Source organism: Falco biarmicus, chromosome 8, assembly GCF_023638135.1.
Source record: "Falco biarmicus isolate bFalBia1 chromosome 8, bFalBia1.pri, whole genome shotgun sequence".
Taxonomy (NCBI): domain Eukaryota; kingdom Metazoa; phylum Chordata; class Aves; order Falconiformes; family Falconidae; genus Falco; species Falco biarmicus.
In genome coordinates this window covers 8,920,038-9,035,835 of record NC_079295.1, presented here as the reverse complement: position 1 = coordinate 9,035,835, position 115,798 = coordinate 8,920,038, and the positions used below count along the sequence as shown (strand labels likewise).

The following is a 115,798-nucleotide window of genomic DNA, read 5'->3' as shown; positions in this document are numbered from 1 at the left end:
ATGCTTTTTATTATGGTCTTGATTCTTCAGGGTTCACATTTTCAAGCTTTTTCTCCAAAACCATGGGGGGGCTAGGAACTTTATTTCAAAAACATGATAGCCAAGAGTCTCACCTAATTATACAAGCTGGAGCTTCAAGGAGGGGGGGGGGGGGGGGGGGGGGGGCAGGGGGGGAAGGCAAAGGAATGCAGACACCTAGAGATTTATGGCAAAAAATGCAATTGCTGGCAAAACACTCATTGTCCCAAACTTCTTGCTTTTTCTCCTCCCCCCCCACTCTGTGAAGGAGTGTATTTTTTCCCCAAAAATTGTCATGTGCTGTAATGCTGCCTTGCTAGCTTTGATTTTGCCCCTCTTAAAGAAGCCTTTTAATGTTCTGTGACCGATGCTTCTCACCCTGCACACAAGCAATAAGTTAGAACAATTATTTTTAAAAACTCCAGCTTCACTGCTGGAGTTTACACGGAGGCAAAACAGCTGTCTTGCCCTCGAAGCCAGCCTCCTACCAAAGCAGGGCTCAGAAACTACAGATGGGATTTTACAGGCAGCATCACGACACGCTCATATTTCCCCCGTTGCTATTTTTTTTTTTTTTTAAAGGAAGCAGGAGGGGGGAAGCAGAGAAAATCCTGCAAGGCGTGGGGATGCAGCACTAGTCGGGATGGAGGCAGATGCCCCCAGCCCCGGCGGTCCTTGCCCAGCCGCCCCTGCCTGACAGATGTGCAGGGTTCAGGGGTGTGATGGATGGAGGAAATGCAAACACCAGGCAGGTTTCCAGCTGCTGCGAGGAAAAAATAATAATAAACTGGTTTTTAAGTGGTAAGGGAATGGAAAAAGCACTAGAAACTTGCCTCAATATGTACTTGAGGAGGGAGGAGTAGAGGAAAAATGCAACTGGGATAACCCCTTGGGAGGAAAAGATAGAAACAGCGTTGAAATAAAGTGAAATAAAGATGAAAGAGAGAAAAATAAACACGAAATAGACAGAAATACAGATGACAGGGAGAAAAATAAACATGAAAGACAAAAACACAGATTAAATGGAGAAAAATAAACATGAAATAGAGCGAAACAGACAGCGATAAACACTAACCCTCCCCTTCTTCCACGGCCGGCCCTGCAGCAGCACCGGGGAGCGCCCCCCCCCCCCCCCCCCCGCCCCGTCTCCGCGGTGACGGCGGGGCGGCGCGGGCCGCACGGTTACCGGGCCGCACAGTTACCGGGCCGCACGGTTACCGGCCGCACGGGCGCTGTGCCCGGGGCCAGCCCCGCGGCGGAGGAGCAGCCCCGGCATGTCTCAGGCGTGAGTAGCGCGGTTGCGGGGGCGGGGGGCTCCCGGTGTAACGGGCTGAGCCCACCCGCCGTGCTTCCTCCGGCCGTTGCACCCCGAACCCGGCACACCTGTCAGGCAGGGGCGGCTGGGCAGCGACCGCCGGGGCTGGGGGCATCTGCCTCCGTCCCGGCTGCTGCTGCCTCCTCACTCCGAGCAGGATTTGCTCAGCTTCCCCCCCCCCGTAAGCTTCCTTAAAGAAAGAAAGAAAAAAAAAAAATTAAAAACCCAGCGCCGCACCTACCGGCAGAGCGCGGCACCTGCCGGGGCACACGCGATGTAACCGGCGCACACGCGGTGTAACGGGGCACACGCGGTGTAACCGGCCACACGCGGTGTAACCGGCACACACGCGGTGTAACCGGCGCACACGCGGTGTAACGGGACACACGCGGTGTAACCGGCACACACGCGATGTAACCGGCGCACACGCGGTGTAACGGGACACACGCGGTGTAACCGGCACACACACGGTGTAACGGGGCATACGCGGTGTAACCGGCACACACGCAATGTAACCGGTGCACACGCGGTGTAATGGGGCACACACGCGGTGTAACCGGGCGCACATGCGGTGTAACGGGGCACACGCGGTGTAACGGGGCACACGCGGTGTAACCGGGGCCACCGGGCCCGGCAGCAGGGGGTGCCCTGGGCAGGGGGATCCCCCCTCTGCAAACCCATCGCCTCAGCAGCCTTCAGCCCAATGCTGATATTCCCCCTCCTCAGACACCAGGCCCTTCGCCGCTTGCAAAAAAACCCCAACTTTTTCCTCTCTACAGACCAAAACTGGCACATCCTGTTGGGTTTGGTGGGTTTTTTCCCCCCTAATGAACTCCTCATGCTGTCAGCACAATACAAAGCTTTAAAAGTTTATTTGCAATCACCAGACACTGCTGATGGCATTGGATCAAAGTGCCTGCAAGGAGCCATACTCATTACTCCAGAACCACTACTAAGATAGCAAGCTCCTACATTAAGGCGGCGTTACTACTGCTGCACTACGCAGCTGGGAGCCTGCCGGTGTGGGCGGCTTCCAAGCCGTTATCCCCTCGGTGTTCTGCTGTTTGCTGCCGCCAGGTCCAGCGATGTGAAACCTTGGGCACAGTCCAGTTTGCGGCAGCTCTTGTGCCCAGTTCTGAGCTGGATGGGGCTTGCTCAAGTTGAGTAAATAATAATAATATGTTAGAGGAAAAAATAAAAACACCCCCTGGGGCAGTACTTGCTGCCTGCTGCTGCCCTGCATGGCCAAACCTGACCATAGCCAAAGTTGACCATAGCCAAAGCTGACCATGGCCAAACCGACCATAGCCAAACCTGACTACGGCCAAACCTGGCCATAGCCAAACCTGACCACAGCCAAACCTGACCACGGCCAAACCTGACCACGGCCTAACCTGACCACGGCCAAACCTGACCATAGCCAACCTGACCACAGCCAAACCTGACCACAGCCAAATTGACCACAGCCATACCTGACCATAGCCAAACCGACCACAGCCAAACCTGACCATGGCCTAACCTGACCATAGCCAAATTGACCACAGCCAAACCTGACCATAGCCAAACCGACCATAGCCAAAGCTGACCACAGCCAAACCTGACCATAGCCAAATTGACCACAGCCATACCTGACCACAGCCATATTGACCACAGCCATACCTGACCATAGCCAAACCGACCACAGCCAAACCTGACCACGGCCTAACCTGACCACGGCCTAACCTGACCACGGCCAAACCTGACCATAGCCAAATTGACCACAGCCATACCTGACCATAGCCAAACCGACCATAGCCAAAGCTGACCACAGCCAAATTGACCATAGCCAAACCTGACCATGGCCTAACCTGACCACGGCCAAACCTGACCATAGCCAACCTGACCACAGCCAAACCTGACCACAGCCATACCTGACCATAGCCAAACCGACCACAGCCAAACCTGACCACAGCCAAACCTGACCACGGCCAAACCTGACCATAGCCAAACCGACCATAGCCAAACCTGACCACAGCCAAACCTGACCATAGCCAAATTGACCACAGCCATACCTGACCACAGCCATATTGACCACAGCCATACCTGACCATAGCCAAACCGACCACAGCCAAACCTGACCACAGCCAAACCTGACCATGGCCTAACCTGACCACGGCCAAACCTGACCATAGCCAAATTGACCACAGCCATACCTGACCATAGCCAAACCGACCATAGCCAAAGCTGACCACAGCCAAATTGACCATAGCCAAACCTGACCACGGCCTAACCTGACCACAGCCAAAGCTGAACACAGCCAAATTGACCATAGCCAAACCGACCATAGTCAAAGCTGACCATAGCCAAAGCTGACCATGGGCAAAGCTTACCATAGCCAAACCCGACCATAGCCAAACCCGACCATAGTCAAACCACTGCCCCAGCGGGTTGAAGCCTCTGCCAGCTTCTTACCTGAGGTGGTCTCCTCTGGCTTTAGTGGTACCGGCTTCAAAGCCCCTCTTTTGCTCAGTATCATCTTTCCCAATGCCAGCTCTTTGCCAGATAAAAACCCTCCATCTCTAAATCACCCTTTTAGCCCCCAAAGCAGAGCAGCTCTCCTTGTTGCCTCCATGTTGGGCTTCCCCTAACCCAGCCTCAGTGCATTTGCAGTCCCAGCCGGGTACCGCTGCCAACCCCACTGCTTTCCAGCCAGGCTGCTGCCTTTTCCTTGCTCCTTGGCTCAGGAGAGAAGGGTGAGCTGAGAGGAATAAAAAGAAACACCACCAAGGGCACAGCAGAGCTGGCATGGGGGCTCTGTCCGAGGACACAGACCCCACGCAGCCTCCTGCAGCCCAAAGCTGGAGACCGGTGGCTAATGCAGTGCAGGGCTTGGCTTGCAACGGCGCTAATCACGCCTTGCACTGGCGCGGTGGCTCAGCTAAGGGAAGCTCTCAAATGAATGGATAGTTATCTAAATTGTGTTGTTTAAAAGAAAAAACAACCACAAAAAATCCTGCCACAAAAGTAGTGATTGACCTCTTCCTGAGAGAGTTCCTTCATAACCTGTCATTCTTACGGTCTGAATCACGGCTGCTGTTACGTGAGCCAGATCAACACCAAAGGAATTGAATATAGTTGGAAAATGCTTGTGCTTCAACTGTTTGGCTTAGCTCAGTTTAATTTTAATAGAGACAGGGCTCTTTAGCATTTCCTATAGCATTGCCAGCATTGAACAGCAAATCCATATAAATGTGATACGCATCTCCACATCACATGACAAAAATATATACAGTGCTGTTTCCAAATGAGGTAGTGATGCTGGTGAGGGACTCCAATTTGACATTGATGCTACTTGGCTCACTTAACTATAATCACTCTATAACTGTGCAGAGCACAGCATTTATAGCTACGCTAATCCAGTCCTTCATAAACACGAGTCTTGAATAGACACCAGTTCATCAGCCGCTGCATCTATAGAGCTCGAGCTAAGCAGCGGGCTGGATAGTTTTGTTTACTGTGTTCTACACCTCAGTCAGCATACCAAGCCTTCTGGACAGTTTGTGCTTTTCTTTATTGCACCAGTAACGGGATTCAGTATCACCTGAGAATCTCAGCATTCCTTTAAAAAAATAATTATTTAAAAAAAGAAAACAAAACACCAGAAAAAATGTGAAGCAAAAATGCTCCCAAACTATCAAAAAAACAAAAAGTATTAAATTCTTACTGAAATATATGAAGCCTTAAAGGTTGCATTTCATGATTTTTAAATGGTTGGAGCTGACAGTGCTAGCAAATCCATAAAAAATTTATCCTGATGTTTCCTGTTCACAGCCTTGTGCATTCCTCCCCCTGAGTTGTAATCGATGCCAGTAGTCACGCAATAGCACACTTTCCTTTCATCCTAGGCTATCTGGTTTTGCAAGGTACAGCTGAGTTGGTTCTCAAGTAAGTTACCGCAGCTACCGTTACATGATCACGTAGTGAGGTTATCCTGGCTGTGTACCATAAATCATGCTAAATTAAAAGTATTTTATAAGCCACGTGACAAAGATGTTTTAAAACAGACTGCCTTACTTGAAGGCAGTGAAGCTAAGAGCTACTAACACATGGGGTTTATGAGAAAGAACTTTGGTACTTCAGGCAAAAATATTTTAGGGGACACCACCTTATTTGGCTGGGAATAGGGATGGCTGCCGATCTTGCCATGTCACATGGAAGACAGACTCCCATCCTACAAAAGGGTAGGCACGTCGGTAAGTCACAGCCAAGCCTTTAATGCTGGTTTTTCAGTGCTGTCCAGTCACATCCTGTGTGCTGTACAGAAATGCTACCCAGCACATGACTTTTTTTGAGCTTGAGGTAAACAGCTGCTTTTTAGACATCTGGAAGAACAGCTGCCGCAGACAGAGAAGTCGCACACGCCTCGTGCAGCCAGTGGGACATGCTAGACATAAGCTGAGTGCAGGACTGTTGTCTCACAGGCACTGAAGTCACAGTGGTCAGACTGGCAACTTTTGCAGCACTGAGTCACGCTGCACACAATTTACGTGGCTGGGATTTCAGTATTTCCGATCGGTTTATGAGGCATGTTTGCCATCCTCAAGGCCCTGTGATTTCAACAGACGTGTGGTCTAAAGATCACAGTGGCGTGTTATTCCGCTGCTTTAGTCAGTTTTGTATCAAGATAGAGCCAGGACACTCAGTAAATGCTCAGCTATATTCTCTTAGGGTCAGTAAGCTCCACCAGCCAGCCAAAAGAAAAGTCAGCATGTCCAGACATGCTTGACATTTTCTAAGGACAGTTGTAGTGCTCACAAGAGGCATGGCATACCCATTACGTTTGCTGTAGGGTTGATTAAGAAGTGCTGGACGTGTCGCACTTCCTAAAGTACTCAAACCCCAGCATTTGCATACAGATGTACATTCTGTTCCAGACATTGAACAGGAGATTTACATAAACGCTTTTGCATTTATGTTTTCCTGCTGCGTTTCCTCCTCTTTTATGCATTTGTTTACCATTTACTTGACCTGTAGGGTATCTTGACCAGCAATTTCTTAACTTGCCCTAACAGTCCTAGTCCAGACACGTTCAAAGCTGAGTCTTGGCACTGCTACCATTTGTAGCAGGTTTTAATCAGCTACAAGACATTTGCCACTGCCACCAAGGAGCTTTAAACAATCAAAGGGCTTTAAAGTTTAATCTCATGTCACAAATAGAACTTACATTAATTCAGTGCTTAAATATTGAGCTAAGAGAAGATCTTTAGCATCTTCCTTTCAGTTTCTGACTGAAGAACCAAAGGAAAACTACGTATTTTATATTACAGCCCCTAAAACTCAAAGAAAATTTGGGTTGCAAAACGAAAATGTAAGAAAACGTCAGCGCAGCTTTTAAGCCACTTTTCTCTCCCCCCCTTTACATGGCTGCATTACGATGCAGTTTCTTATGTTGTGATCACATCCTATTTTCTTCCCACGGGGCCCCAGCCTCATTCAGCGATTGGGCTGTTGTTGAATATTTCTTTTTATCCCCTCATTCAGCCTGTGGCCCCAGGCCATATTCTTCAAATTCCATCTAAACGGCACAATTATTAGCTTCCTCCTGGGCATTCCTAGCATGTTCTCTCTCATACATCTCCCAAGCAGTCACGGATTCATCTTTGCCCTTCTTTCCACCCCTGGTGAGCGTTAGTGTGTCATCTTGCTTGTCACGTTAAAGCAGGAAAACAGAGACAGAATCAAAATGATCACAACTAAGACTCAAAGCTGCAACTCCCTTCCGCGCCTGCCTTCATCCCTAATGAGGTAGGGAAGCATCTTGTGCGTTACTCGTATGTTTTCTCCTTTGGGAAAAAGCACTGTCAGCGGAAATATCCCAGCAACACTTGTGCTAGAAAACAGTGAAAGAAGAGGCTACAGTTTTTAAGAAACCAAGCGGACTGTGTTAGCTTAAAGCCTTCTGACCCTGGCAGAGGTAGAGCAGCACCCAGACACGGTGTCTGCCCTTTATGCATGCAGCTGTAGGCAGCTGGATGGGCGATCACTCTTTCCTTTTCTAAGGAAGAAAAACAAAGGAAAAAAAAAAAAGTAAATTACATAATTAGAATGGTTAATGCTGAAATAAACATTGCCGCACCCAGTCAAGAGTGGTATAGGCAAATGCTGCTCGGGCCTTGGGTAGGTAGGGTGTCCTCAGCTCCAGCTGGTTTCTGGCTGTCCATCCCAACAACGAGCTCACTACAGCATCTGCTGAGGCACTGCTGCACAGTGACGGGGTGTGAGTTACCAAAGCTCTCCTTCCCCATCCTTTCACGTTTCCCTGGCCGGGAGAACTAGTGCTTGCAAAGGAGAGCAGGCTGCTCTTCTCCTTACCTCCTAGGGGAGCGCAGCCTCCAGCCCAGGCAGGAGCTGCAGCCTGACAGACAGACAGATGATGGCCCTCAGAGCATGCTACCGCAAAGCTCAGCCCTGAATATTGTCTCCCCTACCTTAATCGCTTTGCAATGTCCTGTAAGAAAACAGCTGTTTTTTTCGAATCAGCCTTATGAGTTTAGCCAGAGCAGGTGTGCTTGAATCCTGCTGAGGTGCGGCGTTGCCACCGCTGCTTAGCAAAGCAGGCTTCCCCACCTTCCCTGCACTTTCCCGTTACATTTATGCCATGAAAATCTTTTATCCTCTATTTGCTTTCAGCTGTAGTACCAAGGACTGAAATTGGAGATGACAGAAGCACAGAGCTGTTCACATTAACAAAGCCAGCAGGCTGTATGCTTTCTTCCCATCCCAACCAAAGCCTGTTTGGATTTATACTTTATTTTCCCCAAATGCTTCAATCTCTGTAAAACATCATGGCTAGAGCAATGCTTAAAAGTAGTCATCTGGCAACGTTATGTTCACCACCAGCTAAGAAGTTTGTTGGCATAATTGTAAGCCTAATATTATTTTGGGAGCAAGGCAAGCCTGGCCAAGCTCGGAACTGTGACTCTCCACTGCTCCAGGCTGCAGGCTTTTAAAACAGGCATTGATTCAGACCACCTTTTATTGAATTTGGTTGTGTCACAGGGCCACACTGATCTCTGTCTGCACCTCTCCATCCCCAAAAACATGTTGTCTATAATAAGACAAAAGAAAAAGGAAAAGAGGGGGCTACTGCCGTAATATATTCAGCCCAGCAATCACCATGCAATACCTGAGCAGGCTGTCATGAGGGAGCAGGTAACTCTGCTGACCGGGATAAGCCAGCAGTCATTTTAAGTCTGGTGATTTTTAGAAAGAGAGAAGGAAAAAGAAAAGCAGCGGCACTTGTGCAAGCCCCTTTTCCTCCCAGGGCCTCACTTTCCCCTCCCAACCTTTGTCTCTTGTTTCTTTATTTTACTGAGGCTGCAGGGCAGGGTTTCCCTCCCCTGTGTTTGCCCAGGGCTCAGCACAATGGCTGACCTGTCAAGCCCCGAGTCTCTTTAGAAGAGACCCTGAGGACTGGCCCCTGCGCGCACTTCCTTGTGGCTAACCCCCGTCTCGGTCACCTCTCCTCCGCGCCGTGACCGCTGCCTTGTCCTGTGCAGTGCTGCATACGTGCTGGGCTCCTTGTGCCCACGGGAGCCCGGTTCCCACGCACAGATCCCCCTGCAGCCCACCTGCCCACCCCCTCGCCCTCCCAAACCCCACCAGTGCTTTCTCCGGTCCCTCTCAGATGGCCCAACACAGCCCAGTCTCACCTTCTGAGAAAGGAGGAATGCGGGTAGTTTGCAGGGGCAGTTTAGATGCTTCAGAAAGGTTTTAAACCACACAATTTAGTGCTCATTTAATCAAATTTCCATATTAGATGAAGTTTCCATATTAGATGTAGTCAGCGGGCTAGGTCAGAGTCCAGTGTTTTCCCTTCCATCTCTTTACATGTGCCCATGTCAGAAAAAACAGTAGGACTGATACAGTACCACACTCTGCCTTCACATGGCTGGCGTGTCAAAATGTGAGATATTTCTGTCCTCAGAGGACAGCCCAGAAAAAACAGTCATCAAAGCAGCCAGCCTTCAGCCCATACACCACCCCAGAGGCAGACACAGCTTGGAGTGCAAACCGTGCCATGTCCTGGAAGAACAGAAATAGTGTTCCCTTCAGCAGCTAAGTAAAAACACCGAGATACTTTGGGGAGAAAAAAAAAAAGAACCCCCACACACTCACAAAGGTAGCCCCTCTGATGCCCGTTTCCATGACTGGCTCAGCAGTGATCTGTTTGTGTGCTCAGCACAAATCCTTCCAAGAAGGACATGCTTAAGTCTCAAAACCAGTTCAGTGCAATGAGCAGGCTAACCTCAGCTGTACTCAAAACCAACGTATTTTTCTATGCCTTAAGAAGAGATGGGTCAAGCAAACACACAGAGTTAGAGGGCCCTGCAATGTTAAAGTGAGGCAATGCATAATTTGGCAGGATTTTAAACATCTCTTTATAACTTGGACAGAAAAAACATATTTCGAAGCTTCACTCTAAATAAGCAGATCAGGCTTTATTTTGAGCAATGAAAGCAAGATTCAAACTAGAAATCATGCTATAGCAAGAGAGTCATCTTAAGCCCTTGCTTTAGATTCTGTTTCTACTTTGTGGGAGTGAAGAGCAGGGACATCAGTTAGGAGGTGAAGTCTTGACCTTCCCTCCAAGCTGTAAGCTGCCAAAAAAGTGGTCGGGGGGGCCTGGAATTAAGTCACTATGTGTTTTTTCCTCATTCCATTACAGTGTTGCTTATTTTCCCCATAACGCTCCTATTTTGTAGTTGCTATGACAATTTGCAGCATTACTTATACTGCTATACACGTGCAGAGATTGAGACAGACTTCTTGCTTTTTCAGGATTTAATAACGTTACGCCTTGAGTAGGAGAATTATGTTTTGTCCTGCTGGTTACCCGCACTAGTAGTCTAGTTAGATACTGTAATCCAGTCTAATTCTGATGCAGTATCACCCTCAGGCATGGATACAGCTCACAGCCTGGCCGTTACAGAACAGGAGCACGCCTATGCGATGAACAGGTCACAGTAAATAAAGCCAGCACACTCAAGGCTGTGTAATACTCCCCCTTCAGCGCATGGAAGCAATTTTGAGGGAATTTACCACTTAATGCAAGGGGAGACTGAGCAGATAGGCAAAAATTCACATAGGGACTTAGGGGTCACATGCTGCCTGATTAACAGGCAGGGAGAGTCAGTCTCATCCTTTGCTTTTAACACGTAACCTCAAAGACACGCAGTACTCCTGGCTGCCCTTGAGCATATTTGTCTCCAAAGCGGAAGGGCTCCTTAGGATGACAGCAGCTCTGCGAAGCCCACCAGAAAGGGCTATAAACACCAAGCACATCTGATCCTTCAAACTAGTCCAGAAGGGCTCCCATTTGGACACTAGTAAAACGTGAAATAATTATTTTAATTCTGTTTCGGGGAGGGGAAACAAATGCCTGTGCATGTGTCTGCTAGTTTTTAATCGGGGTACACTGAAGAAACACTCAGATCACATTTCTGCTCGCACAGTCCCGTTAGCAAGTATCTGCTGTTCCCCATCACGTGCCTAACAAACTGAAGCATGAGGGCCAGGTCCCCCCCAGGTGTCAGTCGCCCTGACCGCAGCAGGTACACAGGAGCTATCAGCTTATCACAGCTGAGAATTTAGCAGTTCCACATCAATCTTTTCCTTCAATACTTCATTTTCCAGTGGGCCTGTCCCTTCTTTTGCCCTCGTTTACATGAAGCATCACTGCTACAAAAGCTGCAAACGTACCCTAATGTCCATAGTTTTAACATGTGACCCAGAGTAGCATGCTTGCGATCATCTTCCTGCCTATCTGATAAGCTAATGCTTTATGGAAGCAATTAGGTTCTATCGATATTGTATTAGGTTAACGTAGTCTGAAGGGCTAGAGCACTCCGTCCCCCTCCTCCCTCAAAAAGTCATTCAAAATACAAAAAGAAACTGGATATTAGCTGGCTCAGCAGGAGGAACCACTTGACATTCCTCAGTCAGAGGAGGCAGAAAGGGAGATTATTGTAAATTGGAGCAGACAATCGTGGAGTGGGTTCTCCTTGCGGCACAACCTGTTGTCTCCGCGCAATAACCTGCATTCAAAACGCTCTGGCCCGAGGATACCCCCTGTTCATATATCAGCGGTATGGGTGTAGGGACAACCTGCAGGGCTAGGCTTCCTCCAGGATTTATAACCTCCCTGCTACCAAACGGTCTGTGAGTAGGCACAGCTAGCTAAGTACAATACCACGTTGTTTCCTTCTGTGCTGGAAAACCTGGTGAACCTCACAGCAGCGCGTGTTCTTCCGTGTCCCAGCTTCAGACGACGTGTACAAAACTCCCACTGATCAACAGGCAGAGCTGTTAGGTCAAAGCTAATTCTGGTCTTGTTTGGGCCAGCCTTCTGGCTTTGAGAGAAAAACTCTGCTGGTTTTATTTTGTTTATCTGCTGCACCTGGGTTAATTGCCGCAATTGAGTGATTTGGGTAGTGCAGCGGGATGTAAATGAAGAAGGAAAAGAGGAAGGGGAAAGACCTGGGTGGGCTGCAGAGGCATTAGGAAAAGCAAGAACCAGCTGCATCCTGCAGAACCCCAGGTCAGCTGAAAAGTATAATATGCACTTTAAAAAGTTAATGGTGCAAATTCAATAGCATGGTTCAGATTGTTGGTGTTTTCGCTGACTGCTCTGGGGAGTCCCAGCAGCCCCATCAGCATCCTGGATGTGCAGTGCACGCCCCACGCTTGGGGCACTTTGTGGGCTGGAGTTTGTCCTCTCCACCCCACTCGTCCCTCTTGCAGCACAAGCCTGGGGTCATTCTGTTCTGTACTCTGATAAAATCAGCTGACAGAGCTCCAATTTAGGCATTTATTGTCAAGCACAGGCAATGCGAACAGCCACCCAGCTTTCTTGTCAGAATTAATACACAAGCACTCCCTCAGTGCTGCTCAGACCAGCGAGAGGTCAGCTCTGAAAGCTCATCTGATGGAGATGAGGCCTTTTACTGTCCTCATCCTTCTCTGAGAGGCTCTAGGAACAGTAAGCAATAGCTTGGTTAAGCTCGTGGATGGGTCTAGATTGCACTAAATAAATGGCCTTTATTTCTAGGTCTAAGAAACAAAAGTCAGCTTTCCTTGTTAACTTAACCCACTGTTTTCCCCTGACAATATGAATCAACTGTTTTCCTCCCAGCAAAACTGAGTCTCGGTGGAGAAGAAATTTCTTAGCTCTGCTAGTAGAGAAGCATTTTCAGGGACGTAAGTTTTTTTGATGCCTGTCACTCCCAAGAGAGAGTCTCCATCTGGCAAAGAGAGGTTACAAAGTAAAACAGGACCTAGAAGTGTCTGTCACTACCACAGATGTTAGCACCTTTCAGTGACAAACCTGCTGTTTGAGCTCTTCTCTGGGTAAAAGCCTCATCGCCCAGAGTCCGTTTCTTGCTCCTTTAGGCCGATTTCCCATGATGTTCTGCACTGACCTGCTTTCACCACGAAAAGCCACCGACACCCAGCCCCTGCCCACATCAGAGTCCACCTTTTCCTGCCAGAACTAGCAAGTAAACAGCATTATGACTTCTCGGAGTTAAGCTGGCCTTAGATGACATCTTCCACATCAGATAGTCCTCTAGCCACTGGACCAGACATTTAGCAATTGCTTGGAGCGCAGCAGTTGCTATCATAGAAGTAATTTATTTTTCTCACTTCGCATTTGCAGTAGCGCCCACAGCTACGCTCTGGCATTGGCACCGATACAGCCCTGACGCTACAATTAGCTCTGAGCAACCACTTCAGAAAGGCAGAAAAGCAACACATGGTTTAGAAATCTCAATTGGTCCTCATCCCAAACATGCAGAGACCCAAAATGGACCTTCCCCCATCATAAGGGCTTTGAGGGGAGACACATTTTCTATTAAATCATCGTCTCAGCAGAACTGACTGACACTCGTGGCACTGTTGGGGGCTGTAGCTTCAAGCATTTAAAGGATGCTTCAGGCATGTCAAGGATGAAGTTGAAACGTATTTAACGTTGAAGCTTTCATTAATAAAACATTTTAAGATGCCTATTTTTTAAAACAATCAAAAAGATAAACTTTTGCTAATTTTTTTAAAAATACATTTTAGTTAAAATCTCTTTATAAATGTAATAGCTCACATTTCTAGGCTCACTTTTTTTGAGAAACCCACACACATAGAGCCCTGGCATCAATGAACGCTAACTCTTGCTTTCATGTCAGGTTAACATAGTCTTCTCTTTTCAATTAGTACTTACAATAAGATGTGGACAGATGCCCAGAAAGACCTCGACATTCAGCTCTGGAGAGAAAGAGAAGAGTTCCTTGAGCCAGAGAAGGACCGCGTGAAAGCATTCAAGATGTTAGCCGCTTCCTACATCAAATACATACAAATCTCCCGTAACTTGGGGACGGCCCATGACCGGCTCATTCACCAGCAGAAGCGAACAGTGATTCGGCAAGTGCTGGATGGCGTGATGGGCCGGATCCTGGAGATAAAAAAAGAGATGGTGGACCTGGAGAACTCAGAATTTCATTACGTTGATAATATCCTGGAAGATCTAAAGCTTCTCCCGGTAAGCTTACCTCTATTATGAGCAAATCCATATGAACTTTGCCTATCCTGCATTTTAAGGACAGTCACGTTTACTTGTGGTCTGTGATGTTCCATCAAGTGATTTAGCTTCTTGCATGTTCGCTGGTGTACTGGATGATCAGTGATTATGGTATTTTTTTTTAAAGATGGGAGTATATTTGATCTATGATGAGCATTATATATTGGAGCAAGATTTTAAAAGCTAATCTGCTTGATCGATACGTTGCACTTCTGCTTCTCCGTAACAACCCAGGCTCTGTGGATCTTTCCCTTGCACGCGTCCCAACATGAAGTCGTATTAACTTAAGACAACTCCACTATTAATGTCAGCAGCTTGACTCTGCCTGATTCTAATGCAGGATTAGGTAGAAGATGGGCAACTGATAACTAAGGTACAGTCCCCTCCAGTCTGCCCTTTGTGTCACTGGAATCAGCCAGGCTCCAGGCTTCTGCAGCAGGGAGCAGGTAACGCTTAGAAGTTGCATCGTCTGGTCTGGTGGTTTGTTGTACAATGGACTACTAAAACGAGAAATGTGAGCCAAGCCGCTGCTTGTGCAAGAGGCAGGAGCGGGGGGTGTTGGAGCGCAGGGCTGCAGAGCGGCTGGTGCGCCAGCAGCCCCTGCCCGCACAGGGACGGTTCCTTCTCTCGCAGACAGCCCCACCTATCGTCACATTCAGGTACCGCGGCTTATCTGCGGCCGTGGGGGGGGGGAAGTTAGAGCTAAATTACTACTTTTTTTTTTTTTTTTTTTTTTTCCAGGATCCCAGTTATAACGTAAGATAAATTGCCTAATATCCTTATAGCATCATTTTGAGATTTGCCAGCATGTTTCTGTTTGCAATTGCACAGCTATATTTCACTGCAAATTTAGGATGGTAATCACTGTGAACTTTCACTAGTTCTTTACCTTCTACATTAATCGCAGTAGAGAACTATTGTAAACTATGAGAAGGCACACTAGGGAGTATAAATACACCTCCAGGGAAACCGATCCTTTGCATCATATTTTGAAATCATTAAGCACTGCTGTTTCCATGACTTTACCAGTAAGCTCACCTGCAGTAAAAAAGTTGGCAAGTCCAAAAAGCCATACTTGACATCTATTAAAAAAACCAAGCAGAAATCCAAATTCCTGTATTACACCTTAATTTTAAGATGGTATGATGTACCTACCTACTACAAAAAAAAAAAAAAAAAAAAGTCACTGAAAAGTTTTCAGGCTTTTTCAAAGAAAACATTGTTTTCCATGATAGATAGGAATACAGATTTGTGGGTTTTTTTCTATCAAATAATCACAAATTCTTGGTTACAAAACAAAATTCTTGGCCAGTACTTGACAAATAACTTCTGTTTCTTAAAGAATCTACCCAGAAAGGATATCTGTACTCCTTCCTTTCACTGTATTATCGTGGGCTAAGAGCCAGCATGATCGTAGACAGAGAACACAACAGAGTAGTCTTATTTTACATCTTATGCGATGACATTGCATACTTTTTACTATGTCACTTTAAGGCCAAACTTCATCTTTCTTTAGTTCTGTGCCTCATGTTTTTGTACGGTTGCTTCCAGCACTCAGTCACTCCGTTTCCTAGGGTAATTGTAAAGGTATTTGGATACGCAAATCCCATGTGGAGCTGGGAGTGGCAAAAAAGCTGCAAATTTGACTTGAGGATAAACATCTCAAGCTAATTTTTCAATGCTGGGCCCCAAAAAGAGATACTGAAGAGAAGCAGGCTCCCTGCTCCCCACCCCCTCCAGCCCCAGCATTATGTTATGGCTTTGATCTCACCTTTACAGTCAGTAAAAGTCACCGTCCAGAATCACTTGTAATTAAAGCCCAGGTTAGACACCAGAGATACTCATCATCCCTACACCGATTCTCACAGCTACCTGACAGCAGAAAAACCCTCTCAACGCGTGCGAGGGCATCCAGGCAAACCGTATGATTTCTTATACCTAAAGACAGCCAGGTTTGTAATCCATCCTAGAGCAACTGGCGCTCCGAAAGCACAACATATAATCATTTCCATCAACAATCAAGGATGTTGGAAGGTGCAAACAGGGAGCTTAATGAGACAACTATTTAGAAACTTCAGCGTACCAGACCTCTACATTGATAAAATCAAGAGGGGTAAACACAGTCCTGCTTGGAGGCTTTTTTATGCTGCTATAAGAGGGATGTCCCGTCTGCACAGTGTGCAGCTGAAGGAATTAGTAATGAAATCTTCATAGGGACTGATTTCACTGGCCACAGCCTTCCCTGGAAATTTTTGCTTTCCAAATTGGAAGGCCTTAGAGCTCACAAGCAGCACACTTACCATGCGCCTATGTCAAGGCAGGAGTGGTGCTTGGCTTTTTACAGCCAGCACTTTTCTCTTCTGCATCAGTCCACGCCAGAGCTAGGATTGAGGCTGCAAAGGGTCAAGTCAAAGGTCTCCCTGAGCAGGTCAAAGCACAGCGGTTGCCACAGCAGACAGAATAGAGCACTGACAGTGCAGCATGAAGTCTTGTACCTGTCTTAGGCTCCTTGGGCAAAAGGACCAAGCATCCACATATACCATATATACATATTATTGCATAACTTGACTGTAAAACCCCTGAGTAGCACAACAGGGTAACTACTGCCTGTCCCTCCCATCCTTGCTTCTATACTTCTGGGTAAATCATTTTTTTTTTTTGAAGGGAGACTCTAGATGTTCCTGAAACAGTATATAGAGAACATGGTACCAGGACAAACCAAACCTATGAAGACACATCACCCCCCCGCTCCAGTCTTCAATACGATACAAAGAACAAGTTACGTCACTCCACAGCATCTGAGCTTTTGGGGAGTTTTTCTGTCTGACCGCGTCTTTTTTTCAGTTCTCACGAAAGTGAAATTCTACAGGAGAAGAATCTGTAGAAACATAAATCAGTTACATCTTTTTAATGACAGAAGTGAGTGAAAACAGCCACTTCCAATTATGCCTGATTTTGAGAAGTGACTGAGATATCAGTCACAAACAGTGGCAGCTTGTCTACAGGTAGAAATAGCTGCAGACAAACAGAATTGTGCTTTGGTTCCTTGTAAAGGCTGGAAAAAATGCAAGAGAACAGATCTATTTTTCATGTTGATTAAAAAAAAAAAAAGTGTGATGATCATACAACCAGAGGTATTCAATTCAGTGGAAATCATGTTTAAATTTCCAGCAACCCTGCCAAATATTTTAACAGTTTGAAAATATAATCGAGCCATTATAAAATGAAAGATTTCTGGGCTCCCATGGCTCAGAAACTGGGTTGATTTATTTGTTTTTGTTGAATTAGGCCTTAAGTAATTGCAAAGTAACAGCTCAGCAGCTGCTACAGAGGTCAAATTCCCCAGCACTCCACAATATTCAACAATCTCAGTCCAATTTAATTGCTTTGCAAAGGTGTCCAATTAATAAGTAATGTGATTTTCATGCAGTTCTAAAAAGCATCTCATGACTATTTCTTCGTCTAGGAAGACTTAGAAGTACCTATCCCAAGGTATTTCATTAAAGAAAATCTGGAAGTCCTGCAGCAGCGGGAGAAAATCCTTGATCAGATTTTGCTTAATGCTGGACTGCAAACACAGGTGAGGATGCTACATACCTCCGTAATAACATGCTTGACTTTTTTAATTTACAGCCACACGTGCCTGGACACATGAGCCACTGAAGTGAAAAGTACTTTTATAGCAGTTAGAAAGTAAAAGTCTGTTTACAGATAAGGCACAAATAGAAAGTAACGTTAATTTTTCCTGTCTAACAATATCCAGTCACATCTTGAGTGTGGTGAAGACTGAAATGAATCAACTCTGCTTTACATGTGTGAGTGTCAGAGAAAGGGCAGCCCTTTGGACAAGTTTAGTGGGTGCTTTACGTGTCTAGCTAACTCTCATCACTTTATTAGTCCTACTGAAATCAAGTTGGCCTTAAGTTTTACTGAACCAGAATTCCTAACCGGAACGGGCAAAACTCAAAGTTCAGGTCAGCACAACTGTTAGCATTCAGTTGTTTATAACCTCGGAACAATGACTGCAGTCTCTTCTGTACAGCTACAGAGCTGCAGCTGCTCAGAGGAGTAGAAAATTGAGTTTTGGCAGAGCAAAAGTCATTACGGAGAAGTACACGAGCACTCCAGCGAAAACTGTTCTGGATTTGATATACTTTTGACCTTTTGGAAATGGCGCAGTGCCTACAAGCAGTCGTTGCTAACCCCTTGAAATAAACAACCGTGCCTACATGTCAGGGTGACTTAGATGCATGGATGCTATAGCCATAAGAGACAGTCCTGATCGGAATACTTAGTCAAACGGCTGCACTGCCCCAGCCGTTGAATTCTCCACCAGTATTTGTGCTGGTGGGGGAAGCCTGCGCCTTGATCCCACAAAGCAACAGCGGAAGGTTCCCAGGGAAAGGAACAGCGCTAGTCAGACAGGGGCAATCTGCAGAGACAGAGCACAGGCTTTCTGCTAGATTACTTTAATGGGCAGCTGCAGCCCTCTTGGCCCCCGCAGTAAACCTCTGGGTAAATGCTCTGCTCTTCTAGTTGTCGGATATAGGTCTGTGGAGATCCTGTTTCGGCACATTACATCTTGAGGCCTTTTTGTTTCCCACAGTTCTGCTCCCACGCCCATTCAGCCTGGCACAGATAAGACAATCCAGCGTGCAGCCAGCTCACCTGGCAGCACCAGGCTCTCACACTTTGCGCTCTGGCAGGGTCCGGGTCTCCCAAGAGAGGCACAGGATTCCGTAAACACGGGTGAAATAACCTCACACAGTGTGAGCCCAGTGCCCTGTGCTGCACTTCCAGTTCAGTCACCGCTGGAATTGCTAGAGGGTTGTCCGCGCTTCTGCATGCATCGTAGCAAGTCATGTGCACTCAGAAAATCCTAACTGCTGTGTAGCAGCCCGCTGTATTCTTCAGCGTCCGTGGCAGTGCTATTCCAAGCAGTCTAATCTAAATCAAAAAACAGGAGAGTTCATCAGAGGAGCCTGCTCTGCAGATCATTTGTCCTATGTAATTCTTTTATAGAAAGCCCTGCTGAAAGCGTAGTATAGCAAGCTCCACACAATATATATAGAAGCTTTAAATGTGAACTGTCTCCAGTTGGGGGATTAACGTCAAGAAAGGACAATAATTCAGCGTTTCCGTGGAAAGCATGAGGGGCTAACAACGGTTCTCAGGAGCGAGAAGGGGGAGTCCCTTTCTCCAGCTGCACTGTTCCGATATATTTTTCCCCAGGCTGCTTCCGCTTGGGCTGGGCTTGCTCAGAACAGCCTGTCCTTCCATTCAGCAAGAGAGCTAGGGTCCCAGCAGCACATCCAGAAACCCATCCCTTCAGAAAAGTAAAAGGAAGACATTCCATAGCCTAAGAAATTCTCCTTTGAACAGGACAAAGCCCTACGGCTCTTCATGTCTTTTTTCTCAAAGGGATAAAGGTCAGCAGGATAGACAAGCCATACAGAGCCATTCTTGTTTGCCACTATAGCACCAGGCTGTCCTTGTCACACATCAGGTTCCCTTTTTCCTGAAGGTCCTCAAAAAAACACGTCTCAAGATACCAAACTTCCAAGATATTGCAAGATAGCACTGAGACAGGACTCTGCTGTTCATGACAGTTATTTGTCTGTCTTGGGAAGTTTCCGCAAGAAGATCATTTGTTGTTTCATTAGCTGAGGTAAGCAATTAGCAAAACACATGACACTAATGCTTTTCTTTGTCCATTTCTTTTTGGCTGTGCTGTTGAAGAAACCCGTCAAGGCCATGGCATTTGAAGAAGCCATTAGAATGATCCAGGTTGCAGAAAGGGCTCGCCAAGGCCGTTGTCGAGCAGCGTTCATGAAGCAAATCTACCTCGAAGAGAAGAGAAAAAGACAAACTAAGCATCAGGTCCAGATGGGTCCAAGTCCAGATGCTGCTGCCACTTGCATTCAAAAGGTGAAATCTCTGATTTAACAACAGTTCTGGCAGAACCAAGTGGCAGTGTTTTGTTCAGAAGAGCAGCAGTAGACAGAAATACAGCTCATAGGATGAGAAATGTTCTGAAAGGATAGCTTTCAGGGTGTCTAACAAGGTGAAATACGTAATTTAAACCACTTAACAAAATGAGACAGGACCCTAGATGTGAGATCCATGGAAACAGCCCTGCACCAGCAGCGCAGGATGACTTTATAACCTACATGTTGTTTTTCCATTCTGATTTTTCTGACCTCAGTTGCTCTTTCTCTGGCATCCCCTTGGAATCCAGTGCATCTCAAAGAATTCATGTCTTTTTCTGTGATCTCTGGGGAAAGAGTTCATTCCATATCTTGAAAAGATGACAAAGGGAGATCACTGCTAAATTCCAGAAAATGTCCTTAGACATGAATAATTCAGGCAGTTCAGCCTGATGAGAACATAAGCTCCATCTAAATCTGAAGTCTAAATACTTTTTGAAACCCTGATATTGTTGTGTCTAGAAGCCAGATATACCAGTGTAAGGGGATAAAGAGCTCCAGAATTTGCTTTAAAAAAAAAAATAGCAGATGGCAACCTGTTAAAGACTAATAGTTTCAATTGTATATTGTGCCTTTCCTTCCTCTATTTGTTTTTTCCTGTGTCTGCCACAGTAAAGGAAGCTGTAACAAGGCCCATTTATCTCATTAGAGTTTTGTTTACAATTCAGGTTTGGCATGGGTATATCCAGCGCAAGAAAACAGAGAAAATGAGAGAAGAGGAAATGATATTTCTGGGGATGGTAAGTAGTCCTGCCTAGAGAATATAAAATGCCACAGTCTGTTGTTTTTCAGACTTTTGTAATTTAGCAGTAAATGAGAAATTAGTTTTTAAGATTCTTCCTATTTTAAAAGGATTCTTTAAGGAATACAGAACTGAAACGGTCGATGGGACAGAAATAGCATGGTTTGTCTTATGCTGCATGCTTTTGTGCTGTATATACGTAGTTCAACGTACATGGCAGATATGGAAACGGACAGCGTAGAACTTGCCCCAGGTTCTAGGGAATTCGACCCAGGCATGACAGAGCAAGGACATTCTATTAACTGATTTTTAATTCATAATTCCAAGACACTTGGGGCTGCCTTATTTCTGGAGTAGCGTTAAAGCAGCAAAGCTGTCTTCTCCCACCCCTTTGCAAACCACTGTGTGTGTATGTCAAGAGTAGGAAAACGGGGCATTAGAACTGCCATGTTAATACATCAGTATTTCCGTAAGTCCATACAGAAATAATCAAAATATTCCTCACATCATACTGCAAAAGCACAGGGAAGCGAATGGCTATTCATGACCAGTTAGAATGTATAGGGTGAAAGAAAAAAGTGAAAGCACCCTTTCTAGAAGGATGCTCTTCCTCCCACAATTAGAGAAGGCACACCTCCACCTCCTACCGTCTTCCTTCCTAGCAAGTACCTGATGAAAAGGATAAAGTCTTTACAGTTGACATTTTCTTTGGCCACCACCAATTCTGCGGGTGCCTTTGTTAGGAGAGCCCCACAGTTCTCCAATTCCAGCTCAAGTAACAGCACAGCCCTTGCACCAAGATCTAGTGAAGCTGCTTCACAGTGCCACATTACAGAAACATTCATCACTGCTTCATGTTTAATAGTTTTATTTATACCTCCATGTTCTACAGACCTTAAATAATCGATTTATCAACAAATAATTTAATTTTGAATTAAAACATGCTTTCTGCTTCTCCCAGACAGCTTTGATGATTTTCTTGCCCAGCAATGGAACTGCCCTTAGATATGTTATAGGTTTAAGAAAATTAGTTGTGCCTATAACATACATCCGAAACATGTATCATCAGTTACGAATGACCTTACAATCTTACCTCTAGGAAGCAACATGTACGTTTACCTAAGCTTTGCCATGTTAAATACAGATAACACCTCATGGATTATTGCCTTTAATATCTGCTGGTCACTAGCAGTAGATGTGGCCAGCATATCTAAACAGAGCTTTGGGTACAAGTTCTGCCTGTGTTAAGACAAAAAGAATTCCCAGAGATTTTAACTAGTGTAGACGTAAAATGGTGAGTATTTGGGTTGTACTGAAAATTAATTAGAAATTACACTTTTTGCAAAGCAAGCAGTCATTTCCTGTCAAATCCCCTGACAGTTTCTGTCAAGTCTTAACACCAGAGTCCTAGGAAGGAGCTCTAAACCTAGTATCAGTTATTGGAGGGTTCACAGCCCAGCACTCTTTTCATGGTGGCCGATGGTAGGAGTAACTGATCACTAAGATGTAAAAAGCCTAGTTTACGGGGAGGAAATCTATATGATCATAGGGATGAAGGGAATTAAAACCAAACACATAACAGCATATTTATATCCTGACCTCCATTTAGGAGCAAGAAAATTGATGTTTGCAGCTCTGCACTCAGACTCATTACTCTGTCAAGAATATAATCAAAGCATGTAGGGGAAAAAATTGATACCTCTAAATAAAAAAAAATAATCTGTTCATCCTTCTAGTGTTTTGATATTCCCCATTTATGTTTCCCTTTACTTTTCATGTACATTCCCTTTCTGTGGTCTCCAAAGGAAGCGAGTACAAGCAGACATTGGTTCACACTGATAGATAGGCAGTGAGCTCCAAAGGTCAAGTCCCTTTGATGTATGATCACGTCAGCCCTCTAAAAAATGACCACAGATCTTCATGTGTAAATATGTTGAATTTGCTTTTCTAATGCTGCACGACTTAGATAAATTAGGAGACCTAGCCATCCATTACTCCAAGTCCATCCCAAAGGAGACTCAACTTACTGCAATAAATATAATTTCTCTTATAATTATAGCTGTTTTAAAAATGTCTATGTTACTTTCATAGAAAGACTGATTTGCAAAAAGAGCTAGCCCATTTGAAGTTCCAAATAATGATTTTAGGAAAAATTCAGTTGTGTTGGCCTAAAAGATACGGAAATATGTGCAAAGACCAAGAATTGTCCAGTCTTTTACTTAATTCAGTATTATTTTCTTTACTGTCTACTTGCTTCAGAAAAAATTATGTACCTTTTCTGGAATTTGATCCTATTTTGTCTTTTGCTCGATGACAGAGTAGAATCCTATGTTCCAGAGATTTTTCTTGGCTCAAAAGTAAAGTCTCATTATTACTATTATTTATTAAAGCTTAATTGCAGAAACAGCATGATTCCCTCAGCACATGTTTTTCTAAATCTTCGATAAATCACAATTTGCAATACTGGTTTAATTTGTAAAGAGAAGCAAGCCTCACTAAGAGCACATATATCTTGATAACTGTATCCTGACCTGTTTCCTGGTCTTCCTCACGTCGCTGCCACAGTGCTGTTTACTTCCAGCTCCAGCATGACCACCGTAAGCAATGTTCCAGGCATAGGTCTGTTAAAGCCACACTGACCACACTGATGTTGCCAGAGGACACATCGACTATGAAAACACCTACGTGCTGTCCAAACCAACCTGTATTTCCTCGCTCTATTTCACTGTTACAGCTCAATTATAATCCACCAGTTTTGCGAGTTTTAAACTGGTGCATACTGCCACTTGCCTGTTTCTGGCATTTACAAATTCTCTGTCGTTAAACACCCCAGAGGCTGCCGTGATTGTTTCATTTTGCTGCAGTGCACGCTAGCTATCAGCTCAGCAGAACTGGATGTGCAAACTGGTTTTTGGCAACAGTTATGTCTCAGGGTGGTGTGAAACAGCCCAAGCCTAATAATGGATCTACACTCAGCGCTCTCCCCGACTGACTTTCCTAACAGGGCAGACCCTGCAGGAGTTATCATCTCAGAATACATGCTACTGGAAAGAGGAAAAGCTGGTTTTAACATAGAACGTTAGGATAAACAGTTTGCAATCAGACTGATTCATGGATTGGTAGGTGGAGCTGAGAAACAAGGAATACAAAAATAGATGAGACAGAATCCTTCCCAATTTAGGGGCTCAGCCTACTGTTGCAACTTTAAGGCACGAGTACTCCAGAGTTTTGGTCATGTTTTCACTTAATGAGCCCAGGTAATCAATTCCATTGGAGTCAAGTGCTCTACATGCTTAAACAATTTCTAGGACCAAGCCCTGCATGCTTTGGACACGCACACGCGTGAACTCCTTGTCTCACAGATAGATCCACTGATGTACAATTATGCAGCTCTCACACTGGTCTGTTCCGTAATTTCAGCCCTTACCAAAGAGTCAGTGGCACAGTACATGCTGATCTATGATTTTCTCATAGTATTGCCACTATTCTGTCTTCCTTCCTCTATATCCTTTTCGCATAAAAGAGTCTTTGTGGTCTTAAATTAAAAAATGTTCCCTCCTCCTTACCTCTTTTAAACATACCCTAATTTAGGCATGTTGACTTGGGTAATGCTTTTATTTATATCTGAGAAAACAGTCTGCCAAACATTCCTTGTTCTTTGAATTCCTGATAAATATAATTCATTTCATCCAGTCAGAAGAAAAAAAAAAATAATAGCATTTCCCAGAATAGCCTTCTGTGTAAACATCATAGGCTATGGCTAAATAAATATTATATGAGATTTTACGAACCACAAACTCCATAAGCACATGAAATTTAAAATATTTCTTCATCTCTTGAAAGTGGGCAGTGACATTAGTGGTACACACCAGGCCTGTTTTTATCAAGCGTAAGATTAAAATGACTCCTGTTTTACTCACAGCCTAGGTGACGTTTAGATGTCAGCACAAAGTCATTTGTTATTTCACCAGACAGGCATATACATCTAAACAGCGATAACTGATCTGTCCTGTTTTCAAGAGAAATTTTAAACCTGCTTATTTTTGCAATAGAAAGACGCTGGAAAGCAAGAAGCCCGCGAACAATTTGGCTTTCATTGCTGCAGTCACATTAACAATGAAATCACTGCCTTGCAAAGAGCAAAACGTACCTGCCATTCCTTGAAGTTTAACAGCATGCCGAGGGAAACATGAGAAGTAAACATAACGAAAATTACATGAACTTGTACGGTCATGAATACAAATGTTTTCTCCACGTCAAATTTTCTTTCTTTTATCCTACTAAAAAGTGTTACATGTCAATATTTTTAGTGAAATATATACTATATAAATCTATAAAACAGCCATTTTCAATATTTTTCTAAGAAGACCTCTTACTACAAATGCTTTGTTTGAATGCGTATGACTATTATTTTAATTGGCAAAGCCATTGAAGTGAATCATATAGTAGGGGAGCTTTAATGAATGCAATATATTTTGCTTAGTTGTTCCCTTTTTGTGCCTAATTTAGGAATTCAGCCATATAATTGATGCGGCTATCACCATTTGCATACCATGGAACCTATATGAATAATCTTCATAAGACAAGAGAACTCTTTAAAATACGTTCTTCCCACAGCCAAAGAAAATGCATCGAGGAAACGAGAAAGCAAGAACATAGCTAACTCCTATATCAAACTACTAGATATAATTCGGATCACATTTAAAATTCAGTAGAATAACACTCATAAGTAAAGAACAGGACCCCAATTGCTTAGGTAGTAAATTCTTTTAGTCTGCTAGTAAGGAGTTACTTGCCTGAGTAGTCCAAATGTAAATAAATCTCACTTTTGCTACTGGTGAAAATAAGCGACCATTTAAACTGCTTTTAAAATACTTACTTTGCTTAGGGAATCAAGTCCTCCAGAGAAGCAAACTATACTAATACTGAAAATAAGCAATCTACAGCAAAACGCTATACAACTAGTACATCTTTCAAAAGATTACAGTTATGGACAATACTGTCTGTAGCTGAACATTTACTGAAGAAGTCCCATAAAACCGTGCAGTGTGCGTTTCAGCTCTGCCGTTTCAGGTCTAAGAAAAGAAGCTGTCCTAAATTAAGTACCCAGTAATAAAAGCTGCAGTAAATCTACCTTTCAGGCATAACATGAATGTTAGCCTTATAACGTGAAGTAAAATGAAATGTATTTATTTCATTGAAATGAAGACTATCTTTCCTTGGAAGTGTAGTCGTAATGGAACAATTGAAGAGCAGTTAGTTCCACAGCATGAGGCCTCCTAGATGTAGAACTGTAGCCTTAAGCATGTTCAGCCAGCCTGCACACCTCTAAGTGTTTTATAATGAACAATAAAGCAGTCTGCCTTGGAAAGAGCTGTTGAGCTGACTAAGCAGAAAGGCAAGCTTTTCAGGCTAGGAAAGAGCAATCTGTGCAACTGAGTTCCTAAGTTGAAAAGGGAAAACGTCGAGAGGCTTTCATCACACTGGCTTACCTGGAAGGCATGGTGAACTTGGTCCTGCCTTCTGCTGGTGGGTCTTCCACTTCCATAAAGCCTAAATTCTCTTTGGGGAGGAGGAGTAAAGGGAAGAATCTAACAGCGCTCTCACCAGCATACTTGTGACTGATGAGTTGGAATAAAATTCTCTTTTAGACGAATGTCCATTTTGCCTTATTAATTTAAACAAGGATTTTAAAGACAAAGCCCATCAAACATTAGATAAGCATTTTAAGTTAATGGACCATGTACTCCTATTTTCCCACAAACTCAGGAATCTTCATATTATGTCCTATTTTTACAGCAACATCAATTATTAATATGTATACTTTTGCTGACAGAGGACCACACTAAAAATGTGAGTTTCGTTATCCAGTTCTGGGTCATTAACTGTGAAAAGCTTGTAAATATAATGGTTTATTCACATGGGAAGCCTTCATTAAGATGCATTATTCTACAACTGATGTGGCAGCGTTGCATTATCAAGTTCACTGTCTCCATCTAATATTTGTAATTTGTTTCTAAATGAGTTGCTGTTTGTAGGGCAAGTTAACAAATTTGAATTTCACATGGCCAAAGAAATTTCTTCAAGATGGGAAAATGGTTCTTCCCCCAAGGAAAAGCTATTTATTAGTGCCTTACTGTAGAATGCCTCCCTTGGATTCAGAAGCAGAGACATTAGAGGGGCCGAGAGAAGCGATGTTAGAAATAAATTGGCTCGTCTTCCTTAGCATGCACATTAAGTATAGAGGGCTATAAAAGCAGCACTCATCATATTGTCTCAGTATAACTCTTTATAGAGCTCCAGAACAAGCTCATGCCCACATGGAAAGTTGATCCTGATCACAGGTAACACTGGCCAGCATCCTCTCACACTGTCTGTCTGTCTTGGCACTCCTTCTGCCATTTCACTGCCTCTTCGCTCTTGCATCCTCAGATGGCCAACGCTTTCTTGGATATACTTTCTTCTGAGGTCTGCTCCTTGCCAAGAGAAGACAAACTCCAGCAGGGCTGTCATATAGACACTGTTTCTGAAGACCCAGGAGTGCCTGAAGATGAATATAAGGTCCCAGATTTTTCAGTTGTCTCCTCATTACCGAGGCAAGGTTAGGAACGCGTTAAACTGAAACTGGTCAGGTTTAGGTTGACAAATGCTTTTGTGATTAGGACAAGAACGCTGCAGACAAGAGCAAGCAAGCTTAACATGGCAGCTTTCTTCAAGTGTAAAACAAGGAGGCAGAAGCAGTGTTCTCTAATTCATATCACCCATACTATTTATAGTTTACTTTTTTTTAAGGTGCTGTAATAGTCTAAAGCATTTCATACCATCCATTAGGTGCCTGAGGACTCGGTTTTCTTTCCTCAGTTTGTCTTTTACTTGACAAAAGAAAAGTGTTTTCTATGAAAGCGCATCACAAATGCGCATAAACAACAGAGAACTGACAGCTAAAACAATGGTGCAATTACATCCTCTGGACATCTCGTTATATCTCTCCAGCAGCTCCTGTGGCTGAAATGTCTATTTTTAGGTTATGTTGCTAAATTCACTTCCACGCTCAACTTCTACCTAGTTCATCTTCTTATTCCCTACCTATACTTTACCTTGATCGTTCACACCCTGAAGTACACTTGCATCAGTTCTTATAGGCCAGGGAAGCAGTCCTGAGGTAGCCTCCATTTGACTTGTTAGCCCATGTACACATACATGTTCTTCTGATGTTTCTGCATCCTTGTTTTCCTTGAGTCCAATTTTTTTTTTTTTTCCACATCGATTTCGAAATAAGAGAATAGAAAGTCAGGCCAGTTGTACGTTCACCTGTAATGCTTTACTTAAAAATCAAGTAACTGCGGCACGGTTTCCTCACTGCTGTTCAGCACTGGCTGCCTCCTCCTGCCCCAGACCAGGAATTCAGTTCCTGACACTCATCAGCCTCTCCTGATCTTCACTCATAAATAGGGCACGCTGCGTCTGTGCCACATTAGACGACCACAGATCCATCAGGACTCATTTATCACAGCCAGCTCTGCTCTTCATGCTCTCCCTCACCCATCCAAGCTGGAGTATGTTACTGCCAAAGCTTCTGCACTTTAGGACAAGCCCCAGGTTTGGCAACTGTCTGTCCACCACTAGGCCAATGTCAAAGAGCATCTTGTTATTAACATATCTCCCTGCTACACATGGAAACAACTCGCCTGGCAGTGCCCACTCCCTCTCAGATCAACTGTCTTCTCATACCTGCCATGTCATCCTACCTGGCTGATTCCTCTCCAACACTTACCTTCCTCCCCAGCTTATCTGGCCATCGAGGTCTGAGCCAGCTCCCCTTTCCCAGCAATGGAAGCAATCAAGCAACAGCGTATTTCACATCAGCAATGGCCTTTTCCTCTACGTGAATACACCCTTTTCCGTATATCTAAATTTAGAAAATACTAATAACAAAAAATTAATAGGATTGTTGGGGAAAAAAGATGGTTGAATGCAAATACAGCCTTAGCTTTCCCTGTTCTCTTTCATTCCTTCCTTTAGCGAGCTATCAAAGGTGAGTAGCTGGACTCTTGTCGGTAGGAATGGCTCCTGTTTCTTTTGCTTTCTTGTAGTAAAACAGTCTTTGCAAAAGAAAATGAAAAAAAAAATGAAGAGCAAATACAACAGAGCTCTTTTCATAAGCTGTACTTCAGCCTTGGGGCTTTGAGTGCCGCTCATAAGCTGGTACCAGCAGATATATTGGTAACCGTGTGGTGCTCAGATAGGTAGCTGCGCGAATATTTACTCAGAGATTGGCTGGATTTTGCCAACCAGAGCATGTTCTGCAGCTATCAGCATATGAGCCATCTGGGTTAGAGCTACCTGGACTGCATCCGCACCAGCTTCACAACCTGGACTCAAGTGTAGATCTGGTCTGGATTAATTCGCTTAAAGATAAGAATCTCCTACTTCTGACCTTGTTCATGTGGGCATGTTCTTGCCAGTTCAAACAGTTCTTGCCTCATCTGGCTTTAGTACTGATGAAAGATAAGCTGGAAGTAAATTCACAGTGACGAGTAGCTGATCATCAAAGGCTCTCAGGACTCAGTGGAGAGCAGTTCGGAGGAGAAGCTGGGCAGAGGAAAGGTTCAGAGATGGCAGAGGGGAGCTCTGTGCTGCTGCGTGGGCCAACCTGCTCTCCACGTTGGTCTGGTCCTATGCTCACCCACCACTTGCCTTGCTATGGCTCCAGCCCTCAGATGCCTCCTTAGCTAGCTGATTCACCCCATTACACCAGGAGACGATTAACCTGAGGAGGGCTCTGTGTGTGTAAAGACAAAAAGGGATTATTTCCCCGTTCTTAGAGCACTCAACTGGTTCACTGCGGGGCCAGGTGGGTGCCAGAACCCGTGCAGGAGAAGGAAGGGACCACACATCCAGCAGTTAGGGTGGAAGGGGAACTGCCCCTTCCCAGCACTGATAAGCTGTTCATCTGGGGAGCCATGTCACGATGGTTCACCCTTCACAGAACACATCTAAACATCTGAGGAGCCTGTCTTCTTCCATCGGCTGTAGGTCAGCCTTCCTAAAGCCAGAGATACCCTTGCACCCCTCGCACTGAGTCGCCTGGGTGTGAACGTTGATTCTGTCGCTTGCCAAGGGAGACAGGACGGGGGGCATTCTGCCCACCCAAGCAGGACATCTTCAGCATTCACCACAGCTACCTTTGATCACGGAACTATTCATTCCGTCCCTTCCGTGTGCTCCCAGACTTCTTTCAGTTTTCTTCTCACACATCTTCTGCTGGAAAACTTATTTCTAAATGAAACAGCCCTTCCCCGGCTTCCCCTGGCAAGCATCTGGTTAGGAAATCTCGTAGGGTGTCCTCTGTTCAGACTGTGCTATGGCAGTAAACAAAGGCATGGAGGAGCTGCGTTGGCTCTAGCTGGCTCACCTCTCTGGGATCAGCCCTGCTACCGGTACCTCTGAGCAGTAAAGCTCTGATGGGAACTTCTCAGAAAAGCAGTCCCTTGAGTATTGCTGTAGTGAAGCAAATAGTTGAGTGAGAAACCGCCCGAGGGAAGCGGATCTTGTTTCTAGATCTCAATCTGGGAAGCAAGCCTCGTGGGTCCTCTTCTGGTTTCCAAACAAGCCCTGAGAAAGCATCATCACATCTGGCTGTTCTGAGGTGCATTTAATATTAGGAAGGCAGGCAATGGTGAAATGCAAATAAATAGTGTAAATATTCGTTGTGCTGTACTTAAAAATAGGCGCTGGTGAAGGTGAAGATTAGAAACACTTGACTTCCATGGAAACCGAGAACTGAGAGAAAGTAACATCTCGGGGTGGAAGGCAACATTTGAGGTCGTATATTCAGGAAGAGAACGTGTGCAGCCACCCTTTCAAAAGCATGCTGCTCTTCTTGTTTCCTCCTCAGTATTTTCTCACTGGTGGCCCTGACCAATTCCTTTTGCATAGCACGAGTCACACATTGCAGATGCAGGGAAGGCAGTAAATTGCTTTCCTGAACGGGGCCTCTGTGCTTACTTTGGATGGTGTGCAGTCCTGCTGCGGACTTTCTGAAACCAAATTTGCTTGGCACTTGTTAGTGATTTTTGGAACCTGGTTGAAGCATGGAAAAACACCGAAAACCAGATCTTAAATATAAGCTGGCCAAACTTCTGATAGAAGCTTTGTCTTTGTGGGAGACCTCTGGAATTAGGACTTGGAGCACGCTAGAAAATACATCACCGGAGCAAGGAGAATGCGTTACTAAATGAGTCTGAGATGTGCTGATTAAGGACACTTCCTACACATTCTGAAGGTGGAAGGCCAGAGCAGAACTGTGTAGGGTTTTTTCATGCAAACCAGCACTCCCAGGCTTTTGTTCACATATGCTGCCACCTGTATGTCAGACAGACGCTAACTTTGAAGAGCAAACCGCACGCTATTACAAAGCCAGATTATCTTATTTTCTGCTCTTTCCCATTCTTAAATTTGACATACACTATCAAAGTGGTTAGTCCTTCCCCAGCATGTGGAAAATACTTTGTTCTAGAACTGCAAAAAACTACAGCTAATTTACAAGTTCATTTACTAGTTCACAATTTGTAAAATATTTTTTTCTCTACACTTACAAGGTAGTAATAGCTCATAAGATACTGGGAACATCTCAACTTTATCAACCATCGCAAACTGAAAAATGCAAAGTTTCAGACCACCCACACAGATGGTATTTTTCATGCTTCTGTATTTGCATACCAGAAAGACTTTCATTTTTTCTCTCCCAACCTACACATGTAAAATCAATCACAAAGGAGAAATTATTGTACGACTTTCAACTGGCCTAGAAGCCCTTCTTGCCAAGGTTATCAAATCATGGGAAACTTGGGGAGCTTAATTTTTATTACAGTGTTTGGGGGGTTGTTTATTCTTTTGTTGTTGTTGTTCCTCAGGGGAAGTTGATTTCCTAAAGGAACATGACCAGCTGCAACAAAATACCAGGAAACCACTGACCAAGCAGTGCATATAAAAATTTAAGTGAACAAATTAAAAACAATACTGGCTAATTAAAAAGTACCAATGGGAAGTCCAAACATTTGAAAATTCAATTAAAAAAATCTCTGGCACCCTTCTGACATGGATAAAGTTGGCATTTGCAGAACAGCAGCTTTCTCACCTGTCTCATTGAGATCCCAGGATCCCACGCTGGAAGAGTTGTTTTTGTACATTGCAATGTTGTTAATTAATGCTGAAACACTAACAATAGACCATTGTGTGCATCCAGGCACTTTTTACGAGCACAGGGTTTTTTCCTGGCTTCCCACAAATAAATTAATGCTTAAGCTTGGATTCGCTGTCAACCTGGTATTCCAGTTTATATTAAGTTTCTTTTAAGTCATACCTTCTGTTTTCTCCTCTTGTCATTTTTCAGAGCCTACCTCCTCACTTACAGGCGATGAGTATGTTGCAGATGCCTGCTGGGCAAGTAGATTCCCTGCAAGGTGAGGTCCAGAAGACACATGAGGAGGTATTCATCAAGGACAAGCTGAGAGAAATGGAGGGACTCGACATCAAAGAAACGCTCCAGGATCAGATCAGCCAGTGTTTCATCGAATGCCGGTGAGCAGAGATAAACACTTGCCCCTTAGTAAGTCCATTTGTCCCAAACGGCCTGATTTTGCAGTTCTTACAAATTGCGAAATCCATCTTAAGGTGGTGGATCCCAGTCCCACCTGAAGACCTAGTTCTGCACCAGCTGTGGAGCTGAGTTCCTGAGCGGCAGGGCTCCTAACTGGGGAAACCAGACTGTTACTACAAGGAGTAATACAACTCCTTGCACAGTCCAGCAGGGATCAGAGGTGCACCTTGAAAGACTGACATCAGGGTCAGGTCCCCAGACATTGAAGTGGCAGCACGTTCAGCTTGGGCTCCAGCTTTGTCATTATAAGAGCCATACTTAAAGTTCAGGAGCACTGACTTTTTTTCCCTGTCTGAATACATAAGGTTTAAGAGAGAGAACGCAGTCTTCCATGAGATAGAAATATAATTATTTGCCATAGCAAATCACATCACGTCACTGGTACCGCCATCCAGGTACCTGCTACTGGTATTATCCAGCAGCCGACGTGAATCTGAAGTACTTTCGTACTTGACGCTTGACCTTCAAGACACTCCTCCAAATGTAACTTTACTTAAGTAGTGCTGCTGATCTCAGTGAAACTTCACGTCTCAGTAGAGTTAAGCACATACTTACACATTTTTAAACTGCATGCTGACACCTATAGTTCTCTCAGGAAGTTTACTTTAGCTGAAGAAGTTTTGAGACTGGCAATTTTAATATGGCAATACTGTAAAGCCTTGTACTAGGGAATATAGCCTGGATTTATGATAATTTTTTCTGGGATTTACGCCATCCAGTGGGTTAGTATGTAAAAGTAAATTGGGAAGCAGAGCCCAAAAGTTCCAGGATTTAACAGCAAGGTTCCAGCTGCTCTGCATAAAACTGCTCTGCAAAAACACTTGCCGTGTTTTTGTGTCTTGAGCTGCTTGGTGATGTTACGTTGGTCTGGTGGACTAATGTCATGTCCATTAATCACTCAGCATTTTTAAGAGTGTGCTGGACCTGCTTTCAGCATGCAGTTCCCAGTTGGAAACACAAATGCTTTCTGATAAATCATGCTCTATTTATTCTTTAAGTACTTTAAACAGGTTTTGGTAGCTATATGACAGTGTAGGGTTAGTTTAAAAAAAAAAAAAAAAAAAAAAAAAGCAGCAATCAAAAATAACACTCACAAGTCTGCCACAACCTATTTCTCTTCATTCTTGTACTTTTGCATCTTACGGGCACTCGAGACTCGAGAATAGCTTTGCCCCATCTAGCGCTCCTTTAGGAAGAACTGCTGGTTTTACAAACCTCGGTTATTACAAAGCACTTCCCTGTTCTCTAAATCAACCCCGTTCCTGGGGTCTGTGCTGCACACTTCTGGAACTGCCAGTTCCTGCTGCTCCCCACAACTCCCAGCATGTTCTGAGCTACAGAAAGATCTTATTTCCTTTGCTTAATATTACTCATCTAATAGTAATTCTCTAACATAGGTCAATCGTGTCCAATTAACTTGACTCTAGAGCTCGAGGAGAACTAACTGAAATACTGTGTGAACCAATAACAATGTTTCTATAGGAGATTAGCAGAGAACAGCCGATCTCCCAGAGAATAAGCCTGAGCCATAAACCTTTTTTAAGACAGTTATGAGACATTATTAAAAGTAAAATCCATTCCACGGAGACATTTAACAGCAGAGCCAACCAAGAGCCTAACCAATCCAAAGGTTCATTTGGAGGAAGCCAAAGCCATCGTTCAATCAAGGGAGGTGGAGAGGGATGGCTGAATGAGCAGTTCATCAGAACTCTTGCTACCTAATGTGTAAGCGACCTCAGTCTCACGCACCTATGAAATACTCTAAAGATGTAAGGTGGAGTGTAAATGCTGAGCTTTCTTATTCAGCAGCCCTTACAAGTGAAATGGGACCTCATGGCTACATTTATATCCCAGATGTGCCCAGGGGCCCAACTTTAGGTGAGGCTTCAAGGCTATAGGCAGACATAGTCAGTATCACAGCATATAAATACGTGATTAAACAAGTTATAAGAAGTTCTTTAGCTAACCTTTAAGTTGTCTGGTCTGATCTAGTCGGGTTCAGTAATCTTGAATCCCATCTAGACTTGAAAATTAACAAAGAATAAAGCAGATGTTTGAATATAAGCACCACATTAACTGGTCTTGGATAGCTTTATGGATATGCTTTTCCCGAGCAAGTGATTATATTAAATGGGACTAAGATATACACACACAGAGAGTTAATCAATCAATGATACCGCTGCTTATAGATAAGCCTTTAATCAGACACGTTGTGTCTGTTTCACTCTTTCAGCTGAAACAGGCTGAGAACGGCTCCCCTCCAACCTTGTAAAATAACCACAGACAGAGGTAACTTTCTACCCACCCACCTGAAACGATCAGATACCAAAAAAAATTAACAAAGAGCAGTTTAAAGCATTTTGGTGTCATACAGTCACAGAGATGCTGCACGTGCAGTTGTGTGGTCTGCTTGAGTGCAGGGTCACCTCTGATGGCAGCGGGGCAGTGACAGACTTGCTGCAGTCAAAGCAGCATGTTTGATCATACTCCCTGTTACTCTTTTAAATTAACTGTCCATCATGATCTCTAGAAGTCACTAAAGCATGTTTCAGCCAAGACTGGACAGGTCTTATTGATAAAAACTATTCTGAGGATTTAGCAGTGTGGCAGATAAAATTCTGTCCCCAGTGAAGCCAGTGGGAGAGCTGCCATCAGCTTCAGCAAAGGCTGGACATCACCCAATATTTTAGTTCATTTGAATCTGGCTGAGTGATGCAGTGATTTATGGGGTTGAGAGGAGTCAGAGGGAGCTGCCTGCCATCCTGCTGTTAACAGGAGGCCTCTAAGTGACTAAAATAATTTTCTCCACAGACACATTCACTTGCATCCAAAATAGGTGTTTTAAAATAAAATGAAAAAAAAAAAAAAAATGGAAACAAAACCCCAGCAAGTTTCTACACATGGGGAGCACGTGTGCCATGCAGAGCCAAGCTTGCTGTGTGGTGCCTGCCAGAGACGCTGCAGAACTAGCAGGATTTGTGTCCTGCTCCTGCCTGGCCTGCTGAACAGTGGACCAGATCTGAAGTGTCAAGCTTTACATTAATTATTACCTGCCAGGATATATTTTGGCTCTCCACTAAGCCAATCTATGAGATCAACAGCTAAACAGAGCTTATAAATTATTCTTTAACTAGGCTTTTTGACAGAGTTTACCATTTCCCATAGTCTATGAAACAAACAGAGAGTTAAAGGGGAACAAAGATTCTTTTGAATAAATTTTGCAGTACATACTAAAAAAATAAACCCAAACTTCCATATTTTATCCTTGAATTGGGAAAGGATGTGATAGGAAATACAATTAGCAGGTATTGTCTTTCAGCACAGCTGCTCTTAGATTACAAAAGCAATAAGCATTTATTAAACTTCTCCACTTGTAAGAACTGCTATAAATATTTACCACTTTCTGCGCACAAGGGAATAGGCGTATCTTCAGTCATTTCGAGACCCAAAACAGCTTCTTATGCAGATAGGTTTTAAAAAAAGCAAAAGAAAGTCAAACCCAAAGGAACAGATTACATGAAAATGTCCCAGTTGCTTATAGCAATCCCACTGCAGAGAAGACAAAATATTTTTCGTATAACACTGTGCATTTCACAGCCTTATCATCCATCGTTCTGTTTATCTGTATTGAGTTCTGTGGAGCTGTTCTTATTTGGCTTGCAAATTATTCACTTAAAGCTTTCTAGATTTCTATTTGGCCTTGTCCCTCTGCACCACACTAGGAAAGATGGATAATTATTTTTTTGAAAGCCCTTTTAAAAAGCATCATGCAGTATACCTACAGGCCTCCCTTTTTTTTCTGAGATAGCTATGATTCATAGAGCAGAAGTACAAATGTTCCAAAATTAATAGTCGCAATGATTATATACATCTGAGTCTGGATTTTAATCACTTGACTCCTAGAAGTTTCATCCATTACTTTAATAACAGAGTTTCGTATTAAAATACAGCAATTGCATAGCTGGGGTTTTAGTTCCAATGTCCTGTACCATTCCAGACCAAACCCATTTTTCTCTAATTTCACATTTAGGGTTTTGCATTGCATGTGCAAAACCAGCCATCATCATCTTCTCCACTCCGTACCCACTGTACGCACCAACAATTCCCAAATTATGAATCTTCCTTGGAGTCATCCCTAAACTAAGAAGGGGTGAGAAGAAAAGGGGAGCAGGGAGCAGGACCCACTTATTATGCGGAGAAATATAGTAGCATCTTTGCCTAAGAAAAGTCTTCTCTGACAGAAATCAATACAAAGGATAAGAAATCAAGATGAGGTTTTTATTACCAGAGATAGCCTCAAGAATCACAGGGGAGAGCCTAATACACAGGCTTTGCTGTAATGTGTCTTATGCCCTCTAGCTGTAACAAATTACGCTGTGAATTTCTTGGAGGATTTATATGCCGCTGCTCGGTGCTCTGGGGAGTATTTCATCAGTGGCATTGCTGACCTAATAACAGGGGATCTAAGTAATAGCAACTTTTATGTACGTTATGTGTTATTCCCACGGATTTGGGGATTGCTTTTCTGGAGGAAGGAGGAGGCGAGGGGTAAATGTGCTTTCATAATAGGTTTACACTTTACTGATTAGCTTTGAATGATCTTCTTGCTCTGCCTGCTGACTCGAGTACTGTCAGGAAAAGAATTGGGCAAGCTTCATAGTGAGTGGATGAGACTCATTCTGAAGTGGGGGGTTCCTGCGCTTTATTTATTCATTTTGAACATTCCTGACAGCCAGCCCAGGCTTTGATGCAGAGGAAAGGGGAAAGAAATAGGAAGTGATCGTGTTATATTTCCCTTTTTCACAAGACTGTTTTGTTGAGCTGAGTTTACTGCCAATACGCCTGTTCACGGGGCTCCCTAGGTAGCAGGGGGTGGGGAAGGAGGCGGTGGGGGGAAGATGAATGGAGAGAGAGGTTTTGCACTGAAACTCCGCAGAATAGGGAGCGTATTCATTTGTGTCAGGCACTGCCCGTATCGCATTTCACACTCCGTACACACTGCTTTTTATGAAGTTAATGTTAACATGCATGAAAGTTGCCAGGCAATCCATCAGCAGCTGAAGCCTTGCCAAAAGGACAGAGACAGATGACCCCTCGGCAGCGCCAAGCAGTGGCATCCCCACACCCCCCTCAGCCCTGGTTCGGAGGAATTGTTGCTCCGAGTTCATCCAGACCCGTGCTGGTTTTCAGACCTGTCTGGCTCATCATACATGCCCTCAGCCTGCCAGAAGTGCTTTCCAAGTAACCAAGGAGCATGGATTGTGGTCTCTACACAATATGGCAACAGTTCACAAAACAGCTGATAGGAAAATTGCTTAATAACTGGTTTTAGTGCAGTGAACCACCATGGCAGACTGTGCTCTTAAAGAGCAAGCTCCAGTCTGGAAATCCTTGGCACACAACCAGAGACGCCACCAGCCCCTTACTCACAGTCCTCTTTCCATACAACTCCGTGTTACTCTGGCAAATGCATTCCCTTCTTCTCTGCTGCCCCTGCAAGGTAGGAACCTACGGAAAAATGCCTCTCTGGTATCTGATACTTCATATTCGATGCAGGCAGGAGTTACTGCCCACAGGATGGGTGATGAACTGCTCTCTTTCACCTAGTCCAGATTGTCATTACTTGTTTTCCTTGTCATCATTAAAGGATTGACACACACTCAAAGCTACTCGTATGCAACATTCCACTCCGGAGCAAAAATTACCAGCCAGAAGCAGCTGTGAGCTCAACATGAAAATCAGGATATTCTGCAGATGGGGGTAAATAAGTGGTTGCCTGCTCTTTCCTCCAGATGAAGATGAGCTGAACTAAATTACAAAGAGGCTGATATCTGCACTGCAGTTTTCTCCTGTCCTTACCTGTTCACTGTAGTTGACTACATCTCCTACTCTCTTGTACTTTGTGCACAGAGAGCCTACACAAACCGAATTCTTTAGGGAACAGCACAAAACAAGAAGCTCCTCCTTAACCACTCTGCAGCCAGTCTGAGTTGTGTCTCTCTCCTCTGAGTCTTCTCATCTTCCTCAAGTAAGTGAAGACAAGCTCAGAATTGTGAAGCTCTGAAAGAGGATGGCACAGGCTTGGGTGTCCACCTCTGCCAGAATACTTTGTCTTCCTGCAAAACTATGGAAACGTTAATAGAGAGAAAAAGTTTTCTCTATCGATTAGTTCACCACCGTTTTCTGACAGACCTAATAACTTCAGATTTTGTAAAGGCAGTAATCTCTGTATCACAACAATTAGTGCTGCTACAAAGCGTTCTCTGGACACCTTTCTCCCATGCCAAAAGGCCTTTCTGCAGGAACAGCTTACATTTAACACCAGCCTTCCCAAACGTGGCTCAGCCCCCTCCCAGATGTTGGACTGTACCTCGTGTAGACAGTCAACGCTAGTTTCAAAATCCATCAGGAACAACACAGCCGTGACAGCACACAGCTCTGGCAGCAAAACCTGTCCAGGACCCTGCAGAAATATTCTGGCAGCTAGATCGTGCTGAGCTCCTCGCTGCAAGCAGCCGTGCCGCTGTGTTAGAGTACATCTGTGGGAACTAAAATCCTGCCTTTGGGCTCCCGGGTGAGACAACCTCTAAGACTGATTAATTAACATAATTAGGAGCTGTAAACATTAATGGATAATGTTCAAGCCTTTCCTAACGCATTCTTAAAGCTTCCACTGAGTAGTTATCTATTGACTAATTTTGGCAGACATCTCTGGGGCTGGAGGGAGCAAAGGAATGGAATGCAAATGCATCGCTGGCTTACCAGAGGAGTACCAGAGCAAATAGCCCACCGGGCTTCTTTGAACAGAGGGAAAATAAGTTATCATAAATGAGAGGATTGTTTGCGCATGGTGAGAGAGTGTGGAGCCCACGGTTCTGCAACCTGTTTTCCCACTGATTGGAATCAACTATCTAGCTTTAACAGCCATTTAAAAAAAAAAAATAATAATTAAACCTTTAGTCCTTCTTCCTTGCTTATGGGAACACTACATCGTCCTCTTTTAAAAAGTGTGAACCCCTCTAATTTCAAAGGAGGGACAACTGTTATTAAGTCCATCTGCAGTTAATCTACTTTATTGGGTGTCCATGGATTTACAGGAGGCAGGGGACACACCTCTGGAAGCTTCTGTGCAGTGGCAGAAGTTGCCTACTTCAGTGCATGCTAAAAATTTACGAGTATGCTGACATTAATGGAGGCAGCTTGATGGCTTTTGGGGGGGGATCAGCCAGAAGCCCCTGGGTTCATATATTTCTCATACTTGGTGAAACACAGATAAATCTTGGTGGCGTGTATCCGAAACAGTAAGACCAGTTGAACCCTGGTGTCATGCCTCCAGAGAGGCATTGGTAACATCACTAGCTCTGCTTTCTAAATCATCACAAACTCTGAAATATGTTGCCCTTCCAGTTCCATTAGACTTTACACTTCAATTTATGATTGCCGCCTCTATACAGTGATTAAAAACATATGCAAAGGACTCTGCTGACGAGCCTTAATTTTTTCTCATTGAACTATCAAAAGTTTGAAATAATTAAGGAACAAAAAGAAGATTTGGAAAATATTGCAGGTGCAAATCAAGCTTCCCAAGGGGGTTTCAACATAACAAGTCATCCTCATGAACTATGATTTAATCACCAAGTGTGCCAACACTGCACATAAGCACATCTCCACCAGCTTTCCAAACATTACGATTCCCCTCCAGACAGGCATTCAGATACCTTAAATCAAAGTCATTAGTGGTCTTCCCGGAACGATCTCTCCTTTCCCTGATAGTTTGCTTGCTGACTTTGTTACTGAAAATAGGGTCAGGTCCTGATATTATTTAACAGAGCTAAGTCATTCTAAGCAGACTCCCATCAGCTTCCAAGGGGATTCGTAGAATAAGACACTGTTGTTTCTGAGCAAGTTTATCAATATCAGCTTTTTCAAGGGTGTCACAGACAGGCAGAAGCACGTACTCTTGCTCCCCAAGCAGTTCACCACCAGTGCAAGATCAGGGAAAACTGTCTGAGTGCCAAGGCGCTTGGGGCTTTTCTGCTGAAGAGCTCAGTCATGGGCTTTCTACCTGTAATGGGGCTTTTCCTCAGCATCTAACAGGAATGCTCAGAACTTCAGCATCTGAAAGCACATATTCATCTCTTCATCAGGCATGATTTGCATTGCACACCTCTTGCCGTGCTTGCATGTAAATTATGCATTAGCGACATTAAAAGCTCATTCAGATCTGAACAGTCACACATTAGCAAAGCCATAATGAGTGTGGTTCTTCTTCAGACCGGTCTCTCCTCCTCCTCTTTTCTTCTCAACCTACTTGCCTCTAAATCACTCTGCCCAGAAAGACTTAACCTTTTCCCCACCCCGTTTCAGTCCCAGTATCTTTGTCTACAGTTTGCAACTTTGAAGTTCTAAACACGCTGGTGACTGTAGACCAAAGGCAGAATTGTCCAGAGCCTACTAGCTCACAGCCTGTGGACACAGGATTTTTACGGGGATGGCAGAGAGATTTCTGTTTCAAAGAGCAAGATGGAGCTCCTTGGTCTAAATCTTGGGAGCAGAAGGATGGGTCCAATCAGACATTTTCATTTATTTAGCATAAGCAAAACAGCGTCTTTAACTAGGCTCCATCTTGGAAAAACCTGAATCATTGGAGCCAGTATTTTCAGGCCTATATATTTTAAATTGAATGCTCAACATCTAAATTTTCAGTCCAAATAGTTAATAGCTTGACAAATCTGTGATCAGCTGAAAAATAGAGCTTTGTAATGGATAGTGTCAGGCAGCGACACAGGGGAAGTGCTAAAACCAGAAGTGGAAAATTAGTACAGCTGTTTTGGTGCTGTCAGTTGCTGCCCAGTGCACTGCAGAGAGCGCACAGCTGTTCACGCAAGATGAGAACCAAGATAAGGTTAATCATTAGAGGTTAGAATGCAAGAGGGACAAAAGCAGTCAGATACTTGAGCACAGGAGAGACATCCCCTGTGAAACCTCAGAAAAGACAGAGGAGAGGAAGCAGGTCTTGCACCACATTCCCCTGCAATGCTGGCAATGACTGGGCTTTTCGAGCTCTGCTTTTGGTGTGTAGCTTTTCCAGATATTTTACGAGGATCCGCAGTCTCCCCATTACAGGCCCAGTTCCAGCAAGTTGTGCGGAGACATCCATAAGTGTAGTTTTGCTTATACAAAGAGGGCGTGCCTCTTCATTCTCACTCTCGGATTCCTGCGAGCACAGTACGGGACATGGGAGTAAAACGGATGCAATGAGTAAAGCCAAAGCAATAAACCTCAGCACACATATTTGATGGTACAGCTGCTGTTCAGGCAGAAGAAATCAGAGGACCAAACCCACAGTGTTAGTGCAAGGGCAAGCTGTTGTGTCCTGTCCTGCTAGTCACCTCTAGCCCTGTGCTTACAGATATGCCCATCCCCAGCACTGTTCCGTAGGGCAAATTCCTGACTTCCTTTGCTTCTTACTTTTTGATTCGTAGCACTACAGAAGCAACGCTGGCCGTTACAACAAATCTAGGTTAGATCCCCTTTTCTCCTTCAAATGGCTGAAGTGACCCACAGATACCCACGAGTCCGCTGACCTTGAGTCTAAGCCTCCCACTTAGCATTAAAGCTCCTAAAAATATTCACTCCTTTATGTCTGAAAGTCTGGGATCAGCTAAAGTAAATAGCATTACTCTGAGTTGGTCTCATTTGCAAACAAGAAAAAAATAATCTTGTAACTAATTAGTCCATTTTCCTGAAGTACTCATACCCATCTATAGTAATACTTCGGAATTAGAAGTCTAAAAATGCTAAGTGTTACCGACATAATGCAAAACCTCCTGCTGATCTTCTCAAGGACACTTCCCAAACGTTAGATTTATTTGTTGTCATAGATACTCACACAGACACAAACATCAGCTACATTCAGGGACTCACACTTGCCAGCAGCTTGTTATAATACAGCTCTACATGTTTTGAAGACCGGATTGGGCTTTTTCTGGAAAACGCTGCAGCAGTGCGCCTGGTTCAATAGATACGTTGCATTGCAGTTCTCTCACTTTCTGTATTCCTCTCTCAAGCAGAGTCTTAACGCAGCAGACGGGATTTCTGAGGGCAGAAACAGTCAAATGGGGTGTTTAACACTGATAACTGGGGCCTGATTTTCACCTCAGAGCTGGTTTCTGTTCCGGTAATCCAGCTAAATACCTCCTATGCTTGGCCCAGAGGGACCTGCTCTACTATCTGATCTACTCTTAGTTTGACCAGCATAGCATAGTCCTAATCAATGAGAAAGGAAGAAGGGAATGAATCCCAAGGGGAACAGGAAAAGACCCAGCCCAGCTATTTTTTTTTTCCACTCCACACTGTGATGGGGAGAGGTATCTTCTCCAGCGATTTAACACAGAGCCGATGGAAGAACCAATTTTCCCCACTTCCCCATTTCCAACAAGAAAGGTGAATGAAGATCTGCTGGGATACAGGAACAAGAAACGGGCAGAGAAAAAAAGAATCAGGAGTCCCACTGGTGCCTGGTAGAAGGACACAGAGGCACTGAAGAGCCAGTGGCTGGCAGAGGAGAGGTGTTTGAGGGGTATTCTGGGAAGAGAAAGACTAAGGAAAAGCTTAGAAGTAAGGAGAATAAAAATGAGCACGAAGCTTAGAGCAGTGGCTCCCAAGCTACAGCCCTTGCTCCACAGAACGATCTCTTTGGAGAAGCAAGCAGAGGAGGTAGAAAAGACATTTTCAGCCTCAGCTCTGTAAAACGCAAAGAAGAAAGGAGGCAAGTGGGGAAAAAAAGAAACGTGGCGTGGACTGACACAAGCAGAGCAAAGGAGTAGCAGAAACAGTCACGAGGAGCTGGAGAGGCAGAATCAGAAGAGGAGGGATAAAAGACACGTATAACTGGAGAGGAAAAAAACCCAAACAAACCACCCTATAAGTTACCAATTTGAAAAACAGGGACAGTTAGGACCAAAGACTTATAGAGAGCATTAACGTGTCCAAGGCAAAGATAAAAGAGCAGTCCCCAAATGTGTATGCCAGCAAGCAAGCTCAGGTGGGTGTATGAAGAAAGGCTTGATTGTCAGGGAGTCCTGCTTAACTATGGTAGGGATGAAGGCATGCAAGTTATGCCGGGAGTATGGCTGTGAACGACAGCCTGTTATTCTTTCTCACAAGAGAAGAGGGATATATTTAATTCTGGAATACAGTTGTTTCACTGTTTTCACTGGCAGTAGGGTTTTCAGAGTTTACATACTGGGGACCATAACAGAAGAGTGTCTGATGGAATATAAGGCTGATGCAGGGTATTGTGTATTCATGTTTATTTAACAAACTATTGACAAGTTACTGAAGTGCTGAATTTCAAGTGAATTCTACGCCCAGGAGACTTGTCTCGTCTAGCATAGAAAATCCAGGCTTACACTGGAAATTGGTGTAACATCTACCACACCGCTGAGAGTGCTTCCCCTCCGGTCTCATTCCTCCTTGCCCTCCATCACCTGTACCAGCTCATCTCTTTTTGAGTCAAATGTCAAATATGCAATTAGACTCAAACTCAGCTTCCATAAGGTACCACAAAGGCTGACAGCCCAACTTCATTGCAAGTAGGTTCTTAGGTGGTTAATAAAACATCCAGAGGCATTTAGAATAGGATGAGTTTATGCCCTTCACTTTGGGGCTTAAGTCAAATTCCAGTAGGGTTACGCAGAAATGATGGGCAGTCGAGGGAGCAGAAGGACACAGGCAGCAGAAACGAGTTATCGCATCAGCTTCTAGATCTCCATAGCGGATTAGCTGGTACAGGCTGCAGGTAACAGCAGCACACTGCAATCCCAGGGTTGGCAAGCATGTCAAGGGCACACGAGGCAAGGCATATTTGTTTTCTTTGAGCTGATTATTTCCCTTGAGATCTCGACACTACCCCTTTGTTAGGTGGGCAGCATGCTGCATAGTTTGGTAAGCGTCTAGGCAAACTCTTCTCAGCGCAAAGTTAGCATTAAAGTTGGTCTATTCAAATCCTATACTTGGATTGAATCTCAACTTAGTGCTGAAGAGGTTGGAAGATAGTATTTCTGTGGCCAGAACAAGAACTTGCCTGAAACCTGAGTCTCATCCATTCCTTCCAGAGTCAATATGTTTCAGTTTTACAGTGAATTTCAGCACAGGGGAGATTAATCAGACTCCATCAAGCAGGTTGTTTTTGTTATCCAGGTCAGAGTCCAGGGCTTTAAAGTCATGCTATATTTCAGTCCTGTGCAGATACAACAGAAAATCTAATTATTTATAGTAATATACTTTAAACGCACCCAGCTATTAGCATCACAGACTAGATGCGTTTTGTCTGCTGTGTCAGGCTTCCTTAGGACTTACACAAGAGCAGTATTAAGAGTTACTATCCTAGGCTGAAGAAGAGACGTTTAACAGCATATGTAAGGGGAGTCGCTAGTTGTCCCTAGGCTCCACTTGGGCAAAATAACTATATTCACATAGTACCATTCAATAAGGTACTGTACCAAATACAGTATTGTTTGACTTGGGCAAGGGGTGTAGAACCATAGAAGAGCTAACACGCTCAGTGTTTACCAAGATATTTATGTAATACCAGAAAACTGCATTACCCTTAACTAAGTCCCCTCTCTCTTCTTAGAGTGTCTTACTGACTCAGTAATCCTTTGATGGCTTGGAAGGAAGTTTACTCTCTTGTTTTATATTCCTCATCACACAGGGAGACTGGCTTTTTCCTGCAGATTTTTTTGGAAAGCATCTAATCCAGCAACCAATTTTGAAGACAGTGGTTTAAAGTATAGCTATAAGTTAAAGGCTGCAGTCTGTGTAGCTGCAGGAGTCCTCAAAGTATTCCAAGTCAAAATACAATTGCTCCAAGGGAGCAAATTCCAGAGCCGGAGCTCTGCCATCTTTCGTATTGCATACATGTGCTTCCCATCATTGGCTGAGCTCTCATAGCTGCTACAGAGGGGGTAACGCTACGCCCAAAATATCATTTCACCCTCATTCTCTTCTGGGAAATCATGTGTAATACATGCGTTTATCTTTATGTATTGCAAGGTCTGCAGTTGTGGGAGGCCTGGGAACTCGTGGGAGCGAAGGTGGGAGCAGCTGATTGTAGCCTCTCCCACGTATGTGCCTGTATTTCATTCCCATCCAAACCTAATCTTTACATGCTTTGCCCGGGGGAGCTCTGCTATCCTATAAGGCAGCCATTCCAGACAACTGATCCTCTATACAGGCCTGTGAAGCAAGACATTTAGGTCTCCAGTACTGAAAAAAATCCACAAGAGCCCTAAGATGTAGCAAGTGAGCAAACCTGCCCTTCAAGTCTCCCCACCTTCCCATTGCACTTCCCACACCACCCTACCTGCTCCACCACATCGGCAGAAGGACATTACTGATGCTTGGGCATTTTGCTTCTACCAAGGGTGGGCTGCAGGACCAGTTCCAAATTCCTAGAGGACAACCCCATGCCTGTCCCTGGGTCTCCAGCCAGGTGTCAGCCTCTTCCACCACATTGCCAGCCACTCTCTGCAGCACTGGCCCCATCTACCAAAGAGATGCCTAAAAAGCACATTATTAAGCCATCACGTAAATGAACAATAATAAAAAAAGCTCCATTTTGTGCTTATACTTATTAAATTTGAGTGCATCCCAGTGTAAGTAGCATATGCAGAAGAGTTCAGTCATTTGGAGAGGCAACGCCAAGATCATACAAAGAGCATTTGATTCTTTGTCTCTAAGATTGCCCGCATTTTCAGTCAATTTAAGGAGACTATAGATCGCACATCAGATATATGCTGAACGTATAGAAATACAGCACTCCAATTTTACTTTCACAAAACTAAAAGGTGAGGGTTAATGAACCTGGCATCTCAAGGCATCACCATGTGTTCCTTAGACTGCAGAGGTGACTGGGTTTCCCCTGTTAACGCTGTTGATAAACGGATGGTCTTCTTAATAGCATCTTGACACTGACTTCTAATTAAGCTCACCTGGAATGTTTCTCCTTGTCTTTTCTCACACTTTTTTAAATTGCCAAAGCAGAGATTCTAAATTATTTTTCTTGCTACAGAGCTATTTGGCTACTAGCATCGACCAGGAATCTGCAAACATCTCTAACTTTATATACAGATCCTTTGCAACATTCTTCAATATCCATCTCAGTTTTTTCCTGGTTTAACACTCTGTGTACACCTGATTGTGATTTATTCAAATAAGGCTGCACAAGCCAATTGGGACGAACATCGAAAAGTCAAGCACTGTGACTGCTTTCATATGCATGAAATTGCTTCAGATTTATCATTAAATAGTTCATTTAAACACTCACGCAAACCACAGAGAACCAGATCCCTTGAAGTGGACAAGCATGGCAGCAGCGAAAGGGAGCGCAGCATATTTGGTTGCCTTCTCTAAAACTTCAGAATATACTACGCACCATTTTCATCTTCCCATTCCCCACTCAAGTTTTTCTTCTGCATCACAAGTATTTTTCGAGGAAGCGCAGCCTTAGCTACAAGTAGTGCCGTTAGCACAGCACTACAATATAGGTCTTAAACGAAGTAGTGAGCCACTCTCCCAAGCAGTAATGTGGTGCCTGACAGATGCTGATTACACATTGTCCTTTACAAACGCGTAAATTCAAATCATGGGCAGGCAGCAGGTCAGCGGCACAGTGATCCATGAATGGGACAGCCATGATAGAGTGGTTGAAGAGGACAGTATGCACATACAGATCATCTTATTCCAGAGAGGATAAAAACGAGGCAAGTTAGAGTTATGCCAGACTGGACTGTATTACTGCATCGATACCATAGACGTAAGGCAGGCTTGGAGATCTAGCTGCTGAAATGTGTCTAATGCCACCTTCAGTATGGCCTCAGATTTACCCGTCTTCATCACACTGTGAAATGATGCAAGCTGTTACAAACCAGACAAAAGTGCCATCGTTTTACCACGCTTGCACCGGGTAGGCTGGGTTGCTTTACCCACCGACACAAAAGGCTATGTATTAGTCTTACGTGCTGTGCCGTATTTATTCCAGTATTTAAATAAGGGTAGATCAAAGCACAAAAACTTCTCTGTTCCTTTTCAGGCTCTTAGTCCCCAGTTTTCTAGACAGATATAAAGCGTGCATATGCTGCATAGCACGTGCAGGGAGTTTGACGTTCCCCAGGTGCACTGAATTTATTATGCATGCACACAACTATCCATCCAGCATACAAGCAATAGGTTCAGGGAGAGTCCAGTCATTTCAGAGCATTTTAAAATCAGCTAATACCACTAATACCCTTGAAATACTTCAAGTACCGTTCAGTCAGGTGGAGGCAGAAGAAACACAGCGTATGCAAAAACATTTCAGAACAAGGAGGAGGGCAAAGTCCTGAGAGAGCCAAGACAGAGCCTGGGTGCAAGTGGCACTGTTCCTGGTGGGCGACCTGTCCAGGGCACCATTTCTCAACCTTCCCCAAAGCATTATCTTCAGGTTAATGTGATGAGCCATAGCAAAACAATTTAAAGCAGCCATGCCCAAGTTACAGCCTTCCTTCCCTTCCCTATAGTGATGCATTTTGTTTGCCTAACACCTTGACTTCTAAGGAGCAAAAGCAATTGCTCAAATTTCTCATAAACAAATCCCATAAGACAAAATGCTCTCTATATTCCATTTCACTCCAAATCCCAAAGAAACTTGTGATGTTGGAGGGCAAGTTATTTCTTTTGGCTGGCCTTGATACAAAAATCGCATGCTTTATTTTCCTCTTTACAGAATTCATATTGTGTTAATAAAGTACTGTTGATTCCCTCTGGCTGACTCTGCAGGAAAGCTATTCTCACAAAGCTCCTAGTCCGAGTTAAAGTAATCTTGCTTAAAACTGGCCATAATTGTTTCAGTCTCTTAAGTTTAATACTAAGCACAGGACATACTGCCAATTTGAGTCAGGATTTGGCATTCTGTGAAGGCGGGATAAGCTGACCAAAGGTAAGGAATTCAGTAAATGCAAGGGGAATTTGACCCGGTGTTTCTTTGAGCCAGCTTCTGTATTTTTGACCTCGCTTTAAAGAGAATGGAAAGATGTAAGAAAATCAAAACAGATGAGAGTTTAATGAGAGTTGTGTACTGCAGAGTCCTCATTACTCCATCAGCCAAATCCCCCAGCCTGGTGCTGGGCCCTGAGGGGGGTTCTTCCTCAGCAGGAAGGGTTGCTCGACCCACCCTCCTTCCAGCCGGCTCAGGGGGGATCGCATTCCTCAAAAGGCTGTAGACAGTCAACAGGAAGCTGACACTGGAAAGAAGCCTGGGGACAGTCTGGCTGTGGACGAGGGGGAGCAGCCCTTCACTTTTTGAGACAGCCCCTGGAGGAAGATAGCCTGCTTCCCGGCTCTGTAAACGTGAGATGATGAGCAAGTCCAAAAGAGAAGGACAGGCACTAAAAGAGGTGTAGACCTAGAAAACAAAACACGAGTGCGGTGTTGGCTGTCAGTATCTGTTCTGCAGCTTTCAGAGAGGCAAAACCATGGGGTTTCTGGTTCTGTCAGGCTCACTTCCAATAAGCAAGATTTTACCTCCATGCCAGTACGTGCAGTTGGTTTGATGGATTCCTCACTAACCAGCAGTTACTGGCAGCCCTGGCGAGGCCAGTGGCAGAAACCCTGCGGGCTAGAGGTGGCCGTGTGACACCACGAGGTGCCCTGCTCCTCGCTCTGAAACCATTCTCTCCTGGAGCAGGGAGGGGACATCCAGGTGTCCTTGGGCCCACCAGGAGATGCTCCCACTGTTACTGCAGAGTGCCTCACACCAGGCGTACCAGCACCTCTGCCCAAGATGTTCTGCACTGCAGAAATGGCACCAAAATCCCTTAAGTAACCTTATAGGAAGCTGCTTTCCAGTCCCTTCAGTCTTACTTCTCTTTCCATGCCATGGCGGGCAAATGTAATAGTCATCTTCTCTAGGTTGTCTAAGCTTCCAGTATGGGCTGGATGTTATTAGCTCTTGCAGAATAATTCAGTTATGTAGATCAGGATGTGATTTCTCCCAATCCCGAGTTAATTCAGACTTGAGCTCTGAGAAAAATATGTGGCAGTATTTTTTGCTGGTAGGGAGGGACATGCAAAAATCAAGAACACCAGAATGTTTTGTGAGTATTAATATTGCCAAATTTGTCTGATTTTTCTGATTTTTTTTTTAATTTAAGCTAATATTGTAACTGTAAATCTGTTTCTCCTTGCTGTTATTCGTGCCCATATTGCCTTCAATTTTCATTCAAAATCTTAGCAGTAATTTGCAGTGCTACCTTCCCATGACTCCAACTCATTTCAAGGAGAAAAACCTACTGCCATTTTAAACCAGGAATAATTTGTCAGAATTTTGAGGGCACCGATAGGTAGGTCAAAAAATCCTTTTCCCTCTTTCTTCCGTATGGTTTACAGGGGGTAAAGCAGGATAACCAGGAGTCCTGGCAGAGAAAACTCATCCCCAAGCCTGAAAGGGAACAGAGATTCCTTTTTCCCCCAGTACACTAATTATCTATTGCTATCCTTAAAGGACCAGGAGGATCCTTGAAAAGGTGAAATAACTTCATGACAAAGCAAAACAGACTATTTCACTGTAAGAGCTCAAGAATCTTAAGAACAACTGTACTAGGTCAGCCAAAGGTCTACCTTTCCTGGCCAATAACACTACATGTTATAAAACTATCAGAGAGAATTACCACATTCCACATTTAAGTCTGTCCCCTCCAACAACTGTTCCCAACTATAACCTGGCTTTGAAGCTGCCTTCTCCCATTTCAGATCTAAGGCAGGCATTGGGGACCCAAAAGACCATCAATTGTTTCTAATTACGATAGTTAACGTAAGAAAGAATATCACCTTTCCCCGCAAACCTTTCACACTCATTCCTCCATGGGCATGTTTCTTCTTGCACATTGTTGGCCTCAACATTTGATGTTAAATTTTTAAAGCCAAGTATTTATTCAGAACAATAAACTTTCCAATCCTCCAAACACATCTCCCTACAAGTCACTCTGCTGAATTACTTCCACGCATAACAATCACACATACAAGCAAATGCTTGGAGGATCAGGACCTTAGATAAAGCATCAGTTGTAACATATCTCTGTCCAAACCCATTAAAAATGACAAGAGGCTTGTGGAAATTAATCTTGCTTTATAAGTAATTCTGTACTTGCATAGGTTATTTTTCCTGGAAGTGATTTTCAAAGAGCTGAAGAAAGGACAACACAAAAGGAAAGAAAATGCCACAGCAAAGACACCTAAAATAAACCAACACAGCTACGCAAGTAGATTGAGAGAACCCACATCAGGTGGGATTACAGAAATAGGCAAGAACTACAAAACGACGAGGGGTTCATTTCCTTAAAGGGTCCCCCCCCAGCCTTTTGGTTTTGTTCCTTTTCTGCATAGAACACTCTCCTTTCCCTCCACCCAGAGCACACAGCCATCAGTCACGCCTTTTCTTCTGCACACAGCCCACGTCCTTTCTTACCCTGAAAAGAGTTAAACGCTCTTTTGCCTCCAAAGAACAATTTTTTATTTTTCCTGACAAGGTCTTTTATGCAATTAGCTAGAGAAGCCATGGCCAAAAAGAAAGAATAACACATGTAAAATCATGCCAGAGAACAGAGTAGGTAGTAACTTGTTGAGTCTATTACCAGACAAAATGCTTAAATCAATGGTGTGTTCTCATAAATCACCAGCCATATTTAGCCTTAACTATAACCATCCCTGAGCAGTGTGGGACAGAGAGAAAACACAGAAGAAAAAAAAAAAAAAAATGGTGATGCTCCTGAAATGAGGAGGGGAGGAAGCAGCAGATGAAACAAGCACAGCACAGGGTCATCTCCCAGGCACGGGATGTATTTTGTAGGTCAGAATTGTGGTGCCACAGCATCCAGGGCTGAGCAGAGCCTGCCAGTCAGACTGACTCACACTGAGCCTGGCGGTGATTTGGAGATGTTAAAGAACCATTTGAACCTAGTTAAAACTTGGACATTTATGTGGGTTGGGTTGTGCTCTAAAACAAAATTGAGCCCAGAAGAGCCAGAACTCTCTGTTACACGATCAGAGACAAAAGGGTTTGCATTGCAGACCAGAAGAGATCATTCTTTTTCAATTACAGTTGACAGATCTAAGTTATTGTAGGAGGAATAGGTCTGGAAAGGGGGAGAGCAGTAACAGCGAACCAGAGGACAGAAAGTAACTCAAGAAAGAGCACAAAAATCTCATGGGATCCTTTTCTGTTTTAGCTGGGAGTGGGAGATGATCTCTTTTCACTCCTCCATCTTTGTTCATCCCTTCACTTTTCCGGCTGAGCTGGTCGGATGCAGATTTAGGGCTCCCATTCATTCCAATTAGATGGCTTTCTGTGAAGCTATTTACCAAAGCCAGGCTATGCTCCCGTTGACAGGATTTCACTGCTTTCCAGAAAAGTAATGGATTTCTCACATCGCACAGTTTCTAAAGGTCCCTTCTTCCGCAGTGTCCTCCGCAGCACAGAGACGTTTGGTAGTTCTGTTAAAGCGGTGGCTCCGACCCAAGGAGACATTCTGCCTGCTGTGAACCCTGGCACCCATCAGCTTGATTTGTAGCAGTGTGAGCAGAGCTCCCAAACACAAGTTTCTGTTCGATGGCCTGTGAATACACAACAGGGAGCAGGTCACCCAACAGGAACCATCCTCAGCTCCTTGCCCGCAGACTGGGAAGCAGCAGACTTCGGGGTCCTTAGTCTGTAAAGGCTTCCCCCAGGCTACTGTTGAGTTTTGCCTCACAAGGTGGAGGCTTCTTCCTAGCCCTACCCTTCCATCTCACCTCACTTGCTTCTGTGCAGCCACCAAGCCCAGCCCTACCAAGCAGCCATATGTTTTACAAATTTAATTCATTCTTCTAGGCAAAGTTTCATTAGAACTGCATCCTACATATGAAATCCAGTAGAATTTACTTCTGCTTTTGCTTTCAGTCCTTAACACGTTGTCAGCACTCCTGCTGAAGCAGTTGTGTTGAAAATAAGAGATGCTTCTTCCAATTCTGGCATTTGCACGTTTTTATGAGATGCTGGAATAAGTAAAATTGTATTTTTTTTTTTCCCCTTGCAAATGTTGAGGCAATAATAAGCAACAGATTCATTGAGGTTTGACTTGCCTCGGAACCAGGTGTTTCAGACATGTACCATGTCTCTCAAATATATTACACACTCCAGTACTGTTCTTATCAAGAGCTTGGGCTTTTTACATTCTCCTCTCCCCATCAACATGCAACAAGACTTTCAGACTTTCCTGGCCACCAGTTTAGTTTTTACGCAGTGCTCCCTTTTCAGTGACATACAGAGAAAGCATCAGGGTGTGTGAACTTTGTAGGGAATCTGTCAGCTAGATACAGCACCTGACACTCAAAGAAAATGTCAAGGCACTGTGAGTATCAAAAATAGGTGCAGATTAGAGGAAATACAGACTGAGTAGGGTTTTTTTTTCTACTCGGCCAATAGAGCAATCTAAATAACAAACACTGGTCTGAAATTCACACTCTGTGATCTCCAGTGAGACAAAGCCTTACAGTGACTGCAGTTGCAACCCAGCTTTTGGAGTCAGTGAGCAATGCAGGGGCAGGTATAACGCTCTGCTACTCCCCAGTTCAGTTTTCAGGCTAGTTGCTGACTATGGGAACCTCTGCAGCTCCACCTTCTGTAAATCTTGATTTACAGCGTAGTTGTGCCCTAGGTGGAACCAAGAAGGATTTCTACCATCAACCTCTCCTCTGCGCTTCCAGGAAAACAGAATGCAATGCTAGGCTCGAGCTAGGAGCAAGCTTTTACATCATCTGGATTAATCTTTCAGTAGTATTGCCTTAGAACTGGCTCTAATCATTAATACTTCATTGTATCTAGGAAGTTTCAAAAGGGGAGGGCAGTTCAAAATTATTTGAACAATTATCACTGTAGAGCAAGCTCAAAATCATTCTACACGTTTGGGAGATCCTCCTAATTCAAGAGCCGTTCAACGTGGGACATGCCTGGTGGGGCTCTCCAGCCGTAGATGACATGCAGCTTATCTGATGGAACAGAGATATAGGAATATCCTTGGCTGTTCGTGGAGTGCATGCTGGCTGCTCATTTTGCCCTGGTGTTTTGTCGTTATCAGCAACTGTAAAACACGCTTACATGAAACAGCTTAGGTCCAGTTGAATTCAAATTAGCATCTTAGGACAAATGCGTAAGACAAGCCATTGTGATGGTTCTGAGTAGAACGCTGCCAAAAAGTGCATGGAGAATAAAAATTGAGATTCATTACATTTAAAATGGACTTTTGACCAGAAAGATCAACGACTGCATTTTTCTGGGCAGATTTACAGGCCAAATGAATCCCTGGTTTAACCTCTGAACTCAGAGGGTTTCATAAAGAGAGGAATTTGGCCAGAAGGGTCATGCATGTGCATGCTTTCCAGGCATTACAAGTGCAGTTGTAGTCATTTAAACCTAGATGAGAAAGAGGAAAACCCACAAGAGGTCAGATATGGAAATGAGACTCAAGAATACTGCTCCCTGTCCAGTGGACAGCAATTGATATGCTAAACAGCAGTACACAGGAGAGGATGAAGTCCAGAAAGAAAACACAGATGTCCCTGAAGAATTAGCATGACCAAAATGTACGGTAGCTGTCTGCTCCCAGGGTCACTGATGACCATGGGAACTTCCATTCTGCATTGCCCTCAACTGAAAACCCGGTCCTTGGGCAGCTGACTGGTTGATAAATGTCTGACACACTTCTTCCACTCACGTGAAAAGACTGGCATTGCCTTCTCCTCAGCTCAAGTTATTTTTCAACATAAGCGCTTGCTGTAGCTGCTACAAAAGGATGAGATAAACCATGTCATCCCAAACAGCTGCACCAGCTGTGGACAGAAGAAACACGCAGAAAATACTACCTACAAACTGGAACCCCCTTCCAAATTTCAGAATTTGATAGAATTCCTACAGCACTCAGAAACACACACATCATACGTAGCCAAAGGGTAAATATTTCTGTCTCCAAGAACTGTAAATGATTTAAAAGTATATAAAAAAAAAAGCTAATACAAATACCAAATGTAACACTCATAAATATTGAAAGCTGGCACTGATAGCACATTCAGTGGCCAGCAGACTCCAAACTGATTCCTCACCCACAGTACATATTGCCTTTCCTCCCTCCCAGCTGGCATTTGGAAAGTAGCAACAGCCTTAATATCAGATATTGAGAAATTTGTTACTGTAAGCCAGACTTGCAGCAGCACTTAAAACAAGACTGCATTTAACATGAAATTGAGCTATTTTCTGGCTGTTTGTAAAAAATGAAACATGATCTAACATTAAACAAACTAGATTATGCAGGTTTTTGAGGCCAAAAATTCCATTCTTACCAGATTTTTCTTAAAAAATACACTAACAATGACACCCCTTTGTTTGCACAGGCTGGTCTCCGGGAATGCAGTGACTAAAGTTTTGCATCTGTTTGCATATAGAACTAGTAATTGTTGAACATGCAAATCAGAGCTTACAATCACAGATGAATGTGTGTTTATTCTTTTGTAATTGGTATTACGTTAGTACTAGAGCTAGGGATCCAAACCCTACACGTGGTACTATAGAAACAAAACAGATGCTCTGTTCCAAGGATCTCAGGTTAAAATTGAATCTGCTTAACAGTGGACTAGGAAGGTCCCTTATGGTACCAGTTGTTTTTGAAAAAATGAAAGCAATTTTTATGAATCACATTGACTTTTCTGAGCTCTTTTCTTCTCAAGGGAAATCTCATTTAGAGGAAACGTTACCATTCTGTTTGAAAGTAACACAAGAATCTTTCTGAAGTGTCAGAATTTTCTTTGGAACAGAAAATCTTCCTGATATTAACAAACAGAAAATCTTCCTGTACAATCCAAAAAGCTACAAAAGTGAAAGCAGTTAAAGAGTCTAATCAATAGAAATGACCTTTGAACTGTAATTATTATTTCCATCTTTTAGTCTCTTTCTGAAAGGTCTGGAAGCGCTCTGTGTTAGGCATGGCATCCATGCAACCTTACCACAAAGTCACTTATTGGCCCCTCACTAGCTTCCATCACCACCTCATTGTGCAAGTACACTGGAAATTTTTGAGGGTGGAGATCCTCACATGGAAATACAATTGGGAATTTGTAGATATGAAGTGATGTATGGTCCTACGAGATTCCCTAAGAACCTTCAGTGTTTGATGGGTCATGATACAAGAGACATGAGTTGGTAACTTTTAATGAATTTACCAGACAGAAAGCCACTATCACAAGAAGCAATTCAGATGGTTTTGAGTAGAGATGAGGGAGGGCGTGCTTCCCCACCACCTAACACCTTTGTCAGCAAGATGAAAAATTACAGATTTTAATTCCTTTTCAACTTCTGTTTCTCACACAGGCATATCATAGGCAAGTTTCCTGACTATCCTACTGAAGAAGCAGGAGGTTCAATGGCTATTCTTTCTCAAAAAACTCCAGAGCAGGTACCATCACTGTTTTTAATGAAAAAGGCTAACAGGATTGGGGAAGGAATTGCCACAAAACGTGTCTGTTTATCCAAGTAGCAATGTTCGGTAACAATGGCCTCTAGCACTCCAGAAACCCTGTAGTTAAAAAGCTTTTTGCTGCAAGAATTGTTTTCTTCCAGGGTAAACCACAGAAGTCACATACCAAAATCTGTTCCATTTCAGGATGTGCGGCCACTTACTCATGGGAGAAGGTGCTCAGTTTATGCAAGTTACGGACAGATAAGTGTCTGAGGGAGCTAAGAGGAAAGGGCTCAGCTACTAAGAGTTGCTTTCCTGTGGCAAAATCCACATAGACCCGTGCTAGTAGAAATACATATGAAACAGCTTAAAGAGCCTTGATTTAAAATAGACCTCCACAGCTACCCCAGAGGCTGAAACTGGTTCCAGTGTTTGCATTCAGTATCAGCACAGTCTAGTAAGAAGTAGCTCAGTTTAAGCAGAGAAGAGCTTTTTATGCAGGCAGGCTTGAGCCTTGGTTTAGCGCCAAGGATCATTAAAGCAGGGTTGAACATTCAAGTGAAGGAAGCGTCTTAGTTTATCTTGCATATCCTTGTAATAAACTCAGTTGTTTTTCCTGATAAAGTCCCTCTTCTGACCGCTTTGGTTAATAGAAGTGGCCGATAATCTCTTCCTCTGATCATCTGGGTGTCACACAGAGAATTAAGACTAGCTGAGGCAATGAAGGCAGGGGTTGGCACGCCGAGCCATTTCCACCCACCACCGTGGCTGGAGCAGGATGAGGAGCCTGTGGAGGCAGATGATAAACAGGAAGCCCTGCACACAGGAGCAGGATTTGGCCCCTGCGTGAACCAGGCGTGACGGCTACTAGCGGGCTAGGAAAACTAAATGGTCAAAACCTGACCACTGTGGTCCTTAAAGCTCCCCTGCTGAGACAGGCTGTTGTGTTCATCAGCTGCCTGCAAGTGATGGACTAACACAGGTATGATAAAACAGTATTTTGGATTCAGTCTTTCCTGGAATCACGGGGAAAAGACATACTAGCAGTCTCTGTGTGGTTTGAGGGAATGTAAATACAGACTAGCCCAGCATAAAAGCCCAGTACTTTAACCATTAGTTACTTGGCTTACCAAAACGGGCAAGAAAACTGCTAGAAAACAGCTCTCTGTGCCTCACTAAAACTGAGCTCAGGGCGTGCTCCTGGTTTTAGCCAAGTTCAAAGTATGCTAAGGTCACCCCTGCTGGCCTCTGTATCTAAGCCACTCTGTTGTTCAGCCCCAGAGAGAGTGAAGGAGACCTGCTGGTTAAGTTTTCAGCTGCTAAAGTAGAAACACATGCTAGAGTCAGGAAGGCTTTGTTGCCTGCTCTGGGCAGCAGGGGAGGCACCCAGCAAACAGGGCTTACTGCTGGAGGAGGCTTTGGGGAACATTATGCTAATTAGACCTGCTACCAACAAGGATAAACACAGCTCAGAGAGAAGACGTTACAAGAAATCACACTGAGCAAGACTGGATATGGCAGTAAATTCTGCAGAAATACATTCTTCCTATCCTACTCCCAGTTTTGAATTCCCACCTTCAGCTGTTTTGCTGTCTTTCCTGGGCATCTGCTTTCTCTTTGCACAAAAAAAATATATAAAGGAAACCAGAAGTCTAGAGAGTTTGTTTTACTGCCTGTTTTTCCTGCATTTTTTTTTTTTTAAATATCTGGAAGAAAAAACCCTGCATCTATTTTCCCAACAAATTTTCACTGGCAATTACCTGATTTTCAAAGATTTTGGGGCCCGTTTTATCTCCCTTTTTTAGCCAGCACAACCAAGAACAGAACATGCAATCACATAACCTTCACAGATATCCAGAATGCAGTTGGCAAAAGGAAGTTCAGTACAATTGTGATTTTACCTGAATGTCAGACAAGTAAAACGTTTTTTGTTCAACTGAGTCAGCTGCATATTAAAAATCCCTAAGGCAACTGGTTTTGTTCCACACTGGTCTACTGGGCAACATAGTAAATGAAATCCTGGCCCCATTGAAGTTAATTGGCGTTTTGTCCTTGACTTCAGGGGAGACAAGATTTCACCTTTTGTATATATTAGCTTCTGTGAATGGGTTGGTTACTCCCAAGTTAAACTCCATGAAAAGTCAAGACCGAACTGTATTTAAAAAGTGAGCATTTTATAAGACTTGGGTAAAGACACTTTGGGGAAAATAAAATACAAATTAATCACTTCACGAACCATTGCTGCATTATTATACATTCTATATTTCTTTATCCTTTGACAACTCTGACCTTACTTGACTTTGTAATGTAGCTGGCCCTCTGCACAAACTGCTTCCATGACATTTTACCTTTCAAACAGGTATGCCAAAGAGATCCCAATGCAAAGCACTTGGTTCTTTAGTCAGAAAAATATGTACTGTCTCTGGACTAAAATGAAGTTTTTCTCTACTTCACATACTCTTCAAGAGAAATTTAAGGTTCTGAGACATCAGTGTAGTCTCCCTGCATCTGTTCCAGATGTCTACCCCTAATGGGTTTTTACGTTTTGCTCCTAAGATAATCATCAGATGTGACAATTTTTAGCTTTGCCCTTACCCTGCTGCCAACAAAATTATGATCTCTTCTTGTAGTTCATTAAGTCTTATCACCATGAAAATAAGCCAAAAGTGTTGCCATATAGCAGGCACATTCCCCAACTCCCCCTCATCTCCAATATTAAATTACTTGGGGGGGGGGGGGGAGGGAGACAAAAAAAAGATGCTTCCTTAGATTCTGGTTGTACATTAAATTGCTGCATGGAGGACAAACTCATTTCCACATTACTATAATTGCAGCATCTGATTCAGCAGCATCTGGAGAAGGGGTGAGAAAAACTGTGTGTTAGCTGCTGCACGAACTTGTACTCCTGATCCTTGCTTGGCACACTGGGGAGTGCTATGCTGTTCATTAGTACTCGTTATTACCAATGGTTAAAGATCCCCGCGAATCCCAGTAATCAGTTTGATTGGTAATGGCAGTGCAAGAGATCCCCAGTAGTTGGTTAATATTTAATTAGTAACCCTGACTATTTCCCAGGTGGGGACAGTGAAATGGTGTTATGCAGTCAAGTACTGCAATAGTCACACACCCACCCCAAATACATCATCTTACTCATTTTTACCAAATTCACGTATCACAAGTAGCTTTAAAGCATCAGAGAAGAACTCAAGAGACTCTGTGAAGTTACACTTTTTTGTACCCAGCATTTTGCAAGCATGCTTTTATCCTGACAGCAAATACACCAAGCATACTTTTCAGTACCAGAAGCAGATACCTGCCGTTACGCCCGCCTTTATTCCCTCTGTTCCACACTATCCTGGATGCTCCTTTCAGAGGTGGCTGGGGTTTTGCAAGTGCTAAACACACGGTGCCATCAGCTGGGGCTGGGCACCTCACAGGCTTAAAATATTCTGATTATTTCAAGTTGACCATGCAGGAGGACAGAAATGGTACTCAGTCTCTGTTAAGGTGCGCAACAGGCAGACGCATTTACCTCCAGACAACAATTCACTGCAACAAAGCCATTCAGCAAGTAGGATCCTAGTCCAGCAGCTCTCCGCTACCCATGATCATGATCTCTGTTGGCTGAAGTCAGTAGTCTATAGATCAGACTGCTTAAAGCCAGGCAGTATCAACAACCCCTTTTCACCTCTACCATGCACCTTACCTTAAACAAAAACCAAAAAAAAAACAAACCCAAAACCCACAACAAACAAACCAACCAACCTACACCAAGCAAAGCTAACAGATTTTTCGTAAGCACATTAAATGGAGACAAACGTTTTGAAGTGTTTGCCAGAAAATAAATGGAAGAGACAGGGAGTTTAACTGGTGAGTTAAACTGCATTTGGGCAACATCTGCCAGATAGAAAAAAACCCCAACCCTAGAGCGCATATCAGTCATGGACTGAAATGCATGACAGTCTCTTGAAGCCAACCGTAACATTTTGCAAGATCCCATAAAGCTATGAAATCCCTCCCAACGTTTTGAATTCATTCCTGCGAGAAACAAATCACTGGGGTTGTTTTTAACAGCTTAAGCCTTGCTTGCAGGTGCACACCCAAAAGTAAACAAGGCTCAGAAATGCCTTGCCAGGAGAATGCTACATTATTAAAAGCTGCACAAATGGATTTGCCTGGAAGACGGAACAAGATAGTCCCAGGCCTATCATGATGAAAATTGCATCTCCCCCAACTGTCAGAAAAATAATACCACCTTACAGGAATAATCAGCCTGTAGGAAAAGTTGCAATTAAACATCCTCAAGCTAAGGGGGCAGGATACGGGGAAGCACATTTGCAGCCCGCTGTGTGTTATGTACAAATGATGCAAACGGGCAGCCTGATGTTCGGCACGCTACTGTGGGGATGGCATCTCTTCCCACCTCACACAGCCCCATTTTCTTGAAGAAAAAGCGTTTATTTTCTTAGATTTCAGAATAGCTTCTTCCTGCACAGTTAATACTCAAAGAGAGCATTTTTTTTCTTTCCGGGAATGCTAGACTGTGTGCGTATAAACCCTGTTCAAAGTGGTTTTAGAACCAGGGTGCGAGGTGGCTCTCACCTGCCGCAGCTGGAGATCCATAATTCCCAAACTCACTCTACCCCTGCTTTTCATTTACGTCCACAGCACTAAAAGGGAAGAAGTTCAAGTAAGGTCTTCTTTCAAGGGATGAGGGAAGGGCTTATTCTTGAGGAAGAACATTTACCTCAAATGTCAGCTTACCCGAGCCAATACTAAGCTTTCTGTGGCTGAGGACAGCAGAACGCGAGCCCTACTGGCAGGTGAAGATTTTCATATACCTGGCTCATATAAACCAACATCAGGCATTCCCATTCGTAGGCTGCACTCTGTTTTAGAGCCCTTCCCTTTCCCCAAAAAAAGGGGGATTTGCACTGCAAGAGTTTGGAAACACTTGAATGGATTTATAAATAGAAAAGACAGTTTGACTTCTATGGGATATCAGTTTAAAGGAAAATATCTTTTCAGCCTCAGAAGAAAATATTACTGGAGAAAAAGTCATCACTAGCACAACAGGAGTCCTACAACAAGGCTGGAAAGAAAAATGCGACTAAAATTCATCTGCTCTTAGTGAAGCACATTTCTTCCTCAATATTAAGAGTTTTCTAAGTGCTTTCAGCATCATTTCAAAAAGAGGCAACCTAGCAAAGAAAAGGGCAGTCTGAAATAATTTAGGAAGATGTCTGCTTTTATTTCCACCATGAAGTTTTCTTCAGGGCAAAAATCCCTCTATTATAATGTGGGTGAATGCTCAGTATCTCAAACTAACATTTGCTTGCCCTTCCCTTTCTTTCCTACTCTTTTGTCAGATTCTTCAGGCATCCCCCTGTAGCTGGAGGGAAAATAGCTCTGTATAAAAGAGTACAAGCCATTCGAGGTTAGGTACACAACCATTTCACCCCAGCTCCCACTTCTCTGCAATTATGGAGCTGTTCAGAGCAGAGGTGAAAGCAGAGCTGGAGGAGCTGCACCGAAGGAGCGTAGAGGTAAAGGTGTATCGGCCACGGAAAAGGAAAAAAAATATTTGCTCTGTCATTTTCTTTTGGGAAGCAGAGAGGCACTTCAGAAAAGTCAGACTCCACGTGACGACGGCATTGCCAGCTGCATGGCTTTGTAGCATTTCGCCAGAATTATTTGGCATCTCAGACTACATAAACAGTACCAAGGCATGTAGGACAGAGACTGTACCAGCGCTATTTGGATGCACACAGCCTCTGCCCGCAGTCACTGTACGTGCTGCTGGAGGTGGCTCCCTGTGTTCCTGCACATTTCATGCAGCGCTAACTGCAAACACCGTTTTTCTGTTCCCTGTATGAGGGAAGTTAGTTCAAGACTTTGCACCATAGCTTGTACTGCATTTCCGAAAATAGTAGAGACAGACCTTTTTTCTTGCCACCTTATCAAACGGATGAAGGCAAGACAGAAGGGTAAGGACAGTTCAACAATTTAGTCCCGTTATAGCAGGTTCATGAAAACAGAAGCCCTATATAGCCCCTTTCAGTATCATTCATCTGTATAAAAACACGAAAGCAAACCGTTCCAATCAGGGTCTGGATATACTTCAAACATCACCAGTAGAACTCAAAAACGCTGCTTAAAATTAAAACCTTCTGTCAATTGCATGTGTGCTTACAGGTACCGTGCTGGATAAACCCACCCCTGAGATGCTGGAAACTGTGACGGTTACCCTTTGGTAGGCAGTCAGAGCAGAGGGTGGAGGTGACAAGGCTGGATTTCTGGCAGGGTACTACAATAAAGGATACACTTGGAGTAGCTCTGTTGGTTTTGGATACAGCAGGCCTGCTGGGACACTAAAAACCTATTTTGAACTCTAGTCAATCTGTTAATCTATCCTAGGGAATGAAATGCTTCACTGCTTATCACCACAAGATATGACTGAATGGTGCTCGGGGTTTAAATTACCATATTTAATTAAATGTAAGATACTGAAATGCTTGGGGAAATCCACTAATGAAATTTCACTGGCTGCAAAGCACAGCCCTTGTCATTGTCCCTTCCCGCTGTCCAATCTTCAATACATTAAAAGACATTCTTTAGAAAACAAATATTTTTACCGTTACAGGAAACATCTTACAATTGGAAATGTTTTAACTTCTACTCTTTCAGGGTACTGCCAATATTAATGGCCCATTAATAAACTCCAATGGTCACAGATTTTCTGATTTACACTCATCAGTAGATGATCTTAGAATTCCTCTCAGGGACAATGAAAGGTGCCTGGGAACAAAAGAACAGTAGAAAAAGCAAATTTTACCCTCTGCCTTTTTCCAGATAATAAAGTATAAATGGCCAGGAACTATAGTTATGGAAATGGATACAGCTGTACCCAGTTACCGGCTGACTACTAGCTTGCAGGGATAAAGGTGCTGGGCTATCCATGTGTATCTGTCAGGGTCTGTCACAATATCTCTATCCAATCTCTCTTGCTCACTAGAACAATTTCAGTCTTTAGCCACATATTGAAATTAGACATGCCTCAGGGCAGCCTCTCAAAATCCATCTCTATAAAATCAATCTGCCTTAGAAACACTAGGACAAATTCATAATCTGAGTCCAAGTCCAGAGGGAACTTTAAGTTGTATGTCATTAGAATATTGTGCTTCTGGGTGGTTTCAGGAATTGGTCTTACTTCATAAAAACCCTTGCAATCTGGGACATTGAAACTGCCTCTTTCCCGGTGATATATTGGGATAGTCAGCACCTATTCTAAAGTTTGCAGGTAGGAGTGCCCTCAGCATAAATTAAAAGGGCTTCTTGGTAACGGAAGGGTCAGCCACTCTGGAATTCATAGGGGGCTACCAAGCAACGTGTTGGATATCGTGTTTCCCCAATACTGGAAAGCTGAAAGTGAGGAAGGAAAAACACACACTGGTTCCTACAGCACCTCTAACACACCTTGCACATGAAAATGTTTGACCAGCTCTTCACATTCCCTTCTGTCTCTTTCAGGTTGCTGCGGAACTGGCTGCCAAAAAGGAGATGGCTTTGCAGAAACAAGACCAAAAGGGGAAAAAAGAAAAGGAAGAAAGGAAAGACAAAACCAAGGGGGAAAAGCCACTGAAAACTGGAAAGAAGGTAAGGCATCCTGCAGTAAAAAGGTAGCCAAAGTCCACATTATTCAGCCATATGTGGGCAGAGGCTATTAATTTCCATCAGACTGGTCACCAAGGCTTCAGGCTTGGGTTCAGAAGCCAGAAACTGGCTGAGGCCAGTCCCTCTTAACCTTTCAATTAGCTTGATGATTCCAGGGAACTGAATTTTACCTCTCGTGTTTTAGGAACAGCCATTTGCACAGCCATGACTCAGCTCAGTGGGAAGAGCTGATATGGGTCCAGGCTGCCGGAGACGTAGATGAGGGAAAAAATACACTTTAGGGTTTTGAAATCATTACCAGGACAGCGTGCGCACGCTTTTCAAAGCGCTGTTGCTTTTTTGCATGCGCAGATAACAAAACGGTGCCCAGCTAACCAAGCAAACACTTCCACTTTCAGTGTGGCATACAGAGAAATTAATTACTCCTGCTCCCTTGCACAGCTGGGAAACCAGAATCTTAGTCTCCCCCAAATACCCACCTCAGTTTGTGTGGGTTTCAAACTGATTTATAAGTACAGTTCTGTGTAGGCCAGCTGCACCTTCCGTACTGCAAGTATTTTGTAAGCCTGTAAATAGCAGCTATGCATTCTCAGTCCACATTCTTAGGGCATGAACTGGTTTTTTTGCTTCAAGTCACAGCGGACACCATCAGTGTATGATTACTCCCTGGAATCTTTCACATACTAAGGGCTGGTTTCACAGAAAGCCCGCTGAATTATTTCAGGAGCAACCTCACTGAGAAAGACACCTGTGAAACAGTGCAGTGACCAAAGGGCATCTTCAAAGGCAAGCTATGACACAAAAATTGTAGGCTTTTGCTGAAGCAGGAACTCTGGTTTCTCATTTACTTTATACTATAAACAAAGTTGAAACAATATATATAGATTTTTAATAAGGGTCATTAATCTCTCACCAAGTATGTGGAGGAGAAGGTTGAGTTTTCTGGGGCAGAGCTTACTCTTCAGTGCAAGCTTTACACAAATTAATTTTAAGTCCTAACCCTAGAACAACCACAACACAAAGATGCTTTTCTTGGACAACATCCATTAGTCTGGCCAAAGCTCTGATAACAACTAGCCAGGAACCTAAACTAACTGAACTTAGGGAGCATCAGCCTGTCTAATTGGGAGGTAGATACCGAAGCGTAACGTAGATAGATCAACTTTGCCAGTTGAAAACACTATTTGGGTCATACAAAACAACATTTGCGTTTTGGGGTTGGGTTTTCTTCCTTTTCTAAGTGAAAACGCACAGCAGGCTGAAGGAGCAGCATACATAAACGTGTTTTCATAGCTCTTTAAGCCTGGTCTTGCATGGCTAACTAGGAAGGGTAGTGGCTGCTCCTGTGCAGACAGTCTGTTTTTAAAGGTCTGGTCACATATGTCTTCAGACAGTCATTTGTGACATTCAGACACTAGTGCTAGTGTCACCAGCGAAGGCACCACACTCCCAGCAGTGGAAGGTGATTACTGGTACCCACTTCGCTGTATCTTGGCGGCAGAGCAGAGCCAGCCCAGGGGAGCAGCAGAGGAGAAAGGAGGGTAACACCTGCAGACCTCAGCCAAATAATACAGATACCAAGTTGTTTATTGTCCGTAAGACTTCTGATGATTTGTACTAGTGCCGAGTTCAGCTCTGTGGGACCACTTCGCGGTGTAACCCCTTAAATCACACGTGCACTGCAGAACTCAATGGGAAAGAGCAGATAAAAGCACATGTATGAAGGCAATAGCTTAGAAAAGCTTTTGAAATTAGAGACTTTAAAGACCATTGTCATTCACAGCTGTAGAACCCTGTAGCATCTCAGACAGCCCAGTTCCTTTTGGAAGCATTCACGAGGGTGTCCTCTAATGGCTTACTGCAGCTTTGCCCTTGTCCTCGCTCCTTCCCAACTCAGCTGGCCCAGAACAAGCTCCTGTGATGCCTCTGGTCTCACACAGGCAATGAAAAGGGCTGCTCCAGACACTTCAGTCTGAGCGAGACAGTAACGTTCAGGCTGAAAACACCAAACCCAACCCAAGCTTCTGAAACCGCATGGCAACATACTCAGCTGCTTAAAAACCCGACTCTCACAGGGTAGATTTGATTCCTTGTTAGCTCTGCACATTTCACTAGATAAGAACCAACACCACCAGAAATGAATCTCAACCCCCTCACAGCCTCTACAGGGTTGTTTTGAAATAGGGTGAAACAACAATATAGAGCTCTGGGGCTTTATAACTTCACATCGTTCTCGTCTCTTCAGCCATCACAACTCCTGTCAAGTAAAATTCTGAGCCATTATAGAAGGCTCTCTATGGTTCATTGAGAAAGAACAAAGGGAACATTCTCTCCAAGGTTATAATGCTGACAGGGGAAAAAATAGTATCTAAGACCAGTTGAGAAGTATTTGGAAAAGTTCTAACAGCAGGACTCTTATTAAAATAAGTATAGACTATAAGTCATAGCAATGCAGGCAGAAAAAAAAGCCCCGCTCATAACTTCAGCTCTTAAAGAAAACAACAGTTTGATCCCAGAAGGAAATTTAAGTATTTCTGAAAAGCCTGATAGCAATCTTTAAAAAAAAGTGTATTTGATATCAAAGTAACTTCATTTTCTCAGTAAGGTGCTGATTTGATTTCCCATCGGGCATGGGGCAGACAGGGCTGTGTGATCCCTCTTTTCAATAGCAGAACACACATTAGACCAGTCCGGGCTGCCTCACCCAGTAACACGCTGCAGCCTGTCTGACCGAACACCAGCAAGGCTGCGCCTGCCTAGATTTCATCCAGGAACGTTTAACAGCGAGACACATTTTGTCCTTCGTGAAACTCATTAGCAAAATCTCCATAGCAAAAGTGCACAATGGAGTCAATTCAAAATTTTCCCTGCTGTTGAATGAGAATCACCTGGTGTGGGCTAGGCTGTGGAGAGCTTCAGAAATATATTCAGCCTGTTATTTCCATATCTCTGCTTAGGGTGAAGCACATATTGCTGGTTCAAGGTGCATGAGCACACCGAACAAGCATGGAATCAATCAACCGAACATAGAAAAACACACGAACTGACTTCAAAGGAAAAGAAGTTTTTTTATATTAGATTAACTCTTCCACCGTTAATAGAGGCAAAAGGGAATACAGAACAGCATTCCGCAAGTGTCCTTTAGACACACAGTGCTTTTGATTAAAATCAATGAAATTGACACAACAATATTATTTACACGAGTGTATAAAATCATTGAAGCTAGTAATTAAAATGATTTATTGCCTTATTTGTAACAATAAAAAAAACCCACAGTAACCTGTCCTGTGCTGTTAAGAGGCTAAAAATGAATAACCCATTTTTAGGCTGCTTTAGGGGGGAAATTGTTGGAGGTTTTTTAAATAGTTAGCAGTATTTCCTCTTAGACCATTAAGTTTTAATCATTTTCCATAAAATATCATGGAAAAAGTGTTAAAAGAATGGATTCTGCCTACCGAAAAAAAATCCAAGGATGAATCTTAAAATGCCACACCTTGCAAAAGTTGAGAGTACATTAGAGTAACTGGGAATTGGAGCTCTGGATGTCAGCTCCTCAAACTCTTGCTTAGACTTTACCAAACAGTCCTTGACGTTTAGTCTAGAGACTCCTGAATCCCTTTCAAACGTGTCTATAAAGCTCAGGGTAGAAGTGATAAATGTATTTAGATTTTGCATGTCCTTCTGGGCCCAAACTTTAATTACTGTAATAACACTTCAATTAAAAACAGATATTTAATAATTCACATGACCTGGCTGCAACTGTACCTGCTGATAGCAGGTATGCAATGGCGCCTAATTACAGAGGCATATTTAGGGGAGTTGATTAGTTTTAGCTATTCCAGGAGCTGCACTTTCTATGTTGCTGATAACCAGTGGCTTACAAACTGCATATTGGTTAGCAAAGCCTGATCCAGCTTGTGCTTTTTTGCATAAATCCACACTAACCTCCTCCCAAGAGAGTGCTCTAATTTCCCCGCTAATAACTATCACCTTACTAGCATTAAGACTTATGACTGATAAAATATGAAGAAACTTTGATAATTTTTTGGCAAGTTTTTCCATTAGAAATGCTGGTTCAAAGCAATTAAACTATTTAAAGATCATGTCAATATTGTTTACCTTAGACAAGAAAAGGTCAGAATGTTTTGATTTGTTGAAACAAAATATTTTGTTTTGCAAGATACTCCAAGGTAACTATTTTTCTTTGTGATTACAGATTAAAATGAGGTTTCAACATCTTGGAATTACCCACAAGTTGGGAATTCCTGGGGTGGGGTGAGGGAGAAACACTAAAATAAGAGTAAAAAATAGTAAGGTAATTTCATTTACATGTTGCAAGTCTCCTACCTATATTACACGTTCAGACAAGCCTAAGTTTAATTCTTGTGAGCTTAGCAGGTCAACTGATGCACTGACACACACCCCTCTCTTCTTTCAAGGGGATAAAACTTCCTTATAGCTTGCCAGGAAAAAATTTAGTTGATGAAACTGGTCCCCACAGGGGACGGCAATCACCCCGCTGTCTGGTGGAGGGACAACTCAGCAGGGCATGAGCAACCCAGGAGGTTTCCGAGACGCATTGATAACAACTTCCTTCAAGTGGTAGAGGAGCCAAGGAGGAGGGGGTGCTGCACTGGACCTTGTTCTCCCCAACAAGGAGGGGCTGGTGGGGGATGGGAGGCTCAAGGGCAGCCTTGCCTGCAGTGACCACGAAATGGTGGCATTCAAGATCCCTAGGGCAGCGAGGAGGGGGCACAGCAGGCTCACTGCCCTGGGCTTGAGGAGAGCAGACTTTGGCCTCTTCAGGGATCTGCTTGGTAGCGTACCATGGAATAAAGCCCTGGAGAAATGAGGGGCCCCAGGGCCCCCTCCTTCCTTCCTGAAGAGCAAATCAAACCTCCGTGACCCATCGTTTTGCTTTACTAGCAGCAAGACGCTGGCCCAGGCTGCCCAGAGCAGCTGTGGCTGCCCCATCCCTGGCAGTGTTCAAGGCCAGGCTGGACGGGGCTGGGAGCAACCTGGGCTGGTGGAAGGCAGCCCTGTCCCTGGCAGGGCAATAGGAACTTGGTCATCTTTAAGGTCCCTTCCAGCCCAAAGCATTCTATAATTCTGTGAAACAATACTGTGTTATTCCTCAGATTAAAGCAAACCTTTAAAAATCCAATTAAAATTGTGACACTTTCGTAGTTGTGAAGTTGCTACATATTAATATTTTGATTTTTCTTTTCACCACCCCCCATCTAGAAAGAGGAGGAAGGCTGGAAAATGGCTCCGAGTAATTTCCTTTCAATAATGGAAGAAGGAAACAGTCAATACAAAGGTCAGTAGAAAAAGATAACAACTACAGCTGGAATGTTCTTCTAATTCAGCTTAATCTGAATGTCATTCCTATAAGGTCAAGCTGGGCAGCTGCCCAAACTATGTAACATTATAGAAATGAGGACATTAAAGGGGAAAAAAAAAATTAAGAAAAGGTATTTAAGGAAGGGAATCTTTCACTACCTCAAGTCTTCCTAGGAGTCTCTCAAAATCATTAAGCTAACCACACAGAAAGGTACATCTCTATGAGTGAAAGTGACCAAACTAGAAACCAGAGTGGTTTAATGTATGTACAAGGGCTTTTGTGGATTTTGAGGGCAACAGAAGTGACTTCTGAATAGCAAATAATTCAAAAGCACTACACTGTAGGTCAGGCTTCAGCATTAACGTTTTCGTGCTCCTCTAACTCTTCAGCTGTCTTCCTCTTACACATGGAAAAAGTCCATGGATTCATTCACCTACACAAATCTACAGCCAGTCAAATTTATTTTTGATCACATGTTTTAATAGGAGGATCATCTTTTCAAGCAAAGGCGTGAAAAATGCTGCTGGACTATAAATATACTTGCTTCATGCAAAGCGTGTGCAACTTAAACGTAACGCAGACTCACAGCTAGGAGACTGGCTGGGTTTTCACTTTGAGAAAGCATCCAAAACTAGGGGGTTCTCTAATGAAAAAAATACTTTCACGAAAAGATGTCTTGTTCTTTTCCAGATCTCTTCTCTCTCTCTCTCTCCTCTACGCTTGATGTCTTTGTCTCTCTAACACTCATCTTCGGTGTGCGCCCTAGATACACCAGTGAGAGAGCAGTCACTTTTGCTGGGCCTGGAAGCCATGCACTTGGCTGCAATGGAAAGGAGCATCTGTCCCATGAGCTAAAAGCGAACAGCACGATAGGACTCCAGAGGTCAGACAAGCCAAATCGAAGTCCTTGGTTGTACAGTGTGCCTGATCAAAGGTTTCAGGGTTATTTTTGCTGTATTTCACGCAGATTCTATTCTCAGAGTTATCAAAAATACCTTTTTCTGCTTCCCACTCTGCAGAGTTAGTGGCTTGCTAAAATTCCTCATATGAAAAGTCTCCATTGTTCCCTCCCAAAGACAAGTTACTGGCATCAAGTTTTCTGCCTGGTTTGTGTTGGTTGGAGAGAAAGAAGGATGCAGCTTACTTGCTAAATATACATCAGTACAGTTTTGCCTGACCTCTGACTTTCAACAATTAGGATCTTCTTATACATTGTAAATCATGACACAGTTTTATGGCTAAAGTGGAGTTCTTTGTCCCATATTCTGCTCTTGAATGCTGCATCAGAATCCCATGGAAGTCAGCAGGGGTTTTAGATAAGGATCAAATCCATCTATGCTCCTTTCATTAACTGACCAGGAACATTACTTCTGCTTTTCTATGCACTCGGGACAAAGCGGCACCTTGCAGCTCGAAACCAGCAATAACAAGACCACTGTTCCCACCCAGCAAGTCTCAAGAGCAATGAAGGAGCAGTGTAGAAGCCCTACCTGTTGCAAAGTAGCACAAAGGAGGCAAGAGGGTTTTGCATTGCTACATAGGCTCGGCAATATGCTCATCTAGCACTCTGCTAATGAGTAGGTGGTATCGCAGCGGTGCTTCCCTCTGCTCCCACGGTGCTGCTTGGATCCCCTGCTGAGCCCTTACAGTCTAACAGGCTTCAACACAATGCTGAACTGTAAATTCATGAACTCCTTGCGTTTGTGCAAACAGCTCTCCAGGTTGTAGAAAACAGGTTTGGCGGTAACCTCAACACAGGTTTCAACAGTGCTTCCCAACATGGCTGTGGATACCAGTGTTATTCCAACACCACCACACAGGTCAGTAGGTTAGTTTAGTAGGAGTAGAGACTCCCAAGTTTTGCAACTAGTCAAGTAATAACAAGGCAGAGGGTTTATGAGAGGATGGAGGACACGTTTGTCACCCAAACTGTATCTGAATACCAGCACTACCATTCTTAACAAGACCCCTGCTTTGAGTTCTGCAAGTACATAACTTTTTGGAGTTACTCACACTAACTTTTTACATGAAAAATGAGTGCTGGATTAGAGGTGTTGTGATCCTGTATATCTCACCAGACCTCCCAAGGACAACTCAGCAGCCTAATAACTGTCTATGGAGCCTGTTCAGGCACCTGAATTGGATACCTAAAGCCAGTCAGAGTATCTTTGCCTTCCCATTACGTACTGGCAGCACTTGCAGGTACACTGCCGTGACATGCTCAGGTGGGTCAGGCACAGGCAGAATCTTTTTGTGGTACATAAAGACTCAGGTAAACACTGATGCTCACCTCCAGTCCATCCTGCCAGAGCTGACAGCTATTCCTCTGGCTCTGAAGGCACAGAAGAAGGAACCAGAGCACAACCAGAAACACTCAGGGTGGAAAGAGCTCTCTTGCAAGCCTCAAATAGCTTCAGTTCTGGCTTATGTACAATAAGAATTTATAGCTATTCAGGTAAGCTTCAGGTATTTTGGTGGGGTTTTTTCCCTCCTAGTGAACCAAGCCTGTTCAACACCATACTTACTTTTAGTAAACAGCTGTTAATCCCTCCTTGCAGCACATTCCTCATTCACAAGCACTTAGTGCTTTTTATTGCAGGATACTCTTTATCACAATACTGCCTGGTGGTTGTTCAGAATAATTTTACTTATAATCTGGCTGTGGAGAATGTTCCTTTTTCCAAGGCCTCCAGAATAAAATCTAGAACAACTTGTGACCAGGACAGTGTAAGCAGTTTCTTGTATTTTTAATTTTAGCCTGGTTTCATTTCAGTAGCAGAACTGTTCAGAGAAAAAAAAAAAAAAAAAAAAAGACGACATTTGAATGTGGTCTTTCTACATTGGGAACTTTTTTTCTACCTATGTAGAAATAGGTCAGTTACTATCACAGGTCACACAAGTTCAAATGTATTAGTGCCTAAATCTTGAAAACATCATTGAAGTAAAGAAGCTTGGTTAAGAAAGGTTTACATCAGATGCCTACAGTGCAATCATTTAAAGACCCTTATGAGCATGTCTAAAGTTTACCTAAATGATAGCTGACCAAGTAACAAACGTTTCTGTTTTATCACATGCACACACCCTCCACACTTACAATTATGAAAGGCTTCCCATCCCCTTAAGCTGGGCACTTTGTTCTTAGATTGCTTGAATGTTTTAAAAGACGTAGATCAGTTTTCATAAAGATCTAAGCATTTCAGTTACAGATTTTACCACCCCCTTCCCCAGGCTAGAACTACTACCTAAACTTCACTGGAGTCCATGAAGACTTTTAGTCTTCTGGAACTTTACTTGGCAGTTTTGCTAGTTGCAAAACTACATTGGTCAAGCTCCATCTAAAACAGTTGTTTTATATACTGTTGGTGGAAACAGCCCATTTGTGTGACATCTGCTTTTACACTGGAATAGCAAGAGTTGATGTGGAGCAAATGTAAGCGGTCTGAATCATTACTCCTGTCTTCCTGGGTTTTATATTTGCAGTCCACTGTGCTGCGAGTCAGCAGCATGCTCTTCCCCCCCTTATACAGACAGCCAGCTGATATTTACGACTTGCTTCTTGTTGTAGAGGATATTTGAGTTCAACCCAAATACTCCACAGCCAAGACTTTAAGGTGTGGTGCTATTACATATTTTTAACCAGGCATCAAAAATTCAATCCTTTTACCAGGAGGTTCAAAGTAGGCATTTTAAGAAAACCTTCACGCTTCAGACAAATACGTTTCAATTATTAGTCACAAGGTGTTCTCAGAAATTCGGGGGTATTGGAGTTACCTACTAGTCTGCAGAATGAAAACTAATGCTGCTGAGACGGTGCTTTTGAGTCCTGAGCTAGAGAGGTACGCATATAAAACAATCCAAAGAAAAGCATGCACTATTTTAAAAGAGGTGGTATAAATTGCACTGCATACACACATGCACAAAAATAGCTCCCATAGCTGAATGACCCCGTCTGTAACAAAATACCAAGCTCTTTTGACCAGCCAGTGAAAACATAACATCCTTAGCCTCCTGACCTTACTTTAAAAATAACTTTGAAACATTTTGTTGATCTATAAAAGAACAACATAGCATCTAACACCTATATGAGTTATTGATCTCTTTTCTAAACTTAGGGACCTCTAACCTAGCGGCTAACATAGCACTCTGAAAACAACTTCTTACCAGGTAACATCAGAGGCAGCTGCCTAATCTTTGGGGACTATCACTGGTTTGCCTGCAGTAGATATTAATCACTAATCAATTTACACAATGACAATAAACAATTATGGGTGAAAAAAAAAACCAACAGAATAAAAAAATCTATGGATCCCTCTGTGAAAAAATAAATATCTAAACCCTAGTACTCCTGTGAAAACACAGCATTTGCAACCTGTTGACCTAGTCAGGAAAGCATTTAAAAACTCACAGAACTCCCATGTAATATCCCCTTTCCCCAAGGCTGAAATTCCAGGCTGGTAACCCTAGAGAAGGTACCTTTTAACTAGGGCAAATCAGCTTTCCCTCCTGAAATATTACGTGACATCTGTCATGCCACCTGATGAGCCACCAGTAATTTAAAAAAATTAATGTCTATACCTTTGAGTTTCTTTCCTCATTACCAAAAAATCCACTGTCCTTCTCAATCTCTGTCATTTTCCCTTATGAAATTAAGACTACTCACCTGCAAAAACTATTCCCTATGTGCAAAGCCACAAATACTCCGCATGTAATTGGACTCTGAAAATTCGTAGGGCATGGAAGTAGCAGCTAGCTTTATATTAACTGGACTAAAACTTGAATGATCTCCTATGGGTACTGTGAAAACCTTCCTGAATTTATAGTGCCTTAGAAATGGCAGTGGGTACAGGACAGAGGATCCTGCACAAAACAGATTCATAAAGGAGCCAGTGTCTTAAAGCGGAAAGCTGTCATGTTTAAATCATGTGGAGATTGAATTAGCACCTACTGCTAGAGGTTAGCTGTCATTTATAAAGGTTCTATCAGGGCTTGAAATGCAAGGAAATGCAAGATACTAATTGTCTTCCTTCAAATTAGCTTAAGAAACGTAGAAAGAACAGAAGTGCTTCTATTTAAAAAGGTACATTTTGCTAATAACATAGAATTCAAATATACACCTGGCTTGCCAGACTACATTTAGATTTCTTTCTAAAGAGCAAATTGCAGTTGGTCCCAACAAAAATAAAGAAATGCACCTCAGGATCATTAGCTACTTTATCAGGAACGGGGTGGGGTTGGGGTTTTTTTTGATCACCAGTTTGCACAAGCTTGCCTTGTTCCTGGAGTTAGGTCTCCTTATCACTTAGCCTTTGCGCAACACTAAGAAACACAGGTGCTGTATCAGGTGCCTCGTCTCTTTCTGAAAAAGACTCTGCTGCCTCTCAATTACTGCATCCAGCTTCAAGCTCCCCAGACAATGTTAAAACTCTGCGTGGCTGTACGTCACTTGGAGGTTGGAGGCAAGTTACTGCTCCGTCAGTCTCACTGTCCGCTCTCACTGCCATCTCCACGTGCTCGGTGCAAGCTTTTATGCCTTTTCCAGCGCTCCTGGTCCATATTTCAGCCTCATGTGAATTACTACAAAGACCAACTCTCCAAGTTGCAGCTGCTTTAGCTTAGCATTAGGTAACTGAGCAGGAGAGAAGAAGGGAACTTCCTGGTTTAAATTAAACACCTTCCTTTGGTCCCCAAGCCTGCATTATACCAGCCACAAGATGTGCACAAAAAGCACGCTCCTCGGGACAGGAGTCATCCTTGTGACTTTTTGTGGTAAAGATTTAAGCACTATCTGCTATTAAACAGAGAGAAAGAATGCCAATGCCAGGCACGATGTGGTTCGGCTGATACTGTGCTACCTGCCCTTGAAGATGAGGAACACTCCAGGCATCCAGCTTTACAACCTCCAAATCGCATTATCCTCCTGAAGTCTGATACCAATTTACAGGCCAAGGCAAGAAAAGTTAACCTGGAGATATACAGATCCTAGCACAACAGGGCTCTGAACTTGGTAAGGGTCCCTAGAGCCAGCTACTTTCATACAGCTAATAATTTAATAAAAACTGCCTATTTTTTGCCTCCAGAAGCAGTTGGAGAAACCAATAGCTTCTGTAACTTCCCCCCCCTTTTATTTTTTTTTTTTTTCTTTCTTTTGGATAACAGCCGTTTGGCAGAACAGAGAAGAGGGACGGGATTTTCTCCAGGATCATGACCCGGAGCTGATCAAAGAAGAGAAACGGGAAGAAGTGGAGGAAGAGATCAGAGTGCAGGTGTGCTTACAATAGTAAGAGGACACTAATAACGTGCATTGCCTGTGTATATTTCTCTACGGCTCTAAGAACCGGACCTAGCATAGACCTTACCTCCTTCTAGAGTCCCCACTGTCTGTTCTTTGCTTTAACGCTTGTTTAGCTCAACATTTGTCTAAGGTGTAGTGGCAGAACAGAAAACTTAGATTCAACTGTGTGTGTCTGGATAGGTTGATCAATTGATGCAACAGAAACTGGAGAAGCTCAGACTGGCTGTGGATGGAGAGAAGAGTGAGAAACAGAAAAAAGGAAGAAAAAGGGAAAAGGTAAGAACAGCAAGCTGGGACAATTCAGGGTAAATCTCCATTCTATTCAGTGCAAACCCTAGCCTCACAGACGCCAATAGCAAAATGTCCACCCTAAACAGTTACTGAATCTCAAGCCAGAAGCATTTAAAAAAATATATTATTCACCTATAGCTTTTTGGCAGGGCCTTTGGCTTTAACTGTTATTATTCCTTAACCTTTGTAAATATTACTTAGGACAAATGGAACTACTTCAGAGATGAAAATCTGATTTATCCTGTAATGATTTAAGAGGGATACATACCCTCTTGAAATCCTCTGATCCAGTCAAACAGGAAAAACCAAGCAATCCCTCTTCCTAAGGTGACAGGTTCAGGTTAATACAGCCTTCCAAAGGCGGCACAGACCTGGGTACCATTAAGTTTTCCAGCTGCCGGCTGTTTTCCTCCTAAATGAGGACTGGTTCAAAACTGTACACCCAAAAGAAAAATTCACTTTGAACATTTCGGTGTAACCTCTCATTTGTCTATAACACCACATAGATCACATACAGCCAGGTACACACTGATTATTTTGCTACTTACTATGGAAGGGTTTGGGAACTTGCAATTAAGTCAAGCTTATTTAAGCATATAAAATAAGTTGAAGACATACGTGATTTTTAATGTGCATTACCCACTGAAAGACAGCACACGTCATGTTCACATCTAGTTTCACAGCATTACCATATGCAAAATTCCACAGCTTGTGGTTCCCTGAATTCCTTACCCAAGCATTTAAACTATAGATCATGTCAATGCAAAATAACTCAAAGCTTACAGACCCTACCATTCAATCAGCAGGTCCACTTAAAATCCTCAGGGCAAATAGCCAAACCTAGTCTCATGTTTTATTTTATTTCTATAATCCTTTTAACATGCAAATACTTGCTGTTGCTGAACTTCTACTCAAATTATCTTTAAAAATGCTCTTTCACCCAACAAACATCCAGGGGCAGTTTAATAATGCAAGACTGGAGCGACTGAAAACTGATACCCATTGGATTCCTCAATCTGTTTCAAAAATAGGGAGGCTTAAGGCATGCAGACAAAATATGGCAACAATCTTCCCAAAGTTGTCATAGGCAGATGCATTTAGATCAGCTGGTCAAAACTGCTTCTAAATGTCACACTGAAATTGTAAAGCTTTATGTTAGGGGTTGGTTTGGTTTTATTTTTCCTTTAATATAGTGTTGGAATGGCTTTGGGTGGAGGGAGGTTATTTAACACACACACAGTTGTGCCAGTAGGCTGAGAGAACGAAGTGGGGGAAGCAGGAAAGAAGTACTAATTAAATAATACAAGTTCCCGAAAGATTTTATGGGGGGGGTGGGGGGTGGGGGTGTGTGTGGAACACAAACACACCACACCAACAGTTCTATTTTAGAGGTGGGGAATGGAAGGAGGTATCCAGTTTTAATCAAAACACATCTTCCCTGCACAAAACCATTTGAAATATCCAGTCGGCATTTTTCTAATTAGCATTTCCATAAATATCTCGGTCCGTAAACCAGCAGAGTGTATGCATACCTGTGTACACAGACTTCAGAACTGCTTTATGAAAATCTGGCCTATATAACAAGAATAATATGAGCTGGAAATTTTTGGAAGCAGCTTATTAATAATTTGTTATTCAGCAAAAATCCTCTGGTTTTTAAAGGTGTGTGTTACCACATCCTAGGTCCCATATGTCTCCCCTGCAACTATGCAACATGAAATAACAGTGGGTTTGGATTCTTATTGTAGCCAGGAACACATACGAAGCAGGATGCAAAACATTTATTTTTTTTTCCCCCCAAAGAGGGATATTCTGCAAAGATCAGCATTCCCAGGAGGATTCAACATTTTTCAGAGAAATCAACCTTTTTCCTGCACTCTGTCAATGGGGAACAGGCAGTAAGGGTGATTTCTTTAAGTGAACCCTTACAAGCAGAATTTTCTGGCTAGGGCAGCTGCTCCAAATTCGGTGCCACATTTGGCCATCCCTTCTGCTGCCAGGGCAGATTTCTTCTACTTTCTTTGCAGGCAGACAGCACAGAGCCAGGGTCTTTTCTGTTGTCAGGGGATAGTCCCTGCCCAGGGGTAATGTCCTCTGCCTTTTCAAGGGCACCTTAGGATGTAATTTACAACTCTAAGAAATTCTGTCTAGTGCATTTTAGAAATATCTGCCTGACCCACAGGGAATAATTTGAGTTTGAAATCCTGTTTGGCAGTCCCTTTCGCGGGGAATTCAGCAAGGGCATTTTAGAATTAGACTCCAAAGGGAAAGCATAAGGAAGCCAACTGCTCCCTTCTGGTCTGCGTTTCAGATGGCTCAGGTCTTAGATAAACAAAATTTAACAGCTCCAAGCATATCGGTAGGCCACTCCTTTATATCCGTGTGCTGTACTTCCTAGGCTGAACTTTATCACCAACTCCCAAACCTTCAAATACCACTTACTGCTGAAAGCTGACACTTAACCCTGCCAGGAATTGCTCTTATTGCCCCTGAAGATAAAAAGCCCATTTGCCACCTTTGTGGAAGAATCATCTTGGGGGTCAGGATGGAAGGCAAATTGCTCTTCTCACTGCAAGTGGGTCTCCAGACCAGTAGGATGGTCTGGAAATACCTAAACTAATTAGAGTGCATCTAAACTGCAACAAGCCACACTGTGATCATTCGAGGCACAGATCCAATGCCTCTATCCATGTTGGAAGCATCTCACCCCACAGACCATCCTGCTGTTATTTGTCCTTATGGTCCAGCATTGTTAGGCTATAGAGCACAAGCGTCTTCATTAAAAGATACACTGTGCTGGACTCTCGATTGCTCCAGATAGCTCCTGATCTGATGACTGTCACAGGAGAGGAGCAGGGGAGACAACAGAAAGGAATGCGGTTCAGCTCTGCTGCAAATTGCATTTTTCTTCACTAAGCACAGTGGCAGCTTGTCATCATCTCAGCCATGGATCAGCAAGCTGGGATTGTAAGCACCTGTGTAAAAGCAGGCTGAGGAAAGATCCGAAGGGAGATTGCCTCCTAGTGTAGGATATGGCACTGATGTCTGGGAAGGCTTGGCAAAGAGGTTTCAGAAGGTCTAAGTCCCCACCCAGCCTAAAGGAGCCTGTTATAAGACACCTGAAACGAAAGAGAAAAGGCTAGCACTTTCCAAAGCATTTGCCTTCTAAAATGTTGGTGGCATCTATGCCGGCACAAACTTTATGGGAATGTTGTTGTCCTGAGTCCCACCCCTTTCTGCTGACAGCTCAAGCTTCTGATTTGGGTGGCTCAACACAACCCACCAGCTTTACAAGTATTTCTTCTAGATGGATGCCACGTACCCAGAGGGCTTGGCAGCCAAGGGCATCTCTCTTGGGAATTTGCAGCCAAGTAAACCAGCACAGACCTAGCTTCTTTAAACTGGTTTTCCACCCAGCATAAGAGCTGACAGATCAGCTCTCTGCAGTTAGTGACCTGGAAGTTACATTTAAGTGCTTATCAGAATGCTTTTTATCAAGCCTATTGTGCTGCTTTTCCTGCTCTGCTCCCCCAAGGATTTGTTTCTGATCCAACTGCAGGTAAAGTGACCCGTTGCAAATGAACACACCCGCACATACACAAAGGCATGGCCAAAATTCAGCAAAAAACAAAGAGGGGACATTGGAACTTAAGCATGTAAAAGTTACTTCTGAAACAGGCCTTGCTAGCATCTCAGCACAGCTTTGGATGTCCCTTTTTTATGCAGCAGGGCAGAAGCAAAGAAAACCACAAGAGGTTAACCATAGCTGTGACAGAATATTGATGTCAGTCTAATGACTATCAAAGTCTATCAAAAGCAAAGCCATAGGGAATAAGGCCTGAAGACAGGCTGGGTCAGAACTGAGGAAAGACTGGATTTAAGGACAGCAATTCACAACCTCTGTTGGCTTTTCTGTGGCCGATGGAGATCAGCACCCGGAGCTGACAGACAGCTGTGGAGGCTGCAGCTAAAGCCAGTAGGGATTACAGATCAGAGCTCCTCATTTAGCAAGAGTTTAGCAATCAGCGGGAACATCTTTATCTAAGGACTTTTTCAGTAAAATATCAGAAGCTGCTCTGTATATCTTGGCATTGCCAGAAAAGACTTCTCAACCCAGAGCAGACGCACACACTGTGCAAATCTGCACTTGCTCAGCCTCCCATCCAAGCATCATACGTGATCCAAGGAATCCACTCAAATGCTTCATAGGCTGCTGTTTATACACTGTCATTTCCCTTCAGCCACAGGAGTACTTTCCTCTCGTTACTTTTCCACATGCTTAGTGGCAGTAGCTGCAGACAGCTGATGGCTGCAGGACTTGCACGGTGACAGCCAAAGGGTGACACAGATCCTGCAGTTCCGACACAGAACAGTTCCCTCAATGAGACGTTTTGGCTGCTTTCCCTCTTCTGGTGCCAGACACACTCTGCTCTGGAATCTGGTCTGAAATCAGGTCCATGTTTGCTCATAGCAACCTCTGAGCTACTTAAAACATTTTCCTGAGCCCACACAGTAAGACAAGATACCACACTGAGCACAGAAGAGTCTTCTGTCATCTGCCAGCTAATAACCAATGCCGTTTACTGCATGTGACTTATCAAAGCAGAAAATAACCAAGTAAATGGATGGCTACACAGAAGCTAGACTGAAAATTCAGAGATAGAAACAAGGAGATTTCCATTACAAATGATGAGCATGTTCACATTCATTAAACATTATCATTTCCTAAACACAAGCAGTTCCAAATAAGACATTTTGGAGAGAAGCCATTGTCTACAATTCATATTTCCCCTTATTGCATCTCAGTGTTTGCCAAATTTCCCATAAATGCTGATGTTAATTAGGAAAACACATTTTCCCCCCACATAGTTCATTTTTGTTTTGCTCTCAAGTTACTTTATTGGTGAAGCTGCCTTGAGAACAGTACCAGTTGGCCAATAAATTCAACATATGCTTAGCATCTTTACATAGGTAGGAATGAACTTTTCTTCCCAGTCAGACCCCATGACATGTAATTTCTAGCTTGTTGGAAGAAAGGATAAAGGCAAAGCTGGAGGAACAGCAGAAATAAACCACTGACATTCTCAATGTGTCCTCAGTTGTTAAAACAGCATAGCACATGCTTTGTTCTTCCCATTCCTCCTCTTTAAAAGAAAACCCCACTGGCACATTCTAACACGTATTTGCTGCCAAGCTTGTTTATGTAAAGAAACCTGAGGTGTAATTTTGCAGAAACAGAATTGTTTGCACTACTTAATCCAAAACTTCAAAACATCACCTCTTTCCAGTTAACTTATCCATATAGTTCTGGGTTTAGTTTACATTTTCATGTAGATTATCTTTCTTGCATTGAAAATAGTAACATGTGATCAACATTGCAACTGTCATTGAAAACTTAAAATTGATACATTTCCAAACACTGCTGATCCATTCTAGGAAAAAAGAAATAAAACAACCCACAGTGTTTTCCAGATGATTTAACATTTTTAAACTCAACAACATAGCCTCTAGAGCTCTGTAGAAATATTAACTATTAAAAAGATAAAGTAAACAACTGTATTCCCAGGAAAGTGAACATAAACTTTTGGAAATAATAAACTGTCTTGATCAACTAAGCATTTAAGCACATGCTTAGATTTAAGCCATTGAAAAAACCTACAGTGCACAAATGTCCCTGTGTAAATAGTTGCACTGAAGTAATTCTAAAGTGCTTTGCAGGACTGAATTATGGACACCAGTGGTGGGCACTAATATGGATAATGATGCCCTCTGCACTACTAATTATCCCTAACCGTATGTATGGCTTGTGAGTTGCCGCTAATGGAGAGCCCTGACTTTACTGATTCACATCTTTCTTATCTATGTTTTCCATTGTTTTTTCACAGTACGTAAGAAAACTAGCCACACAAGCCAAAATCTTCCCATAGTGAAAGTGTGATAAAAATACCCAGAGAAGAGCAGGTTGCGTTTTTCTGACCTCTTCAGACTTCTTCCCCAAGGCATTAGGAAAGAGGAGGCAGAAGGATAGATACCTAATGGTTAGGAGGCTAGCTGCAGGCTCCGGAGCATGGGGTTCAGGTCCTGGTCCAGCTATAAGCACCCTGCATGACCCTCAGGGAAGCTGCTTATATATTTTATCCCAAATAGAGGGTGGGGAGGGAAGCATGAACAGTCTCTGGAGCAGTCACTTGGACCCCACACCCTTTTCCTTCCTGCTTCTTTCTTGGGTAAGGGCCACATCCCCTCAACCACAGTCATGCTCCAAAAGGAAGGAGAGGCCCAAGTTTTCTCTTGGAGCACATAACCCTGGAATTCTATTGGATGCACCCTTCCCTGGGAGGAGCGGGGCCGATCGCTTTAAAGTACGGTGCTCTTGGGCACTCGGGGGAGGTGGGGGGGGGGGGTTTGTGTGCAACTGTCCCAGTCAGGTATGCAGACTCCTGAGCAGCTGCATTCTAGAAAGAAGCAGCAGCCACCAGGTCACTTCACGCAGAGTCCGGTTCAAGAGCACTTGCCACAGGATCTGCATGAGACTTGTAGGTTGGACACAGCTTCTCAGCCCAGGGGTGCTTCACCTCTCCCATGCCTTGGTGAGGTACTTACAAACCGGAACATCTCCTGTGCTTTTAGAAATGGGAGCAAGACTCCCTTTCCCTCAGGACATTCAAAGATAAGATTTCTCCCTTTGGATTCCTTCAGGAACAATGGCCACACAAACATTGAAATGCTTGCTGTTCTGGCCCTCACTTTATACTTCAATACATTCATATATATAGATATATATGTATCTCTGTGCTCAGATCACTAATTCCTGCCTGTTTTTATGGTCCTTAGAAAAAAAAGACAACCACGAGGAAAAAGATAACAGAGATGGAAGAAGATCTAACTCCTGACAGGTAAAGAGAGGACCTGCTTACCCGATATTCAATGAGACAGCGTTCTTTTTGCATTAGATATGTTATCAACCCTTTTAGGTTTTGATTAAACAAGGAGCATCTCAATGCTGCTACTCTTACCAGGATCAGGAGCCCTACAAGACATAAAACCTCTTTGCTAAGAACTATAGATATCCATAAAAAGCTTAGATGATAAAAAAAAAGTCTTTTACAAACTCGCAGCACATACATTTTATCCAAAACCTGTTTTGCATTCCCAGTGATCACTACAACCTTCTCACTGCACCCCCCCCGACTGATGGCTTCGCAGCACCACAGATAGTAGGGCAACAAAACACGGCTTTAACAGCACACAGCACAGACCTTGTTTTTCCTCCCATCTTCAACACCACGTACAAATTAAGGATCCCCGTTCTGCAGCACGGCACCACTAGGGCCAGTCTCTGTTAACTTTAGTCAGGTTAATTCCAGTATGCAAAGATAAGCACATGTAACATTTAGCAGGATATTGGCCCCGTTTGCCTCTTTCCCATCCTTTCTGCAGGTGCAGAAGCACCTGACAGTTTTGTTGACTATCAGATTTTCCATCCCAGCTGAAGCCTGATAAGGGAGGCTGCAGACAGGCCCCTGTACCCTATAAATCACCCTTCATGCCTGAGGTATAACGTACATATCGTAAATCAGTCTTATCTATCAATAAGAGTTCTGGCAGACCTGGCAATTTCTTGTGTACCCTTGCTCTTTTAAGTACCCTTATTTGGAGGATTTGAAAGGATTTCTTCTTTCGATATTACATTTTTAGCAAGCTCATGATGTATTCACTGATAATCCAGCCATTTTTCACCTGTACACATAACAAACACCTACGCAGAGATAATCACCACTGGGACCTGCTGACCCAGCAGCGGTGCAGGGCCGGAGCAGACCCAGCTCCCAAGAGAGCAGAGCTGGAGAACAGCATGACAAGAATCACGCTCAATCACTGCGGGGGGGAAGCACATGGGAATCACCCCACAAATCCATTTTGTACAAGACATGCACGGCAAGACCTGGACTAGATCATTTGGGTGCCAGCACTACACTATCAGTCAGTGATCTCTTTACCCACTTTAAAAAAAACCTCTCCAAGCAAATATTTAAAATAAGTGTCAGGGATTATAACAGAACATGACCTCTCTTACAAGAGCAGCATGCCAAAGTCTAACAAGAATGCATATATTCTGTGCTATTAAAATTACCTTTGCACATACCTGCTTTATATATAAACTCAATATAAAACACAGCCATTTAAGACACAAGCTTTTTAATAGCTGGCTTTTAAATCAGAGTTTACGTGGCATTTTGGCTCCATGCTTTGCTCTTCCCTGCTGAGCAGGGAAGGAGAAAGCATTTCAGAAATAACCAAGAGAAGCTCAGGTTCCTCTCTGTTTTGGCATGGTGGAAGGGGCACAGGGGGCCTTAGTCAACAAAGACTGATCATATCACACTTACTTGGAGGAGAACTCAGGGCATGCATCATTAAGCTTGCACAGTAAAAGTAAGACTGGAAAAGTAGAAGTCATGCTCCCAACAGAACTGTCAGGTTACTCCCATTCTACCTTCTGCTTGCTTTATGATGCATACTCAACATGAAAACCACCGAGAATAAAAGCAAGAGTCAGAGTGGCAAAATCAACATTGTTGAAGGTGCATTAAATTTTGTATTTGCTTATTACTACTCCTATATTAATTGTGCCACTAGCACTGCTTAAACATAAAACTTCCCAGCTGAAATGGAAAAATGCTGCAGACCTCAAGTTATACATGTAGTTTTATTAGTCAACTGAGAGTCACTATTAAATTTTTTTACTGTAGCCATACCAGAATATCCCATTTAAGACAGGTGACAAAGACAAGAAAAGCTCGGGTATTGAAGGAAGAGAATGTGAACAGTGCAAATGGTGAAGGACCTAGAAAGATTTGAATCAGTATTGTTTCCACGAACTTACACAACAGGAACATCCAACAGGCTTATTCATTTTGTGTAATCCTTGAAGCAGCATCAAACCAAAAATGTCATTAAAAGTAATACTTGGATAGAACTCCAAAAGAGAGAGTGTGGAGAACATCCACACCGATAGAAAGCCCAGTAGAAGTGTAAGCATGTTAAATCCTCAGTTACTGGGGACTATTTCCAGCCACTAATGGAGATAGGAAGAAAACATTCCACTGGAGAAGTTACACCCATTTCCACTGCACATTTTTATCCCAGTCCTTTGGCCAGCACGACCCTAGCACTGCAGGAGGCAGGCCACTGGTTGCTCTGATCAAGTCATTCCCAGTATGTTCCTGATGAGATGAGGCTGTCTATTGCAAACAGAATAAATTCCAAGAAGAATTAATTAATTACTACTAATTGGAGAGCTAAATGAATAGGTATAGTAGTGTTAGGATTGCTATTATTGTATAATTTAAAAATAATTTCCCAGTAATTGATATTAATGAATGAGTCTATTACACAAGTCATAACTGATCTTGCATCACCTGGCAATGGGTAATGGAATCCGTGTGAGAGGGAGCCACGCACCGTGTGAGGCAGTGAAAGACATTCCTTGCTGTAACGCAGAAAGCTGTACTTATTGATTTCATATTGATGGCACTAATCACCTTTACCTCTGAGCTGCAAAATACATTTATAAAGCTGAGAAGACATAAATAACACTCAAGCTAGTTCAGTTATTGAAGGACCGAGCTTTTGCTTAAAATGCCCTAGAATTTCTGAATGATTTCTCTCGTCCATAGGACCATCGATTCTCTGTACAGGGAACTAGTGGAAGAAGGATTACTAATAAAAGCCAAGTCCGTGAATCTCTCCGATTATGTTGGTAAAGTACATGTTTTACAGCTACTATGGTGTTTAATCTAACCAAACCTCCAGCCATTCAGTGTTCGCTGACCCCTATTTCCAGTCAAGAGCAAGTTCAAGAGTAATTACACGTTCAGGACTTTCAAAATTGAATATCTAGAGCCACACATGCAAATAAAGTCTGTTTCTGCAGCGTGCTTAGTACTTTCCACTTCTGGTACCGAAACCAGGGCCTGTTTGTAAAGCTGGCGCTTAGCTCCAAGCGCTAACACCTGGAAGCCTTGAATGTTTCTGGACATCACAAGTCAGCCTGAGGTGGGACCAGGACATCCTTTAAGGAGCACTGACCAGGCAGTGCAAGTCTATCAGACACTGGGTCATAATCAGCCTAGAATATTTCCCAGAGAACAGTAGAAGTCATGCCTTTAGCATTTGTTTATTCAGCAGAGAAGACTCACCCCCTTACCTCCACCTCCCTGACCGCCCGTGAACTTGAGCAGTGCTTTGAGGCATAGCCAGCCCTTGGTTTGAGTAGGATGTGTCTGTCTAGTTCTGCATTTGGCAGTCCTCTCGCCTAGTTCCTGTTAGCCTGCAGCTGCAGTCAGACACGCTTGCCCATGCTCTACACATTAAAAAACCCCAAACTCACCCCACTTGCAGGCTCCACAGGGGTCTGCCACCACCTCCAAAAGCATTTGGTGACATACAGTAAAACCCCAGCAACCTTAGCAGCAAAACCCTCAAGATTCAGTTGTTTCAAAGGCCACCACCGTTTGAATTTGCAGACATCCAGAGGCCACAATGCCACCGACTGTTGGTGCAGTATGTATCCAAGCCAGAAAAGCTGGATTCTTGTACATGACCTCTAAATGCCACGTTTATATAAACTCTTAGGTGCACCAGTTACTGCCTTCAGAGTCTCTTCCCACTCTGTTGAAGACTGAATTAACAAGTATTCCACTAATTTTATGCTCAAAAAAATCATGAGGTAATGGAAGATTTTCATTATTCCTTCATTTACCCAGCCAGTACCATCAAGGTCACTTTTGTCCCACAGACATTCCACAGCACAGATGCTTTTAAAGCACACATTAGCCAGTGGCTAATAGTTAACAGCTGGTAACATCAAACTTGGAAACAGGCTGAGATGGCTTTGGGCCATCTTCCCTTGACCCAAGGTTTGAAGCCTTGACTCCTCTGCAGCACAGAGCCATGCCAGGGCTGCTCCAAGCTGCACCAGCAATACTCACTTCCCAGCAGCAGAAGATGCTGGGCACAGAAATGCAGAGCCTGGCAATACACACCTGGCTGCCTACACCCCTGCCAGGTCACCGGCAGGTCCCAGCACGGATTGCTGGCCCATACAGACCAGGCAGTGGCCCAGACTGTCAAGGCCAGCTCTTTCCCACTCAGAACCATCATGCTTCTTGGGCTGCCAAACAAGATACAGTAGGTATTTAAAGATGGCCTAGGATCTGGACCTAACCTTTTGTTGGGTTTTGGGTTTTTTTTTTTAATCCACAAAAATTCCCTTCAAGGGTCCAAGGACACAGTCAAAGCCTGCAGAAAAACAAGTGCTCATCTGCTCAGCTCTTACAGGGCTGAAGCCTAAGGAAGGTCACTTACTCCCAGTTCCTGGGAAAAGGACAAAGAGTGGAATTGTGCTACACAGCGAGTAAAGGCACTGAAACGTCCCCCCTCTATGACAAACCGACATCACTGAACTAATTTTCTTGGTGACCTTATCTAAATTAGTCAGAGAATATCCACTGTGATTTATGTTCAGTTGCAATTAAACCCTTTGATGCCTTCTAATTAAATCTGTGAAGATTAATTCCTATCCAGTTCTTTTGATTTCTCCTTAAATAAAAGATAAAACCTGAAATGAATTTTATCCTTCAGAGGGGAGGGGGCAGTTGCATGAGAGCTTGTCTGTCTTTTTGCCCCCACATCACAACACCACTTTCTCTCTTAACCATTGCTAATTTACCTCTGCTCCAGAGATCTTTACTGCTTTCCCTTTTTTTCTCTCCAATAAAACATAATATACTATTATTTTTCAATAGTATTCACCATAACAGCATGTAGTTTATGCTAAAAAATAATCGTTGACTACATCATCACAACTAGTTTTCCAGCTTGTGGCCCATCCTTCTGGTTCTTTCTTCTCCAGCATGCCTTGTGCACGGACTTTGACAGGGCAGGCAATGTGATTATGGCTCTGCAACAAGAGCTAAGACAAGATTAGATTGTGTCAGTTCGTGTCAGGGATTTTTTGTTTTCTTGAGTTGTTTTGTGGAAGCTTTTTGCACGAAAGAGCAAACTGCAAAGCAAAGACCCCCCCCAAAATTAGCTGACGCAAACGTCTTAACATAGCAAGAAGCTGAGATGTGATGCAGCCAGGGGAAAGGTTGTTATAATCTCTTTTCCCCCCTTTTTGAAATTCTTCTGATAGAGCATTGTTCACTGGGATTCCAGCCCTGCAAAATCCCAAATCTAGAAATCCTTTGCCAGCAGCGTGATTTATGGTGCTACTAATGATTCTTCTCCACAAAGTTTCTTTAAAAGGTTACTGGAGACAGACTGCTCTGCTGAACGCCTTCTGCCGTCTGGAGGGGAAAGCCCACAACGTGTTTAACTTCATTTTCCTTTGCAGTTCACCTTTCAGATTTCTCAGGGCCACATTCCACAACAATATTGCCCCGCTTGAGTCCCTGTCCCTCGACAGTACTGGGTTTGCGGAGAGCATGTAATATTGGTATTCTATGGTAGTTTTTCAGTATTTGAGTTATGCATTTTATAACAATGCCGTGTCACATTTATTAAGCCTACGCTTCCTCCCTACAGGCGAGTACAGCTACCTGGGGACCACACTTCGTCAGGTAGATATAGAGCCAATGCCCTCTCTCGCAGATGTCAGACAGCTAATAGCGCTGTATGGAATATTGCCATTAGGTAAGAGCACAGCAAAAATTACTAGAGGGCAGAATACGACGGCTTTGCTTCCTGTCAGTAACATGTGCTTTTACTGGCTTTGACAGGGCTTGATTAATCGTAATCTAAAGCATTTTGCAGTATAATTGTTTTTCAATTAAGTCTTCTGAGTGAAGACCATATCATTTTAATAGTGCATAAAGGAGCTTGCACATACTATTGTCAGGTATTGCGTTTCCATACCATCTCTGTTTGCATGTTAACAGTTTGTGAATGGCAGCACATAAAAGGAAATCACTTGGGAAAGATAATAGCTAAAACAAGCTCCAGTGATCAAAATTAATCAAGTTAAGGGAAGGGCTAAGGTTGCAATTTACCTTTTACAAGCTGGCTAATGTTACTCAGTACTAAACAATGCAATCGTTTAAGGAATTAGTCTGAATACATTTTGTACATCAGAGAGAACATTTTTAAACGCCCTTGCAGCTTTAATGCCAGACTTAACCAATATCTAACAAGGCTGTGCTGGGTCGGGTTGTTTGCTTTTAATGTAAAAATCTATCCCATATTTTACTTGGGAATGGCATTGAGCCAAACTGTGGTGATTGCAAGAAATGCCTGTCTCGAGGGCCTCTACTCATACTTCGCTTGCATCCTTTTCCATTCCTGATTGGATTTGGGGGAGATTTTAACTAGGCACATGCTCCCCCAGGCTCTGTCGTTGTCTGCTGATCCCCTTTACAGGGCAAAATAGCTGACAGCTCCCAGCCTCCCTCTCTGGCAAATGGAGCAAAGCTGACACAGAGCTGCTGCTTTTTCCTCCCCTTTGCGAGCCTTCCAGAAAGACCGGTGCTCAGGCTGCTCTGTACGTACACACTCTGTGGCTCTCTCCGTGCACCTCCTGCCTCCTCTGTCCCCAAAGCAGGCTCGATACACTGTAGAGAGCTCAGTGTGCTCATGCACAAGTCTGCTGCGTTCAGGTTTTGGGTGGAGAAGAGTGCTCCTGCTGCCCTATAGCTCAGTCTGCAGTCAGGTTAACAAAGAGGATGCTAGCAGCACCCCTGCCTTCAGCCTAGATGGGGCTCTTCCCATCTAAACCACGCTCAAGGTAGTTTTGGATAAACCCTCACCGGAGGATTGCAAGTCTGCCCGCAATCACCTGAGAAAGCTCAGCAGTTACCACGTTGCAGTCAGTGCAGGCAGGGATATTTCACATATTGGATAGCTCCTCCAAAGTTATGTTTTAACACCACCTAATCCAGTGAAATTGAGCCCCAAGACACACCCCCAAGGCAGGGGGAAAGAGGACCCATAAATTTTCTGCCATTTATACAATTGGCAAAAATTCTAGGGAGAAGAGACCCTTGACTAGCTGAACAAACAAAAAGCATTTGCAGTAGCAGTTTGAAAAATGCCTTTGAGTAAAAAAAGAAATATTACACGAACCACAAAAAAGGCACAGGAACAGTTTCACCTTTTGGGTAATACATTATTTTTACTTAATTGGTTTACTTAATTTACTTATTTTACTTAATTGGTCTCAAAACAGTTAATCATTATGTTATTGTGTATGCATAGGAGTGAAAGTTTTTCTCAAAATAGTCACCTGATGGTAAGGAAAGCTCCAGCTTAAATGGCATCGAGGAAATTATAAGCAGCTGAAAGGAGAAATAATAGTAGAAGATATACTTCATCTTTAACCACAGAGGAGTCTGCTGCTCCCCTCATAATAAATCTATGTGTAATAGTAATAAATTGGTATGGAACGACCAAATATTAATAAAGCCTGGGTGGCTGACAACTTCACTACATCCTGCACAGTGCTGAAATAATGGCATTCATCTTCACACTCAGTTCATTGTCATTTATTTGGGACATTAAACCATTAGGACACAGGTAGGCAGCCTGATTAGATTTGTTTTTAAATACCATTCTTACCTAGCTGTCCCCTTAAATAAGAGAACTTTTCCAGGCTAAGCCACAGGCACCTCGGCAGCCTGTCACCTTCAGGGTGAGTTTCCCCCAGCTGGTCCCATAGGCTGGTAGACACTGGTCTCTGAGACCGTCAGAAGTAACAGGATGCTCTCACAGATTTTCAGGTCTGGCTTCCTAACAGCTACCACTACTGACACAAGACATTTTCAGGCATTGAGGCAGTGATGCTACTGCACTTAGCAGCGGATACGGATAAAGCGTTTGACATTTCCTGCTACTTCCACCTCTGGAGCTTCACCTGTACCTAATTCATACAGTGACAGAGCTGCAGGGAAGACAAGTTCTATCACCATCAACCACCTGAATCTGTGTGTGGTTCTGTTTTCACAACGCAGGCGTTTCTGCTAGGCTTTCCCAGGTGATGGATCATATTTCTTGCAGCCCAGAATGAATTTACCTGGAGCAGCCATCGAGACAGATTTAGAAATGCTGAGCAGTCATTGCTGCTGGCAGAGCAAGCGAAGCATAGCAACCCTGGCATTTGCTCACCTGAATAAAATGAAGCGAACAGAATAGGATCCTCCTCCTGCTAGCAGATATCTCATACCTGCTCTGCAACGTGCAGCTGCCATGTTCAGGACTGGGGAACGACACCAGCTCCTCCGCAGATGAGCTAAAACCACACTTGGCAGCTGGGCTTGGAGGGAATATCAGCAGCGGAGGATTTTGGTGTACAGCTAGCCTGAGTGACAGACAGCCAGAGTCTTCACTGCTCACTGAAAAACAATAACATTTAAGAGGAAAAATTACCCCAAAAAGGGAAGGGTAGGCAGAGGTTAAAGGAGAGAAAACAAAACATCTGGTAACATCTGCTTTCAAAATCACTGACAAACAGCTCCAACAGATAGTCCCATTAGTTTGTTGTCTTTAAAGATGGGGAAGCTGGAAGTTGTCATTTCAGACAGCAGGAGGAAGGCATTCTGCTAGCCTTACATGCAGCAGGAGCCTATGCCCTTGTCCAGTGGCGGAAAGTGACAGCCTGCTCCGACAACTAATGCCAAACCTGAAGCCACAGGTACATCTGTAACTGACAGCTGGGGGAGCTGACAGCTGCTGCGTGACTGAAGGCAAGCGTCCTTGTGCAGGGCACCAGGCTCAGCCGTGCACACAGCCACCAGCAGCAGTTCTACTTCGAGATGCTTAGCTCGTATCAGTCCTCAAAGATTTACCAAGGAATTACCATTCTTTTAGCTCACCTAGGTGTGGAGTTGAAGTTTGCCCAGCAGAAGGTACAAATAAAGGTGGCTGAGTTTTGCTGCAGACAGGGATGTTAACTCAAACGTGCCAGGGGCATACCTCTGGTTTTACAGTATGGAACTCAAGAGCACTTGTGCCATATTAAGGAAACGATTAATTCACATATATTATTTACAGTGAAGAAAAAAGAAGGAAGAATCATTCTGTAACCTTTATAGCAGACTTAAATGAAAGCAATAATAGTGCCACATGACTTTTTACAGGTTCCCAGACAGTCCACGAGAAGGCTCCTTTGGTGAAAGCCTTATTACTAGCTGGACCCGCTGGGGTTGGAAAGAAAATGTTGGTCCATGCCATCTGCACTGAAACAGGAGCCAACCTCTTCAACTTATCTGCTTCCAACATTGCCAGGAAGTATCCAGGCAAGAGTGGCTTGCAAATGATGCTTCACAAGGTTCTCAAGGTACTGTGCTTCGTGTACTTCTCTACAAAGCTGGTTCAGTTAATCATATCTTTGGTGGAACAAATAGGGACTTGTAGTTCCTCCATACCAAGGAACATACACACTAATCGTGCGAGACCAAAGCTGCCCAAGGTCCAAAGGATGGCCAGCCTAATTTGAAACTCCCTCCCTGCTTTTGAGTTTTCAAAACCACTTGGTGACAGCCAGTGTGTGCACCACTGCAGAGGATTTAATGCCCCTTGAGAAATCACTCATAGTAGCCATATTTTTCACATTAACATTTGTGCAAGCTTTGCATTACCTTGAATGTTAAAAGCATCATAGATAAAGAAAATTCTGTTCTTTGTTTATATGCACATCAGTCAGGAATGTTTGCCACGCAGCATTTAATCAGATGCTAGGCTGGGGGTGGTCAAAAATTTCCTCTCTGGGGCTGTTCTAAAACAGCTCTCCCCTCTACTGCTCTCTGTTTACCTATCAGCAAGCTTTTCAAAAGAGGGGATCCTGGTTCAGGATTACATTAACAGAAATGTACGAGAAGTCTGGAAATTAAAGAAGGCATATGAGCTGTGAAGAACATTTCCCAAATCCTCTTCAGAAAAAAAAAAAAAAAAGAAAGACTATCCTGGCAGAATTTCTTCCACATTCTAAGTCCTCAGCATTTCTGCTAAGGAAGGAAGCCGGTAAACATTTCCAGACGAAATACTCATAGAAAGAAAAAGCACACCGTGTACACTAGAAAAAGCCAAATACAATATTTTTCCAGTGCCAGAGGCCTACTAAAGGACTGAATTCAAATTGGCTTTCCCTAGGATTTATCAGATGTATGTTATTAAATCCAGTATTATAGCAGGCTTTGTGACAGGTGCCACCAACCCCAGAAAGGACTGGTTTCACCGTTAAAACTAAAGCAATCCCCAAGGACCCCACTCCTTGCTGGTCAGAGCAGCGCCTAAGGAAAAGCAACTGGTGCTGGGACCACGCACCCTTGATGCCATAACACTAACACTGGGTCTGGCACCCCACCCCCCCCACCCCCCCTACCCCCCCCCGACACAAGCTAGTGCCGTTAGGCTGAGCTAACCCTCCCTCTCCTGCTTCCGCTCTGCACATTTCACCCTTCTGGGTTTCTCTGCCCTCATCAATTGCAAAGCACACGGCTGGCTGCAGGCACAGCACAGACCACCCTTGCCATCATTTAGACTCTGCTAGAGCACAAGGCCTTTAAAAACACAGGAGAAAGGCAGCCTTTTCACTCCTATAGAAGGTTCCAGCTGAAGATATTAAGATTTTTTTTTTTTGTATACATGCATCCATATAATATGTACACTAACTGGCACATACATAAAATTGTTTGCATATCTGTATACATTATATATGCAAGTATATATACATACATTAGGTAAAGTCTAAATATAGGTATAGAAAAATTTACCTTTTTCCACATCAAGACCAAACGGGAACATTAGCCAACACCTCCCCCAAAATTACAGTGAGCAGTCCAAGCTTACTTCTCTACCATAGCTGTCACAGAAGAAGCAACAACACTTGGGTGAACCTTCATGAGTTACCAGGATCGAAGTAGCTTGCAGTCAATCACATGAAATAAGGACTGTCCAGGCACTTGCTTATCAAAAGGTGACTTGTTCCAACTGCAACAGCAGTACTGCTTCAAACTCTCCTCCTTTCACCACCGAGCAAATACCACAGAGTATCTCTAAAGGAACGTATCATCTGCATGCTCATTTCTGTGCAGACTTATATCGACATAGCACCAGCTACGTCTTAGCATCATTCAAATCAATTATGTTCAGTTTCCATCCCTAATCCCTTCAGTTGTTTCACCTCTCCCTGCCACCTTCTGTCCCTGTGGCAGAGTCACTAATTTGTCAATCTGCTGAATACTTCGACTCAGATTCTGTAGGTTCTCAGAGCCAGGCTGGAAGCAGTCCTCCATCTACATAGGCTCTCACCTCTGCTGTTAGAATCCCTCTTTTTTTTTTTGTTTCCTCGACAATGCCAAATGTGTCTGGATTTCCCTGTCTCTGGGAACTCTCAAGTCCCTGCCACAGCTGTCTGCTCCATTTGTCCTGCCATCAGTTGCTACTTCTTTACAACACCCAGCGGTCCCACACACACACCTGGGATGGAGTAACTCCATCCAACAGCACAAGGAGGTCCAAGGTGTAGCCCACCAAGTAGGCAGCAGCTTTGCAGGGGAGGACTGGGTGTTCTTAACGACAGCAAGCTGAACACAATTTAACAGGGTGTCCATAGAGCAAAAAGTCAGACAAATTCTGGCCTATATCATCAAGAGTATAGCCAACTTCTCAAAGCAATTAAGTGCCAAATAGCAGGGGATAATTAAGAGACCACAACTGCGTCCACTGTTGGGCTAGCCTGTTACAAGACAGGCACTGACAAACCAGCAGGTCCAGTGGAGAGCCGGGAAGGTAAGGGGGCTAGAGTGTGTGAGGTAAGCTGAGCAAACCCAGTTGTTCCAGCCTAAGGGAAGGCTGGAGTAAGAGGAGGTCCAACTACTGTTTTCATGGGCTTCGTGGGATAATGCAGAGAAACGAGTCAGACTTTTCCCAGACGTGCACAGCAACGGACACAAATTGCAGCAAGGGAAATTGTTTATATGTTCAGGAACAAGTTTCACAAGGAATCAAAGGGTAAGGAATCTTTTACAGCCCCGTTTGCGGGAATCTACTGTTACCCAAGCTGAAGCAAAACACAAGAGCAACACATACTGAAAAATTCCTTGACAAGAGGAAGCTGAGTATTGGTATTTGCACCCCCCAAAACAGCTTATTTTTCACCATGGTAAAAAAAAAAGTCTGGTGTAAACATATTTGGATTATTTTAAGACTACAATATATGGTGGTACATATAGCAGACAAGCCATGAAAGCAAGTGGTATCTTGTATTCACAGCTCTCAATCTACTGAGACATAGTCCACCTCGGTAAAGCATCTTGCATGCAGGGGAAAAAGTTTGCCTCCTCTCCATAATCAGACACTTCTGTTGATTTTTTTTTAATTTTTTGTTTGGGGGTTTTGAGGTTTTTTGGGTTTGGTTTTTTTTTTTTTTCCAAACAGCAACTGTGACTGTTGTCAAGCAAGCTTTCTACTCCAGCTTTTCAGAAGTGTCTTTCTATAGAGTTAGCCAAGCAGAATACAGACCTACCACTTATAGTTTTAAGTGAATGACAGGAAACATGACATTTCTTTTTCTTTTATCTTACAATCCATGTAACCATTGTTCAACACCAAGATTTACTAAATATGAATTAATGGTGCTCTGTGATAAAGGTGAAGTAACCTTGCACTTTTGATTATCTATCACATCTGCAAACAACAGAGTTTCTGTAATGAAAGGAAACACTGGAGAGCATAAAATGACCGTCAGGAAACTTTCGATCCATAACTGAGTGTTGGCTGCTGGCAGTTGTTTCATGGGAGACACCCTAAACAAGTGAATAGCACTGGGAAAAATGAAACCCTAATTTATTTCAGATGGAAAAGCCAAGTTCTTTTATTTTGGGGAGGAGACTTGTGAGAGACATACCAGCCCTGATCTAACGTGAGGCTTGCGTATTCCTCAAAGCAGGCATTTTACATATCATGTGGAGGAAATGACTTCTCATACCAGAACATGAAAACACCAACATTTCAATCTGCTATTCAAAGGAAATGTATGACAGATTAATACCAAATAGGAAAGCCATTGAAAGAAGCTGCAAACACCAAAAGCTCAAGTACTTGTGTTCTCCATAAAGGCACAGCAAAGCCTGCCAGGTCAGCTGCACTTTGGAATGAAAAAAAAAGAGGATCTGTCTCCAATATAGAAGCATTTCCCAGCAGTCCCCAAAACCAAACTCATCCTTCAAGCATGAACTAGAACATGCTGTAATGTTTTGTCTAAGCCACATTTTCCATGTACAGAGCCAGCCTGAACTCAGTGGAGCTCTCTGCCAGCTCGTACCAACCGATGGCTTGGCTCTCTAACATTCCCATCAAGGCACAAAACACTGATACAAGCTGTTGCACTGCAGAAAAGATGCAAAGAATGCACAGGAAAAAAACCAAACATATCCAGAAAGGATTGAGGAGAGAGGGTAGAATTCATGACTCTGCGAAGCAGAAGTGTAAAAATGCAGGTAGCTCACAGGGCTTAACTCCAAGGCAATAAAAATGACAAGCACTGGCCTTCCATTAGCAACCATAAGGCAGCCATCAAGTTAATCACTACCAGAGTGAGACAGCCCCTGTTGGGTCCTTTACCAGGGCCGCAGCAGCACACAGAAAGCACATTGTACAAAAAGCCACACGTGGGAGAATGTTATTAGTGCAACACTGACCAGGCTAAAAGGTTGGGAGAGAGGTGGCCAGGAGGAAATACCAGCAGAGGAGTCACGTACGGGTATGAACAGCTCAGTGTGCTGCTGTGCAGCCATCTGTACCGAGCAAGAGCTGCAAGCTACAGAAATATTTCAACACCTCACTGTTAGGGGACTGCTATCAGGCTGTTTGGTTACGCTGTTTAGCAAGTCAGAGGTAACCATAAAAGCATTATGCCAAAAAAGGAATAGGATGTATATAAACCCGGTGTTTAGAGACAACGTGATTTTGAAGCCTGCCAGGTTTTTTCCACCGAATCAGGTTCATGATATTCACACCCACTGCTGCACTGTCCCTTCAGAAAAGTCATTTCTCTGGCAGTCTGAAGAACCAGGTACAGCTTACACAGAGTTCTGTCAATGTGCTAGGGTATTTAGCATCTCCCTGCCACACAAAACTCTTCATTACAGTTGAAAGTTTGGGGAACAGTACAGACAGCCTTTCTCCCAGGCATCCCAGAGCAATAATTTTTCTCTTGGTACAGTTCAGCCTGCTAGAAGCCTAGACCTTTGAAGTGCTAAATACCACCAATGCTCAAATATACAGGGTTACTTCTGTGACAAGGCAGCTTTACCTTGTGTTCCTCTAGTGTCAAAAAATTAAATGCATCCTGTTGGAAGACAGTATTTATAGTTATACATATATATAGTTTTATATCAGTTGTGTGTCTAACAAGCCAAAATACACGATCACCGTGCCACTGGAATATTTGCCTGGTGAGGCTCCCACAGATAAGGCCTATTCAGCATCTTGCTCCTTTAGCTGCTTTGAAGCATTTCTGCAAATATAAACTACAGAGTATCGAGCAGTTTTCAGCAACAACTCAAGCTTCCAGAAAATCTTAATCTTGGGCCTTTAAAAAAAAAAAAATCCACCAAAGCCTTTGAGTCTGGAGGAGCCTTGTGCACGTGCCCTGCAAGAATCGAGTCTCTCAAGTGCAGCAATTTAACTGTCACACTTTCCAAACTCCAGAGCCAGAGTTTAACCCAAGGCTTTCAGAAGCTCTGTTTGATCTTTGATGAATGTTGACAGACAGCAGGACGAGAAGGTGGGTTTTTAATAATGATTTTCCTGAAGAGCAAATCAAGCCTCTGTGACCCATCGTTTTGCTTTACTAGCTGCAAGACGCTGGCCCAGGCTGCCCAGAGCAGCTGTGGCTGCCCCATCCCTGGCAGTGTTCAAGGCCAGGCTGGATGGGGCTTGGAGCAACCTGGGCTGGTGGAAGGTGGCCCTGCCCGTGGCAGGGGGGTGGAACTGGATGGTCTTTAAGGTCCTTTCCAACCTCAACTATTGCTTCTATGATCAGAGCAGTTTCCAGTGTAGGCGGCTGCTGTCTGGGTGCGGTATTAGAAGGGTTAAGGAGCCATCTGCTGGCAGCTCCAACAAATTGTTAAATGCAGCAAAGCTAATAAAATTTCAATTACAAATTAATTATGTACAGTGCATTTAATTATCCATGGATTCAAACTGTCCATGGATAATTCAAATGAAGCACTTTCACGGGGGATATACAGTCTGCTACGTATCTGCCAACAATTTAAATTAGATGCCAATGGATTCTGGGTGTCTGATCCATCTCAAAAAAAAAAAAGGAACCGCCAAGCCCAAACAAAGTGTGTTGAATTTGGTCATATTCATGTGTATCAACATCAGAAAAAGATATGCAGGTCACTTTATACATTTAGATGTTTGCCTCAAACCAGAAAGCAAAGTCTCTCTTTAAGAGGGAGCCAGGAGTGAGGTTATTCATTGTTATTTCCACTTACTCAGTGGGGGAAAGAATGGGGACAAAAAAAGATGAGAGGTGTGACAACAGCGAGAATTCTTCCTTAAGAGTTAAAATGAAAGTATAGTCCAATTTAAAACTTAAGGCTGCATTTCAGAGGGCTGCTAACCACAGCAGTCATCTCCGAGCCAAACGGGGAAGATCTGCACCTCCCCGACTGCGGCGGCCCCACTGAAAGGACAACATGGCTCGCTTTGAAGTACACAAGCAGAGTTCAACCATTGCCAACAGCTTTTACAGCCTCTGTAACCTCCCCCACCCTTATTCCCCTGTCACATCACACCACAGCATCAGACACAGGTATGGAGAACACATTGCAGAACAGCTACGCAGCTCCCCAGACATCACACAGCTGCACTACATGCACAGAGCAAAAATACCAGGAGGAGACTGCTCTCCTTGGGAAGCAAAGGCACAGCACCTCTTTACATTAACATTAGCACGCGCATTAGAGGATGTCAGCAGCCGAGACATTAACAGGGTCATAAACACAAGCAAAGTGGGGAGAAAGCACCACAATAACAGCAGATTGCACAGTGATAGAGCCTACTGGGGGGTAACATGTGTGCACAGTCTGTAAACTTGAGCAGAGAGCATGCCACCAGCCCAAACTTCACTGGGGAAGGGGAGGAAATGCAGGCTTCAAGGGGAACCGTCTCCCACTGCCTCATCTCCCTCCTGATAGCCTCTCCAGGCACACAGAGCAGGAGCAAAAAAGAAAAAATGGTTCTTATGTTTCAGAAGGTAAAGGCACCATCAGAAAGCCCCAGCCAATAACCCATTCGTTAGCAGTGCCGAGTTCTGTAAGGCTCTCCGAGTCAGAGCTTCCACACGGCATAGTAGATTGTGACAGGTGCATGAAATGCAAATGCAGTTCTTTAACAAGCTGTAGGTTTTTTAGCAACATAAACTAGACCTATGTTTAATCTTAAAGTCTTAATTTTACAAAGAACGTCAGTTATCCCATCTCTGCTATGTGACCATGCTACCACATTACACTTCTTTCACTATTTGCCTCCAAGCCTGTTTACAAGCATCGAAGAGCTTACTGAATTCACCTGCAAGTGCAAATCACTAGGCCTGACTTGCATTTTCTGCAGGTGCCCGAGCCCTTGGCTAGCACATTACTCAGCAGAAAATGCCAGAGTTCGAGGCTGCTGCACAGCTCAGTCCAATGAAAGCCCCAAGCTTACCCTCTCTAACATACCTTGCAGAGCACGTGCAGGCTTAGGAATATGCCAAACATACCTATGAACACAGATAAATAGGAGGATAGATTTAAAAAAGCATCTGGTCTTATAATGGCAGAAGTTATTGCTGTACAATTTTAATCTGTTCTTTCATTCCACGTTATGTACTCAATACACTGCTGGACTCAAGTTCCCCTTAAGTTGTATGTGCAGATAAACATTCACATAACTGCTAGGTCCACACATCAGTTTCTACAGAACTTATGCATTCTCTTTCACAATATGTTTTTATTTTTTCAGTCTTAATTATTCACCCTAAATATTCGAGTCCCTGCCTTCCAAAGGGAAAAAGCTCTCTGCTTTCTTCAATGAAACTGTTCTGAACTTGGAGGTACCACTTGACATATTATAGGACTGACGAGTTACCACAAATAAAGCGTCACATGCCAAAGATGGCATTGTTTCCACTTCACCCCATCAGCAGCAGAGCAAACGAGTGTAACAGCCGCCATCTACTATTCTTTTCCCCTATATTCAATCCATTTTTACTGTACAGACACACACGCTTAGTGCTTTTGAAACGTGTCCATTAAAATGAACTGCAGCGCTTTGAAGAAAGATGTTCATGACTTAATTATTCCTGCACTGGCTGTCAATCAGACACTGGGCTTGTGATATATAGAACCTATCGATTTTATAAGCTTCCTTTCCGGAAGCTGCAGTTTCAACTTGGGGGAAAAAAACCAAACAGGACAGAAGAACGCCGTCTCTCCCTCTCGTTACCCATTGACTCCTCGAGCCATCACTTTTGTTGCTGAGCAAACTAGCACGGCTCCAAGAGCCACTGGAAAGTGATCAAAATTTGGCAGCGGAATGTCTAAACCACTGGCGTTTCTATAGCAATAGGGAGAGCGCAAGATGTGAAAAAGCCTGTAGCATTGCTGCCATCCTGCTGTGAACCTGAGGTATAGTGCCTCTGACTTTGGAGCCGGAAAGCCCATTTGTACAGTCACACACACACCCACCCCTCTTCAAATTAACAGGTTCTGTTTTAATTCTTGGGCTAACTGCAAATTAAATGCTATTTTGCAAGCCTGAATGCATATCAGCCTGTTTTGCTTCACCATTAGCACCCTCACTTCTCATGCACCAGCCGTGTCTTGCCTGTCTCCCCGTCTGTGTCGCCCTCAGAAAAACCAGCGAGGGATCCCACAGGCAAGGGCAGCCAGTCCCAAGCTGCCGGTGGTCTGTCCATTGCCACAGAGCTCCAAGTCCAGGCTTCCTTCTGCAGAACTGCCGCTGAATTAGGGTTGAGAAAGGAAAGATAAGCATAGCAGTCAAAACGATCCCATTTGGGTTGGGTTCTTAACGTTAGATTGCTGACTAGAAACAGTTTGATTTGCCAAGGCTGCTGAAAAAAGCCAGTGCTATCTACGAGTGCTGAACAGTTCTGGGGAAAAAAAAAAAGCAGCCAGGCTAATTTTAAATGCTGAAATGTGGATTCAAAAGCATAATTACAGGCTCCCAGGTATGAAATTATAGCCATTTTAATCAACTACTTGCCTTCTCTCCTCCATTTTCTCTTAGGTGGCTAAGCAATTGCAGCCTTCAGTTGTGTGGATTGGAGACACAGAAAAAATATTTTCTAAAGCAGTGCCGAAGGCTGAAGAAGAGGTGAGTAGCTTCTCTTTTTATTTCCATGCGGGTAATTTCTCCTGTTGCATTACAACAGACACAAAGGAACAAGTGTATTTCTTAGCTTAGCACATACCAGTATGACCAGACCTGCCAAAGCTTGCTTGATAATAGCTTGTCTCACTAACATTTTTTTCTTTTAAGGGAGTCTTGTGACTTCTTAAGAGCCCCCAAGAGCTCACGTTTCTCTCCTACACCTATACTTGCTTTATTTAAAAATAGTCCAGTCACTGCTCATCAGTGCACTGAAAAGTAGAAGAGAAAAAAGGAGAATTTCAAAATAGGAGACAAGAAACTAAAAGTTAAGATGAGCTTAAATTGTTCAGCTCTATTAATTTGAGAAATTGGATGGAGCCAAAGTGAACAATAAAGTAACAAGGATAAATTTCCACTGTGAAAACAAAGAGCCTATGTTAAATAGTTATGTTTACTGATTATTTTCTTTGGGCTCCCAGGAGCCCTATTGCCATTGCTTCCATTCCTGCCTCTCTCATGTAGCTTCCCTACTAGAAAGAAAATTAAAACACTGCCCAACAGACACAGAAACTCAACCGCTGCAGCAGAGCAGAGCTCACCCGAAATCCTGATTAGATTCATGTTGCTTGCAAAATGTTTTACTTTTAGAGCTCCATGTGAAAAAGTAAACCTTTTTTCTTAAGGCAAGTCCTGTGCATTTAGACTGTGGGGTGGCCACAAGCCTGTGTTTTGGAAGGTTCAGGAAACATCACCTTGGAGGAGGCTGTTACCTCTGCGAGGGCAGTGTGAGCTCATGGGTGTGCAGTGACTGGTGAGCTCCAGTAGCCTCCACACCAACAGGGAACCTTTCTCTTGAGCTCAAACCTTGACAGCGAGTGCAGATGGGGATTAAAATTAAGACTAGGGGCCAAAGACTGCCTGGAGTACTGACAATCTTTGCTTTGATGACCACCAGTGTGGAAAAAATTCTTATCCTTCCCACAGCAAAGTCAGAGCTATCAGCTCTGCCCCCATTATTGCATCCCAAGACCTGCAACTATTAACAAAAGGTCTCGTGTCCTTGGTGGGAGCGGATGGCCCCAGGCTTGACATCACACACATCCAAGATAGTTCACAGCATAGCCAGTATTTTGAGCCAGAGAGCATGAAACAGGCAGGACAGGCAGTGGTAACTGGAAGCAGTCTGGGGAGCCTTTCTTGGGAGCACTAGAATTTTGGAGATGAGCTACGCTCAGAAGCAAGGGGAAATCACTCTGCTCATCCCAATGCAACATTTCCAGCACTGTGACTGAGAACCTGGTGCAAAATAAGCCTTAACTTCTTCAAATACCCACTAGAAAAGTAGTCTTTCTCCAGTCCTCCCCAAAGGATGCAAAGCAGTCAAATAGCAAATACATTGTGGTATAAACCTAGTTGCCAAGGACGACGCATGAGCAGTTCAGCTCCTCCTCGTTAAAGAAGTCGAGGTCACCTTCACCATTCACTCTGCTTCTCTCCAGCCCAAGTCCACACGATGGCCGAAATCCTAGGCTGCCTCTTCAGCAGCCCTTCTTGCTACTGGCACATTTCTTTCCAAGTGGAAGAGATTATTAGCTTTCACGACACATCCCTGAAATGCGCACACTATGGACACACATTAGTTTCACAAGCATAACAGGAGCTGCTACATGTAAATGCCAGTCTGGTTTAGTAGGCTTACCATGAGTGGAGTGTTTAGGTCGTCTCTGATACTAGTTCAGTCATTTAAAATTTTGAAATTAAGATGCCTACAAGCTGAGCAACGAACACTTGTTGGAACCAACAAGTGGATCGGTGGGAATCCATGAATATAATTTGTCACTCAAAAAAAAAAGTGTTCTAAATGCTAGGGATAAATTAGGACTTACTTTCACAAGTAAAAGGTGAAACAATTGTTTTAACAGCTCTCTGCATCTCCTGATAGTCAGTTTTTCCAGCAAAAAACATACCACAGGCCCAGAAAACACCATGTCTCACCTGAAGCAATTATATCTTCTATCAGTCATTTCAGTGAGATGGGATTCCTCTACATTCCCCCAAACCTAAAATAATTTGATAGTTCTCACTTTTCTAGCAGTATTGAAGTCTCAAAACATTGGAGAGCATTTATACTTCCTTCCAACATACATGAAGAGAAGGAAAGCATGAAGCCTATGAGAAGCAACAGATACATAAATCACAGAGTAATTCAGCCAGCATAAAATGTTAAAGTAAATCCATATCTCTGTCATTGCTGTGATCAGATCTCCCTGGCAGAGCAAAGGTGGCAAGATTGGCTAAACCTTTCAAAGCAGCTATGTAACAGCGACTTGTTTAATCATCAGAGAAGCAAAGCTCATTACCAAAAGCTTCCCAGCAACGGAATAGCAAAGTTTGGATAAGAGCTTGTCATTTGAGGTTGTGCCCTCAGACTGCAGCGTTTGGGCGTTGACAGAGCAATATCCTTTCTTTCTGAGCAAGAAAAAAGCCAAGGCTTCTCCTTTGTTCCAGGGTGTACCTACTATACTCACAAGGCACATTCTTTGGGAGCAAGTACAGGCATCCTGCTCTCCTGGGAGCATTGGGTGCATCGGCACAACAAGGAGGAGATGAAAAGATGGCAGCTGGCATTGTGTCATGGCCATAGAAATAGTTCATACAAGAGCAACAAAATGAGCTGGGGTTATCATCCTGGCAGGCAACATGCCCATGCTCCAAAGTGGGACCTATGCCCTAATGCTAAGACATGCTCAGCTCATTATCATTAAGCAACTGGCAAACTTAGGAAGATGCATAGTATGACCATGAGAAGAATAAGAAAACAAACATATCACAATTAAGACAAGTTCAGCTAGAAGAATAACTGTGTGACTCTACCCAGAGACTTTAGGGATTTCTTATCAATTACCCAATTTTCCCTCCTCTGTAGCTTTCCCTCCAAAAAGCAGAGCTTTGTCTCCTTTCTGCCAGCTGCCTGCTACTGCAGACAACAGAGATTGGATCACAAAGATTGTACCTGCAATGTAGATTCACAGGTGTTTATAATAATAAACCTTTTTAGCTGAGAAGGTCTGTGGGGCAGTTTCTTTTTTATTGACATTAAGGAAAGCCAATCTGAAATCAAAGCTCAAGTTTCAGGGAGCTGCTTACTGTGTAGTAAAAAAAATAAATCACGAGTTGATCTGGAGAGTAAAGTTTTCAAGTGAGTGGGTGTCAGCGACTTGAACGTTAAGCTTCAATCATTTCTGAAAAGAGGCTTTCAAGTCGGACTTCTCCAATATGCTGTCCTAACCTAGCTGTTCACTTGCAGCTTTATTAACAGTAGAGTGACACTACAGCAATTTGATTAAGCTTCTCCAACCAATATTCACTTGAACATTATCAAATATAGCTATACAATAACAGGCTTTGCTCAATACTCATCCGTTTTGTAACTAGTGGTTGTTAAAAGTCAAATGGTAAATCACTGCAAAGAAGTGAACCTTGAGTTCAAAGAGCTTGCGTTCTCAGGTTAAAGCCTCAACAAGCTAGAAATCATAGCAAAAATTAGGGAGTATATGTTTCACATTTACACATTCACATGGGTAGGAGTTGGTAGACCATAACCTCCAAGAGCTGGGAGGATTCCAGACCAGGTTACATACCCTGGCAATTTTTCTGTCTGTTAAGGTTCATCAGGTGCACAGGTCCAAGCAATATTTCTCCTTGAACTGGAAATCGGGATTTCCTTCTTTACATGAGTTATTTCCTTCCTGCTTTTCAATAACAGTACCAGCAAATTCAATATAGAAAGGCAGTAGCACAAACCCACAAATAGATAAGCAGAAATTGAGTGTTTGCCTGACTTTCAGAAGACAGAGGCATTCTACTTAGGATGAGCATACTAAATGCAACTAGACTACTAAAAAAAAGCACAAAAACCTGTTGTATATAGCACATCTACAACTTCACCTCGTTAACTCTAAACTGTCAGCATCAGTAACAACTCTTTCCTCTTGTATTTACATGTACACCCCGAAGATGAACCTGAAACACCTGGAAAAGATCCTCCCCAAATTCCTTAAGGCTTTGAAAGCGCAGGACAGAGTGCTGCTGGTGGGAACTACCAACCGTCCCTTCGATGCTAATCTTAAACCTTTCTGCAAAGTTTACCAAAAAATCATTCTTATTCCTAGGCCTGACTACGCTTCAAGATTTGGCAAGTATTTAAATCATCCTGTTGATTCCTACTGTTTAAAATCCATGCTTATTGTCTGGTTATCCTCAGAACTGACTTTAAATTCACACCCCGGGTACATCTCAGTTCCTGAAAGTGTAGGCAGTACAGGTACAGGCTACCCCAGAGAGCAAACAATAAAAGTGGAAGTTGGGAGAAGAGTTTAAAATACTGTTTGGCAGTTACTAATTTTTCATTAGTTTAGTGCACAGCAAGTTCAGCCCAAGCTGGTTTTTCCCCTGTTTGAAGGGTAAGACCCTATTTCAGTGCAAATTTTCTAATCCAAGCTTTTAGGTTTGGTGATGGGTTTTTGTTCGGTTTTTTCGGGTTTGTTTTGTTGGGGTTTTTTTGTTTGGTTGGTTTGTTTTCACACAGGGATTCTAAGTTTCTGTTATTCCTATCCAGTTTCCGTACTCTAAACAATATACTTCAAAGTCCCTCCATAAACAGAACTGTGTCTGGAGGACTGAGTTTTGTCACTAGCAAATTCCATTTTTGTACCTACAGATCATTAGGGAAATCTTAAAGGCATCCACAATTTTGCAAGCCTAGTCTATCAAATGTCTGCAGTGACAGACAGGCTCTCCCAAAGCCCGACAAGTTCCCCGAGTACCCCATACATTGGGATTTAAAGCTTGTCGGGAAAACAGTGTATCTTATTAGACCAATTTACATGGCTAGAAAGAGACAAACTTCCAGGAATACAAGTTTGTTTTCAGATTTGAATCATCTTGAAGCCTGCAATAGCTCAGCATTGGCTAGGAAGAAACACTCCAAATTAAGCTTAATAATGGGAATCAATTACTACAAGAAAAATGGAAGTTTGTCCGCATCCTTCAGAAGTGGCTGGTAGAAGGGCTTTTGTTCCCAGAAATACATAATTTTTTCCTGTGGTTTAATCATGGATACGTGGTTGAACAGTTTTCTGGGCACTAAGGGGTCTCGACGTGGTGACTCACAAGCAGAAGGGCTGTTTAGGTCCAGTCTAAAGATAATATTGAAAAAAGGTTTGAGGCTATTCAGAATGTCACCAAACACTTCAGCTTAGGACTCTCAATGGTGCACTCCTACCAGCAGCTCCTAGCATGGAAATCCCTGTTGATCACCACATCAAAGACAACAGACTCCCTTCATGCCACTGATTTCTGATAGATCACATCCCAGAATACAGTAGTAAAGGAAACCACATTCAGTTCAGGGACCTGGCTACACAGTTGTACCCCGACTACAATATCGCTCCACATAGTCACCTTCTCACAGTACAGTCGCATGACTTTTGTAAAGTCCAGTTTCTTAACTGCCTTTCACAGAGGCAGCCAAGGTACTGAGATGATGCACGTTTGGGCAAGCTCAGGACAGGTTTTGACTGTCTAGCACATTATAAATCTCTCCCAAGTTCAATAATTTTCATAGCGTGGATGGGAAACGGTCTCTAAGCAAGCTAACATGTGTTTCATGTTACGTTACAGCTCTGATAAATTGCTAACAGATAAGGGACATGAATAAGACCTAGAGAGAGGAGGTGATAGCAGCTGAATTTAGCTGTGTTCACTTCTGGAGATTGAGCTGTCACATTCTGGGATTCTCACCACTAATTTGGAGTCCAAAAGGGCCAGCTGAAGGGATTTCAACTGCAAACTTAAGAATGCCCCAAAAAGTTAACTCTTGACATTTTAAAGCAGATTAAACTTGCAATTTTACTTCTTTGACATTGTCCCATTTAAGACCCTGCCTGGCTTGTTCTTTAGCTCCAGCCTTCCCTGAAGTTCAATGGAAATATGATCTTTACCACAGAGAGCCCTCACCTTCCAATGCCTGACACCCAGTCCGAGAACTAGAGAAACTTGTTTTGACAGGAAAGCCATAACAGAACAAACACTCACAGCCACAGTGCACGTTACCTGTCTGCTACAACCCTCTCTCATTACAAACCAGAATATTCCAATCTATGCACAATGGAAATAGTAAACACACAATGGAAATCATTAAACTTGAAGATTCACGATCCTATACTGGTTTCTTGCTATTAATCACCCAGCAAGTCGGTAACTTGTATTACACACAGGTCCTGCCTGCACCAGAAGCTGCGGCACACAGTCTATGGCTGCACAGAAGCAGTGCTCACTGTTGTGTGCATCAATTCCTCTTTTATGAATTAGTGATTCAGCCAATAATTATCGAGCATAGATATAATTCAAGTGGAAGACCGCAATTTGCCCGAGTGAAAAATGTAATACAAAGTTGTCAATAGTTATGGGCATGAGTCCATAGTATTGACGCGGCAGTCAAAGGAAGGATGGGGCAGGTTTGCTCCATTACACAGCTGCCCCAACATCCAGTACCGTTAACTCCCCAAACACATTTTCATACTGCATATGAGCATTCAAACACACAACACCCAAATCACAAGTTGTCTGTCTCATTCACAAACCTTTTTAATCTCTATACATAATACTTGTTGTTTTTCCCAAGTGTTTTTATATAAGACTTTAAAGGAAAGCATGGTGAGATTGCATGAAAGTTTTAATAAGTTTCTCTGAGACAGACCATTACTTTATATAGGATAAAACAAAAGATGTTATTACTCCTATAAATTTATCTTTGGAAGCAAAATCTCAGGCACTTCACAAACAATTAAGTAAACCTTCATATCACAGAGGTTCACAGCTAAAAGATACAAACAGATTCACCATTCAAATAAGCAGCAAAGTGCCAATCACAGAAATTTATACCTGGCCTTTGCAACACATGCCTGCAGAGCTGGAAGCCAAAGGCTTCCAAACCAAGGATCGAGTCCCCATAGCAGCCCTCAGCCCAGCAGGAGTCACTGGTGACCAGGGTCATGGAGATAAAAGCAGGCTGTTAATATAGGTGCGTAAGTCTACACACCCAGACTGGAACATGCTGGACAGGTTCTCTTTCTGTGCGTACTTAAGCACATTTAAGTAGTTCTTTCCATTTTTACACACCTATCCACCTCACATTATGTGGCCTTAATGACTTTCGGAAAAGTACTGACTGATAGCCAACAAACGATCACTAATGGTTCGAAAACAGATGTGCCTGAAGGCCTCTATGCTACAAATCTGTGGATGAAAGAAACAGCAAACATGAAAAATGTGAATCCTGGCTTTTCTGACTGATATCCCTTATTTTCCTGTTTCAGAATGCAAAAATATTTCTCCTGCTTTCCTTAACGCATGTCTTTGCCATTCTCTTTTTCTGGATCCTGATGAACAGTGCTATGGAAGCACATTATTCTGCAGAACGGTGGAGTGATCACCAGCTCGCTGAACATAAGCTGCCTAGCAAAAGTGTCTGATGGTTTCACCCCGGGACACATCATCCAGGCAGTACAAGCTGTCCTGAGCGAGCTACGCCTTCTGCAGATGACCAGGAAGCCACTGACGACTGCCGAGTTCGTGACTTCTCTGGCCAGGCAGGATCCAGTGTACATAGAGGAGGAAGAAACATTTAAGGTGACATTAAGAGCTATGTTAACCAGCTGTCTTTCATCATCCCCTGCCACGTCCTTGTCCGGGCACATTTGATCTAGAGACCCGCTAATTCCGCTGATGGGTTGGCACATCACTATTTGAATGATGATGTATGGCTGAACAGCACCAAACACCCACCTCTTCCCATTTTGGGATGTTTGGCAGCCCGGGCTGCTGGGCAGCTGGACGTGCCAGGCAAACTGTCATTACTACAGGCAGCAGCTCCACACGGGCAGCACACCTGGCACACAGCTTTGCTGAACCTACTGCCCTCACCCTGCTCCTGCTGAACAGAGTGGCTTTCACATGCGTGGATAAATCATGCAAGTGTCATTAGTACAATGCATCGTTTGTTTGGGGGTTTTTTTGAGCTGATGTGTTCAGCCCGCCTGGCTATGTTGAGAACACAAAAAACCTGGACATGCAGGTGTTCCACATAGGGCTCAATTTCTAAAGTCCTTATTTTAAATCATTTCAAACAAGAATTTTCTTCTAAGAGTTTTGATTTAAAATACTGGTTTAAAATAAGAATTAGTTTCTGCCTCAAGCTCCCTCCCTCTCCCCACCCTCAGGGCTGTAAAATCCTGAAGGCAAAACCTGGCACATTGCACATACCTCAAATGCACATGGATCACCCTGCAAACAACTACTTTTTCCAGATGTAGCTCAGTAATAATTAGCCTTTGTTTCCCTAGACTAGGATTATCTTTATGTAGCAGTTAATTCTGCTTTCACTGTATCACTTAGGTTTCCTATTGATGGGAACAGTTTATCAGGCTTAAGTATAGGTCTACAATGTATTTACTGTAGTGACTTCACTGTAGCCTAGGGACGGCTGAACCGGACTTGAACTAGCTAGTCAAGCACAACACTGCAACTTAGCAACACTGACACTCCAGAAAAATGGTGCAACACTTGACTGAGGCACTCCAAGCCTACTAAACACTAGTGAAAGCCTTGGCCACAGAACAGAAAACCCTGTTGTGTACCAAGATGCTGCAGGCAGCCCACACCTGGGGCTCCAGATGGGATAGGGCTTCTGTACTGAAGCCAAGAGACCCCAAAAAGCACTTTCTCAGTCCTATCCCCACCCCAGCTTCTACCCAGACCCACTTTTAAACCATCCAGTTGTCCTGGCTGAAAGGTTTCCTTCTCCTTCTGCTCTTTGAATCCCCTCTGGCTCTGAATCCCCACAGCACCTCACAAAATAAACAGGATGCAGTTTCTAACAACTTTGTCCAAGTCTTCTTCCACTGCTAACCTAATGATAGTGCATATTTCTCCCAGCCCTGTTGAACACTTTCCAATTTCCATCTAGAGCCATTTGGCTCACTCAACGCAGGCAGCATTTGTGATATTTGGCAAATTACTCTTTTTATCCTCATGCTTCCTATCTAAACCAGTATCTTTCCTCAGGGAAAGGCTAATGGTTCAGTGTTGCAGCAAAGAAAAAAAAAAACTATCATTCCCAGCTCCAAGTAGTAATCCATTTGTACCCTGAAACATGAGAGCTAGTATTTAGTGCAAGTTTTACTTGAAAATATTATTCTGCTTGCTATGAATGTGCCTGTTTTGTACAGCACGAAGCGTGCAGGCAGCGCTTCATTTTGAACACTGCTAAAATGATACTGTCCTCGGCGTCCCGCGGCAATCATTTCTTTGCATTAATTACAGCCCTTAAAGTATTTCCTTTTATCCGTTTCAAATTTTTTTCCCTTAAATGTCATGGAACCTTGCCCCAGCACCTGTAATACGGCACAGGGGAAGAGGATTGTCAAAATGGCCTCATGCATTAATTAAACTCCAGTGTCTTCATCTCGTCTCGCACAGAAGTCTCCCCTTCCTGAGCCTCTAATCATTGCCACCGTTGGACCTTTTCTGTTGCTTTGCTTTGTCCTTTTTGAAGTGGGGCGGCTAAAACGCAGCATTCAAAGTGAATATTAGCGCTGTGATGAATCTTTGATTTCTATTCACTGGAAACATGAATCTCCCTGTTTGACATTTATATTCTGCCAGTGTTCCAAAATGAATATAAATAATGCAAAATTTGTAATAATGTGATTTCTTCATTCAATTTACTCAAATTTCTGCCCCAATTATACATCCTCATTTTTGAAATTACAAATTATTGCACCAGTGTGATTGATACAAATCCTTGCACAAAAATAACAGTAATCCTAGAGGAGCAAAGGACTGCAGTCCAGCTAGCACACCAAGTTCTGCCTGGCAGTGACTGGTACAAAATACTTACATGCAAGAAAACCCCTACTACAGGCTATGGACATCCATTGCTTCCTCCAACAAGCAACCATCATAACTTTGATCCATCGCTCACTATCAGGAACATCCCCAGTTCAGATGCTAGTGCGCTAACGATAAATCTACTTGTAGCCGTAACTGAGGAGCTGGCTTCATTAATCACACATCGCAGTTCCACTAGCTAACGAGGCAAAAGCAGCCATTACTGCAAGCCAACAGGCAGGTTAATTTTGTGCATTGAAATATATGCATGAAGAAACAGGAGGAGAACAAGAGGGGACATCACAAGTCACTCAGCTCCTCCCGCCACATGCAGCGGAGTCCTTTTATCAGTGACTCTGAGCAGGCAGTGGGATGACCTCCACAGCCCGCCCCCACCAAACAGTGCTTTACACCCCACCAACCTCCCAGAAAGCTGTTGGCAGGGGTTTGTTGTTCTTTTCACCTCCCACTTAAGGTCTGGGGAACATTATACCCAGGACAACAAACCTGGAGGAGGAGACCGCAGGGAGAAAAATAGGATTTCCATGGCCTCATGGTCTGTGGCTCATGGAAGGCTAGAGACATCGCTTGGTTGCTAGTTACTGCTGGGGAAGTCAAGACCTCCCCAAGTCAATAGTCACAACCACCACCTTGTCTTTCTTATCCCCCTCACGTGAAGGGCCAGAAGCAGCCATCTCCAGACCTCTCCCTGCCCCATCCCATCCCATTTGGGACTGTTCTCCCCGACACAGGAATAGTTTGGCCCAAGACAGCAAAATTCAATTGCCCAGGCCACTGCACCGAGAGCCTCCCAAACACCTCCCATGTCACCATCCAGATGTGGATCCGCGAGAGGCTGCATGATGTTTTAATCAGTGGAGTCAGGGTTCTTGGATGGGGAGTGCTCAGCTCAGTCAGGCAATTAGAGCAGAGATCACTGTGTTGGGGCTGCCCAGAAGCCAGCTGGACATTTGACAGCTGTCAGACTTCATTTACCTGCTGACAGTATTTAATCTGTAAGACAAGAGAACCAAATAGGGTGCCTGTCATCAGCCCCTTTCTGCAACCCAGAAGCAGCCTGTAAGAAGCATGACACCAAGGAGGACCATTGGGTGCCAGGAGAGGAATGTGAAGGCGTTTTCTCCCCTATACACTTCCAATACCTCTTCTCCCAACTAGTTCTCTTGCTGCTGCCTGTCTGCAACACATACTGGGAAACTGGACGAGGCAGATTCCTAGAGGCAGCCCTTCCAGGCTCAGGCTCCAAGCAGCATTTTGGGTGGATCACATGGCAACAGCAGACCTTCACGGGATGCTGCATTGGTAGGAAGGTTAAAGACGACAGGGGCCCCATCAAAGGGCAGATGAGACACAGCTGGGGCATGAAATAGTGGTCTGTAGCCAGAGGAAAGACATTCATTCCTGGGTCAGCGCATGGATGAATATGGTCAAGGCGGCAGGCATTTTACCAGCCATGTAGCATTTTATTCTCTGATGTAGGCAGGACTTTGTTAATAAAGGTTCCTGTACGTACAGCTTGGGAAAGACTAATTCCTACATAACTACTAACTTTAAGGCACTGCCTTCTTCACTTTACATTATTTTCACATGGCCTAGAACTGCCTTGTTGACATTACAGTCCAGGAGCTTGGCAGGTTTGCAGAGCAACTATACCAAAATCATTTACAAGTCACAGGACTGTGAACAGGCATCTGAAAGCAATAAACAGGTTTTTAATGTTCAGGGTTTGTTTTGCTTCTTAAGCTCTCTCATTGAAATAAAAACTGTCTGGATTGATTTGCAGAGCCATGAGAAGTAGATGCTTTGTCTATTGCCAAGTTTCAGACCACAGGGAGTTTTGACAAGAGCTATATACCCTGGAAATAGGGTTGATCATAGAAGTTCTAACGTTTCCATAACTATAGCAACACAAATGGCCCAGTTAAGAATCCCTGTTAATGAGACACAGTTCAAGCAAGCAATTGCTACACTTCTTGTTATAATAATGTACTCAAGAGATCTGAGGATTTCATTTCTCCTTCTCCACAAGCCAGTCAGGATTTTAAGAGATTTGGAGGGGTTTTGTTGTTGGTTTTTTGTTGTTGTTGGTTTGGTTTTTAAGGAATGCTCCATTGTACTAGTAAAAAGTTTAAGGTTTTTTTCTTTAAGTTTTAATAAAACGTACATATCCTTTTTGATTCTCCAGGCTTGGTATGCCAAGACACCACTGGGTAAAGCACGAATCAGAGCACTTGCAGACAAGGAGAAAGTACCAAAAGGAAAAACAAATAAAGGAAAAGGAAAAAAGTAACTTGCTCAAGAATTTTGCATCTGGCAATACCAGTCACAGCTCTACTTTACTGAAGAGGGGAAGACATCAGGAAAGCAGACACATCAGAATAACACACCCCAAGTTTAAGTATTCCAGGAAAGAGAATTCCTTTCTGAATGAATTTTTAAAAAGTTAAAAAAAAAACAATCAGATGAGACATCAATGTGACATGTAGCTCTCACAGGATAAAGAGTTAACGACCACTGACTTGCTCAAGTATTATTTATTCGAAGAGATTTTAGGGGGCAGAAGGGTTCATTACTCAGGACTGTAACATGCCATCAACTTTTAGGCTATACTCATTTATTTCAGCAAGTAACTCTCCTTAAAAATTGATGTCACATTAATGTCTTTCATTACTTTAATATCCTATATGCTTTATAAAACTAACTGCTTTATATATCTGTAGGTCTAATGTGTTACAGTTCTCAATAAAACTATTACAGCTATAAAGACTGCTTTTTAATTGGGATGGATTATAAGACACTTAATGCAATCAACCACAAGCTGAATATTTACATAGCTGCATGAGGATCAGCACCGTTTTACCTTTTGATGCTTTATCATGGACAAATTTTATATGTGATGTTTGAAGAAAACAATAAGCAGAACAAAGGCAAAAGTAAAGCAGTCAGGTGGTGCTCATGTCAGTGGATGCCCTGAGAACCTATTTTGCTATAGAAAACAATGCCAAGTTACCTTGTTTGCACAAACGGCAGCGTTATCCGTTACATAAGAAAACATGTATGACAGAACAGCAGCTGCAATGACAATCTGGATTAGGCCTGCTGAGCTTTCTAAAAGGTTGTTTCATGCTGCGTTAAACCCAGTCTACCTAGACCTGCTTTAGCTTCTGCTAAAGCCAGTCCTTCAAGCTCCGTTCAAGCAGCCCACTGGTGAACGCCTGCCCCATCCCATTCAGACCCCACACATCAAGCAGGGTACAGATGGAGCCTGTGGGGACACAGCAGCTCTTTCTGTGTGCTTGAGCAGCAAAGTGCGAAGCTCTGTAGCAGGAATGCCTTCTGCCCACAAGGACCCAAGACACTTGGAAGCAGAGATTCGCTGGTCTTGTGCTTTGATGCAGCGAGTGCATTAGACTTAATGTCCAAATAGCACAGGGAACAGTCCACGGCAGCATTTGATAGCATTCAGGTAACAGGCAATCAATCTTGTCCGTTCATAAATCATCACTTGTGGGGGCAAGGTTTTTATAGGCAGTGGTCAGAACACCCTAAAGCTTTGGGACATCCTACGTGGCACTGATGGAGCCAACACCGCCTTTATGTCAAGTACAAGGTCTCATTCACCAGGGTCTTTGCCAACAGGCAACTCACAATACCTATTTAATTGGAACACGAGGCACACCATCCCCAGGGAGTCAAAGGACCTGCCCATACCTTTACTACCGAGAGGCTGGGAGGTACCAGGAGGGCTGCGATGCTGTAGGGAGCTGCTCAGGTTTCCTCCAGCACAGGCCAGGCCAACCAGCCTTTGAGGGAGGGCAGGCTGGGGACAGCACATCACGTTCTCTGCCAGTTACAATTCACTCTGGAGTACAGCAGTGCTCGCTGCTTAGTACAATCTTACCAAGGCGTACATAAAAGGGAATGATCACATTTTAAAAATTTCCACATCTTCGTACTATCCCAAGCCCTCACTTCCCCTGCTTGAACAGTTATTTCATCAAAAAGGTGGTGGCAAGTGACTTGCCGAAAATGCACTTTTACCCAGACAGTGGGTACACAACATGCTTTAGGACAGCAACCCTGCAGAAAGACAAAAGCCCACCCAAAAACCTGCCTGAAAAGCTGCTCTAACAGTTTGCTGAGAAGGGATTGGTACTGAGCCTCTCCCACCAAGAAGAAATCCAACGGGGAAAAAAAAAAAACACAAAAAACACTCCTGGAAACAGCAACGTCTGAACAAAAGCCCAGAAAGATTCCTACAGGCAACTAACTGCACAGAAAACAATTCAAGAAATCGTATCACTGAGCACAGTAGAGGGAACTGGGTGGCTCTTGTTAATAAAGTGAATTTACCCCCCCAAGGGGGGAACGGGCTGCCATGTCGTCACAGCATGTGGGACAGAACCAGCCCAACTCAGGGATTTTGCAGTCATCTTTGGCTACGTTTTGCTGTCTGATACAGGGCTCCCCTGGACTTCAGCCTTCCAACCCTGCCAAAGGGATCCAAGCAACAGAAGAGGAAATGCTTGCTAGATCTCCTCTGTGCAACACCTCAGGACATTTCTGGTGTACAAATTCCTTCCCCCAGCCATCCCCGCAGTAATCCAGTTGCTGGAACCTCGTCACGACCCACTCAAGGGACCCTACGAGTGCGAGTTGCCAGCCTCTGGATTTAATCACTTGCAAGAGAACAGCTACAGACTTTGGCTTTCCTTTCTTTATTCTTTCTGTGCAGACGCTTGTTTGCGGCAGGCTGCTGGCTCCACAAATTTGGCAGCACATGCCAATTAAAAAAGGTACTCTTCAACTGCATCCTAGGTGAGGAGAGCCAGACTCTCCAAAGAGATGGCAGGGTTTGTGTTAAAATCCTCATCTCTGCTCTCATCTGCAAGAAAACTAATTTGGATAATTCTGTCCTCAATCTTGCCGACAGTGGAATACTCCTCTCCACAACAGGTTTGACAGCAGGACGTGATGTGATGAAAAGAC

The 115,798-nt window shown here is 43.5% G+C and overlaps 1 protein-coding gene across 1 annotated transcript; it reads left to right on the top strand.

The window, feature by feature from the left end:
* The first annotated feature begins 1,167 nt into the window (after positions 1–1,167).
* Positions 1,168–113,555, top strand: IQCA1 (IQ motif containing with AAA domain 1). Its single transcript, XM_056350567.1, has 19 exons — positions 1,168–1,303; positions 13,577–13,901; positions 17,407–17,520; positions 19,680–19,868; positions 20,596–20,667; positions 32,065–32,252; positions 55,769–55,853; positions 63,387–63,512; positions 68,775–68,850; positions 75,031–75,137; positions 75,347–75,442; positions 82,292–82,353; positions 85,135–85,217; positions 88,046–88,153; positions 91,588–91,787; positions 100,754–100,840; positions 104,855–105,032; positions 108,291–108,529; positions 112,995–113,555. The coding sequence occupies exons 1-19, from the start codon at positions 1,293–1,295 to the stop codon at positions 113,097–113,099; spliced, it is 2,451 nt and encodes an 816-aa protein (XP_056206542.1). The 5' UTR covers positions 1,168–1,292; the 3' UTR covers positions 113,100–113,555.
* Positions 113,556–115,798: the final 2,243 nt, after the last annotated feature.

What these genes read in the sequence shown, in the direction of transcription:
- IQCA1 (XM_056350567.1), top strand. An exon ending in CTCAAAAAACTCCAGAGCAG is followed by an intron (nt 55,854 to 63,386) that starts GTACCATCACTG and finishes TGTCTCTTTCAG; the next exon opens with GTTGCTGCGGAACTGGCTGC. An exon ending in AGGAAGAGATCAGAGTGCAG is followed by an intron (nt 75,138 to 75,346) that starts GTGTGCTTACAA and finishes GTGTCTGGATAG; the next exon opens with GTTGATCAATTGATGCAACA.